Raw genomic sequence first — 131967 nt, forward strand, 5'->3', positions numbered from 1 at the left:
GTTCCAATGTCAAATAGCTCGTTAAATTTAATATAATTTTAAAGATAATTTCCGAAAGTTTCGTGATCTGTTTTTCAAAATGGCATTTTACATGTGAGTAAAACAACCAGAAGCATCACATGCAAGATAACTCAGAACTTCTCTATTCCACCACCCCTAAAATTCAGATAAAGACATCTCCAAGAAAACAGACAATAGGTTAATGACCCTTTATTGTATTGATAGTTCTGCTTTCTCATTTGCTGAACTGGCAATTTTATGCTAGGAGCAAGATCGGTTGTGCGTGTTACATTGGTCACAAAAAAACATACTCCACCCAAATAAATGATAAGAAAAATCCTATGTAGTTTAACTTTATTCTCTTCTTTGAGTTTCTTAGCATTAAGAAAATGTGGTTGGACGCTACCCAAAATGTGTTTAACACGCAACATTTATTGTGACCAACGTAACTCCATAATGTGCAGCTTAGATAGGACAAATGTGTTGTCATGTACATCACTTGAACCTCTTTTTAGGATTGTAATAATAATAACAATAATAATAATAATAATAATATTTTTTTATTTATACCCCGTCCTTCCCGGTTCAAAAACCAGGCTCAGGGAGGCTAACAACAAATTTAAAACACTTAATTGTAAAAGCAACATAAAATACAGTATAAAAACATGAATAATAAGCAGAGGATGGGTGGCCATGTGTCATGGATGCTTTAACTGAGATGCCTTCGTTGCCGGGGGTTGGACTAGATGACTCTCGGGGTCTCTTCCAACTCTACAATTCTGATTCTTCCTGAGAGTTTCATAATTATTACGCCTATTATACCATCAATGTAGGGGATATTAGAAAGTTTCACAAAAGAGACGGGTCCCTGCTCCCCAGAAGTTCACAATCTGAAAGGCAAGTCAGACTAAGCTATTTGCTATTGCTTTTAACAGAAACATAATATAATATACAGTATATCTTAATATATTTGGCAGGTACCTTCCTTCGGCTAATTATCAGTAGACTTCTACTTTGGTATGCTTTAGAAAAGTGTAGAATTTGTATTTCTCCACTAGGCCCAGAGCCGGATTTAGGTTTGATGAGGCCCTAAGCTACTGAAGGTAATGGGGCCCTTTATATGTCCAGCTGTCCTCTGTCAACAACAAATTGTCACTGTTTTTTGTGTTGAATACATACTATATGGTAATTTATGGACCTAATAGGTATCTGAAGCCATTTGCACATGCAGAATGTAGGCACCCTATATATAAAGGTAAAGGGACCCCGACCCCTGAAACTGTTCTTAACCTGAAGCACCACTTTAGCTAATGGGGCCTCCCGCTGATGCCGCACGATTTCTGTTCTCATACTGAAGCAAAGTTCTTAACCCGAGGTACTATTTCTGGGTTAGCGGAGTCTGTAACCTGAAGTGTATGTAACCTGAAGCGTATGTAACCCGAGGTACCACTGTATTTGTTTTTTATATTATATTTTGGTAATGTACATCCAGTGTTTTTTTTCCTTTTAATTTGTTGGGGGCCCCCAAGAGAGTGGGGCCCTAAGCTACAGCTTATACATAAATTTGGCACTGACTAGGCCCCACTTTTTCTTGAAGCATGAGCAGTAGAAACTCCTTCCAGCGTCCTCTCAGATGCGTAAGAAACATGCCCATCCAGGCTGCCTCTCCTTAGCTAGCCTGACTAGGTGGGTTTACATAGAACAGGCAAGAGGAAGCTTTCTGACTCTTAAGGACCACTTCCTGATCAGGATCTCCATCACAGACCAAATGTGACAGGTGGCCAACATCCCTTTCGCTCTCATCGGAGGGAAATCAGGCTTGTAAAGGAAGAGGGGGAGAAGGCTCCCCATCCCTTTTAAAGCCAGTCCTGCTGTAATTCTAAAGTGGGGTTGGGGAGAGACTCCCAAAGACTTTGGTGAGCATTTGGAAGTCTTTTTTTTAAGTGATAGATATATCTTTATTGTTTTAAAATAGATACATTTATGCCAGGAAAGCAAACAAACCAATAAACAGACATACAATCAAATAAACTATAAATTGACAAACAGACAATAGCAATATATGAAACAACACAATTCTTATAACTAACATCATTTGTACTCCCAATGATGTGAACAATTGTAAAACTTATAAAACAAGAAATTAAAATGACTTCCAATTAGTCTCGCTGTACTTCATCTGTTGATTATCTTATACCGCACAGTTACATATTTTTATATAGTTTCTGTTAACTTCCCTACAAACTTTGTTGTTGTTTAGTCGTTTAGTCGTGTCCGACTCTTCGTGACCCCATGGACTAGAGCACTCCAGGCACTCCTGTCTTCCACTGTCTCCCACAGTTTGGTCAGACTCATGTTTGTAGCTTTGAGAACACTGTCCAACCATCTCGTCCTCTGTCGTCCCCTTCTTCTTGTTCCCTACAAACTCATATTTATACAATGCAAGGTTCAGTCTAATTCTCCCAAGAAGTTTCCTTTTATACCGTAATTTTTCAAGTATTCTTTAAAAATTCTCCAATCCTTATAGACTATTTATTTTGTTTGGCCTCTTATCCTTCCTGTCGTCTTTGCTGGCTGCAGCTATTGTACCATTAGGATTTGCCAATCCACCGTGTTAGGTATTGCTGTATTTTTCCAATTTCTTGCTACTAAGATTCTGGCCGCTGTTATCCCATACATGAACAATGTTCTTATCGATTTCCCTATTTCTTTTGGCAATATACTTAATAGAAATATTTATATTTATTTACATTTTTTAAATTTAAATTTGAATATTTTTTTAAGTTCTTCATATATATTATTCCAAAATATGCATTTGGAAGTCTTTAAAGACCACAGTAAGACTGGATTTAAGATCCCCACCTGCCCCGTTATGCTGTATCTTGCTGCAATCTTAAAGCAGGGAAACTCACCACAGCCTTGAGGAGTCTCCATCTCTAAGACTGCGGCAAGCCGGGGCTTAAAAGGGAAGGAGATAGACTTCGCTGCTTCCTTTTTAGTGCTGAGTTTGGGTGCACCCCCAGAGCTCCCGAAAGCGTTCCCTCTCCCTTCATATGTGAAGGGGGAATGATTCTGCTTAGCACTGGTTCCTGCAGCGCCTTGAAGGTTCCTGGCAAACCAGCTGTCTGTCGGGGGGCTTTGCAGACTGTTTCTATTGTAGTATTTCATGTTGCTTTATTGATTTGTGAAGCGCCTTGGGCGTTATTTGGAACGGAAGGCGGCATACAGTTGGTTTTAAATAGTGCAAAATAAAACCAGCCGCCTGTCAGCATGGTCATGAGTGACAGGCGTTGGAGTCCAGCAATAGAAGATCGCTGGGTCTCCTCTATTTTATAGGGAGGAAACAGAAAGCTGGTTTCCTGGTTTTTCTTAGATGCGTCGTGCTTTGGCTTGTAACTTGAACCCTCAAAGACTAAATCATAGAATCATGGAGATGGAAGGTACCAGCCCAACCCGCTGCAAAGCTGGAATCTCAACTAAAGCATCACAACTAAAATAAAATAAAAAACGAAGACAAATTTTATGTATGGTAAAGCCGAAACCCCTTATTCAGAGTAAACCCCATGCGCCTTACATCTGCATAGGAGTGTGCTTTCCGTCTAATAAAGTGACTATCAACTCGCTCGCAAAGACTGCGGCATCATAGAATCGTAGAAGGGGTCCCGCGGGTCATCTAGTCCAACCCGCTGCAATCCAGGAATCTTTTGCCCAACAGGGGTTGCATGATGCCTCCTGTTCATTGAGCCTCCCATGTGGAAAGGAAAAAAATTGCGAGCCCGTTATACACCTGTCACCATCTAGTGGCGATTTTTCTCAGTGCAGTTTTATATCACCGGCTGCGCTCTCTCTCTGCCGCCACCAGGCAACCTCCGGCTCCTCCTCTTCTGGCTCCGCCTGCAAGTTCCGCTGGCGCCGCTCCGGGTCAGGCGCGCGATTTCTTGCTTTGCAAAGGGCGCCGCGTTTTGCGCCGCTTCTTCCTCCTCCTCCACGGATGGCTCCGCTCAGGCTGCTCGGGCCAGCCCTGGGCTGGAGGCTCGCTGCTGCAGCAAGGCCCGTTTATCTCAGCAGGTAAGCGGGATCTACACCCCGCGGAGGAAACTGACAGTGCCCTATGGCTCCGGCCGCCTCCCTCGCCGTCGAGGATTCCCGTGACTTGGGTTTCGTTGCCAGGCAGAAATCCAACTGGTCAAGCCTACCCCTTCACAGCATCTTCGGGCGCGGGGCGGGGAGGAACTAACGCTGCTGAATTTCCGCCTGGCGTGAAGCTTTTCTGCCAGTAAGAAAAAACGGAGCAAGGAAGCAAGCCCTGCTTCTTAGTGTTTTATGTTAGTGACTGAGCCTTGAAGCGGGGTGTCTAACTTTTTTCCCCTCCAGGTGGCATTGGGACACAGCCGTCACCATCTCTGACCATTGACAGTGCAGGCTGGGCTGATGGGACTTGGAGTCGCCACTTGCCCGTCCTGCACGATGTCAGCTTACACCACCCTGGTGCCTTCCAGATATTTTAATTTTTTAATATATTTTAAACTAATTATAATAAATAAAAGTGTGCACCCCACCCCCCACACCACTCCATCCAACCTCCCCAAATTTCAACACCTCTTGTGATGGTTTGACCCCTTTCCTTTTTAACAGTACAAATACAGTGGTACCTCAGGTTAAGTACTTAATTCGTTCCAGAGGTCCGTTTTTAACCTGAAACTGTTCTTAACCTGAAGCACCACTTTAGCTAATGGGGCCTCCTGCAGCTGCCGCGCCGCCGGAGCACAATTTCTGTTCTCATCCTGAAGCAAAGTTCTTAACCTGAAGCACTCTTTCTGGGTTAGCGGAGTCTGTAACCTGAAGCGTATGTAACCTGAGGTACCACTGTACTATAAATACCTTCCATATCTCCTCAAAATAATTCCTCCTCTCTATTCCCCATCTTATCTTGATAGCACACATTGATTTATCATTAATAGCTATATTCCACAACGCTTTGAACCATTCTTCCATTTTATATTCATCCTGGCCCTTCCAGATGTTTTGGACTACAACTCCCATCAGCCCCCGCCAGCACAGCAGATGGGCAGTGCTGTAGAGTGCTGGAAATTTGGAAGGCACCAGGTTGCCTGAGCTTGCTTTAGGTTATGTTTAACAACAACAACAACAATAATAATGAAGAATTACTCTTAAGTACATGCAGAGTATATTTTTATTCTGCACAATTAATTTCTGAAACCACTGAGTTGCTGCGGCCAGTTCAAGCATACCCATGATGTCCAGAGTGCTATGCTTGGAAGCCAAGAGCAAGAATAGGAATATTTCTGCAAAGCAGCTGCTTTTAACCAAACTTTTGATATGGGATGACTTCTGTATTGCTATGATCTTATGTTTTGTAAGCCTTCCCTTGGTGAAAAAAGGAGGGGTATATGCTTTTCAAGTAAATAAAAAAGCGAAGAGGGACTCAAAACATTTAGCAGCTGACTTTACTATTAGAAGGAGTGATTTGAGTTGTTATTATTATTATTATTAATAATAATAATTTATTTGTACCCCACCTATCTGATTGGTTAGCCCCAGCCTCTCTGGGTGGCTTCCAATATACAGTGGTACCTCGGGTTACATACGCTTCAGGTTACAGACGCTTCAGGTTACAGACTCCGCTAACCCAGAAATAGTATCTCAGGTTAAGAACTTTGCTTCAGGATGAGAACAGAAATCGTGCTCCGGCGGCGTGGCAGCAGCAGGAGGCCCCATTAGCTAAAGTGGTGCTTCAGGTTAAGAACAGTTTTGGGTTAAGAACGGACCTCCGGAACGAATTAAGTACTTAACCCGAGGTACCACTGTATATAAAAACATAATAAAACGTCAAACATTTAAATCTTCCTGATACAGGGCTGCCTTCAGGTGTCTTCTAAAAGTTGTATCGTTCATCATCTCCTTGACATCTGATGGGAGGGCGTTCCACAGGGCGGGCGCCTCTACTGTGAAGGCCCTCTGCCTGGTTCCCTGTAACTTCACTTCTCGCAGTGAGGGAACTGCTAGGAGACCCTCGGACCTGGACCTCAGTGTCCAGGTTAAATGATAGAGGTGGAGATGCACTTAAACAGGGCTGAGGCCGTTTAAGGCTTTAAAAGTCAACGCCAACACTTTGAATTGTGCTCGGAAACATATAATTTTATTGAAACCTTCCAGCATGTTATGAAAGCCAAACTAATCTAAATAAAAATAAAGAGGAAAAGAAGAAACAAAAAGGAAAGAAAACGAGAAAGTGGGATATGAGAGAGAGAGAGAGAGAGAGAGAGAGAGAGAGAGAGAGAGAGAGAGCGCGCGAGCGCTCTATCAGGGGTAGACTTTAACCCTTATATCACACAGAAGGAGGTTGACCCTCTGAGCTCTCGCCTCCCAGTAGTGATCCTGAGCACACTGTGATTTAGATACAGTCTCAAGTGTCTTCTTCTCCATACCTCCACCACCAGGCCACCCCAGCGAGACCATCGCCTGACACCTTCAGATGACGAACTCTACCAGAAGACCACAATTCAGCACCTGGAGAAGGAATCCCAAGACATCATGTACATAGAAGGCTACAGTGAACGAGGCTTCAGCATCAGCGGGAACAAGGTGGTGGGGCCTTGCGCAGTCTTGCCACGAGCCATCCTGCAGTGGAACGTGAGTTTGGGGCAGGGTGTGGCCTTTCGACTCCTCAACATCCACCCCGATGCTTGGAAATGCAGACCGTGGTGCTAGGAAGGAGATTCCCTTATCTGCAGACAGGACTGTCAACCCTGGAAGACATCTTGCCAGAGAGCCAGTGTGGTGTAGAGGTTAAGAGCGGTGGACTCGTAATCTGGGGAACCGGGTTCGCGTCTCCGCTCCTCCACATGCAGCTGCTGGGTGACCTTGGGCTAGTCACACTTCTCTGAAGTCTCTCAGCCTCACTCACCTCACAGAGTGTTTGTTGTGGGGGAGGAAGGGAAAGGAGATGGTTAGCCGCTTTGAGACTCCTTCGGGTAGTGATAAAGCGGGATATCAAATCAAAACTCCTCCTCTTCTTCTTCCAAGTCCTGAGATCCTTTGTTAGATCATTGATCTCACAACCATATCCCGAGCTGTGTAGCGTATTTCTTCTCTTATAAAGTAATTACAAGACTACCTTTTTCTCCTGTCCTTTCCAGGTCGGCACACATAAGGACATCACTGCTGAGAGCCTTGTCCTGTTCCGCCTGCTGGAGCCTCGAATAGGTACAAGTGCTCTAATTTCCCTTACACCTGGCATGGGGAACCTCTGGCCTGCCAGATGTTGTTGGATTTTATCATCCCTGACTTTTAGCTATGCTGGCTGGAGCTGGTGGGGAGTTCTTCTGGTCCATCAATATCTAGACGGTTGCAGGTCAGCCAACCCACACTTGCTGTGCTCTTGTAGGGACGGGAAGGAAGCAAAAAGCTGGGAAGGCGGTTTGTGAGCAACCTGGTTGTAATCATCCAGTTTTACACCTGGATATTGCCCCAAAACATGCTTCAAGCTTGCCACCTGCTCTTCCTCTGAAGAGCAGCTTGTCTTGGGTTCCCAGGCGATGTACACAGTCCACCTGACTTGCCTTGAGCAGTAGACCCCCTGGGAAGCCCCAGGGGAGATGGTGGAACTCCTGCAGGGAGAGGAAGATCCATTGTGCAGGAAAATGAAGTTTCATTGCACTAATGGGACTTCTTTTTTAAATTTCATTTATACTTTTCACATACATTTCACTGATTTTACATTCATTTTGACATTTTAAAACTTGACTTCCATCCCCCTCTTTCTGCGGTTCCTTGAATTTATTTTTATTACCTTCTGCATATCCAAATTAACTTAACTTGTTCATTTATTTATCTCACACACACATACACACATATATATATACACATACACACATACACACTCACACTTATATAGCTGCAGATTAGAACAATAATCCTGTCAGTGTTTTTATCTGTTTACAGTTTATCTGTAAATATTCAACAAACCATTTCCATTCTTTTATAAAAAGAAGTTCGTTATCTTGATTTCTTATTCTTCCAGTAAGTTTCGCCATTTCTGCATATTCCGTAAGTTTTTGTATCCATTCTTCCTTTGCTGCGATAATGGGACAGCTTCACGGGCGGGGGGGGGGGAACCCCATTGTGTTTTTATTAAATGATGAAATTAAACTGAAGAGTGGCAAATTGAATTTCCCATCCCTCTCTAAGAAACTGAGAGCATCTTGCTGCTTTGACTTGTATAATTATTTATTTATTAAGTGTTTTTGTGTTGGCTTTTATTACTAGGGGGAAAAACACTGCATTAAATTATTTCAGGGAAATGTTTTTTTAAAAAAGGGGAAATGGAATAGAGGCTGCAAATAGGATTCCTAGCAGCTGACCGGAGCCAAATGAAGCGGCTGGCATGCCAGTCACAAACTGATCATCTTTGCCTCTCGCAGCCCATACCATTGAAGAATGCTCAGGAGGAAGGTTGAACTGGTGTCCGTTCTAATCGCTTTCTGTGGTTTCATCTGTTGGCTGTCCTAGAAATCCTGGTCCTGGGGACGGGAAGCAAGGTGGAGCGGCTGGATCCTGCTGTCCTGAAGTTAATGCGTCAGTGTGGGATTGCTGTGGAGGTACAAGATACGGTAAGAGGCCCAAAATGGGGACGAGAAGCAAAGGAGACAATCTTCTCCCTCAGTTCTAGTGCTTCATCTTTCACTTCTATATTTGAAGCCTCTGCATTTTGAATCTGGAGCTGGACGGAACATGCTAGCAGCATGGTGTTGTAGGCTTAGGAATCAAATTTGGGCCTAATGCTCCCAGTCCTGCTGGCAAAGAAATGTTGGCAATATCTGCCAACAACTTAAGGAGGAAGAAGAGTTTGGATTTGATATCCCGCTTTATCACTACCCTAAGGAGTCTCAAAGCGGCTAACAATCTCCTTTCCCTTCCTCCCCCACAACAAACACTCTGGGAGGTGAGTGGGGCTGAGAGACTTCAGAGAAGTGTGACTGGCCCAAGGTCACCCAGCAGCTGCATGTGGAGGAGCGGAGATGTAAACCCGGTTCCCCAGATTACGAGTCCACCGCTCTTAACCACTACACCACACTGAAATTGTATGGAGATGTACTTTGGGGGGGCAAATCTTATCTCCAGAGCTCCTTGGCTATTTGTTCTTTCCAACACCAGGTTTCTGGCTGCGAGGCCTTTGGTATATTGGTGTATTTTTTACCCCTTAAGAGTAGGAACTTCTAGGTATTGATCACTACACTGGTAACATGAGGCGTTTGCTGCAGTGAGATACACTCTCTGTTCATACTGTCTGTTTTTGCTGAGATGCACTTTTATCGTTAGATTTGCACTCTGCCTTGATCCATGCCTTCCCCAACCCAAACTTCTTCTAGCTCAGTTGGTAGAGCATGAGACTCTTAATTGCAGGGTTGTGGGTTGGAGTCCCACACTGGACAGAAGATTCCTGCATTGCAGCAGATTGGATGACCCCCACGGTCCCCTTTCCAGCTCTGCAATTCTAATTTATTTTTTCGTCTCATTGCTTTCGCAGCCCAATGCCTGTGCAACGTTCAACTTCTTGACAAGTGAGCGGCGTATGACTGCTGCCGGCCTTATCCCACCTCCCGGTGTAACACGTGACTGAATCTCTGAGGGTAAGACCCAGGGGAAGGAAGAGTCTTTGGCAGGGCGAATAAAGAGACGCTGTTGTCACGCCTGCCATGTTCTTCGTTGCTGCGTTTGAGAGACCCTCCTGTTTGAAAGCAACACAAGCCTTTATGCCTGAAGGCGTATCTGTCAACCTGTATGAATGAGTGACAAGTATTTTTTTAAAAATGCAAGAACCCCAGCATGGCTAATTCTAGAGACAGATTACTTAACACCCACTTTTGGGATGAGGCCCTGGGGTCTAGAAATGTAAAAAAGAAAGAACCGCCTTCAGTTTGATCCACATGCTAAATTAATTAACTTCATGCGGCAACCTGGATTTGAGGATAGAGAGGCAGTCTTTCTTGTGGAAAAAAATCTAGCACTGTGGAGTTTGCACATTAGATCAGCTGATCAATGGAGATTGTTCGTTTCCCATATTGCGGTCTAGATACTATACTACCAATGAGTTCTGGATATAGCAATATTTTCAGTTATAGCACTCCTCAGTGTCTGTTTATGGTCTGCCTGCTTTGAGGGCTGCAGACTCCCCCCAAATAGTTGGAAGGAATAATTGGATATTCACAAAAAAACCAAAACCTGTAATTATTGAAAAGTTCAGGAACTTAGGAAATAATGGAAACAGGGAGTTAGAATATATTGTACAACCTAAGCAATAGAAAATATATTGGAATATATACAGAATACTTACTTAGATTTGAGACTGATTCAGCAAAAATTGGCGTTTTGGATATACTGGCCTCCACAATTACTCTACAAGAAGGTGCTGTCAAACTCGGATGGACGTTTGAAGTGTAATGCTGGAAATATCTGCTTAAGGCATATGATGTGGAATTGTCCAATGCAACTGGACTTTCTGAAGTTGTTGTATGTAACAACTTTACATTGACAAAATCCTTGATATTCATGGATGTTCGTGTACTTTTAAATTATGTTCGTTGTATGGGATTGATGGCAGGACAACAAAAATTGATTTTGCAAGCCTTTAGAGAGTCACCGAGTGATTTATACTTCAAGCCTGGAAGGGTAAATATTCACCACCTATTACAGAGTTGTCTAAAGACCTTAAATCCCTTGCTGCATCTGAACGTACTTTCTAGAAACATCAATTTCATTTGATATATGCTACCCAGCTGTCCAAGTGGATATCCAATCTCTCTATATAAATCACAGCAGATGTAATTGATGCAAACTGACAGGTGTTCCTCCTCCTTTTTGTCTCTCCCCCCCCCCAATAATCTTGCAATAAAAATCAATTAAGGACAAGCCAATGACAGAACTTTGGCGATCTGGATGGCATCCTTGAGCGAAGTGTGTAATCTTAGCATTTGAGTGTGGACTAGCCCAGAGTGGCGAAGATCCAGAATATACTTGAAACAGAATAATGTGGAACCACATGTGTGTGTTTTCCCAGTCTGTATAAAGGGATTAAGGACCCACCTGTTACGTGGCTCTTTTAAGAAGCTGCTTCTACTGTCTTTTATGGGTTCGAAATTTCTGCGCAAAGGGAAGAAGAAGTGGGGCTCTTCAAGCCCTGGTGTGTAGGCTCTGAGCCAGCCATCCAGCCTCTGCTCACATTGTGTGCTTTAAGAAGCATTTTGTGTGGAACCAGCAGCGAATTGCATTTCTGTAGCCCACCTTCCAAGATGCCACAGAACTGGCAGGCGTGCTTTTAAAAAACTATTCTCACAACAACCTTATGAGGTGGGGCAGATAGATTATTTGAACCTGGGTTTTCTCCAATAACCCCCCCCCGCCCCTGAACATGTCAATTTTGTGTGTGTGTGTGTGTGTGTGTGTGTGTGTGTGTGTGTGTGAGAGAGAGAGAGAGAGAGAGAGAGAGAGAGAGAGAGAGAGAAATGAGTGTGGAAGCCAGGGGAAGGGAGGGAAATGGTGTGATCATTAGACTCAAAGGAGATATTGGGGCCGTTTCAGGCACACACACACCCTCGAAGTTAAAATATGTCACAAAGGGGAAAGGAAACACTTGTGTGAGTTGTTCTCTGCAGGGCTGGCGCTCTTGATTTGTCATGTCTTAGTCCCAGCAGCTCCCTTGCATGTTGCAATTCTCTCCCCCAGATGAAACATGCGAACCCACTTGGCTTGCTGCAGTAGCAGCAGGCAAGAGGAGCAGAAATTCCTTCTCCCAATAATGCATTCTCTGAATATGAGGGCCCTTTGCTTGTTTTGGTTTATTCACCAGAAACTGCAGATCCTCTCTACTAAGTATTATGAACAGAGTGGAAAGAGGTTTAACCACCTTGAACTACATATTTGCTTCTCTGGAAGGGACCTTCCCGGAAAGATTAGAGTGCCTGTGCTTCCTTAAAAGGCTTGACATCTAAGCATCATTGCCTCTGAACAGGTGGCCCCTTTTAACAAGCCGCAGATCTTTCCACAAGTTCTGGCAAGAGCAGGCCCGTTCTCCTAAAAGGTCAGACTGCATGCTCTTGGCAAAGGCTTGGCAAAAGCACACAAGTCCAACTTTACTTGCCCCCTTTACAGTTGGGGTGGTCATTCAGCAGTAAGGTAAAGGGACCCCTGACATTAGGTCCAGTCGCGGACAACTCTGGGGTTGCAGCACTCATCTCACTTTACTGGCCTAGGGAGACAGTGTACAGCTTCCAGATCATGTGGCCAGCATGACTAAGCCGCTTCTGGCAAACCAGAACAGCGCACGGAAACACTGTTTACCTTCCCACCGAAGCGGTACCTATTTATCTACTTGCACTTGACATGCTTTTGAATTGCTAGGTTGGTAGGAGAAGGGCCGAACGACGGGAGCTCACCCCGTTGCAGGGATTCGAACCGCCGACCTTCTGACCGGCAAGCCCCAGGCTCTGTGGTTTAGACCACAGCGCCACCCGCGTCCATTCAGCAGTTATTGAACTACAACTCCCATCATCTCTGATTATTGCCCTGCTGGGCAGGAGTACAAGAACAGTTGGAGGATGGGCAAAGGTTAGCCACACCTGTTTTAAATACTAGCTACGTTTGGGGCAGGAATGGAGGCCCTCAAGCCATAATTCTGAAACTATAGTTTGAGGAATGTATTAAAGGCATTGTCTTCTGACCTGTTCATCTGGATAGAAGAAGCAAGTGGACTTTAGCAGAGAAATAATGTGTGGCACAGCACAGGCTGGGGTGGGCTTCTAAAAATAAAAAGTTATGTCTGGATGCACCTATGTAGAGGCCCAGCAGCACACAGTTGGAAGGCTCTATACTCTAATCCACGACTGACAAAAGAAAAGACACTGAACCCTGCCAAATAGCTGTAATTGCACAAGGAAGAAGTTGGAAGAGGCCTTCTTGCCTCTTTGTTTTATTGTAAAAAAAGAAATACAGAGACAGAGACACAGGACCCCTCTCCAGAGCCTCGTTCAGCTGACACTTCTGGAATAGGCTGATGCGTTTTACCTTCAGCCCCTTGGTCAAAGCGGCTGATAATGCGAAGGGGGAGCAGCAGGCAGCTCCACCCCTCCGGCAAAATGGCACTTCTGTGAAGGGAGCAGTTCATGATCATGGCAGCAAAGGTCAGGCACCACAGGGCAAAAATGAGGCTCAGGGAAAGCGCAAGGGACTTTCATCAGAAAAGGCGTTTTTCATACCTAGGCAAGAGAAGGAAAAGGAAGCTGAAGTTGCGCGCTGTTCACCGGAAGTAGCAAATTATTGCTCTCTTTTACCAAATGGAATTAGATAGGGGCTCTCCTGCTTAATTCCACTCCCCTGCTCACAACCTCAGGAGCCGTTTTAAAGTAAAGGAAGAAGTGGACGGCAGTCTTGGCCCTTGTCCTCGACTCTCCATTCACAATGTCAGCTCGAACCCAATGATTTTAAAATTTATTTTCTGCTCGGAACTAATTCCTGCCATGGGCTCCAATCCAGAGCAGAAGCATGCTCCGGATTTAGACCCTGCTGCAAAAGAAAGAACCCTACTCTTTTTACTACCATACATTTGCATGGTTGCAGCATAACCGTAGGCTTGCTTCAGTGCAATGAACCTTGACTGTATCTTCACACGGTCTCCACCTCCAATTACGTACTAGTATTGGGTGTAAGAAGAACACCCTCAAGACCTGTAAACCACTTACAGTGGTACTTGGTTTGCAACCGTTTTGGATTACAACCACATCAAACCCAGAAGTGCGTGTCCCTTTTTTTGGACTACACCCTTTATTTTTTAAATTTTTTATTACAACCCCCCCTCCCCCCTTTTGGAGGCCCCATTGGCGAAAGCGCGCCTTGGGTTACAACCTGTTTTGGTTTACAACCGGACCTCCGAAATGGATTATGGTTGTAAACCAAGGTACCACTGTATAGTGCCATTAAGAAGTACAGCAGTACCTTGGTTCTCAAACTTAATCCATTCTGGGAGTCTCTTCCAACTCCCAAAACCGTTCGAAAACCAAGGCACAGCTTCTGATTGGCTGCAGGAGCTTCCTGCGCTCAAGCGAAAGCCACGTCAGGCGTTCAGCTTCTAAAAAGCGCTTGCGAACCAGAACACACACTTCCGGGTTTGCAGTGTCCAGGAGCCGATTTGTTCGACAACTAAGCCATTCGAGAACCAAGGTACCGCTACACTCCACAATTCTAAAATAATCCAAACATAACAAGGGCCTAGCCTCAACAGGACAGAGACTATCTGGCCCTCTCTGATCAGTTCAGGGTGTTTTCTAACAAACGCAGCCCCTTTCTGCTTTGATATTTGTCCATAGGTGCAAACACGGCCTTGTGCTAGTTCTGCTTCAGAAGGTATTAAGAAACATCAGAATTGAAAGTAATTGCTGGGTTAGTTCCTTCTTGGAAGTGTCTAAAGCACCTCAGACACTTCCCTGCACTCAGGATCCTTTGGGATCCTAATTGGTTCTGGCCACAGGCTGCTTTCAGCCTGGCAGCCAGGAGACACACTTTTCTTTTCTAATTTCCCTGTTTGCTAAGTGCTCTGCTTACTCAAGATGGATCAGTTGCACAGAAAAACTTACGAATGGAGGCCATGAATCCCTCCTTCTACTTGGGCAGATGCTGTCCTCTTTTCAAATTTCAGCTCTCCAGAATACATCATGGCCCTGGCAATAAAAAGTCAAGAGAAGGGTGACAGAGTGTTCCCTACTAAGAGCCGCATTCTTGCAACAAGACAGGATGGGAACCATGGTGTGGGCTGGCCAACCCACGTGGGCCAATCATGGAAGTGAGGGGCAGGCATGATCTGCCTGACAGATTGTATGTGGCTTGCTCACATGCCTTCAGCATACATTATCCCAAAGTATACAAGATTTGCTGGGGTGGTGGCGGCGCAGAAAGCTCTCACCTCACTTGCGTTAGACTCTTGGCTCCGATATCCTGGCAGGAGTGCTGGATGCCAGCAATCAGGTACGGCATGAACTTGTGAATGGAGCCCTTGTCTTGCACAGCGCCAGAGACCCCCTGTGCCACTTTAATTTTATCTGTCTCGCTGAGAATCACAAAGAACAAGAAAAGGCTTGTGAGAAACTGGGCTTGCAAGCTTTTCCCAAAAGATGGCAAGAAACAAATGTTTATGGTGAAAACAAGGAAGGGTGCACTGCAAGTCTTCCGCCTAAGTTGCCAGATGCCCGCCCCAGATAGAAAAATCTGGGCTTGCTTCTGAAACGCCATCGAAGCAAGAGTCTGAAAAGCCTCCAGTGGGGAAAAAATCCATGGAGGTGAAGCGGCAGCGGCGAATGTCAGTTTTATTATCTTCCGCAATCTGCATGCATTATTTTTGTTTATGCAGCCCAGCTTGGTACCATTCAAGCAGTCCCTCTGTTAAGGATACACATCTCTTACCTGAAGTATCTATTCTGGCTGCCCAGGTTCTTGTCCATGGCATCAAGTGACCCCATGCCCCGGTACTTCTTCAGCCTGATCCCATCAGAAAAGAAATACTCCCCAGGGGCTTCGGTTGTGGCGGCCAGGAGCGAGCCCATCATCACTAAAGCCAACGAAGAGAGCAAGAGCAAGTGGTGTGACGTTCTAGGGAAAGCAAAGCAATGGGGAGCTGGGCTTGCACTTCCAGTCTGCTCTAGAGGGGTTGGGGTGTAAACTTTGATGCTGGCTAGGTAAAACATTCATGTGATCTAGCCCCTTGGTGTGGGTGTGGGTGGGTGTGGTTTTGGGCAGAGCTGGGATCCAACAGAACAACCTCCACTTCCTTTATGTACTTAAGGAGATGCTGCATTCACCACAAGCCAACCTGGCCCCGATCCAGCCTCCCACTAGCTCCCAAGGGTTTGTGTGCCACCAGTCTGGAATGGGGCTTCCTTCACCGAGGAAAGCCCACTCTGAGCAATGTTGAAACACTGCTGCTGCCTAGGACACACCTGCATGGCAGCTACCTGTGCTATTTAGAGTATTACAGCTCTAAACTGAAACTGCTTGTGTGCCTGCCGACGCCTGCTCTATTGCAATTTTTGAAACCTTTCTACAGCTTTATCAGGCAGGGCTGGGAACCTGTGGCCCTCCAGATATTTCTGGCAGCCTAATCCCAGCCCATCCGGCTTGGCCAACGGTCAGGGATGACAGCAGCTGTAATCCTGCAGCATCTGGAGGGCAACACATTCCTTAAGGCAGCCTTTCTCAACCTTGGGTTTCCAGATGTTGTTGAACTACAACTCCCATCACCCCTAGCTAGCAAGGCCAGAGCTCAGGGATGATGGGACTTGTAGTCCAACAACATCTGGGGACCCAAGGTTGAGAAACACTGCCGTAAGGCATTACAATCACTGGAGGAAACTTTTAAGTGTCGCAGTGGAAATGTTTTTTTTAAATTTCATTTATCACCTGCCCTTCGCTCTATCATCCCGGGCGGATCTTATACGGGCATTCACACACCTCCAAGCACCAGGAAATCTTGCCCAATCTGGTTTCCCAGAGGTACACACAGGTTTAACACCAGTATTCCCCACAGCAGTGCATTAATGCAACACAACTTATAGCTGTTTCACCTGCTCTACCTAGTAACCACTTGCCCCATGCAGGACAGATGTGTCTGGTACAGCACATCTGGAGGCAGTGGCAGAGTTCCCTGGTGCACAACCAAGCGTTGCAAGCTCTCAGTGAAATCCAAGTCGACCGCCATTGCCATCTCACCTGTGGAAGCGCCAAGCGCCAGAGCCTTGGCGATGTGCCCAACAGTCTGGATGCCGCCATCCGCAATCACCGGCACGCCAAACCTCCTGGCGTACTCAGACACTTTGTAGACTGCTGTGGCCTGAGGCCTTCCACATGCCAGGACTAGATCCAGAGAGACAGAAAAAGAAGCAGCAGAAGAACAATCAGAGTCTGGTCTGAGGCAGGCCCTTTAACGGAATCCCCGTCTTCAGCACGCAAAGTCTTAGAAAGGCACATGGCTTCTTTCAGCTACTGCCTTTACGTATTAGACAGAGTAAAGCAAGTCAGCCTGCAGGGGAAGCACCCTCCAGATCTTCATCCCAGAATGCAACTAAAATTGAGGTGTGAAGGCATAGAGTGGGGGGGAACCCTGATGTAACTAACATATGGAGCACGTGTGTGCTGCTCCAATGGCCAGGGAAGGCTTCTGAAACAGCCCATAGAGCAGATAAAAATCCATGCAGTCTCGAGTCCCACTGACCTTGCTTGCATGTGGCATCCAACCGGAATACAAGAAACATTCGGAATATAACAAAAGCCCTGTTTATGCTTGGTGGAGGGGACATGAGGGCTCACATGGGAGTTATTACCAAGCCAGCTATCTCCTGGCACACAGGGCGGCTGTGTATAGGCCCCACTGTTTCCATCTAAAGCACAAGATGGCACAGGAAGTGAACATTCCTCAAATGAAGGATTCCTGCAGAACACACCCCATGGGTCAATAGGAGCTCTTCTGTGCTCAATTTCATCAATTTGTCCCGGATTTGCTCGCTCTTTCCACCCACGTGCCACTTGCGATGTGCATTCTGGAAGCGATGCATACCGCACAGCCAAGGACATGCAAAAACTCTTGCCAGAAGTGTACCACCCTTTCTCCCAAAGAGGGCTTTCTTTCCCCCACACTGGGAGGCTTTTCTCTGCCACGATTAGAATAGTGTACCAGATGAGATTGTGACCATGCAAGATTAGTCAAAGAGTGCAAACTTCCCGTTGAATGCAGGGTTTCAGGGTTGCTATCTGCACCGCCAGAGCTAACTCAGCGCTTCACCAAGAAACCGAGCCAGACACAAGCCACTTTTTGCACCAGCTCATCTGTCGTTTCACCCATTCCCCTTCACTTTCTAGGGCTCAGTACAGGCAGCCCGGAAAGGGAATCTCGTCCATTCTAGGAAATGCGAGTTTCAAATTCACTGAAATCAACTGCATTGAACTGGAACTCAAATCAATCATGAAATGGACTGCCAAAAAGATGAAACAGTGTTAGTGCTAAAGAGGTGGTCTCGCTTTTGCTGAGGCTGCCTAATGTTGAGAGCAGCGTTTCCGACAAGCCAATGAAGCAGTTTGTTCCATACGTACATAAACACCCACCCTATACTCTGGTCGTAGGAACCAGGTCATGTGCGTAACCGACCTTTGCAACAATGGTGTACAGAACTGTACACTGAGACCAGCCCTTTATGAATTAACATGTTGGCACCAGGGAGCAAGACACAGTCCTACAACCTATTGCCTTACACAGGTGTTGACTTCCAAAGCAGGGTTTGAAATTTGCCGTAATAATTTGGTACGGTAACGTCGCTGCCATTCGGAGTTCCACAGAATAAGAGATAAATCAAAAGACGGGCAAGCCTGGTCTTTTATTAGACAAACTCATCATTGTCGTAAAGCAGGGGTGGGCAACGTTTTTGAAGTTGAGGACCATAATCCCTGGGATGAGGAGTTCCAGGACCACATACTGGTTGCAATGAGGCCTAAAGCAGATGCAAACACCCCTTTTCTCGCTCTCCCTTTGAAGCCTGCCACCTTGCTTAAGAGAGTTGCCTGGGAATATATGCTCACAAACTCTTACTGCATTTAAGAGCCATAACAGATTAAAATGAGATTGTTGGGTTCTTGGGTCATCACAAACCAGCTGGTAACCCTGTTAGATAGCTGGTTATATTATCTTAAGGCTGCACCTTTCCTAGCCCGTTGGTTGTCTATTATTATTAGAATTTATATACTGTCCTATGCCCAGAGGTCTCACTGATCTACACTGACTGGTAGCAGTTTTCCAGAGTCTCAGGAAAAGGTTCTTCCCAGCTCAGCTTCTCAAGATCCTTTAATACAGAGATATAAAGATTGCAACTGGAACCTACAATATGAAGGTTCTGCTACTGCAACTAGCAACTTCATTGTATAGCTTTTGCTCCGTATCCTGAACTTTGACAGTTATAATAATGCAAAAGCAATTGCGGATTTGAGGAATGCTCTCCCGGGGTGGGGTGGGGGTTGGTTGTCTGGAGCCTTCAATACATCTTGGGCACCAGGTGAAAATGTTTCTCTTCAACCAGGCCATTGGCCGATTAACATTCTATGACCTTGTAAATGTGTTTGTGGGAGGGTGTGTGTGTGTGTGTGTGTGTGTGTGTGTGTGTGTGTGTGTTATTGGTCTGTTTCTGTTTCATTATGTACTTTGTGGATTTACGGGACTACAAGTCTCTCTGCCGCCTTCACATTTGTCAAAGTATCCAACTTGGAGGCAGGTTAATATTACACCATGCATGTATCAGACATTTGTTGTCATATTGACCTTAAAAAGATAAGAGGTCCAGAGTGGGCGATGCTGAATTTTTACTGGACTAACCTGCCCAGAGCCCTGATTGCAACTGTGTCAAAAACCTCAAAGAGACATGTCAGGGATATAAAGTCCATAACTGTGTTGACTACCACAGCTGGGATCCAAAAAAAGTACACATGCACATGGAAAAGAAACCTGAAAATGCACATGGGAAGCTGTGCTTGCTGTCTGTCAGGTGAGCAGAGATGATAGTTCTTGGGCTGTTACAGAAATCTGGCACCGAATGCTTTTTCCCCAAATCAGGCCAATACCTGCAATGACTGTTTTTACTTTTAAAAACAGCAACTTTGACTTCATAACAGATATAGCTCTCTAAAAGAGAATGAGCTAGTTCTGTATGTGACAAGAGAATGACCTAAGTCCTCTCATGGCAACCAATTACAAGGAAAAATGAGCATATCTTCCCTATGGAACGCCTAGCAAATGGCTACTGGTATTCCCTGTGGCAAGCAAACAGGAGAGCAACCGGCTATTCCCACTTCCCACGGAGAATCTCCATGCCCAAAAAGGAAGCTCTCATTCATCTGTGTAGAACGGTAGCTAAAGCCCTTTTCCACGTGGCTACTTTGGGGGCACTTTAAAGCTGCGTAGACAAGCCCGTAGGTAGGTAAAAACAACTACCATGGACTAAGGATGGGGAACATACAGGACAGGGACTGTGGTTTTCAAATACTTAAGAATCTGCCTAGAAATGATCACCTAATTTACTCACAATAAAGGCTTAGAATTACCTAAAGTAGGCTGAAATTGAGCATCGTTAAAAAGGTTTCCTATCCATTATCAATGCTGCAATATGGATATGGTCATCAGTGCAAGACAAAATCCTTCCATCATTATAAAGGAAAATACTCAGGCAAGCTAAGGCTACCCTGCATGAAACTGGGATCTTCCTAGTAAATGTAAACAATCCCCGCCAACCGTACTGGTAACAGCAGTCAATCTAATTAACCCCCTGAAAATTACAATTTACCTATTTTGTATATGTGGTTGGAATTTAGTTAATTTAACTTGTAGAATCACAGCTGCTGCTGCCGCACGTGCCGTTAATTATGGCACCTTTGCCCACCAAGAGAAAGGAAGCAGTCAAGGTAATTTTTTTAAAAAATCCATACAGTCCTGGATTTAAGAAGAGAGAAAGAACTCCAGCTAGTACCATTAAGGGCAACTTTGAAACCCTGCTTTAGGAAAGGCTCAGAATCAAGAGAGTGTCTCAGCTTTAACAACCAGTATCCAAAGCCACAAAACCCCAAGTGCGTCTACAACTAGATTATTCTCAAAACAAGCAGGGGGGGCGGGGCAATGGGCAGCCAATCAAAGCCTTGCTCCAAGGCACAAAATTAAGGGGTGAGGGGAAGGGGGCAATGACTTACTATAGGTGCCAGTGACTGTGGAAGGGCATTTGGGGCTGTGGGACTTTAGGTCTGGAGGGATCTTTGGAGCAGCTGAACAAGACAAAAACACATACAGTTTAGAGGTAAGAGGAAAACAGCTCAGGAACCAGGAGGATGCCCTGAAGAGCTGACACAACGCCAGCATGCTGGCACTGTGCAGTCGGGCTGTGCTCCATTAGTAGAGAATTGGCCCTGGCCAGGCAGCCCAGCACATCTCTCCTCTCTGTTCCATTGCTGACTTTATACACAATTAATCTGCTGCATGCTCAGAGTCACAACTCCTCTGTCCTGGTTGCGCACAGGGACAGCCTCTGTACTGCTGGCATGGCAAAAGGGCAGAAGCCCACCTCAGTATCGGAAGGACTCAATGGACCAGATACAATTCCCCTCCTTTCCAGGCACTGGGCTAGTGCTTCTGGAGGGCTACGATTAGGTTCTTTAAACAAGGCACTAGGGAAGAGAATGTGTTAATGATCTGCAGCGGGATTTGAATACCTTCTTGCGTGATGCAGATGGAACCGCTGCCCATGCCGACCCTCAGGGCATCGGCCCCGGCGTCAATCAAGTTCTTCGCCTGAGCCGCCGTCACCACTAGGAAAAGGAGGAAAATATTACGAAATGGGGGAAGGGAGGGGGAAGAGATAGAAAACCGGTCTCCGTCACCCTGCGCTTGCGACAGCGACGTTTTCCCTTCCAAAGAGATAGGACTGGCTTTGCACAGAGGAAGCCACTGCAATCTCAGCTGAAAAGGGCAGGCTCGGATTCCAGTTCTTGCTGGCTGGCCGGCCTTCGGCCATCTCATCAACGTGATGGTGTTAACAAGAGAAGGGAACAACCTGTACAACCAAAGTGCCTTCTTTTGTTAATTCAGAGAAGGAGGTTAGGGAATGCCAGATGTTTGACCTCTGGTTACACCAGAGGTTTTGTCTGGTGTGAAAAGTGTGTCTTGCTAAATCCCATGTTTTTATTTGTGGCATTCCAGCAAGCTTAGGATTTGGAAGTGCCGATGGTGGCACTCATGACTTTAAAAAAAGGGCTTGGAGCCTATTCTTTTGTCGAGGGCTGCATTTCCTCAGGGGCTGCATGGCAGCAGAGAGTCGCCCCAGAGCCAAAAGTGAATGGGGAATCCCCTTTTTTCTGTCTCTCTATCACTGCCAGCCCATGGGCTGTTGGAGAAAGCCCTTCATCTCTCCTCTGCCAGCCTCCAGCCAGCTAGTGGGGTTTTTTTGGGGGGGAGGGGAGCCAAAAAGCTAGAAACTTCTGTAGATTTATTTACAAGTCCGTTTTACAACCCAAAGAACACGACCACATTTTAAAGTTTATATTAGCAAACATCTTGTTACCGTTGCCTCCAATGACCTGCAGCTCAGGGTATTTCTCCTTGATGTATTTGATCATGTTGATTTGGAAGATGGAATTCCCCTGAGAAGAATCCTGGGATTAAAAAGAGGAATGAGGTCTAGAAGCTTGCTTTTCATCAGAATAAAATGTAAAGGTACCCCTGCCCGTACGGGCCAGTCGTGTCCGACTCTAGGGTTGTGCGCCCATCTCACTCAAGAGGCCGGGAGCCAGCGCTGTCCGGAGACACTTCCAGGTCACGTGGCCAGCGTGACGAAGCTGGCAAGCCAGCACCAGCGCAGCACACAGAAACGCCGTTTACCTTCCCGCTAGAAAGCGGTACCTATTTATCTACTTGCACTTAGGGGTGCTTTCGAACTGCTAGGTGGGCAGGAGCTCCAGACAAGACCCCCTCTGTACACAATCAACGAAATCAGCTCCACATAGAAAAGTCCAGATTGCACTAAAAAAGGCATCACCCCTACTGCATACTACTAAAACTCGCTTACCACCCCTAGGACTCACCAGAACAACAACGTCCACACCAGCTTGCACTAGTAAGTCAAGACGGTATTTGTCATCTTCATGGGTCCCAATGGCAGCCCCACAGAGCAGCTGCTTCTTGGCATCTTTTGACGCAAGCGGGTAGTCCCGGTTCTTCTTCAGGTCTGTGCGTGCTATTATGGCCACCAACTCCCCCTTCTCGTTAACGATGGGCAGTTTTCCTGGAATGCCAAAAGTTATCTCTGAGTTGCAATTTTAACTCTTCCCGAAGGTTTTTCATCTGCTTTTGTTTTTCATTCTCTTTGATTTTTCAGCGGCAAAAATAACGATCAAAGTAAACTGGAGCAATAGATAAATACAAAACCTGAAGTCCACAAGCCCATTAATCAGTCTGCGTTGTCAGGCACCTATTCAAAAAATATTCAAATTGACCAAAATGCAGAGAAAGAAAAGGGAAGATGCTGCCCCTTATTGAGAATCCAAGCTGGAAGAGGTCATGACTTAAACGAGGCACTTGAACAAGTCCACTGTGGAATAAGGGTTTAAGCCTGGAAGCTGCAGCTCTGTACAACTAACTACACTGATGTTTTGATTTCCCCCCACAAGAGGCATGACAATTCTTTGAACCTTTGATCTTCTCCACTCAAAGCAAACTGGGCTTAGCTCAAGGTACTTGGAGACACCTCTGGGTCACATTATAAGCCTTTGCTCAAGACGCTGGTAAAAGTCATGCCCTAGGAGTGGAAAGTAATTGTCCCATTACCATTGGCACATCAAATTATGAGGTTAAAACATGGGATGAGCCACATGTTCACTGATTTAGCATAGTATGCGCGGAATACCACACATCTATTCCCACTGACCTTTTTTACTCCTCTGCAAGATTTCATTAGCTTCTTTTAACGTAACTCCTGCAGGTGCTACAACGAGGTCTTCCCGGTTGGTCATGATCTAGGGAAAACCAAAGAGCAAAATAAAGACGCTGTCCTCTGCGCCTGGGCCAACCTGAGCCGTTCTCAGTAGCAGAAGAACAAATGTTCAGATGGGGTCTCAAGGAACAAAGAGAGCTGCAGGAGAGTCTCAAACAGCAGCAGAATTTTTATTTTGTTCCCAGTTAAAGGAGGGTTGACAGCATTTTGATCACACTAGGCAAAAATTGCTAGAGGGAGAAGGTCAGAAATATTATTTATTATTGTTTAAATCATTTGTATGCCATGCAGTAACAGTGTTCTCTGGGCAGCTCACAACAAGAAAGCATTTAAATACGGTAACAACCAAGCACCTAAAAGCAACGTAATGTCAGTGGCAGCAAATAAAAATGTGTTGTTGTTTTTTTACCAACCAGTTTTACTGCTATGTTATTAAAGCTTGCCCTGGTATTATAGTGGCAGTGTGTTTTTATGCTGTGCCCTGCCTTGTTGTATTTTCCACGAAAGTGTGGTTTATAAATATTTAAATAAAGGAAATCACACAATCCTCCAACTGCAGTCTGAAAACAACCCACAAACATTTGCAACCTCAGTGGCTCATGTACCCTACACGTTTAAAGTATGAGCGGTTGAGCTATCTGCCATTAAGACTCAACAATTATTTTCTAGGCTTAATTGTATTCGTGATCCCAAGTCCAGTCCAGTCCTCAAACTACTTCCTATCAACTTCCACACATGACTCTTCCAGAGTAAGAAATCTGAGAAGAGTGGCCTTAAAGTGTCTCACCCAGACAGGAGCAACAGAAAACAAAAGCTTCCAGCCTTGCTCAGCGTCTCTCCCCCTCCCTGAAGTTCACATCTCTCCAGAGCTCTTTTCAAAGCATGTCACTCGCACCTCCCACTGGAGGGTAATCAGAGATGATTTAAGGCCGCTCTTGGGCAGCGTGCATCCTGCTGGTTGTGTCAGCACAGCCTAAAGATAGCGCAGAAGAGCAGAACGGGCTCCAAGGCACTGCGGAACGTTGCACTGCTGAAATCCGATGCCCAGCTATACAGCGGTTACACTAATGCTAGCTCCAGAAGGCTTTCATTATGCAATGCGAGGGGAAATGAGCCAGGCGAACAGATAAAGTTGCAAAAAAACCCAACCTGTGCTATGCTCTAGTGCTCCAAGACATTAAACATAATTCCTTTGGCCAATGCAAATACAATAATGCTAGAGGTCCACACAATGCCCCAGCACATGTTCTAGCCCTGCTTACTGATCCCAGAAGAAATAACCCCACTGACCTCGCTGAGAGGCAGGTCATGCTCTTCCTCCTTCAAAAAGTCGATGTCTCGGGATGAAATAATCCCCACAAGTCGGCTGCCCATCTTCCCATTATCTGTTATAGGGATGCCGCAGAACCCATGCCGGGCTTTCGCTTCGAAAACATCTCGCACGCGATCTTTGGGGCTCAGCACCACTGGGTCCGTGATAAATCCTTGTTCGTATTTCTGGAGCAACACACGAATTCAGAAGGAGAATTTTGAGCCGCATACAAAATAGTTACATAAAGATATGAAGTGGGGGAAGCAGATGTCTGTGGAGCCAGACAGGACTCTCCTGGGGAATGGCCATCAGTAACTGCAGCATTGTAGTGCGTGGCTTTCAAACAAGATTAGGGACTCATCCAGACAGCTGCAAGTACAGAAATAAAGAATAAGACAGGTAGCCTGCTATGCCCAGTTCATCCGAATTACAGGGATCCAGGAGACCAAAGCATCTTGCCTGAATGTACCGTATATTTCGCCCTATAGGACGCACCGGCCCATAGGACGCACCTAGGTTTTTTTTTGGGGGGGGGGGGAGGAATAAAGGAAAAAAAAATATTCCCCCAGCCGCGGCTTCAGCGCACCCCGCGCTCCAGGCAGCAGGCTGCGGGTGTCTGCCCGAAGCACGGGGCACTCTGTTGCAGCGCACCCCGCGCTCCAGGCAGCAGGCTGCTATCTGCAGCCTAGGGAGCCCTGCGGGAACTCCCGCAGGCTCTCCAGGCTTGCAGATAGCTTCCTGAAGCCTGGAGAGCGAGAGGGGTCAGTGCGCACCAACCCCTCTCGCTCTCCAAGCTTCAGCGAAAGCCTGCATTCGCCCCATAGGACGCACACAGATTTCCCCTTCATTTTTGGAGGGGAAAAATGCGTCCTAAAGGGTGAAAAATACGGTACTGAGGGCGTCAACAGCTACTATGGGTTGATGCCAAAACACCAGTCAGAACTTTCTGTATACCTCAAATGCAACAAGACCATCTTTTAAGAGTCCAGCAGCCAAGATTCTTAGTGAACAAACAGCACACATTTCAAAGCATGGCTACAAAGTGAACTCTGTTCCACATCAATCACCATGAACGTTGGCGCAAATGCAGCTATTAACTTAATTAGAACCAAGGGAGGTGACAGGGACTTGTACACAAGAGGGGAGAGGGCACGTAATCATACAGCCATACTTTTGTGGTAAAGGCACAGGTGAGTAAACTATGTCTACAGCAGAATACCACCTCACAAAGCAGTGCTGGGCAATATCCAAACCTGTTATCAAACCCCTCTCCCCAGGGACATTTGTATACACAGAAGATGGTTTTACCTTAACTTTCCGTACTTCGTTGGCCTGGAATTCTGGGGTACAATTATGATGAATGAATCCAATTCCACCTGTGAGCTGAGAAGATATAGAAAGAAGTTTAAGTTGGAACAGAAATAATACAGCGGTTCCTTGTTAGTTCCTTCTTAGTTTACGAACAACTTGGATTAAGAATGCTGCAAACCCGGAAGTAGGTGTTTTGGTTTGTGAACTTCAAAACCCCCAGCTAAGAACTGATATACTAAGAATTTTAAATACTGTAGGGAAAAAGCATAAAAGCAGAATTGGAAGGGACTACTACTTTTCTGGCTAATATTGAAAAAATGATTACAGACACGGCCATATGTTTTTAACAGTACAATGAACGGCCATATGTTTTTGACAGTACAATGCCATGCATGTTTAATAAGAATTAAGCCTTACTGTGTTGAAGAGGCCTCACTCCTAAAAATGTGTGTTTAGGACTGCAGACAAAATGATCTGAGGAAAAATGTTCTTGATATCCCATAGGGATTTACCAAGATACCAAGAACTTTTCACACACACACACACACACACACACACACACACACACACGCCGCACTCTAAACTAAGGTAAGCTCTCTCTCCCTTCTGCCCTGGTTTCTTACCGCCATTGCAATGGCCATGCAGGCCTCTGTTACAGTGTCCATAGGGGAGGATACCAAGGGAGTCTTCAAGGTTATCTTCTTGGTCAGAGCAGAAGTCAGGTCCTTAAAATAAAGAGAGTTTGGCTGAAACAGCAGGCGGCTTTATTTGCGATCTTTTCAAGCACCATTGTCATCGCACCTTCACACACTTAGTGACCCATCAGAACTAACACTGCAGATTCCAAAATGCTCAGTTAGCACTATAAAAAGAGACAAACAGAAAGGAATCTCCTACAGCGCAGAAAGCACTTGCTTCATGACACTGATTTTATATATTATACCAACTTTAGTCTCATACTCACCACTTGGTCTGCAGTAAAGTCTATGTAGCCTGGGAGTATAAGGAAATCGCTGAATAACAAAGGAAAGAAGAAAAAATGTTATTTTTGGAAGCCTAATACAGAACTTTTAACGAGTAAAAGGCTTTATAATGTAATTTGTGGTTCGCCACAGCATGTTGCTGAGATAATGACCGTACCTGTGTGTGGGGTTTTCAACTAAGTTCTATTCAGAGCAAACCCACTGAAATTAATGGAACTAACTTAGTCATGATCATTAGTTTCAGTGGGTCTACTATTGAGAAAAGTTCAGTTGAATACCACCTGGGGAACCTCCTGAAGTTCTGTGATTGGAACCCCCAACAAAATTTCCTTCTTTAAGAAACAGTGCCTACAAGGGGAAGATTTGGATCAGGAACATGGCTCAGGTAAGAGAAAGGGTTTAAAAAGTGTAGGAAACATTTGGGCCTCCCAATGTTGATGAACTACATCTCCCATCACCCAAGAACATTGACAATGCTTGTCAGGGCTGATGGGAGTTGTAGTTCAGCAACTGATCTGGAGAGCCAAAGGTCCTTTACCCCCAAGGCAATTCCTCAAATCTCTCCCAAGCTACTTTTAAATTTGTAGGAGAAAATATACAGTCACAATTGTAGTGTTCATATGGTTTCCCTTCCACATCTAACAGCACTCTTGGGAGGTTAAGGGATTTGAATCAGGGCTTTGGTGCAGAGGGGAAACATCAGACTGCCCTTGCTCCTGTACCCCAACCTCACTGGCTTCATTTTTCAGAGGGAATTCAAGTAGAAAGTTCTAGTCATACAACTTCACATAATACACACCTCTGGGATGGCTATGAGTGGGCAGAGGTAAAGTGGTTTGATTGCACCAATTGCCTTCTGCTTACTGCTTCTCCCAACCAAGCCTATAACCTCGTTATTTACTGTTTGAGAGGGGGTCTTGTAGCTCAGCAAAATGTTTCTGATTCACTGCCAGGAACAGAATATTGGGTTGCCGTGATGGGCAAAATGTCTTGCTAGAGACCCTGGAAGAGCTACTACCACAGAGAGTAAATAAAACTGAACCAGACAGACCAGAGGTCTGACAATGCAAGATATGCAATGCAAAGATTCCCAAATCAAAACAGGAATCTTCCACGAAAATTTGAATCTTTGGCATCTCCTGAGTTTTAGAAGTTAGAACAACCCCCAGCTGTATTTAGCCCCCCACCCCCCGAAAGTCTCCAAGAAAACAAAGTTGTGAAACTCCCGAGCAAAATGTTCTACAGGAAAAAGTTAGCTGATGTTTAACAGATGCCATGTCCCCAACTTGGAAACCTTCCAGGAGACCTGTGAAGACCTTCCTATTGCATTTCCTACCTCTCCACCAGCAGCTATTAAGTCATGGAAATCTAAAGGGAATTTCCACATACCAGGGGCATCATACGGGAGTGCTGCTGGCACCACTTGCCAGAAGCAACTGAAAGAGACAATGCTGTTGCTCTCATGCCTTGTTTGTAAGCCCCCCAAAAGCTTACTGCTGTTGGAAACGGAATGCTGGATGAGATGAGACTCTTGGTCTGATCCTGAAACATGATTCTTATGTCCCGATGTTGGTGGACCCGAGACACAGTTTAAAGGCATTGGTATATGTGTGCATTAGGTAAAGGGACCCCTGACCATTAGGTCCGGTCATGACCGACTCTGGGGTTGCGGCACTCATCTCACTTTATTGGCCGAGGGAGCCGGTGTACAGCTTCCGGGTCATGTGGCCAGCATGACTAAGCCGCTTCTGGCGAACCAGAGCAGTGCACGGAAACGCCATTTACCTTCCTGCCAGAGCGGTACCTATTTATCTACTTGCACGTTGACGTGCTTTCGAACTGCTAGGTTGGCATGAGCAGGGACCGAGCAACGGGAGCTCACCCCGTCGCGGGGATTCGAACCACCGACCTTCTGATCAGCAAGTCCTAGGCTCTGTGGTTTAACCCACAGCGCCACCCGCGTCCTATGTGTGTGCATTAGCTTGTACTATTTTTCCAGGAAGCAACTGACTTTCAGGAAATGGGAAGAGCCATAAGCTCAGTAGCAGAGCATCTGATTTGCACGCAGGAGGACTCTGGTTCAATCCCCAGCAAGGGCTGGGAGAGAGACCCTAGTCTGAAATGCTGGAGAACTGCTGCCAGTCAGTGTATACTGAGCTAGAAGGACCAGTGGTCTGATTTGGTATAAGGCAGCTTCCTTATGATCCCTAGCTTTGGTGAAGGGCTGTAGGCTCAGTGGTAGAGCGTCCGCCTTGCATGCCAAATGTCCCAGATTCAAACCCTAGCATCTCCCAAATTAGGGAAAGACTCCTAACTGAAACCAGGGAGAGCCACTGATAGTGTTGGCAATGCTGGCCTAGATAGTACAAGGCAGAACCACCCACTCGCAGCACCTCCGTCTTGCCAAAATTCAGAATGAGTTTGTTTATCCTCGTCCTTTATGGCATACTTCACTGGGTAGAAGGTGACTGCTCATGTTCTTCCTTTTTTAAAAAAAAGCTGCTTCTCCAACTGCTAAGTTTGTTTCCAAACAGAAATAATTTATTTATAGATTGCTGTTCTCTAAAACGGGAGGGGTGAGGGGTTGTGGCTGCTAAAAAGAGGGTCAGCTTTCTCGTGCAGGAATTATTTCCAAGTAAGTTTCTCAGATGGTTCATATTGCACGTCTAGTTAGGGAGGAACTCGCAGAGCCTGTGTGCAACCACAGATCATCTGGCATCACGTGAGTCTCCACATGGATAGGAAGAGACTAAGCGGTGGAAGAGACAGAAAAATGGAAATAAAAACCTCCTCTCGCCAAAAACTCACAGTATACAACTCTAACAAGATAGCAACTTTATACTGCCGATTCATGTTCTTAAGAGGTTGGATCAGGGGTACATTCTATGCTGCTCACGGCTTTCTTCTTATAGAAGGATTATGACTAAACGCGCTCAGACTTGTCATATGGACCAGCAGGTGGTTTAGGAACATACACCCATACACAAGTGTAATCAGAGAAACTGTTACATGATATTCTGGCTCCATGGTCTCTCGCAAGGGCTGGGATCATCTGCGCAGTTACTAGATAAAAAACACAAAAGGTCTTGCTGGGTGCGGGATTCAACAGACCCTGAGGAGGACTGACTATTCTGCGGAATTATGTCAAAGGTGAAGTGTAAAAAAAAAAAAAAAGGAAGGGCCAAGGAGGGGAGGGAGAGGAGAGATCCGCTAAGCAGAAAGGATTCCTCAAACATGAGCTTTCAGGGAACATCTCACACAGGAAGAGGGATACTTGGCAACAGTTCTACTTATACAGTACTAGCCAGCAGACACATTCCACTCACCCAATGAAGAACTGAGAAAGGTGATCTCATATAGAATCAAAGAACTGTGGAGTCGGAAGGGACCGTGAGGATCATCTAGCCCAACCCCCTGCGATGCAGGAATCCTTCATCCAACATGGGGCTTGAACCCACAACCCTGGGATTGAGAATCTCATGGTCTACCGACTGTGCTATCTGCACTACCACGCAAAAAGGAATCTACTCCACGAGATCTTTCTGGAAGTTCTAGAGCGGGGGAGAAACAAGGTCTGCATGTTCAGACCGAAGGTTCTGCCTTTCACGACACACTCTCTCTCTCTCTGAAGTTGCAGGCCCAGAGTCTCTGCTTCTCCATAGGGAGCAATGGGCAGAAGGACATTTGCTCCTACTAATGGAACTAGCACCACCCTCGGCTTCAAAATAGACAAAAGTGTGGGGGTAGGGAGAGAGAGGAAGGGGGGAATCTCCTAGCGGCTCGGGTAAATCCTTTTTCAAAGACTTAGAGGAATCCCCTGGGGTGAAAGGTTAATTCGAGCATTTAGGGAAGCTTTTAATGTTTGATGTATTACAGTATTTACTATTTTTCTGGAAGGCGCCCAGAGTGGCTGGGGAAGCCCAGCCAGATGAGCGGGGTATAAATAAATTTATTATTATTATTATTATTATTATTATTATTATTATTATTATTATTATTATTATATTATTAGAGCACCCCAGCACCCCTTTCCTTCACCCCGTGCCAAAGCCAACATTATAACCTTCACTTTCCTCGGGTTACGATAGCATGCCGCGCGTGCAATACACACACACACACACACACCAAATTCCGCGTGCGGGGTCCAAAGGGGCATCAAATGCCCCCCAGCATTAAAAGAAAAAAGAAGAACCTGTGGCAATTCCTCGAGGCGGGTGGAGACGTAGCGCCGACCCCCCCCCCGCCCCATTACCACCCCCGCCCCACGGCCTTCCCAGGCGCCTCCTCACTTGTAGGTGAGCCCATCTCCGCAGTTGAGCATCTGCTGCGCCGTGAGCCCGTCGTCGGGCACGTAGCCGGTGCCGCCGCTGATCAGGTAATCGGCCATGGGTGGATAGGCGTGCGCGCGCGGGCCGCGTGTGCTTCTTCCCTCGCGGCCTCAGAAGCAGAAAGCGCGCGCGAGGCTCTGCCTCTTCTGCCACGCGCTCTCGCCGACAAGAGAGCCAAGCGTCGGCGCCGCCGGGTACAAGAGCACGGAGCTCGAGGAGGAAACCCCGCCCCCAGACGACGACGCGTCCTTGCGTCACGCCGCTCCGTCCGCGAGGCGCCACCGCATGTTTCTCTTCTTCCCCGCCCCCCACTCTGCCTTGTGGGTGGGGCGGGGAGGTGGAAAGCGGGCTACGGCGGCCGCGCGGGCTCATGCGCGGCAGGCTGGGCGGGCTTCTCCTCCCTCCTTCCTCTTACCCCTCCCCCTCCCCTCGCTTCTTGTCCCGAAGAGTTAAGAGCGGGAAAACGGAAGACGTTCCTTTTCCCACTCATTTTCTATGAGGTCATTTGGGCAGAACAACAGTTTTATTTAGTAGTCCCTTTTGTCTTTTTTTTTAAAGAGCCACTCTTTTTAGCTGCGCTGTGTGCAGAGAAGTGGGCCGGGGACCCCAACACGGTGTGGATATGGCAGTGCCAGATTTACTTATAAGCGAAACAAGCTATAGCTTAGGGCCCCCCAAAAAATTAAAGGGAAAAAATCTGGATGTACATTTCCAAAATATAATAAAATAAAATAAAACCTACATACAGCAACAGTGTTTTGTGTTGTGTAGGCGCCTATGATGCTAGCCGGCTCCCTAAAATATCACTAGTTAGATACCTATTAGGTCCATAAATTACCATATAACATATATTCAACACAGAAAAACAGCGACAATTTGTTGTGACAAAGGACAGCTGGACATATAAAGGGCCCTATTACCTTCAGTAGCTTAGGGCCTCATGAAAACTAAATCCAGCCCCGGTGTGCGTTTGGTGGTGGGGCACTGGCTTCTGAGGAATGAAGGTTAAATTCCTTATTTAAAAAAAACAAACCCAAGGCGCGAGATTCTCCAAAAAAACTGCCATGGGGTGCCAACTCGTCAAGCAAGCTGTGCCAACCTGCCTTGGCAGCAGAGCGCAGGCGCCAGTACTCAGCCACTTGCTGCCTCCTTCCCTTCAAACTGGGGAGGAGGAGGGTATCCACTTCGCTTCGCCACTACCCCACCCCGACTTTGGTCCAGAGGCAACCTCGATAAGTCTTGCAGTCATCCAATACTGTGAACAGCTTTGACGGGCTGTTTTGATGGATGACCAGGGTTGGGGGAGAGAGATTTAGTGGCAAACCTATTTGCAGCCGTTTATCGAGGTACTCCACACTTTCTTTAAACAACATCGACTGTCTCCCCCCCCCCCGCAAAAAAGGCTGCTGGCAGGGAGAGGAAAGGAACCACCACGAGTGTTTTGTTGCTGTTGCTTGAGTGCAATAGCCCCCTTTCCACATAGCTCTCTTCCCATTTTGCCCTTGCATTTGTCCTTAAAGTAGGCTAGGCTAAGAGTGAGTGGTGCAAGGTCACCCAGGGAGCTGGGTGATGTGAAAACCCCGGTCTCACAGTTCTTCCTGGAACAGGCAAACCACTCCTCCAGCCTGTCTCACAGTTCTGGTACTGAAATCCAAATTCGTGGCCTGAGATGTGCTCAGAATTAAGGAACAAAGCATGTCCAAAGTTACATAATTATTTTGGCTCACCTTAGCATTCTTGAAAAAGCAAGCAGCTCACAAAAGCTTATACCCTTGTAAATTTGTTATGTCATTTAAAATGCCACAACTCACTCATTCCCCCCCCCAAAAAAACACACACACATCTAGTCCAGAAAAGAACCTCAGCATCAAAACTTACCATATTGAAGCTGTAAGGAATTTTATTTTTCTCATGCGCTCACATTTCCTTTCATCATTAACCACTTGGAGGTGAGCTGAAAGATCATGGGCTTCATAGCTTCCCCCCACTCCAACCCAGCTAGATACACCTGTGTAAGTATGAAACAGGTCTTCAGAGTTCTCAGATCTAGATATCTGTGCTGCATTAAAATCTCCCCCAACTGCCTTCATTTGCTTGCATTTACATAATGTACTATATAGCCCAATTGAATTGTGGAATTTGTTTATATCCAAGCTTGCCTACGTAAATTACGTTGCTCAAAAGTTCAGGGAATGAAATTAGGCAGCACTTAGAAATTACTTACCCGTTTTCTAAATTCAGGGGCTAGAGGTGCTGTGGAAATAGCATGCATGACAAAAAGTGTGTAGTTTGAAAACACATCAGTGTAAGTAAATAGGTATTGCTGCGACGGGAAGGTAAATGGCGTTTCCGTGCGCTCTGGCACTCATCATGGTGTCCCATTATGCCTGAGGTGGTTTAGTCATGCTGGCCACATGACCCAGAAAGCTGTCTGCAGACAAACGTCAGCTCCCTTGGCCTGAAAAGCAAGAGGAGCACTGCAGCCCATAAGCACCTTTAAATGGACTTAACCGTCCACGGGTCCTTTACCTTTTATTTCATACATATGCATGAGGATGCTAGACATCTGTTTTGATCAAAGACAACCCCCTGAGAATTACATTGACCCAGGAAAACACATCTGAGGGTCAGATGTGTTTGACAGCTGAGAGAGAAAAACCCTTTTCTGGGATTTGGGCTCTTGACCCTCCATGCAGGGCTATCTGTTATTCTTCGGGCTTCATGTACTGGCTATTTTTTCCAGGTCTAAAAAGTCCCGCCCCCCCATTCCAAATTCTGCATTAAAGGAAGGAGGGGCCAAGAAAACCTTTAACAGACAGTAAAGCTGCCCTCTGCTGCAATCTACCTGCAACTGCAGCCTTTAATTTACACACTGTTCAGAAAATGTGGGGATTATAGTAGAGGATTAGAGACTTCAACTCGGGGGTGGGAAACCTCTGGCCCTCCTGAAATTGTTAGACAGTCCAGCCAGCATGGGCAATGGTCAGGGATAATAGCTGTAGTTTAACAGCAGTGGACCTAAATTTCCCCAGACCTGCCTTAACCCCAAGCCCAATCTTTATATTACACTTTGCCACCTTCTCTGCCAAGGTTTAACACCAATTTGGATAAACGAGATCTGAGTTGTGCCCAATGATATTTATCCTATGTGCCAAGCTTTATCCCCAGCACAAAATTTGATTTTGGTAGTTAATACAGGAATCTGTGGTTATCTGAAAAATACATAGGAGCTACTGAAAGTGAACCCACATACAAACATAAAATAGAACTAGGCAGTGGGTCACAGGATTGCGTGCTCCCAGCTTTCCAAGTTCAGCATTACATGCAACGGTTGTCAAGGAAGACAACAAAGTGGAGCTCCTAAATGCAATTAATCCAACCCTGGATTAAATTATTTGCAATGGTTATACATAACGCCAAATTCAGACAGAAAGGGGTGCAATGGGAATGGGCCATAGAAGCATTTTAGCAAAATAGCAAAAGCAATTCAATGCAAACAAAGCGCGATGTAATGCACACCAGGTGTGTGTGTGTGTGTGTGTGTGTTTTAATTTCACATACACTCATGGGTCTGAACAATTTAATAATTTTTAAAAAATGAATGAAGATGTTGACTCATTATGCTGCAGCGGTTGAAAAGGCTGGATTCCATACCAGTTATCATTTGGAAATTAAACGGAAAATAAAACTGCTTGTATCATGACATTATACAAATCTGTGGTGAAACTGCTTGGAATACTGTGTACAGGTCACCTTACATCAGAAAGTATACCATAGAGCTGGAAAAGTTTAAGAAAGGGGTAATCAAAATGCTTCAGGGGCTATGGCAATTCCCCTATGAGGAAAGATCACATTTTAGTTTAGAGAAAATTGAGGAGGAGACGTAATAGAAGCATGTAACATTATGCATGGTGTAGAGAAAGTGGATAGAAAGGAGTATTTCTACCTCTCTCATGATACTAGAAGTTGGGGATATCCAATGAAGCTGAACGCTGGAAGACTCAGGAAAGAATGTCACACATCACAGAGTTCAACTATGGACATCACTCCCACAAAATGTAGTGTGGCCACCAACCTGGATGGCTTTAAAAGAGGTTTAGAGAAATTCATGGAGGGTCAGGCTATCAACAGCTACTCGTCATGATCGCTGTGTACTACCTCCTGTCTCAGGGGCAGCAAATCTTTGAACACCAACTGCTAGGGCAACATGAGTGGGGAAAGTACTTATGTTCAGCGGCAGACTTCCAGAAGGCATCTGTTTGGCCACTGTGGGAGCAGGATGCTGGGTGATGCTGGGCCTTCACTCTGATCCAGCAGGACTCTTCAGGTTACAAACACTTCGAGTTACTAAATCCTGTAGTAGTACCTCAGGTTGAGAACTTTGCCCCAGGGCAAGAACGGAAATCCCGCGCCAGTGGTGCGGCAGCAGCAGAAGGCACCATTAGCGAAAGCATGCCTCAGGTTAAGAACGGTTTCGGGTTGAGAACGGACCTCCGGAATGAATTAAGTTCATAACCCGAGGTACCACTGTACTAATGTTCTGTGGACACCTTTACATTTGTTCCCCCCAAATAAACACACATTGTTCAATGGCATGTTGAAAAGACGTGCTCGTCATTCTTAATAAACAACTAGCATAAGAATACATTAAGAGAAACAGGGTGGTATCTTTATATGATACACAAGTGTATGTTACAAGAATTCCATCAGGCACAGGAGCCTCAAGGTTTTAAGGCCTCAACATCAGGCCAAGAAAGAAAGAAAGAAAGAAAAAGAAAGAGAGAGAGAGATTGAGAGAGAGAGAGAGAAGTGTGGTAGTTTGTACTTAACATCTAAAAATGTCACTTTTAAGTTCTTAATAGAAATTGTTTTTCTTTTTCCTTATAAATCATAATTGCAGGTCACTCTCCTCTCCCCTCCAGAACATGTCAGTTTCTGAGCACAAGGAAACTGCAAACTGCCTCTCTTGGCCGATATCCACCATTTCCCGCTCTTTCCAAGTGCATGAGCTCCAAAGCAATGGCCCAGCTAGGCCAAGTCCCTCAATTAGATTTGTTTCATTTTCTTCACATCATAAAAAATCCCAAAGTCAATCTACGGCACCTCACAGCTCCCAGAGAAAGAACGCAGCCCCCAATGCGTCCAGAAGGCTGATGCAGTTGGGTCAGATACACAATGGGGGGGGGTCTCCTTTAAACAGAAGAAGCCTAAAAGGGCTTCATAACTACACCAATTAAAAAAAAACCGGAAAAAAAACCTTAGGCATCTCCTTTAGTGTAAAAGGCTGTACAATTGATCCTGGCCTTATGGCCTGGCCTTCCCTCCCACCCTGTCCTACCCTCACCCTTTTTCTGAGTTGGGAGGGATGCCTTAGTGCATGGTGCTGGCATTCGCCACAGCAATAGCTGCCTGAATCTCTCGTATCACCAGAATCCGGGTGAGCATCTGCTCCATCTGCTCTCGACTGATTGGCTGGATGGAATACCAGATAGGGCTGTTGGGAGCCACCACTGGTTCAGGAGTCAAATAGAATGTATCGTTTCGGCCTTTCACGCTCTGGGGGCTGAGAAGACAGAGAATATCGTTAAGCAATTACTTTGACAGCATACACTTGAAACAGCTATGAACACTATCTTACAAACATCTACGTTTTTTCTGAACCGCCAAAGGTTCCACATGTAACACAATACAAAAAGTGACGTCCTGATCATTTCAACCTCCATTTTACAACAGTTTAAGCTGGCTGTGGCATTGAAGACTAAAACTGGAGAATTAGGACAGGCCTTCCCATGAGGTTTTCTGCTCTAGCACCTGTCTCCCCTCTTATGTCTGCCCCCCCCCCCGCACTACATCTGCAACCCTAGCCTTTGGTAATACATTTCAAGGTATTCGAAAAAGGGTGAATTGTGAGTGCACAGGAATTCAGGTTGTATCTGAAATGCCCAATTTGTACAGTGCATTCTTTACATTCTACACCACAGACTTCTCACACTAACTTGGGGATTTCACTGGGCTTTGGAAATGAAGAGCAAGTCCAAAAATGTTTTTAAAGACTAGAAACTGCCAGTCACTAATCAACATGTTGGGTACCTTTTTCCACAGTGCCACACCAATATACCTCCATCTATTTTATAGACCTCTGCCAGGGAGATCAAGTTCCAGTTTACTCAATACAAAGTGTTTGCCCACTTCAAACACACTATGTTATATACCCAAACTCTTTCCAGTAAAACACAGTGTCAAGAGTTATGCAATGCCCAGCATTTAAAATAAAATAAAATAAAATAAGCTACACTACAAGCCTCTCAATATGCATGCCATTAAGTTTGCATTTTTGACAATTCAAGTAGGAAGCATAAGGTAGTCTTCTTTATACAAGGTCATCACTCCAATAAATTAATAGGTAAGTTTGATTAAAACAGTAGAAAGTACACACAAACCCTGAACATCCAGATAGCTATCCTTCTGTGGCTCTGGATGTCAGGAACACTTACCATTTGAAGAGGTAGAAGTCATAGAGCTTTATAGGACACCTCAAGGGATTCTCTGGGTTCTCTGTCTGCTCTGCATACATGTCATCAGTAACTGCAAGTCAATCCCAACAATACAGAACATCAGAAACCTTGAAGTTGATGTGAGTAAAACCTAAGTAATCCCACAATTTGAAAAGATGGGACACAGCAACACAATGGCTTTCTTGCTGCAGATGGACAACTATTATGTTACCATTAAACAAAGAACACATCCACTGCTACCTGTGCTTTTTTGTAGTTCTGTTTACATACAAACATAAATATCTCAGTGCGTTGTCTAGTTTTTAGCAAGGAGGTAGGAGTCCTACTTATCAAAAAGCATTCCAGGAACAGTTTGGTGGTCAAAGTTTCATCTTCTTTGCAGTAGGATCCATGGCAGTATCATTCATGTAAAGGTTTTCCAGCTAGACTAAAAGGTCCCAGTCTTCAGTTTAAACCTATCTTTAGCTGTTTTATGTACTGTTTTAAAACTATTTATAGCTGTTTTATGGTATGTTTCTAAACTGCCTTGAGACAAGTGTAAAAGGTAATAAATAAATAAGACGGAAAAGCAACTGGGGCTTCATAGAGAATCTCTGAATAGATATAAATGCACAGTAACAGAACTGTGCCCCCAAGAGCAGTCCAACATAAGCTCAGGGGCATATAAAGCAAGGAAGCAAGTACCACTACAGTGTCATCTCAGAAGTTTGGCATACCTAAAGCTTTTAGATGCTGTTTTGATACATTTGGGACGCGGGTGGCACTTTGGTCTAAACCACTGAGCCTCTTGGGCTTGCCAATCGGAAGGTCGGCGGTTCAAATCCCCGTGACAGGGTGAGCTCCCGTTGCTCGGTCCCAGCTCCTGCCAACCTAGCAGTTCGAAAGCACGTCAAAGTGCAAGTAGATAAATAGGTACCGCTCTGGCAGAAAGGTAAACGGCGTTTCCGTATGCTGTTCTAGTTCGCCAGAAGCGGCGTAGTCATGCTGGCCACATGACCCAGAAAAACTGTCTGCAGACAAATGTCGGCTGCCTCAGCCAGTAAAGCGAGATGAGCACCGCAACCCCAGAATCGTTCGCGACTGGACTTAACTGTTGGGGTCCTTTACCTTTTTTTTTTTTGATACATTTAATTAATATTCCATTTTCCAACCACAAACAACTAGCTTTGATATAACCCAATTAATAACAGTAAGCTACACACATGCACTCATTTCAGTAAATGCCAGGGTAAGGCAGCAAAGGACCTTCAATAAAATGTATGAATGCAAAGAAATATTTTTGTTTGCAGAAAGTAAGAGAAAGGCATCATTACCAAAAGAAAAAAATCCCCACTGTGTGCTACAGTTGATCTTCAGGGATGATGGCATCTGCAACAGGACTTGCATCTGCAGATCAAATACCTGTGATATCTCATATAAAGTTCCATGATATAGTAAGTCCCAGTCCCAGAAGGTGGCTTTGTAATCAATCACCATCAGCACCAGAAATTGTCTAGCCATACTCACCACCCAGGCTTACCGGGCTGCAAATTTAATTATGAATCCAATTTTTTTGTCTTCCTTTAATCCTGTGGTTCTCTCTCCCTCTCTCTCTCTCTCGAGAGAACTGCAAAACAAATATGATCAGCTACTTAAAGCACAGCTTTTTTCCCCCCATGTTAAGTTCTACCTTTCTGGCCTGCCTGGTGTATGCCAAGTGCCTTCAGGTACCGGATGCTCGTACTCTTATCCTTGGGATTGGAAGGGTTCTTCTTGGTCTGCCTCAAAACCTTTGAAAAGGCCAACTTCATATGCTGGTCTACTGTTTTCAACAGGAAGTATCTGAACATCAAGTGGAAAAGGTGGAGAGCACAGATCAGTTAAAGATGCACAATAAATCTTTACCTTTCCAACACTGGCAGAAAAACCTTTTTTCCTATCAGGAACAAAACAAGGCTCTTAATAGCCAACATTTGATGATGGCGTGTAAGGTTTTTAAAACATGCATTTATTTCAACAGACATATACAGTTCAATAGACAGCTCATATGGCATGTTTTATAAGCAATAGTTAGCTTCATATGAGTGAGGTGAACTGAGAAGGTGGTCATACAAATCCATGAAGGATACAGCTAACAATGGCTATTAGTCTCAATAGCTAAATAGGATCTCTGTATTTTGGGACAATATAACCCAAATAACAGGAAGCGGCCGCAGGACAGAGCACCAACATCATACTTCTGTGAACTCCCAGAAACACTGGGCTGGTCACTCTAGAAACAGAATGTTAGACTGATTGCTGTCATGCATTCAAAGATTGATTAGACTTACACACATACCCACATGTACGTGTGTGCGTGTGCGAGAGAGTGATAGAGAAACTTAGAACAACCATGTAAAGAAGTCAGAACTATGACCATATTGCACACTGGGGAAGACTGAATTTTCCGATGGCCGCCTAGTAAGTTCACTGAAGAAGGAAGACTGGAGACCTGCTGGTTCACTGGTTCATCTAGTAGTTAACTATGCCAAACTAGCTCTGATAGCTCATACCAAAATGCGTCTAAGTAATTCTTCATTGGTAGTTTGTGCTCAAATGTGCACATTAATTCACAGTTCACTAAAGAATAGGCTTCCACGAAGAAGGCATCTTTATTAGTACTTACTTTGTGTTAAAAAACATGAGCGTCGTCAGCAAGGTGGCAGGAGAGTGTGCTCCAAGCTGCTTACACTCCCACAGCATCTCTTCTGTCACATGGTTAGGAAGAACATAGCCTGTGAAGATCAGAAGATAATTTCAACAGATGTATGGAAACCAAGGAGCATCTCCAATCAATTACCCCAAAGTTCCTATTAAGAGAGAAAACTAATTTACAAAGGTTTGACTAGCGACAGCAGCTCCTACATATAGCATACATTTCAGTTTACAATGACATCAAGTCTAACTAGCTGGTTTGAGATTTCTAACAAATAGTTTGTAAGTACAGCTTATTTGGATACAACTCAGAATAGTCCCAATGACACTGATGGATCTAAGTTAACCATGTTAATTACTTTTAGTGTGTCCGAATAGAATGTTTGACCTTATGGAGCTCTGTATTGTTATACACTAAAAAATACTTCATGCTATCTTGTTGCAACTACTATGCAAGCATACCATTCCACAAAGAAAAAGGCAGAGACATTGGCTTGCCTAACTTATGATGCCCTAAACATTCTAGAACCAGTTCTCACAGGGAATGCCATCTCCTCAAAAAATCAACAACTTCAAATTCCATCTCACCAGAACAGGCTTTACGAGCAGAAGACCTTTCTCAATTAGCACCCCAAAGCTTTGGGACACTTCCAAGGGTTATTCATTTGTGCTCCTGCTCTCTCGTGACATTCTGGAAACAGATGAGGACTATTCTGTTCTGCTTCTGAATGTTAGCCTTACCATACATTTTCATTGTTATAAAATTCCAACATATGGCACCAGATCAGTAGAGAGTTTGGGCAGATGTAAGAAGAGAACCAGATAGCTGGGATGAGCCCGGCAAAAACTACAGCGAAGGCTGCACCATGTGTGCCCAGATGTGGTTCCATCCATATTGAATAATGCAAGCTTGCCTTTTGTACTATAGACAATATATTGGAAAGTGACAATATGGGTCCAGCTATACAGCGATACCCGTACTTCTCTGCAGAAAAGCAAGGATGATTTGGGGCCTAGAAGTCTAGTACAAAAAGCAATTATTTGAATTTATTGCCGATTCTTCCTAGGTCAATTAAGGAAGCATTCCTCTTCAAATGTTCTCTGAGGACCGTTGCGTCTAGACAGTGGTTACCAAGCCTATCTGTGGACTAAAGAGTCTCTTACCAAGAGGAGTGACCCGAGGCTGCACCTCCTTGAGCACTTCATGTAACCACTCAGTGAACCGTATGTAATATAGATCAGAAAAAATGTCATCGACTCGCCCGTTTTCAAATAGATACTGCAAGAAACAGTTACACAGAGGTCAGGCAAACCTGCTCCTCATAGAATTTTTTTTAATAAAAAAACAATCAGTTAGTTAGACTGTGTGTTTGAAGTGCACATGTGAAACATGAGGATTAGAAATCCTTCACCCCCCTGCTGACAATAGAGATTAGGAATCACCTAACAAACTCAACATTAACTCTCTAGCTACAGTTTTACTTATCATGCCTTCCTCTGTAAATCCCATAGTGCACAACACATTTATTCAAAGAGCCTGAAAGGCTAGGCCATGAAGCACCTGAAACTCAGATTAATGGGATTACTATTTGCAAAGCACTAAAGTGATACTGGGCTAATTTCCAGAATTTGCAGCTATTAATAGTTTGTTTCTATGCATAATGATTATTAGAGTATGTTTAGTAATGTGCCACTCTGAATATCAGAACAGCATCCAGTCAAGCTTTCTCAAGTGAAAGAGAAAACCAAGGATCTCAGGAGTGGAAGCCAGTGTCTGCCTCTCTCACTCTAGTCTTGCACAAGAATCCTCCTAGTGACAACATATGCCCAGCATACCACTTTTAACATTGTTTGCAGCAAGGGCTTCCAAAATACCATACCTTTTGAATACACAGGAAGATATAGTACAGAACCTCTGGATCATAGGGTTCACCTTCACTGTTGCGAGCTTCACGAGTCATTAAGCACAGCCCATAATTCAACTCCGCTACAGCAGAGGATATGAGATCTTCCTGGAATCTCAACAGCTGGCGTCCTGCAAACAATGGCACAGAAGGTTACTAATTGGCATTTCTCAACAGAGATGTCTTTTTGTAGACTCAGTCATGCTTTCCCGCTGCAACCTTCCCAATAAACCTATACTGTCACTTGCAAATATTTCTCCTTGTCCCCAGCATATACAAATGTACCCCAAAATTTGCTTGAAATGGAAACTGAATGGATTTCAAACACACGACTTGCCACTCAGAGAGTAAATTGACAATTCACAAATGGTTGAATATTCCTCAATAACAATGGGAAGGAGTCTGAGGTCAGAATACCAAGAGACAATTCAAAGCATGACTGACATTAGTATCCTTTTAAATCCATATTGCTGTGTCAATGAAAAAATCCTGGGTGCCACAAACATTGCATATAAGCTTAACTGTTTTTAAAGTTAACAAGGCTTTTGTATTTTTATTTTAAACTTAAAACCTAACATACATAATGAAAGTTTGCCTTGCTTTCTAAACACACCAAAACAGATTCAAGAATGCAGCTAAGAATGAAATCAGCAAGAAGAGCAGAGACTCCATCACTTAGCAGAAAAGTTATTAGAGAATGAGCTGAGCTGCCTGAAAGGAAAAGTTAAGCCCTCATCATTAGCAAGAACTCTAGAAACTGTTGATTATAGTGGCCTATACACACTCACTGTATATGATAACCCACCCAAAGCCCTTGTAATTCAGCAGCCTATAACACTCTAACTAATCTTTACAAAGCAAAAGATTCCTATTGTTTGAAAGATGGAGCAGTACTTCCCTGCTCACAACACTTACTGCCAATAGGTGCAAGCCTGTTCTGAGCCTCCTTCTCCAGCTCTGCATTTTTAGTCTGTGCCCAGCTCTTCCACACTTCTAGTCCCTCTTCTGGCTTGAGAGAGTGTGGAAGGAGAAGTTCAGGTGAAGGCTGAGGCTGTGGTTGCTGCTCAACTTCAGCAACCTGAACAGTTTGAGCCTGTGGAAAAAAGTCAATTCTGATCACATAGGTATGAAAAGCTTTTGCTTACCAGTACTGTAGCATCTTCCTCCAGCCTGCAGAGCTACTCACCTGACTTCAGTTCATTAGAAGAACTGTACTATATTTGATTTACACCCTGGCAGTTTTAATTGAACGGTCCTCCAGGCGGCTTATAAAATATTTCAATAAAGAGAAGTAAAGATAATAAAAATGGTAATCTTCATAGGAGGTGGGTTCAGGCTGTTTGCTCTTCATTTAATTCTAATGCTCAGAAACCCCTGATATTTCACTACAAATACTGATCACTCTCAATTCCATGTATTTAGTTTGCTACCTCATGACCACTGTGAACACGTCTTACAAAGTCAAAATGCAGAATCAAAACCCTGTGTAACATAGTGGCTACTGCCTTTTTAGTTTGTTGCAACTACAGAGGTCTAGTTCAGAGAAGATAATCTGCACGCCCGCCCCCCAAAAGACCATGGTTTGTTGTCAAGTTCAAGCATTCCTTCCTCTTCTAATGAGGCCAGTTGCAAAGCAGACTGCTAATTTGTTAAAACCAGTTTTCCATAAAGTTACTTCAATTCTGGTTTGTGGGTTGCTATCAAACCACTTTCCTAGTTCAGACATTACTGTAAACTGATTTACGAAACCGTCTTTGCAGCTGGGTACAAGGAGAAGATGTCAACAAACGTTGAATAATTAAGAGATAAAACAGAGTGAACAGATTGCCCTCTGCTGGGGGAAAGCTGAATGCTAATCATTTTAGAAAATACATCTGCTAGCAAACACAGAATCTGAAGGTCACAGCATCATCAGTTTGCCCACAGTTCTAAGTGCAATATTTCCATTAGAATAGATTTTTGTACAAGGCGGCCCTGTGCCTAAGAGTAGCATACTATAAAGGTGCCCTGCCAAACTGAGATTTTGTATCTTAGTGCTGGCCAGGCAATTATTCAAGTTTTCAGTTACAATCCTTTTGACAAAACAAGACAATAGTAATAAAACAAAAGATAAGGCTACCTACCTACCTGGATGTAGACTACGATCAGAACAAAACAATATGATAGCAAAACATGAGAATGCTTCGATCCTTGATTATACACACTTACCTAAAGCCTTACCTAACCAAAACAACAGCGAATAAGGCTAATAGCTTACATTTGTAAGTTTTAATACAGGGGTCAGCAAACTTTTTCATCAGGGGTCCAGTCCACTGTCCCTCAGACCTTGTGGGGCGCCAGACTATATATTTTTTTGGGGGGGGGGATGATGCAAGAATACCATGAGCCCCAGTGGCTGCTTACCTGTGTCTTGCGAGTGGGAGGGGCTGGTGGCGGCAGTGGAGGGACGATGAGCGGTGCGTGAAAGGGCTCCGGAGAGGGGCTGCTTAAAATGGCAGCCGCTTGAGCGCTGCTGATGCTGGCACCAACAAAGCCCAGCCCCCTTTCTCCTCTAGGCAGGGCGGAGAAGCCAGGAGGAGGGAGGGAGGGAGGGAGGGAAGAGGCACCGCCACTTCTGTCTGAGGGAGAGGGAAAGAGTGCAAGCACTGGCGATCCATACGGCAATTCCTGGACCGTCCGCAGGCCGGATCCAGAAGGCAACTGGGCCTGATCCAGCGCGCGGACTTTAGTTTGCTGACCCATGTTTTAATACTTGACCCCCTTCCATATTTGACATGCCTAACAGTGAGAGGGTGAGAAAGCATAAACATTTAGAAGTTTGAATAGCTTAACTGAAACCTATACAAGACTGATAGTAGTGCCCTGCTCCCAATTTCCTATCATCCTTCTCTTCTACTTTTTCCTTCCCCTCTTTTCATATCCCACATTTAACATACAATTCATTCATTTTGAATGGTGCATTTTCAGTTCAAGAGGAATTGAGCTAGTATTCTGACATCATGATAAAAGCCTCTAAAGCAGGTGTGGCTAACCAGTGGCCCACCAGGTATTATTGAGAATACTTCCATCATTCCTGACCATCAGTCACAATGGCTGGGGGCAGCGAGAATTGTTATCTGAGCTGGGACACAGGTTAGCTCTAAATTGTGATCAATATATGAGATCTTATAGTAAGAATACCCCAGCAGATTAAAAAAACAAAATAAGAAGCCCATTCCACATTGAGCCTCTGGATCAGCAAATTCTGCCTACAAGAAGAATGCTGAGTCACAATAGCTCCACAGCCAATCTCTGGGCTTAATTTGAGCAGGCTGAAGTATTGGCAATTTTGAAAAAAGGACTGGCTATCAATAGAAGATAAGGGCAGTAGCTGCCACATGATTACGTCAAACTCTGCCTCGATTTTGTGCCTTCCTCTACCCTAACAGTCATTTTGTGACTGATGATTCTCAGTAATTTTCTGCCCTCTCAAGTAAGCACTGAGGGTAGTAAGTTTGAGAACTCCTCCTCTATTTTAAACTACTCAGGTTAAAAGCAACAGCAGCCAAGGAATCTCCTGAGTTTTTATTATCTCAAAGACCCAACTCTAAAAGTTGTGATCAGAATAATTTCCCTAGAAAGATACACTTGCACCTCTAAACAATAATAGCTTTTAATTTCTATTGCCTTTCTTCACCATGCCTCATTATTCTTCCTGGCTTTTTTCTTCTTGCTTATCCTTTTGTTAGTCTCAAGAGCCATTCTGTTTTAGCTCCCCATTTACTGAATACAGTGGTACCTCGGGCTAAGTACTTAATTCGTTCCGGAGGTCCATTCTTAACCTGAAACTGTTCTTAAGCCGAAGCACCACTTTAGCACATGGGGCCTCCTGCTGCCACCATGCCGCCAGAGCACAATTTCTGTTCTCATCCTGAAGCAAAGTTCTTAACCCAAGGTACTATTTCTGGGTTAGCGGAGTCTGTAACCTGAAGGCTATGTAACCTGAAGCGTATGTAACCCGAGGTACCACTGTATATAGCTGGTACTTTACCAAGCGATGTTGAGGCTTAATAAAAGTTACTGTTGTGTAAGATCAATTCTCTAATGTGAAAATTGTTCCAGTAGGGTAGATGGCACACAGAAAGTAGTCTTATTGAAGACTAAAGAAATGCAAGAAACTACATGGGAGTTGAGAAAATTTGGCGATGCTACTGGACCCAACAAGGATTGGCCTCAGTAAGTCTAGAACAAAAAACTTGCAATCTTCTACATGCTCTAAGACAACATCAAAACCTTCCTAAAATCCCATGGGCTAATATCAGAGTAGCTGTGGGAATCCAACACTCGCACGTCAGGCTGCAAGGTATGTTAGAGAACCACAAACATGTTACATTTTGCTTCCTAGCAAAATTTTGGCACAATAAACAGAGAACAGAGAAATCCAGTTAAGTTTATATTTCACTGGAAGTACTCAAGAGCTTAGGACAAAAAAATTCTACATGTAATTTCTTAACTGCATTTGAAAATTTTGAACCAGGGGTAATCACTCCTAACATTAACTCATAGTGGAATATTTCTGTCAAAGTGTATTCCGTTATAATGGCAACTGTAGCCACACCCTTTTTTTTAACCACACCACATATTGCTGTATGGACAACTGAATTATGAAGCGAGTTTAGAATGAGTACAGCATGCTCTGTCATATGCCATTCCATATATGGGGTGAGGCGTATTTTCAAAGGCCACATCACCATGTATTTACTAAAGAACCTGTTCTTACTTCAACCAAAACACCACAACCCTGCAAATTCACATATATGAACCTCACTAACACATACAAAGGAGGGATTGCAGTTCCAACAGGGATATGCTTTGTATATAGTCCCAGGTACAATCCATGATGCGGGATGCGGGTGGCGCTGTGGGTTAAACCACAGAGCCTAGGGCTTGCCTATCAGAAGGTCGGCGGTTCGAATCACTGGGACGGGGTGAGCTCCCGTTGCTTGGTCCCTGCTCCTGCCAACCTAGCAGTTCGAAAGCACGTCAAAGTGCAAGTAGATAAATAGGTACCGCTCCGGCGGGAAGGTAAACGCCGTTTCCGTGCGCTGCTCTGGTTCGTCAGAAGCAGCTTAGTCATGCTGACCACATGACCCAGAAGCTGTACATCGGCTCCCTCAGCAGTAAAGCAAGATGAGCGCCGCAACCCCAGAGTTGTCCACGACTGGACCTAATAGTCAGGGGCCCCTTTACATTTACAATCCATGACAGATTTCAGACAAGAAGGACTCTCTCAGTAACGGCACCCGACTCTAGAGTTAGTGTTTTGCAAATCACTAATGTGATTTAGTCTCAACACAACCCATTATAATGGCAGCTAATAAAGCTTAATGATTAGCCCAACAGAAGATTTAGCATAAATATTAAGAGATTGGAAAGGCGAGAATGCTTGCCTTATGTACACCATTAGAATTATGAAATACTTAAATGCAGGGGAGGAAGGAGTACAACACTGTCCTCCTGCATCCTAGTGTAATATTAACCCCTACCCCATTCTGCCATTCCCAGAATAAGAACAAAAAATGTTTCATTCACCCTGAACAGTAATAGATGTCCAGTCCCAGTCCAGAGTTTCAAATCTGGGAATCAGTGAAATTTATACTAATTCAGCATTTCTGATAGTTAGCACCCTGAGGAAGGACCATTTACCTTTTGCAATTTACAGAGTTTGGTCCAGCAGTCTTGAATGCTTTTTAAAAAAACACCCTCGGGTTGTTGTTTTTGCAGAAAACCATTTGCAGAAACACAAGTATATTACATAGTCCTCAAAAGGGGGAAGAGGAGCATATAGACATTACATTTCAAAACGTGCAGATACGTTTCTGCACAGTTCTTTACAGCAGGAAAGAGCAGAATATCTGTGCTACCTGAACCCCTAATGCTGAAAATCCTCATCGTATGGGCACCTCTCAATACAAAATTCTGGAAGAACATCCAGCTGCATGCAAGCTGAGTAACTTTACATAAAAACAAGGTACATATTACTCTGAGTAAAGTTTTGCTGTCTTTGCACACTGCTGACAGTTCTGCCCTTGGGCTAAGCCACTGCTCTCTACATTTGGAACACTCCACAGTGCAGACAGGTTGTTCATTAAAGTAGTTTACTTACAGAGCAAGTAACTTGCAGCTGCTGGTGTTGCTGCTGCTGCTGCCCCTGCTCTTGCGGTGTGGACTGCTGCTGCTGTGGGTCCCATATATGGACCGTCTGGGCTGTATTCTGATATGTCCCTGCCACTGCTTGCACTGCCACTGGAATGTGGATATTGCCATTCATAAACTGTGCTGGGAAAAGGGAGTTGGCAAGGGTTTGCACCACTTCCTCATGAGAGTTTTTCACTACTGATGCACCTCCCACCATCTTATCCTTGTCATCTTCCAGCTTCACAGTGGCTAGGGCCGTCGGGGAGCCACTGACATGGACGGCATTGTAGGCCTCCTGGGGGATGGCAATGTGGGTTATGTTTTGCTGCTGTAGGTCGCCACGTGGTTGTGCAGAGTAAACAGGGATGGTCCAAGTCTCTCCAGTAGGGCTGGTTATGGTCCCAGTGGCACTGTACAGGTGGGCACTATCCACCGTTAACAAGTCCGGCCTTAACGATACATAACTCTGCTGCTGGCCTTGGGGGATGGCCAGGACTGTGGCAACCGGCTGCCCTGAAATAGCATATGACACAGTAATAGGCATATCCACTTTGCGCTTCTTTACTGGCTGGAGGACACTGGCGGTGCTGATCCTTCGCTCGCCTTCGCGTGGTGAGCCCTGTTGAGATGGAGGAGGGGAAAGCGCCCCAACTGTCTGGATCTGGATCTGCTGGCCCCCAGCAATAGCCTGTCCTGCCACAAGCTGTGCCTGGATTTGCTGGTGCTGCATATGTTCCTCCTGTATTTCGGCACCCTGGATTTGCTGAGCAGTCTGCACATGCTGCACCTGGATCTGAGCTGCCTGCAACTGCGAAGGGCTAGGACTCTGAAGCGCTTGACCCTGTATCGTCTGAGGTGCCGGCTGTTGCGCCTGACCTTGGATCTGCACTTGGACCTGTATGGGCTGATCTGAGGCTTGATGAACAGTGAGCTGGGGAGAAAGCTGCTGAGTGGAGACTTGCTGAGGGGATTGCTGAACCTGAACTTGCACCTGTAAAACAAGGATTCAAAAGTTAGCATTCATTAACTCCAAAACCTCTGATCTATTGACTTTTGTGATTAGGCCAAGGAGAAAGTATAATATAAATGAACTGTCAGTTGGGTATCAGAATGCGGCCATACATAAAAAGTAGTCATTTCTGTACACTTGGGGACCACCCAATATTTCAAATTAATTTGTAAATTAAGGCAAGAGAGAAAAACTGACAATATCCCAGTGAAGAATGAGCACTCTTAGCGGCCTTCAACAGCCACAGAATGTTGAAGGCAGCTGTACATCAGTTTTTGACTATGAAAGAATTTAGTGTACTCAAGCTTGTAAACAGCTCACATGCAGCTGGAAAAGGGCTGGTGGCAGCAGAAATTGGGATCAGAGAATGTGCGTCTGAGGCTAAATAACTCATCTTCCCTGCACTATATGTGGAGGTTTGGGAAGAGAAGTTGGGAGAGAATAGGCACTTTTTCATTTTCCCACTCTCCAGAAAAAGCACTCTGGTTTGAAGCAGGCAGTAAATTTCTAGTGATGTACAGAAGAGCAAGGGATGTTTACAGAATGATGATAAAAGGAGATTTTTCTCCAACCTCTCCAACCAGCCACCATCCCAGGAGTCCTGAAAAGCACTATGAATCTTCTATTCTAGGCTGGCTTGAGAGCTGAATAGCACCTTCCCAGGATACCATAAACTTATTATTCAGACAATGTTTTCTTATAAGTGTGTGTATGTAGTTAGAACTTCTCAAAAAGGCGTAAGCTTAATAGTGCAACTATAAGAAAATGGAAGGAATGGATTTCCTACAGAGGCATCTTGCTATACTGGAAGAAAGTGTTTTTGAATGAGTATAATGCAACAAAATTGTAGCAAGAGGTGATAGCTGAAGCACTCAACAAAACTTAAGAAATTCTTACTTTTTTTAGTAATAGTATCACATATAATACTTAAAAGCCTGCAACAGAGGCAGTAATACTTTCCAAACTTCACATTATTGTCCTCTTGTTAACACCAAAATAGGGGCAAATTCTTACATGTGTTTCTGGCACTGCATACTCCTATGGGAAATGTAATGGTACACTTTTGTCTGAAGTCACAAATCTAACATGGTAACTTTATGTGGAAAGCCTGTGAACAAATTGCTCCCCAAATTAAACAGAGGTGTTTCTTAGAAGTTTTTAACATTTACAGGTCTTTAATTTACAAACTACTAATTTTTCTGCAAATGTGTTGAGTCCCAAAATATTCTGCAGATACCACCCACAAAAATAACTACGGGTGGAAATACTAGATATAAAAAATTAATATAGTAATGAGAACATGCTATCTATCACTCAAAACTCTTATGCTAATCTTGAAATGCAGAAAAGAGAAACAGTTAAAAGCAGAAAACGGAAAGGATAGCTGATTATCCAAAGACCAGCTAAGTTAATGTAGAAATAAGTCAAAGCAAAACCACATTTCTAGATATGATAAAAATGTTCCAAGTCAGTTATGAAACTGACGAGAAGCAGCAACAAATTCTGACTTAATCACAGCAGTTTCCAAATTCCGTAATAAGACACAAGTGTTGAACTACATTCTATATGCTCAGTTAACTGAACATGCTTAAAATCTAGGGTTTATCCCAAATTAGGATTTTGGGATTAAAGCTGCAGAATTCAAGAGCTCCTTTTTATAAGCAGTAAGCTCTCTCAGTGCCACATGTATCAAACAGTTTACCTTTTTCTGTCCAGCATGTGTTGTCTAATTTAAACTTCACTGACCATTTTAAAAGAAGCTACCAAGCACATACTTACATTCCTATCACACACAAGATTTGTGAAGTTCCCCTCACTCACAAAAAGGCTCCAAATAGTTTTCTATGAAGATTAAAGCAATCTGTATGTAGAATATGAACTAATCCCACCTAAACTCTACACAGGCAGTAGAAAGGAATGTGTCTGTAATAATCCTGCTGGTCAAACCAAAGCATAATCAGACAGACTTCTCTCATGTCCACTGATATAATCAATACAGAAGCATTTGCTGTTAGTTTCCAGCTATACATGGAACATAGAACCAAAGTGGTGGGGGTGAAGGAACATGACAAAAAAGGTCTCCTATTGTTTCAAAGATACTCTCAAAGTGTAAGGCAAAGGGGCTGGAGTGACAGAAGAACAATCTAAGAATAGTTCACAAATGCATGCTTATCACTCATGGCTGCAGCATCAAATATCAAACAGATTGACTTTTGTGCTAACTCAAACAATGTTTTTAGTAAATAATAGTTCAGCTGAAAACCAACGAATTTGAGTAATTAAGCAATGAGAAACCAAGCTACGTATATGCATGTATGAAGCAGGAATACTGTGTAGTCAAACTGTTTGGGGGAGCCTATCAAAGCAAACAAGTTAAAACTTCCTGAGCTTTATTTTCATAGGTGCTAACTGCTTATCTTGTTCTTAAAATTAGACAGCTTCCTGTTAGTTTAATAAATATTTAACGAGGCACCTTCTTACTCCTCAAGACAAAGCTTTGTATTGTTTAAGCTCCTTGGTGCTTGGGCATAGGCTTCCTTGCTGGCAGCTCCTTATTATCTTACATATAAGTGTATCTCAGGAAGGTAGTGAAACTGGTTTCTTCTGAAGCTTAGAAAGGACTACCAGCAAATATCACACTGCAGGCTTGTTTTTAATGCTGTGCTTCAGGGCAGACTGTGGGAAGGGAAACACCTTGACTGCATATACCTTGGATCCTGAACGCCACAAACCCAGAAGTGAGTGTTCTGGTTTGCAAAGGTTCTTTGGAACCCGAACGTCCAATGGGGCTTCCACAGCTTCTGATTGGCTGCAGGAGCTTCCTGCAGCCAATCAGAAGCCGTGCTTTGGTTTCCAAACTTTTTGGAAGTCGAATGGACTTCCGGAACTGATTCCATTCAACTTCCAAGGTACGACCATATAGATGTCATTCAGCAGCTTTAGTGCTCATCTGTGAAAACTTTCTTTCAGGTACCAGACTAGGAATGCCTTACATGCACATGGAGAACAAGTATAGAATCATATGAACTAAAAAGGAAGACTAGTTTGCTTTAATCCTCTATATGATACACAATTCGTACTTTTGATAAAATTTGGTATCAACTTATAAAATCATTTCGCACTAGTATTCCTCAATTCTATTATGCCTTACTGCTAATATGCAAGTGCCCCCCCCCAAAATCTTCAGCAGCCCACAGGTGCTTTTATGAGTTGCAACAGTTTTCATATTTGAAAAATAAAATGTATTTTATCCAGAGACAAGTTTAAGTGCCAAACCATATATGCAGTTGGACACTCACAGAGCATTTTCTTAGTCACATTTAGCTTGGCCCAGAAGGTATAATGGCAAAAATGGTACACATCACAAATTCAGAGCTATTTATCTTTCAAAAAGCAGTCCCATTTTTTTAGTCATGCAAAGGCAACCCAACTCTGAACAAAACAGCTCTGACAATCTTTTTGTGTCTGGAATTGGGTGGGTGTGCTAATTTCCCCAAATGCACATTCCTATATCATCCTCTCACATCATGGTGATGGTACTATCTGTCCATAGAACCCCCTTGCCACAGAATTGAATCAATTTTTATTTCATATTTGAGGGCAGAGTAAGAACATTGTAGTTCAATACTTAAATTAAGTTCAATACTTAAAGTGACTATAGTTTTATATTTTGTGTTTACAAAGAAATGTAATATGCAACAAGCTAATGCAAAATAGCTATGTAGAGTAGTCAATACATTGCTTATGCATTGCTCACAATGAATGAAATCCCCAGTGCTTTCTATTTTGTATTGCATTATACTTCAGTGCTGCTGTTTTTTAACTAGATTGTATTCTTTTGTTAAAATTTATTTTTAATGGTCTGAAGAGGTTTAGAGCAGCAATATTTGGGATACCTTCAAGCTATACAAGGTCCGATGGAAAAGGTTCGAATAATTAGAGTGTTGTTCAACACCCTCATTATTTCATCTATTAGATATTTCTATATTCTGTGCATCAAGAGGGTTTGTTTTTTTTTAAAAAAAAGACTGGCCTAATCCTAAATTTAAGCATTCAGTATACCACAACTGATTCTTACACTGATTCTATCTATATATCAGTGCCAGGACTATCATATGCTAAGTTCACTATTATACATAGATGGTTGAAAGTGCAAATAGCATCCAGGCAAGGCAACATAGTTAGAACTCAAATTTCCAATGGAGACCTACAGCTGAGTGCCTTGCCTAGGTATTGTTGCATTTAATTAAATGTCAGGGGCACCTAGGTTTGCTGAACAAGTCCTGTTTTTCTAATGTAAATAAAACTCTTTGAAGAAATCCAAATGAAAGCACTAGCCTGTAACTGTTTACACAGTAGCAAAGAGCCATGTACTTTTGATTCACATTAGGTTTCATAATACAGAGAAATATAGGATTAGTCTACTAAGCTCCGAAGCATGACTACATTTTCTGCTAGTTTGTTATTGTCTGTACTTCAAGTTAAACACAATATGGCCACAAAACATGTGTTTGCTTCAAGTAGTATAATAAAGTAAGGTCTAAATTCCTCCATGGGGAACATTAATAATTCCTAAATCAAGGGTGAACTAAACTGCTCACTGTGTTTCCAATTACTGGGGACCGGCAGAATCAAATATTAGGAGTCAGTATTACAAATCTAAGGTTAATCGTCCCTGTTACTCACGATTCATGTACGTATGCAATTATGATTCCATATCTAAGGTTAATCGTCCCTGTTACTCGGATTCATGTATGTATGCAATTATAATTCCATATACAGTAGGAACTGGCAACCATAAGGCCACAAGTAGAATTTGGCCTTGGGTGACAGCCAATTGATCCCAGGAGTCCTACTGCCAGTGCTGATGCAGAGCCTTGAAAGAATCTCTCCACAGTCACTATTCAAAATGTAAAGCTCAATGATGGCAGACTCAGAACTTTTGTGATCAGGTTTATGTTGACTAAATTCAGTTAAGGGTTGAAAGGGAAAGGAAGACAGAGAAGTTATGGACCTGACTGCTAGACAAGCCCTAAATGGCTTGGATCCAGGCTATCAGAAGGGCTGTACCTCCTTATATGAGCTTGCCTGGGCTTTGTTATCTTCAGGGGAGGCACTGCTCTTGGTTCCACCATCACAGGTAAATTTAGTGAAGGCACAAGAGAGGGCCTTCTGAGTGGCTGCTCCCAGATTGTAAACTCTCTTCCATGGGAGACAAGGTTGGCCCCCTCTCTGCTTTCCTTTCACCAGCAGGCAAATGCAAAGTTCCTAAGGAACGCATGACTCAGTTATTAACACTGAATCATATAAGTTACAGTAAGCCATTTGTTTTCCATTAGGTATTCACCAGAATGATGGGTATTATTGGTTTAAAGGAAACACTAGACGCAGTCAGGAAGTTTTGTGCAAATGTGCTTTAAAAGTCACTTCTGCAGAAGAATCTGTCTGAAAATTCAAGATACACCAGGCCTCTAGAAATATGGATACACTGTTTGAAAGAGTGGCATTTGGGAAGTAAAGTTAAAATTGATTTGCCTTATTCCTGTGCTCTTTGGACTATACAGTACTCTTAATAATTTATCTTATGGTCATGTTTGCTTTTAAAGAACATTCACAGATATCCAACACTGAGAGGACTTTCCCCTTCGTCTCCTCTGCAGCCCCACGCATGCCCAACATTTGGACAGCTGAATATCACCCAAGTACTTAACACAGGTACTTTGTGTACTATGAAAAGAAAAAGCAAAATTAGCAGGGTGGAGAAATTTAAATTAAGTTTCTGATTTGAATTAGATTGGTCCATGTAACAGATATATAGAAAACTAAATAAAATCTTTAACCTATCTGAGCGACGAGCAAAAACTTTTGTACCTAACAACTACATTCTTTTTCAATTAATTTGTTTTGGAGGAGAGAAATGTATGTCTCTACAGTTGTCTATGAAAGCTGCCCAGAGCACAAATTCCTGCATGCTTTTATGTATGAAAGCAGCAAAGAGTAAGACGTGCATCCTTTTAAGATTACCTGAACTTGCTGGGGTTGCTGCACTTGTATTTGCTGCTCTTGCTGTGTTTGCTGCTGGACGCTTGTTGTAACTGGGCAAGCAAGTTCAAGCAAAGATCCAGCCACTTCTGTGCTATCTGTGTAGATGCAGTTGCCACCTTGCTGGTATACCATGGTGGTGGTAGCAGCCGTCTGCTGAAACTCCTGTAAGGCTTCAGGACCCTTGGAGGCAAGGGAGTCCAGGAATTCCTTCATCCTATGCTGTGGGATCGTTCGTGCTTTGACACGGATGTATTCTTCAAAGGAAATGGTGTTATCCAAAGAATTATTCATATTGCAAGGTACTCAGGATTCCTTAAAAGAAACAAAGCAAGCCATTACAATTACACTCTAAGCCACTCTCTCTACATTTCTGATGTCTTTATCAATAAGGTAGAAATATTATTCAGGTCATTCTGACTACTCACCACAGGTTAATTTATTGAAAAGTCATGCATAACAGACACATGCAGCTTTCTATTAAGATCCACTAATCTACAAACCCATTGTCTTTCAATGAGAACCTCAACTCAAGGCAGAGTCAAGCCCAATCCAAATCAGAGGATTAAAGTCTCCACTGATATATGGTACCCTCTGTAAAAACTGGGGAGTTCCCACTAGGCATGGAATAAAAGTTGTTGTTTTTAAAAAAGGTTCCACAACTCCAACAGGCTACTGATTCCCCTGAAATGTTTGTCTCCCTGTGCATGCAAAAAAGGTAACCATTCCTAGCAACGTAGCATAACATTGCTCAGCACCCAAAACCAAGTCACAATGGTGCAAGGACAGGAAAATCTAAAAGGAAGTGGGGTGGGGGGAGAGGGAAGATGAGGGAATCCCTCCAGAAGGTTCCCAATTTCCAAAAGGGAAACATTCAGGCTCTGCACAGGTAATTCTGATTCAGAGAATAAGTGGATCATTGCTCCAAGTAAAGAGACCTTCCTTTTTGTGGATGCTCTAACACATTGTTTCATGGCTTCAGTATCAACCACACACTAAGTAGAAATGATTCATCAGGGCCTGGAAATTTTGCACAAGTGTACAATTTAATGCCTAAATGATCTCAGCTTCCATTAAACATGCACACCAAGTTTCTATTTAAAGTGTGGAAGGGTCAGCACCCAGCGAAATTTCAGGAACTGGGAGGGACTAGTAGGACCTTATTGTTTAGCCTAGTATGTATCCTAATGACTAAAATAATTATGCAAAGCAAGGTAAATCAATCTGCATAGCTCATACAGGCTAGAGTATTTTTTTTACTGTATACCCACTGAGTCTTTGCATAAGGTTCACTAAATCTGCAGGCTGCAAGGCCTCCTTCAATTGGTGGGCAGGCCACAGTGATAAGTTTTCATTAAGCAAAATTAATTGTTTTGGCAAAGGCTTTGCCAAATCTATTGACTTACAGTTGAACAACATAGGCCATTCAAAAAGTCCAAAGATTTTGGAAAATAAATTCAAAGTAAATATATATATACATTAGGTTGCCTAATATTTTTCATATTACAGTCGTACCTTTAAAGTCGAATGCCTTGAGAGTCAAACATTTTGGCTCCCAAACGATTCAAATTTGGAATTGAGTGTTCCAGTTTGTGAACGTTCTTTGGAACCCAAACGTCCAACACAGGTTCTGCGGCTTCCGACTGGCTGCAGGAGTTTCCTGCAGCCAACTGGAAGCTGCATGTTGGTTTCCAAACGTTTTGGAAGTCAAACGGACTTTCGGAATGGATTCCATTCGACTTCCAAGGTAAGACGGTGTAAGTATGGAATTTGTGTTTCCTTATGAAAAATATGAAATGGGGTGAAAAATGTATACAGAACACACACATCCCTGGTCAATACGCATAAACCCTGAGAAGCAGGATTTGTTTTTTAAGCAACATAAGCGTTGCTAATAATTCTGAATGCTTAACAGTACTGAGTGACAAGGCGTAGCAACATACAAACCAGTTTCTCACTCATAAAGCATTATACTGTAGTTTCCACTACCAAAGAAATTCTTCAATTAAAGAGAAATGAAAGCTCAAGAGAGACACAGCCACAGTTACTACACAGTGAGAAAGCCTGAGGTGAGAGAAAAGTCATCACTTCAATAATCACTGAAGTGAAGCCACCCAGCATCTAGGCATTTATTTGTTCACATTAATACATTTATGGTACAAAGGTAGCCCTGCATGCAGTCGTATCACCTCTAGAGCTGCTCACAAGACATATATTAACAATAATCACCTACAGTGGACTACTGTAGGACTCAAACACATGTCTCAGATTTCAGCTACCATTGAGACCAGAAGATGATGTCTGGGCCCTCTATCGAATTTCTTGTTTTTGAAAAGTCAAGCAGACGTCTCTGGCCCTGGCTACGTATTATTTGGAGCACCATGAATGCTGCTGCCCCATGGTGGCTCCCTGCACTACTCTTGGTATCATCTGCAACTTCCATCTACATCATTAGGATGGAACATGCCATGCCAGCAATGAATAACCAAATTGGGTCAAATTGGCATCATGGTATAACTACATGATTCACTCTGTGAGGATGGAAATTGCAGTTATTAGCAATCGTCATGTGGCAGCAACCATCAGGAAGGCAGCAAATGCAGTACTCCATGTATAAATGAGGCCCCAACAATTATGTAGATTTTCAGATGGGATCCTATGCAAATTACGAGAGTGATCTAATTTATATATTTTATTATATATAAAATAATACTCATTTTACCTATATTTAGAAAGCAAGGCTAAAAACTTTGAAACTGCCACACTTGCACAATATTGTATCTGTAATTGGCACCCATTCATTGTTGCTACTGAATTTATGGAAAATTTTCTGCAGAAAAGTAAAGCACTAGAAACTTTCCCACAGATCATGGGCATCAATATCACACCAAGCAAACCTAAAGGAATCAATTACATTTAATGTACATGAGGCCCAATTGCTACAAGAATAGTTGCAAACTTGCCATGCCAGATACATCATCAGATGCAGATGGATCCAAAAAGTAAGAGACCCAAGCCAAAAATGTAATTAGGTTTTTAAAATAAGACACATAAATTGACTGCCACTGTCACAGAATGTTTTTCAAATCAGGCCTATTTAATAGTTAAAGTTTAGAGGGGCAGAATATACACATTGCCTACAGAAGTCTTTATATTTAACTAGTAAATCTGATCTACTTTTTCTAGAAAGTTGTAAGTTAAACATATTGCTCCCATATTTTAGCCACTTAAGTATTCAAATTAAGATGCTTAATAAAAAAGATCCCCACTTTTCCAATCAAGGTTCCAGGTGGCAAAAATGTTCTGGCTGTGCAAGGCAGAACTAATGATGCTATTCCCTTTGCTGCTGACCCAGTAAACACAATTCCTCAACAGCAAAGGAGATTAAATCTAACATTTTGACACACCGCTTTTTCCAGCAGAAAAGCATTTGGTGCCATTGGCTAGAATCAGCTGATTCTAGCCAAAGAAGTAGCCTTTTCAAATGCATTGCTGTCACAGAATGGGGTAATAATTATCAGGTTTAATACTGAACCTCACACTGGAATAAAATTATACTCCAATTCCAAACATACTGCTAAGCCCCATTTACTCAAGGGAATTTACATTTAATCAAGCTGCTAAGGATAGTCAGATTCTGGAAAAGTTACAAGAACAGTCTGTGTGTCTCCCCTGCCCACTGTCTTAATTTTGCAATTTTTGCAAATTTTAGGAGTAGCTAACAATGGAGACATATGGCTGGATTTGAGGAATTAACCATTCCTTCTTCCTATAAGTCCTAGGTGAAAACTGAAACCTGTATAATATCTAAGAGAGGTTCATTTAAATGTCTACTACCTCCCACATTCCATTTAGGACTCTGACCAGATGCAGACAAAGTAGCTTCCCCGGTCAAATAGCCTGATAAACGCTATTTTGTGGGCACTTGGGTTGGCCCAATGGAAGGCAATATGGATTCTGGAACATTATGGCTATCAAGACACTGAAGGAGTCATTGTTTTCAAATCAGTGGATTTTGAAATGCCGACCCTTTTAGTTTGCCTCAATCTTATGTAAACGGATAAGATTCTGAGTTACTTAATAAAGTATTCTTACTTAATAAAGTATTATTATAACATTGGGAAATATTCATGGGCCCCATTTTCTAAGGCTAATATGATTTCCACAAATATACTAGCTAGAGAATGTCATACAATATTCAAGAGCCTGCCTTTCAAAGTACAGTGGTACCTCAGTTTAAGAACAGTCCGGTTTAATAACAATTTGGTTTACAAACTCCGCAAAACCAGAAATAGTGTCTTGGTTTGGTTTGAGAACTTTACCTCGGTCTAAGAATGGAATCCAAACGGTGGAAGGGCACCAGCAGTGGGGAGGCCTCATTAGGGAAAGCGTGCCTCGGTTTAAGAACGGTTTTGGTTTAAGAACGGACTTCCAGAATGGATTAAGTTAGTAAACCGAGGTACCACTGTACCTTTAAATATGATTAGGACCTAAGATCTTAATTTCTATTTCTATGAAGTTATTAAAGGGTGGATCACACATCTCATACTTTTGAGAACCAATGATTGAAATCAAGATAAAAATCTGGCCTAACATTATAACTGTTGCCTTTTTCTGCCACCGCTTCAAAAAGAAGCAACAGCAAGTCTAAATTGTTTGACAGAAGTTACCCAGAAATATATTTTTCCTTTCCTGTAAATCTTGACACATCTAGACACATTATACAGTAAGGGTTGATAACTCTCTACCTCAGAAGATTTGACCAACTCATGAAATACTTTACCACTGCTTCTAAGATCCTTTTCCCAATTAAATACTAGCGAACAGTTGAAATTCACAGTTACAGTATTTTCCTACCTTGTCCACACCTTCGTAACCTAATGTAATTTACTGGTAGGAAACAACTTTTCTTTTCACAGGTGCTACTGTCACTACCACTGTTTCATAAAACTGAGGCAGATTAGTAGTTAAATATTTGAACCTTTCATTTACCAAATATTTTAGAAGCAGCAAGATAAATTCTGGGGGAAGCGTAGAGTGGTATAGGACAAAAGTTGACAACAATTCTACAATGGAAATTTGCTCACCCCAAGTTGAACCATCACAAGCTATTTTACCTCCTTGGAATCTTCCAGTCTTGAAGCAATCACCTTCTGTTATATAAGTTACAAGCACCAGTGAATTGCAGGAGATATTCTTCAGCCTAGTGTCACTGTGCCAAGATACCATCCAGAAAAAAGTAATGCACATCAAGTGCGTTAATGCTTTAGCCAACATCCATAAATATAGAAATGCATTTATGCTAATGATACCATTGCTGCAGAAATCATATATGAATCAAAGATCAGTTGTTTGTTTACTGAGCTTTCATCCTTACATGACCTTGGTATAATGTGCATTCCATCAACTTTCAGGAAAAACTGAAATAAATGATATGTAAAACAACAACTTCTGCCTAATGAAACAAGTATTCCTTTATCTGCATTTTCATGTAAATATTAAAACTGGAAAGTCAGGCCAAGCCAACTGATTAGCAAGCAGTTAGTTCTCAGAACTTAAACATTATTGAAAGCACACACATTTGTAGTATGCAGACAATCTAAACTCACCAGGCACCATGCTGTATGTATTTCTGATATTCGTGTCCTGAACTCTTTTAGACTCGTGACATTCTGGAGAAGACAGAACAAAGAAACCCTTTCCATCCCCACTTTAATTGTATTTATTTAAGAAATATAAAGGGAGAAGACAATGTTATATGACAAAGTTGGCAGAGATGTGAAGGCCCCCCCCCAAAGTCCAATCCCCCACCTTTCCCCATTTTTTCCACATTTCTAGCTACTTCATTGTTTTTAAAAGGCAATTCTAGAGCTTTTCTAATTCCAGTGCCTTTTAAGAAAATAAAACTAAAACGCAAACTTTCTGAAACAAGAACTACTCAGTATTCAATGCTGAATTATGTGATGTGTGCGTGACATGCTCCCTTTACTTCTATGAGCTGCCTTGAGTTCTGTGATGGAGGAATAGCATAATATAAACTAACTCGGTAAAAATATGTTAGCATCAAAGCTTGAAGATGGATAAGGTTTCAGAAACCTTGAATGAGGTAGCAACTGAAAGAACACAGGCATGGCTGCAGGAAGCATTGAACATCTGTATCGTCTACATCAGGTGTGGGAAACTTCTGGCCCTGCAGATACTGATGAAATTTCCATCATCCCCAAGCAACACAGCCAATGGTTTGGGATGAAGCAAGTTGTAGTCAAGCAACATCTGCAGGACCGCAGTGTTTCAGAATAATGTAACTTCCAGCCCTATCTGGAGATTGTGGGGGCTAAACCTGCAACCTCTTGTATATGTGCACCCACCCACTACAGTTGTTTATTACTAGTGCTACTATTCAAGTAAGCAGCAAAAGTCTCAGTTCCATCTGGGCAAATCTTTTGCCCACCCTACTGATCAAGACATGTTTGTAACATTAGGCACATGCTAGCATAAAAGTCGATTAGTACATTTCCATAGTAATGGTAGCATATTGTGCTTTACATTTACAAATGCTCCAGCCAAGGGTCTGAAAGCCTAGAAGAGCCCTAAGAAAACGCACAGGAACAAAAGGTGGTCCTATCCACAAAAACCTAGGTTTTAAAGTACTACAAAACTCTCTGTGGAATGCTAAAGGAATAGTTCACATAACAGACCCACAGGAACTGAAAGCCAGGAAAGGGCCCACAGTAGATTCCTCCACCCATCTCTTTATCATTAGTAATAATAGGGCAAATAATCCCCCAGTCACTGGTTGCAGTGAAATAGCAGTGCTAAAAGGTATCTATCGGTTTTAAAGAAAACGAAATCCAGAGACAGATACAGCTGCAATCAGCTGAATAGGGAAAGTTACTCAGCTTGGGTATGGGGTGGGGGAAGAGAGAGAGAGAATCACTCAAGTAAGCCTAACTGTCCTGTCAGAGGTATTGTACAAGGCTACACTAAACGGTCCACTGTAATGCACAGCACGAAGCGCTTTTAGGTACAGTATTTGTAAATATTGCAGGCTCCTAGACAAGGCCCGCACACCGAAAAGGCCCCGCCTTGATCCGCCTCGCCTCCATTTATTATAGCCTTCTGGCCAAGGGTGGGGATGAGCATCCTTGGTCGCACGAAACTGGCGCGCGAATGGCTAGGTGAAGAGGAGGAGGAGGAGGAGAAGCAACGGCGGCGGCCGAAGGGGTTTGGGAAGAGTCAGGAAAATTGGCCACAGCCGTGGCAGCTCACCCCGCCTCCCCAGGGTCTCTGCAGCACTAGGGCCCGCCGGCCTCATCCTGGAACTTCGCCTGCGGCTGCTGCTGCTGCTGCACCCGAGTCGGCGCCTTTGAAGGAGAAGCGGCGCGAGCGCGCCCGCAGCAGCAGCAAACCCAAGGCGCGCGCCCGGCCCCACAGGGCCCTGGTGGTGGACTTCCCAGCGCGCGAAACGCCGGGAACGCGCGCGCCTACTGCCGCCTCTGGAACCGGGGAGGGGGAGCTGGGGGCTGGTGAGGGGAAGAGTCGGGAGCGCAAGGCGGGGCCGCGGGCACCGTGGAACGAACGACGCAAGGCCTCGAAGTCTGCGCGCCGCGGCCCGATCCCGCCCTACGAGTCTCCAATTCCAACACGCACACGCACGCAAATAGGTCCTCTCTCTTTCCCCCCCCGCCCCCCACCACCGCGGAACGCGCGCGCACGCGCTCCCCAGCGCCACACACACAACAGCCGGGCTCGCGGGAGCGCGCTTCGGCCCCGCTACCCCTCCCCCCCGCCGCCGCTATTCTTTTTCTTCTCCTCCTCCTCCTCCACCCCGCCCGGTCTGAGGCAGCTCCTCTTCTTCACCAACCCCCGCCCCACTCCAGCCCTCCCGTCCGCCCCACGTCCGCCGCTCGCCTGTCAGCGTCCCCGCCCAGCGCCGCCTCACCCCGGCCCCTCTGCCGCCTCGCGCCGTCGCCACCTCAGGCCCCGCGTCTTTTTTCCCCTCACAGGTCCCTGGGCGCCATCTTACATTCAACCCGCCGCAACCAATCGGCGCCCGGGCTCGAGCTCGCGACAGCTCCGCCTCCAAGCCGCGCGAGAGCTGCGCGCCGAGTAGACGCCCCTCGCCTTAAAGCGGACGACGGAGGGGACGGGAGGGGTAGGAGGCGGGGGAGGGACCAGAAAGGGGGAAAGAGCGATGAGGGTGCAGGGGGCCTCAGTGCCGGATTTAAGCATAAAATAAACAGGCTATAGCTTAGGGCCCCACTCTCTTGGAGGCCCCCCAAAATATACTTCTTCTTAATTGTATTTCACTATTAATATACTTCTTCATTGTATTTCAGTTCAACAATTACTTTGATAAAATACATATTTTGTCATGTGCAAATAGCTTTAGATACCTATTCGGTCCATAAATTGCCATATAGCATATATTCAACACTAAAAACAGTGACAATTTGTTGTTGACAAAGGACAGCTGGACATATAAAGGGCCCCATTACCATCAGTAGCTTAGGGCTGAGGGGCAGGTTGTCCTGCTCGCCTGCTCTTGCCCAGCTCTAGTTCAAGGCCCCACTCCAATCCTACAGCTCTTCCCCCCCAACCTGGGACCCTCCAGAGGTTGTTAGATGCCAGTTCCCATCAGTTGCAGCCAGCAGGGCTAGTGGTTAGGGATAGGTCTTGGAGTCCAGCATCATTTGGGGAGCCATGGGTTCCCCTTCCTTGGCATACTGTGCCCCCTCCCCCAAAAGAAGGTTAAACTCTGCTTCACCCCTACACACGGCATCCCTTTCTGATCCTTTGTGCCGGCTCAGAAAAGCTTGCGGCACCAAGGAATTTAAGGACAAACCCCCCAGCGTTAATCTGGACACTTACTCCTAGGGCAGATGTGGCTGGGTCAACCTCCCAACAGCCAGGGAGTTGGTGTCCCACAACAAATGAGGAATAATGCACAACCTTACAAACTAATAAGATTTTTCTCTAGTAGATGTTCTAGCAAGAATAAGCAGTCCCTTCTACAACTGCATAAGCCATTACAGAACTATGAAATCACCTTTTTTGTTAGACAGCACTCTCCCCGCACACCCCTCCGTTGTAACCTGACATATTTCCGCAGTATATTTTTGTAAGCAGGCCATAGTTTCCAGTGCAAGTCCCTTGCTTCTGTGCAAGCCTCACAGAGTGTCTAGGAAGCTTTGAAAGTATTACAGGAATCATTCCTAAAAGAAAGAAACACTACCTAGGCCAGGAAGAGTTGTTTCATAAAATATACAATGTTTTTATTCGAGAAGAAAGGCGCAAACAAACCTTGTGGGAAATTCCCAATCTCAATCCCTCATCTTTATGTATTGTATTATAAAATAACCTTATATAAAAGACCTAGATTTCCATAACACGCTGGTTCAGAGAAAATCCCAAACTGTCGCACACTGTTTTCATGAGTAGCAGACAATATGCACTTTGAGATTTGAAATGCTGTTCTGTAGAGCAGATTGGTATTCTTTTTCAGTTGAAATGGACTCTAGTTTGGAGTGAAGGAAAAGCCAAGCAGCTATAGGCCTCTGTCTGCAGCTTAGGTAAAATGCTGTAATATCCAATCAGCAGCTTGCATAGAGTTGCACCCCTTTTGAAACTTTATAGCTACTGGCAAAGGCTTGTGGCAGCAATGAAAAGATTTTTTTTACTCACAGGAGTTCAGTTCAAAGAGGGAAAATCCTGCTATCACAAATTTAAAGCTGCATAGCCACAGTTTGAAAACTCACAGTTTGAAGCTACGGAAACATGCCTTTAAGGAAGAAAAAGTCCCTAATTTTCAGCTAATACAAAGTTATAGATAAATCTTAGAAGAGTTCTCATGATGGAGCAGCTGAAGAGCTCTCTAGGGTACGATTCAGTAGAAGAGCTTTCAGAATGGCACAAATCTTTTACAACTATTGAGAGATCAGATCATATAATAAAGGAGGTTAACACCTGCTCTGTGCAGCAGTGCTGAACAAAGGAAACACTTTTGCAGACACAGAATCTGTTCCAGGAATAAAGAATTCAGAGAATGATCAACACAGTGTTCCGCATCTCCCCAGCAAGTTCACAGTTATGAAACATGGAGCTGCATCTCAAGCAATCCTCACCATCCAAAACCTTTCCCTAGGCTTCAGCAAAGTTTCTCTTAAGAAATTCAGAGAAATAATCCCAGCTTGGTTCACACAGAACTCCGCCCTTCCCCATGCATGTTAGCAATAGAAATAGTTTACAAGGAATCTTAATAGCAGTAATGCAGCTTGCTCATTCAAGATTTGTGCAAATATGTGAAATTCAGATGCAAAAACATAATTTGTATCAAATAATGTAAAATCTGTTCCGAATTCTCATTGAATTCAGTGGGACAGATAAGTGGATACAGGATTGCAACATTAATTTTATTTCCATTTGTACCCAATAGCCTTATTCAAGTGAAAAGGGATTCAGCAGTGGGGAGACCGGCAAGCTAATAAATAAGAATTGATTTCCAACAAAATCCCACAGCACAAAATGGAAAGTAGAAAAGCACATTCTTTTATCACAAGCACATTTCCTCTCCTTTCTTGCAGAGTAGTTCCCCTAGAAAACAAAGGTAACTCACCTAGCAATATCACTCAGATGGGCTAATTGACTGTTTAAGCAGTTCCTGCTGTTAAATTATGCTGCTCTTTGCTGCCAGTGGCTACTAAAACTGTCTCTATTATCTGAAGTGACAACAGAAGCAGCTGTGGGCTCAGCAGACCAATCTGAGTCCACCTGAACTTGAAGCCAGTTCAACCAAAGGCTGAATATTTTAGTTTCACCGATACTATGCAGAAACATCACACCAGTTATGGCTGGAGAGAGGACTCTAGCAGTCAATCACATGAAAGCAACCATTCTCTCCCAAACCTACAGTAAAGCTATTCTCTCTTGAAGAGTATCACATTATTGACAAACCAAAACTAGCCAGCTCACATGCCACACAGAGACCAGAAGTCAGTACAGAGAAATTAATAAACATGTCCAAGTTTGGTTTTTTGCTTAAATGGAAAATGATTCAGCATCTGGATGAAATAACACTACACTGCTTGGTTGGCACCATTAACTACTTTCCCCCAGCTTGCTGAAGCAGAGCATTCAAGGCATCTAAGCCATATTTGTGGAACTAGTTGGTGCCTCCTTCCTGGTACTTTTAAAAAAATTACATGAAAGTTAGCTTCCTCCCCTTTGTCACAGGCTGCATTCACACCTTACATCTGAAGCACATGGCATCCCCCAGTGAATGCTGGGAAGTGTAGTTTACCCCTCATAAAGGTACAATTCTCAGCACTCTTTTAAAAACTACCATTCCCAGGATCCTTTGGGGGAGTTCATGGGCTTTAAATGTAAGGTATGTGCATAGTTTGCTAGAAAAGTATCAAATATACCTTCTCTCCAATATGGAGGAAAACCTGTATGGTCCATGTATGGGGACATATTTATACTACTACTGGCATAATATCACTCCGTTTCTCCTCTCTTCTACAATGGGAATAACCATAGCCTACCTCCTAAGATTGTTGTGAGATCACATTAAGTGTGTGCAGCTGGGTACTGCTGCTGCAAGGCTGAAAACAAGAAACCAGCTCCCTAAAATACAAGCTTGCAATAGCCCATTATGTGGGTCAGAGGTGGCTCTGGTGCAAGTTTAGCTTTCCTGCGGAGCTCAGAGAGGCTTTTGCCATCCTAACCCACCACGCTCCGTTGGCCCCGGTGTCTGTTGCGTGTGCCCGAGGGGACGATTGCCACGAGGCTTCCGGCAGGTGCTACACCCAGGAGGGAGAGGGCCCAGCCTGCCTCCATCTCTTACGGCCCCGCACCCCAGGGACCAGGCCGGGCTGTGCCAAGCCTGCAAAGGAAAAGCACAGGCTGCTTTAATATCCCCATGTGCTTGCTGACAACCTCCCACTCCACAGCACCAACAACCGGCCCTTAAGGTGGCACGGGCCAGCAGCAGCAGCAGCAGCAGCAGCAGGTGACACAACTTCGGCTGCCGTCCCTCCAGCAGAGCGAGACGCCGCCGCCGCTGCTCGCCTTCCTCCGGCCAAGCTTCCCCTGGCGCGCGGGTTTTGCATTTCGTACTCTCTTTTGCAGCAGCGATCTTGCTCATCAAGCACCCGTCGCGCGTGGGTTGCTTGGTTGGGGGGCGCGCACAGAGCGACCCGCGCGGCTTTCCGAGCCAACCCTCCTCCAGCCCACCTTAACAAGGGCCTAGGCTTGCTAACTTTGCGGCTAGACCTCGGTGTTTGTACACACTGCAGAAAATGTGCAGGACTTTAAAGGTGCAGCGACCCTCCCGCATCCAGCCTTTCTTTCTGGGAGGAGAGGAGGAGGCGGCGGGCGAGTCACCCGGGGAAGAGGGAGCGAGCGATGGCCCGGGATCAGGCCTCTCCGATCAGGGCCAAAGGTGAACCGAGGGAGGGAGAGAGAGAAGGATCCCTAGCTTCGTGCGCAACGGCGGCTCTTACGCGCGCGGACCCCGCGATGGCGCAGCCGGTGTCGTGTGCTTTGCTCCGTTCCAAGCGGGCAAGGCGAGGGCGGAGAGCCGGGAAGCGATCCGCATTTCCCAGAAGCAAGCGCCGCAATGGGTACTGCGAGCCAGACAGGCCTTGACAGCGGAGGGCGGGCTCGATTTGGGGCTTGGCGAGGAGGAGAGGGAGAAAGCCGGAATGGTGCAGCCGAAAGGGCACCGCGCAGCTGGGCTGGGTCGCAAATCAAGCGCTTGAAACGGTTGCCTTTTGCAGAGCCGGAAGGAGCGTTCCTGCCTTTGTCATTGATAAAAGGGCTTGCGGGGGAAGGGGGGGCGGCCCTTACGGACACCAGGAATTGCTGGCATCCGTTGATCTAAAGAGACAATGGCGTGCACCTCCCGGGCTGAAGCCAAAGCGCTGCGCTAGCAGCACCAAAGTGACCTCTGCAAGGGTGCAAGTCTGGGTGGGCGGTGTGTATGGAGGTCCTGGGCTGCCCAGGCGACAAGACTCGCCGATGCGGTCCAAAGGAAAGCAGAGCAGAGCACCAGCTTGGCTGCAGGAATCGCCAACCCGTTTAGGGATTTATGTAGGGTTTATTCCATAGGGTCCCCCCCCTCCAGAAGATGTCCCGCAAGGCAGAGGAGGTTTAGGATCAGAGTCTGCCTTCTCCTAGATGGGCTATCTTCCCAGGTTGACAGGCCCCATCTGCCCCTCACTTCCCACCTGGTTTAGCCAGCAAAGCCGTTTGCTGGCTGTGTCACAGGCTGACAGCTTTTAGGAGTCACAGGTGAGAGCTGAGTGCAAGGTAGGGACCCACTTCCTCCCCTCTGTCCCCCAAGATTGTTTCTGCTAACCCCCCATACTCTAGATCGCTGAAATTTCTGTTCAGCTGCTCACTGCTATGGTTTACTTTTGTTGCCATCGGTAGTAAATTCAAATAACTGGCAAATCAAGTCCATCTCCCAACACAGTTGGTATTCTGCTATCTTCCTTCTCTTCTATCAGTTCAGTTAATTTATCTATTTCTGCCCATTTTGAATATTTTAATAGCCACTCTCAGTCCGTGGGGATTTGTTGACATTTCCGTTTTCTAAGCCGCATCATTTTTATGAAGAATTTCGGGTATCTAGATCTGAATCATGGAGGACAAGGCTGCACCTCCACAGCTGGAGGAGGTATGCCCTTGAATGCCAGCTACTGGGACTCATAAGTGGGTAGAATTCTGTTGCGTTCAGGTCCTGCTTTCAAGCTGCTCAAAGGCCTCTGCTTGGCCACTGTGATAACAGGATGGTGACTAGGTGGGACCCTGGATGGATGGAGCAGGCTTGTCTTACATCCTCAGTGTTGATTTTGTTTAATTTAACAAAATCAACACTGGGCCAAAACTCAAGGTTCTAAAGATAAAATGGGGAGTTGCAGGGGGAATAATCTGTGCCACCTGGCACTCCTTTATAGGGTTGCCATATTTTGAAGAGCAAAGAAAGAGGACACGTTTGCCGACTTCTGCTTTTAATTATGGATTGCTGCGACACAACTCTCATTTTACATATCCATGAAAAAAGAGGATGTGTCCTGGAAAAAGAGGACATATGGCCAACAAATGTCCTCCCTTGTAAAAGCAGAGCTACGAGGTCAGACCTTGGCTGCCTTCTTTTACAAACACTATTGAATCATAGAATCATAGAGTTGGAAGAGACCACAAGGGCCATCGAGTCCAACCCCCTGCCAAGCAGGAAACACCATCAGAGCACTCCTGACATATGGTTGTCAAGCCTCTGCTTAAAGACCTCCAAAGAAGGAGACTCCACCACACTCCTTGGCAGCAAATTCCACTGTCGAACAGCTCTTACTGTCAGGAAGTTCTTCCTAATGTTTAGGTGGAATCTTCTTTCTTGTAGTTTGGATCCATTGCTCCGTGTCCACTTCTCTGGAGCAGCAGAAAACAACCTTACTCCCTCCTCTATGTGACATCCTTTTATATATTTGAACATGGCTATCATATCACCCCTTAACCTCCTCTTCTCCAGGCTAAACATGCCCAGCTCCCTTAGCCATTCCTCATAAGGCATCGTTTCCAGGCCTTTGACCATTTTGGTTGCCCTCCTCTGGACACGTTCCAGTTTGTCAGTGTCCTTCTTGAACTGTGGTGCCCAGAACTGGACACGGTACTCCAGGTGAGGTCTGACCAGAGCAGAATACAGTGGCACTATTACTTCCCTTGATCTAGATGCTATACTCCTATTGATGCAGCCCAGAATTGCATTGGCTTTTTTAGCTGCCGCGTCACACTGTTGGCTCATGTCTAGTTTGTGGTCAACCAAGACTCCTAGATCCTTTTCACATGTAGTGCTCTCAAGCCAGGTGTCACCCATCTTGTATTTGTGCCTCTCATTTTTTTGCCCAAGTGCAATACTTTACATTTCTCCCTGTTAAAATTCATCTTGTTTGTTTTGGCCCAGTTCTCTAATCTGTCAAGGTCGTTTTGAAGTGTGATCCTGTCCTCTGGGGTGTTAGCCACCCCTCCCAGTTTGGTGTCATCTGCAAATTTGATCAGGATGCCCTTGAGTCCATCATCCAAGTCGTTGATAAAGATGTTGAATAAGACCGGGCCCAAGACAGAACCCTGTGGCACCCCACTAGTCACTCTTCTCCAGGATGAAGAGGAACCATTGATGAGCACCCTTTGGGTTCGGTCAGTCAGCCAGTTACAAATCCACTGAGTGGTAGCATAGTCAAGACCGCATTTTACCAGCTTCTTCACAAGAATATCATGGGGCACCTTGTCAAATGCCTTGCTGAAATCAAGGTAGGCTACATCCACTGCGTTCCCTTCATCTACCAGGCTTGTAATTCTGTCAAAAAACGAGATCAGGTTAGTCTGACATGACTTATTTTTCAGAAATCCATGCTGACTATTGGTGATCACAGCATTCCTTTCTAGGTGCTCACAGACTGTTTGCTTAATGATCTGCTCCAGAATCTTCCCTGGTATTGATGTCAGACTGACTGGGCGGTAATTATTTGGGTCCTCTCTTTCCCCCTTTTTGAAAATAGGGACAACATTTGCCCTCCTCCAGTCTGCCGGGACTTCGCCTGTTCTCCAGGAATTCTCAAAGATGACTGCCAGTGGTTCTGAAATCACACCTGCCAGTTCTCTTAATACTCTTGGATCCAGTTCATCTGGCCCTGGAGACTTGAATACATCTAGACTAGCCAAGTATTCTTGTACTATCTCCTTAGTTATTCTGGGCTGAGTTTCCTCTGCTGAATCCTTTGCTCCAAATTCTTCAGGTCGGGCATTGTTTTCTTTATCGGAGAAGACTGAGGCAAAGAAGGCATTGAGGAGTTCAGCCCTTTCTGTGTCCCCTGTTTGCATTTCACCATCTTCTCCTCTGAGTGACCCCACTGTTTCTTTGTTTTTCCTTTTGCTACGAACATACCAATAAAAGCCTTTTTTGTTGCTTTTAACCTCTCTAGCAAGCCTGAGTTCATTCTGTGCTTTAGCTTTTCTGACTTTGTGTCTACATGTGCTGGCTATTTGTTTGAATTCCTCTTTGGTGGTTTCCCCCCTTTTCCATTTTTTGTACACATCCTTTTTTAATCTTAACTCAGTTAAAAGTTATTTAGATAGCCACCCTGGCTTCTTTAGGCACCTTCCATGTTTCCGTCTCATTGGTATTGCCTGAAGTTGTGCTTTTACTATCTCCCTCTTAACAAACTCCCAGCCATCATGAACTCCCTTTCCTTTTAGTATTACTGTCCATGGGATCTCACCCAGCACTTCCCTAAGTTTTATGAAGTCGGCTTTCTTAAAGTCGAGAAATTGAGTCCTAGTATGCTTGGCTGCTCCTTTCCGCTATATAGTAAACTTCAGAAGAGCATGATCACTCGCGCCTAATGATCCTTCCACTTCTACCCCACTAACCAGGTCATCAACATTGGTTAGGACCAGATCTAAAATGGCTGTTCCTCTTGTTGCTTCTCCCACTTTCTGGACAATGAAGTTGTCTGCAAGGCCAGTGAGGAATCTGTTTGACCTTATGCTCTTGGCTGAGTTTGACATCCAACAAATATCCGGGTAATTGAAGTCCCCCATTACTACTATCTCCCTTCCTTTTGCATGCTTGGCCATCTGTTCCAGGAAGGCATCATCTATGTCCTCCGTTTGGCTTGGGGATCTATAGTAAACTCCCACAATGAGGTCACTGTTATTCTTCTCTCCCTTAATTTTGACCCAAATGCTCTCACTTTGGCTTTGAGGTTCTAAATCTTGGATCTCTTCACAGGTATACACATCCCTGACATATAACATATCCCTGACATATCCCTGACATTGAAAGCAACATTGGTTGAAAGAGTGGTCTGATTTAAAATACCGATGAGAAAGGCTCTCTCCCCCATTTCCCATTTCTGATCCATTGTTATTGAAGTGCAAGGCAACTCTCAGATGGAGATAAAATGTGGAAATAATAATAATAATAATTTATTATTTATACCCCACCCATGTGGCTGGGCTTCCCCAGCCACTCTGGGCGGCTTCCAACAAAATATTAAAATACAGTAATGTCTCAAACATTAAAAGCTTCCCTAAACAGGGCTGCCTTCAGATGTCTTCTAAAAGTCTGGTAGTTGTTGTTCTCTTTGACATCTGATGGGAGGGTGTTCCACAGGGCGGGTGCCACTACCGAGAAGGCCCTCTGCCTGGCTCCCTGTAACTTGGCTTCTTGCAGTGAGGGAACCGCCAGAAGGAAAGACTGCCAGGAGGGATGGGAGCTGGAAATAATCTCTGAAGGAGATGAGGACAACTCTTAAAAAATCATTCATACCTTTAGCCCCATCTAAGTGTGGGTGGTAGCCTCATCCTTAGTCCTAAACATACAACCCAGCTAGAAGCTTACTTCTGTGGGAAACTGTGGCTTGAGGAGGTGTGGAGAGGCCCAGAATCGGATGTGGCTTATCTGGCCATCAGGACTCTCTCCACGACATGCCCCCCTCTCCAAACACACCCGTCAGGTGCGTGGCGAGCACCAAGAAATTGAAGGGGAGGAATCATAATTCTAGTTTGCAGCCCCAGTTCAGAAAGGCAATAAATATTCTTTGAACCTGCAGATTCAAATCAGTGTACACAAACACACACGCGCACACACACACACCCTTGCATGCAATAGCCAATAACACGAGAAAACATAAAGAGGCTCCCTTTTATTGATGTGATGAATCTGAAACCAGGATGCATGTTAAGGCAACTGTGCTGGTGCTGCATGCAACCATCACCCCCTGCCATGCAGGGGAAGAAAGTGACTCCTGAGCAACTTGGGGCAAGGTGAGAAACCGCCTGCAGAAGCATCATCACACTTTCCCAGGATCCTCCTTCAGAGTCACCGTCCGGTTGAACACAAGCTGCGGGGGGAAAGCAAGCGACATTAGCAAGAGTCCTTTGCCAGCCAAGTTCTTCCTCCCCATCACCTCCCATTTTAGAGAGCGGCTTTTCTCTCTAGGACCCTCGTACCTACGGGACCACCTCTCCTGGTATGTCCCACAGAGGAACTTACGGTCTTCAAACAAAAACATCTTGAAGGTCCCAGGCCACAGAGAGGTTAGGCTGGCCTCAACCAGAGCCAGGGCTTTTTCGGCTGTGGCCCCGATCTGGTGGAACGCTCTGTCACAAGAGACTAGGGCCCTGCAGGACTTGACATCTTTCCGCAGGGCCTGCAAGACAGAGCTGTTCCACCAGGCCTTTGGCCAGGGCACAGCCTGACTCCCTTCTTTGGCAATCCTCACATAACTCTGAGACTGGCTTCGGCTGGGGACGGCGGGATATACCGTAAATATATTATTATTATTATTATTATTATTATTAATCTGACCTTTAGGCCTTTACAGGAACCGTTAAGAGATAGAAGGAAGCTCAAAGGCAGGTTCAGGGGAACATTTGGCCCTCCGGACATTGCTGAACGACTCCCATCAGCTGCAGCAAGAGTGGCAACACGGCCGGCGGCAATGGGAGTTGTAGTTCAGCAACACCTGGAAAGTCAAAGGTTCCCTGTCAACACAGGGTCTCTACTGGTATATCATCTCTGGCAGGAGGCCCCATCCGACCTCTGGCTGAAAACCTCTATCAAAGGAGAGAGTCTGACATCTTCCAAAGCAGTCTGTTTGTTTCACCGCCCAACTGCTCGTCCTGTCAAGAAGTTATCCCTCACGTGCAGCTGAATTTTCCTTTCCTTGCCATTTGAAGGGGGAGGGGGGGAAAACCCCTTCCATGTTTTTGCACCTTTTGGGAACTGACCTTTGCACCCGTGCTGTCAGGATCGACTGAGAAATAGCCAAGCCGTTCAAACTGGAATTTGGTAAAAGGCTTGGCCCCACACACAGACCTGTCCACCAGAGCCTCCTCAATCACAGAGAGTGAGTTCTGGAATGGGAGAGAGAACAGAGAGAGAAAGATGGGAAGGAGCGGGCAGCAAAGACTAAAACAAGGCAACAGAACTTCTCACAGATGGGCGGGCCAAAGAGTCTTTAGACCCGCTGATTAAAATAAGCAACAGTACTTTTCTCTACTCACCAGAGACACCCCACCCAGAAGGCAAAGTGAGGTGATCACCTCAGGAAACGGGATCCACAGACGGCAGATCCGGCCTCCAAGGAACGCGCTACCTGCTGCTACCTACCTGGTGGCAGTGACGGCGTGCTCCTTTAGAGACTGGATCTGCTGCCTCCTTGGAAGCCTCCCACTATGCTGCCTCTACAGCAGCCTCTTCCTCCTGCCCTTGTTCCTGATGTAGATCTTCACTCATCCCTTCTTCCCTAGCCCAGAATGGGGCGGGCACCATTTTGCAGTTTGCCTCAGGTGCTGAAGTGTATTGGGCTGGCCCTGCTACTCACAGGTGCAGCGCATGAGCTCTTGTGGTTACCCGCCTTCACCAATTTTTGCATGGCTTGCTTGGGAGGAGATGCCCAGGTTGGCAGGCGCACCCTCATCTGCACGCTCCAATTCACTTATATAGGTAAAGGTAAAGGGACCCCTGACCATTAGGTCCAGTCATGACCGACTCTGGGGTTGCGGCGCTCATCTCGCTTTATTGGCCGAGGGAGCCGGCGTATAGCTTCCAGGTCATGTGGCCAGCATGACTATGCCGCTTCTAGCAAACCAGAGCAGCGCACGGAAACACCGTTTACCTTCCCACTGGAGCAGTACCTATTTATCTACTTGCACTTTGACGTGCTTTTGAACTGCTAGGTTGGCAGGAGCAGGGACCGAGCAACAGGAGCTCACCCCGTCGCGGGGATTCGAACCACCGACCTTCTGATCGGCAAGTCCTAGGCTCTGTGGTTTAACCCACAGCGCCACCCGCGTCCCTTAATTCACTTATACCTCCTACCAAATTGCACGCCCACACACAGAAGGTGTTGGCCTAGCAGGAACCACCTTACAAAACTCCTTAGCAAGGTGTACATTGTTAGTACAATGAGATGCTTCCCTGGCAGTTTCTTTGTGTATTGTTAACCTCACCTTTTAATAATAAAAATGTCAATTTCTAATATTTTATTCCCTCTCATTCCTCTCCTTTAATCTTGTCATATTATATAATGGAATGTGATGCCTTCTTGTTCTTGCAATTTTCTACTTTTCCATTTAAAATAAAAATAAAAATTGAGTACCCCCTGCTTCTCAAGCCACACCATTTCTTTCTCCCAACATAGCTTGGCAGGGGGTTGGACTCGATGGCCCTTGTGGTCTCTTCCAACTCTATGATTCTATAGCTCCACCTCTTCCTCCTCCCTCCTTCTGTTTTCCCTAGTCCAAGGCATTAATAATAATAAAACACTCTTCTGGGCTCAGCACTCACAGGATTGACATCACTCAGGAAACCCTGTGGCACCTCTGCGGGGTCTTCGGGGTTCTTGTGCAGGAACCTGCAAGCCAAAAAATGGTTTATAGTCACATTGAGGATGAGATTCGGCTGCCGGAACAGAAGACAAGAGGCTTCTGCTGCACAGGCCGGCCAATGGCACTCTCGTATCCTCAGCATGGCTCTTCCAGATGCTCTCTGTAGGCCCTGGGGAACGAGCCAAGTCCTTCTTGGGCTCGATGTTACTTCTGCCCATGGTGCCAAGTCTACTCACTGAATGGAGAAAGCTGGGCAATGCAGACGGCCAGCCTCACAGAAGGTCCAGCCCATGTTCAATGACCTCATCTCAACCCTGACTTGGCAGGAAGCAACAGCAAAACTGTTATCTCGGGGAGAAACTCCTCTTTTGTAATGGGGCAGCTGACAAACTTGATGTAAACTCCCCCATTAGCTACTAAGCCGATGGAGCAGAGACACTTTGCTGTAGGTCGGGAGGCAATTAGCCTTGCCGGTTTGGGTTTTCTCTGCCAAGATTAGTGCCGGAAGTCTTATTTTGCCAATCTTTGAAGATCTGCACTGGTTTCCAGTTCATTTTCAGGTGCCTGTTTTAACTTTTAAAGCCCTACATATCTTTGGGCCCAGCGGCCTCCAAGACTGCCCTACTTCCCTATGAATCTGTCTGAACATCAAGGATGAAACATGACGATCACCTTCAGAGGGTGTGTGTGTGTGTGTGTGTGTGTGTGTGTGTGTGTGTGTGTTTTCCAGTATTAGGCTTCTTTCAGCTGTAGCATCTGGAACACCTCCCCCCTCCTTCCCCTGGAGACTTCTGAGGCACTGAGCTGAAGTCTTTCTGGTGCCAGATGGCTTTCTTTTTGCCTAGATTATCCAGAATTCCACAGGAATTCTGCACGGTTTAAACCTGACTTTTACTATGGCCGAGTACAGATTAGTGAATCTTGGTTTAATAAGGCTACGTCTGCGTAGTTGCTTTGCTGCTCCCGTCATGCAACTGAGCAAACAACCAGGAATCCATAGTTAACTGTAGTCAGAACTGGGAAATTGTAGCTAATGTTTTCCAAGCAATCTGGAATCTGAAGCCATGGTTTAAAATCGGCCTGTGGTTCCTGGCTTGTTCAGAACCATGGTTTCCCAGTTTGAAAGTAACAGGAAACTATGGTTAGCTATGGCTTCTTGGCTTATTTTGCTACCCCTGCAAATGGAGAAGCAAACCAGCCATGTACAGGTTCCTGAAGCTCCAAACATGGCTGGCAGCTCTGTTGTCTCTGTTTTTATGAGTTTTAGAACTATTTTAGTTATTTGAGCTGCTTCGAAAGAATAGTCCTAAGAGCAGCATACAAATTCCCTAAGGAAACAAGTAAATAAATTGGAACGGTATAATCAATTTCCCCAGAACCCCCCCCCCCTTTTTGGATATAGTTATAAGTTTGATTAAAACAGATGGTGTTTCAAGATAAACTCAAAAAGTGTTGGTACCTAGCTCTGTCAACCTGCCTTTGAATACATAACACCACTATGCAATGCTTGAATATATAGCATCTGTGAGCTAAACCCAGGGGAGGAGAGAGACAAGATAAGGAAGTGGCTTTGACCCCTGTTGCCTATACTTCTTCCCAGGAATAATAAGATCCAAGGTCAAGAGGCACGTGGGGAGCCTTCTCAAACAACAGTTTTGCAAAGAGGGAGCGATCCTAATACTCACAGTCGCTCATACTGTCGAACCTCACACACGAGAGGATTTGACACCCAGTGGATAAAGGCTTTGGGCTTCTCTGCTGCCTCCGACTTTGTACAGGTCACCTCTAGCTCTTTCACACGTCCGTTGGTGTCCTAGGCAAGGAGATGAAGGTCAGTTCCATGCGGCCACCCAGCCACTTTGCCATCATGCTTCGGGTATCTAGCTCCTCTCCAAAAACAGTCCCTTGCAATGTGGAGCAGATTGCCTTCCTCATCTCTTCTGCTCAGAGCAGAAGAAGGGAATGAATTTGTGACGACCAGCTCACTTGCTCTCGCATGAGCCCAGACCCCAAATCCATGTCTGTATCTCCCTAAAAGTTCGTTGCAGTTCCATTTAACTGACTGGCGCTAGCTTATCTGGCCAGTTGCAGAGAAGTCAACAAATTATTTTCCACACTCTGCCACATAATCAAGAGACGTTTTGGTTGTTTCTTCATATCAGAGAGAAAGAAAAAGGATTCTATGGCTGCTCAACAACTGCAGGATGACACCCCCCACCCCAAAAAAAGTTGATTCAGAGCTGATCTGCCACACATATAAGCTATTTCAACAGGACACAGAAGAAACTAGGAACTTACAAATATGAAATGCTTCAAGACACTATTCATCAAAATCACAGTCCAACAGGAACCAAAAGCAAAATTATCAGGCCACAAAAATATATCAAACACCAGAAAATGTTTGGACATACAATGCTTTCTTTTAAAAACATTGGGTGAGGGCGGGGGGGGGACTCCAATAAACAGACTTGGACTCGGCAGAATTTCATTTAGAAAAATGTATAGGGTCACCACAGAGAAGGCCCTGCTGTGCTCTTGCAGATAACTCCTCATAGTAATAGTACTGGTTTATGCAACTGCATAAAGGTAAAAGGTAAAGGTACCCCTGCCCGTATGGGCCAGTCGTGTCCGACTCTAGGGTTGTGCGGCCATCTCACTTAAGAGGCCGGGGGCCAGCGCTGTCCGGAGACACTTCCGGGTCATGTGGCCAGCGTGACGAAGCTGCTCTGGCGAGCCAGCACCAGCGCAGCACACGGAAACGCCGTTTACCTTCCCGCTATAAAGCGGTACCTATTTATCTACTTGCACTTAGGAGTGCTTTCGAACTGCTAGGTGGGCAGGAGCTGGGACCAAACGACGGGAGCTCACCCCGCCATGGGGATTCGAACCGCCGACCATGCGATCGGCAAGCCCTAGGCGCTGAGGTTTTACCCACAGCGCCACCCGCGTCCCATGCAACTGCATAGGCAGCAGCAAAATGGATTTCCCCCTCTTTTACTCCAATCTCGGGGGCGAAATATTCAAATGGAGAATGCAACCTAGGAACAGGATGTTGGGGCAGATGGGCTTAATCACATAGTGCCTGCAGCAACTTTGGGTAGTACTAGCCTTAGCGAGAGAGATACAACTTAAGCTTCAGAAATCACCGGAGGAGAGCCAAGGAACTGGTGTATGTGTGTGTGTGTTATTTTGTTTTCTTCTACTGCAAGCAACCTCAAGGCTTATTTGATCAAAAGGCAGGTGTGAGATCTGTTCTTTAAAAAAAGAACTAGATTTCACCGCTTGCTTGTGCAGAAAGACAAAAACCACTAAGCAGGTAGCGAATTGGGAGAAAGACCTAGCAGAGCCACAGCTGGAGTCTTAAAGAGCTGTAAGCATAGCTGCTGGAACGGTCCATGAGGCTGATCTAAGCTGAGTGCCACAGCTGATGTTTTCTTTTATAGGAAGCTCTTAGGCCCTGATCTACAGGGATAGCTGCAGAGCTGCGGTAAGAGGGCTGTAAGGAGATGCCACGGCAGACTCACCTTAATTATGCTCTGGACAGCAATGACGTAGCCCGTGTGCCTCAAACCCACTGGCTGGCCGGGTGCCAGGCGCTTGTATCCTTTCTCTGGCACCTGCCAGGGAAGAGATGCCAACGTCAGTGGAGACCAAACAAGGGGAAGCAAATCACTTCAATCTGCTGGCACATGGATGTAAAAACGTTCTGTACTAAATTGCCAGTTCTTATGGGGCCAGGCACCTCCCTCATAGCAAGGATCTGCAACGTAGCTCCCTGTAGTTATTCTCAGAGATCCCCATAATAACAATAATAATAATTTATTATTTATACCCCGCCCACCTGGCTGGGTTTCCCCAGCCACTCTGGGCAGCTCCCAACATCATCATCATCATCATAAATTTTATTTATATCCCGCCCTCCCCAGGCTCAGGGCGGCTAACACCAGGTATAAAAACAATTGATTAAAATACAACTTAAAAACAAGGTTAAAATACAACATTAAAATGCAGCCTCATTTCAGTAGAAACTCAAGTCAAAAACTTTTTGGGGATGAAAACGTCAAATCTTCACCAAGGCCAGCTATGCAGACTGGTCCCACGTGGGCCAGAAAAAAGCCAGGGAAGTCCCCAAATAGGAGTTCCATCACAGAAAGAGAAAGGAAAGAGGGGAAGGGGGTCAAGTTGATTCCAAGCCAAAGGCCAGGTGGAACAACTCAGTCTTACAAGCCCTGCGGAAAGAATATTAAAAACACGACAGAACATCAAACATTAAAAACTGTCCTAAGCAGGGCTGCCTTCAGATGTCTTCTAAAAGCCAAATACTTGTTTATTTCCTTGACATCTGACGGGAGGGCGTTTCACAGGGCAGGAGCCACTACCAAGAAGGCCCTCTGCCTGGTTCCCTGTAACCTCACTTGCAGGGAGGGAACTGCCAGAAGGCCTCAGAGCTGGACCTCAGTGCCCGGGCTGAATGATGGTGGTGGAGATGCTTCTTCAGAAGCATCACTCCACAGGGCATGGCGGCCTCAGCCAGAACAGCACAGCTAGCAATCAGCTGGGCATCTGAACTCTTTGCCCACAGCTCCCATGCTCTGTATGGGCAGATCCTGTCATAGCTCAGGAGTCACCAATCACAGGAAGGGGGCAGAGTTAGGGCTCCTGGTGAAATTTGGCCCAGGTGATGACCTGGTTAACGTGCCTGCAGAATGTAGCCTGGTGTGGGCGGTCAGACAACAGCCCTTAGTACAAGTGGGCATGGATATTCCAGATGAAAAAGGCAAACAATTTGCTTCCAGTTTAAGAGACTGTCAAATGAAGCTCAGACAGAAAACAAGAGGAGAGGGAAAGGTGTGCCCTTAGAAGACTGGGAGGTGGGTGAAAATAAGCCTCATTATAATGTGTTTGCATGACAAAACATACTTTTTAATAATATAACCGTGTGTGTATACAAACACTCAGGAACATATAAATGTATAACATTTATATTGGGCAGTGAAGTGATTTTTTATATTTTTTATCTCACATGTAGTATTGTTGGATGAACATCTTCCCAAGTAAGATAGGTGCCGATTGCAAGCTGCCAATCTGTCCAAGCACAGAGCAAAGGGCATGGATCTGGGGTTCAGCTTATCTCCCACCAGGCGTAGTTTTGGCAGGAAAGCCAACCTACATGAACAGGGCCCCTTTGGGTACCACGAGACGTGTTCTTGTGTGCATGGTTCTAATTTTTAAAATCTGTATTTTTAAAAGATGCAGAGATGGTCCAGGCCAGTAGAAGTGGCCACAAGGTGGACTTCTAATACAAACAGCCAATGACAGATTCAAAAGACACTCTCCGAGTCAGAGGAGCCGGCGCTACCAAGAGCAGTGAATTAATCTGCAGTGCAGCCATGGCGGCCATCCAGAGAATGCAAAAGCCACACAAAATTGCTGGAAAAAAGAAAAGGTGGAACCGCAAATGACAGTGGTGACTGCCAAGACCACCAGGAACTATGGGCAACTTGTAAATACATACCTTAAAACACCCTCCCATACAGGAGGGATCAGTGGAGACAGCAAAGTCCCTTTAAAATAAGAGCCTTTGTGCTGGTGCATTTTCCAAACCCCGCTTTCTAGCAAGGAAGAGATGATGCCTCATCTGCTCCAGAGTCCTACAGCAGAATGAAGCACGCCCAGCTGGCATCCGGTTGAGGCGGCCACAATTTTTGCAGCACCCCATTCTGTGCCCCCAGCGCCACAAATATCAGCTTTCTTCTCTTCCTTAATGCATTGCCTCTCCCTCCCATCCACAGGCTCACCTCCCGGAAGTCACTCTGCTCAATATAGACGGTTGGCTGGAAGGGGACTTTGTGGAAACCTTTGGTCTCATCAGCGGGGAAATTGGGTACGTCGATTTCTAAGGTCTGTAAGGAAGAAAGGAAGGATTGATGCACACTTGACAGGGGTGCTAAGAGAGGCCTAGATTTTACAGGGAGGTGGGCAAGGTAGCAAGCCACCCAGCCCCCACACTGCAAAGGCCGCAGGCTTACTTTGTGCAGTGCGGGAAAATTGACGATGGTCACGCACAGTGGTTCCAGCACGGCCATGACCCGGGGCGCCTGTTCGTTCAGCACCTCCCGCACACAGGCTTCCAGCATATGAGGCTCCATTGTGCACTGGGCGACTGTCACGCCCACCTGTCAAGAAGAGGTTGGAGTGAGCCAAGCAACAGGGAAAGGCCAACCTACCAGCTCCAAGCAAGAGGTGGGGAACATGTTCTCTCCTCAAGGCAGCCTTTCTCAACCTGTGGGTCCCCAGATGTTGCTGAACTACAACTCCCATCACCCCTAGCTAGCAAGGCCAGAGCTCAGGGATGATGGGAGTTGTAGTCCAACAACTTCTGGGAACCCACAGGTTGAGAACCACTGCTCCAAGGGCTGAACTCCCTTTGGGGAAAGTGGTCCCCAGGGGAATTGGGGGGGCCTACACACTTGTGGTGGGAGGTGCCAAAAGACGCACACCCCATTCGCTCACAAACTTTCCTCTGCTCGGCTTCCACACAGAGACAGGAAACTGAAAAGAAAGGGATCTGAGGACATGGGAATAAACCTCTTCTTGAATGATCAGCTCACTGAGCAGAGGAACGGCAGGGGGAAGGAGGCACGGCTTGGAGGGGGTGCGGGGCAGTCTCGATTAATAAGACTGACAAGATGGATTAGGCCCATGGAGCAGGGGTTCTTCATCCCGGCTCTAAGGGGAAGATGGCCGCCCTGTAGCTCAGTGGCAGAGCATCTGCTATGCATTCAGAAGGCCCAGGCTTCAATCCCTGGCAGTGTTGGGTAAGACTCACTGCCTGAAACCCTGGAGAGACACCACCAATCAGGGCAGACAATACTGAGCTAGACGGACCAATGGCCTGACTCAGTTTAAGGGAGGCTCCTATGCCAACACCTAGGCCGTTTTCAGGGGCCACAATCCCTATCTCTCCAATGCCCATATGGCTCCAGGGAGATGACACTTTTCCCTGCTGCCTCTGGAGGCATGGAGACAGAGGGTGTACCCTGTGGCTGCTTAACAGGAATCCAAAAGGTTCCTTAGTCAGGTCCACATTGAAGCCATGTAACTGAGGAGCACCTCCCCAACAAAGTTGCTGGGGGTGCACCCTGCTGCTCACGCCATGCTCCAAAGGAAAAAGTGGTGCGTAAGCTCCATGATATGCAAGCAAAACCCGGAACAGGGCCTGAACTCTGTACCCAGCACCCCATGGCATTTAGGCACCCACGCTTTCCCCTTGGCCGAGCTGCACCGAACCCCAAAGGACATGTCTTTACCCTGGCACAGAAGTTGTTGATTGCCTCTGCTGGGAAGCCTCGGCGCCGCAGAGCTGTCAGCGTAAAGAGTCGTGGGTCATCCCAGTCCCTGGAATGGCAATGGCAGCAGTGAGTGGCAAGAGGCAGAAAGAGGCCTTGCTCCAAAACATACCTGCCTAGTTCCTTCCCAGCATGCCATGCACGCATCCCCTCGCCCCCCCCCCACCTGGGACTACAGCACTGAAGTGAAATAGTGCCTTGTTCACCAACCAAGGGACTAAGGGCCGCTTGGATGGGTGGGTTTGAAGTATGCATGTGCTCGATTCTCCTATAAGCCACTTTGAGGATCATTACATCAAAAGGTGGGATTATTGATCTTCTAAAATGTCTGAGACCGCCAGAGGGAGAGGACGCAGCAGCAAAGGACCCCTCCATCCAGCTGAATTACTGCCTTCTTAGGCACATGTGAAGGGCTTTGGTGTTCAGAAAGCCCTCTAGGTGTTCTTGGACTGTTATTCCCACCAGCCTCAGCCAACACGGCTAAATGGCAAGGGATTATGGGAGTTGTAGTCCAAAGATGTCTGCAGGCACCTGGTTCCGCACCATACCAGGAAGGGTATTACAAAAGCCCTTTCCGCTGTTCTAACAAAACTTCACAGACTGAGGCACTGGGCCATTCAAGGAGGGACATGAATCCAGGGCTGCGGGGAGGGGCAGCATTAAGGGCTGGGAACAACTTGGGGGATGGATCACAGATTTTGCCCAGAGATGGGTAAAAAGAAGCTCATTCAGGGTATATTGCAAGTGGACTGTCCCATAAAATTACTTGGGAGCCTCATGTTCCTGTTAGGGATCTGAAGCCGATTATATTTCGTGAACTACCTTGGCAGTGGTGTTTTGCCCTGAAACGTGGCATACAAGTAGTAGTAGTAGTAGTAGTAATAATAATAATAATAATAATTATTATTATTATTATTATTATTATTATTATTTTAAAAAACAAACTCTGTTCCTCACCTGACAGCCCCTGAATCTACCAGGCGAATGATCTTGCGTTTGGAGACCACTGTGTAGAGGAGATTGAGGCGCCCGTACTCCCACTGCACGGGGCAGTAGACATCCAGGGCGTTGCACAGCCAGAAATAGGAGGAGCGTCTGCCAAGAGAGAGAAGAGCAGCAGCTGTCAGAGCAGCATTGGGGAACTTTCTCCAGTCCGGGGGCCACATTCCGTGCTGGGCAACCTTCCGAGGGCCGTGTGGCGGACGATGCCGACGGCAAAACCCGTCACAGGAACACGCAAAGCATTTTCCTTCAGTCTGCTTTCTACACTGGCACACAGCTTTCCCTCTCCTCCTTACATGCAGCCAAGAGGTTTTATTGGAGTTCAACAAGGGGGGGGAAGAGTCAAGGAAATTACAAAGCTTGGATAGTGAGGGGTGTGGCCAGAGGTGAGTCCTGAGGGCTGGACAAAAAAAAGTTTTGAGGCGGTCACATTGGTTCCTGGGCCTAAGACTCCACACCCCTGTGACAGGTCATTTATAACAGGAAAAAGCAGATCGATTCCTGTCAAGAGGCTGACGTCAGCTACCTGCTTGTGACTATCTGGCTTCGCAGAATTTGTTTGGCTTTCAGGACTCCTGTTTTTGAGCAAAAATAATTATGCGCAGTCAGGATGAGAGCAGGACAGAGACCCAGTCACAGGGGACCTACTAAAATCCTGCTGCATGATCAAGGCAGAAAATCCAGAGGCAGAGCGCCCCTGACAGACAGCCGACTATCTGACCTCTGTTCAAAGGCCTCCACTGAAGGAGTGGTCATTAGTTCCACCGCTGAACTCATCCTCAAGAAGTTTCCCCTAGCATCCAATTCAAATCTTCCCTTCTCTAACTTAAGCCCATTAGATCTAGTTTTCACCTTTGCCATGAGGGCCAGAAGCTTGCGTTCCACTAGAGGTAAAACCAGAATCCTCAGGATAGGATACCCAAGTGGCAGATTCTGCCCCTGTACAGATGAGGAGTCTACATCCATAGAAACCCAAGCCTCCTAAATCTGGGGTTCTATTTCTCCTCATAGGATAAGGGATTCCGCTACAGGCCTGTGGTTGCTCCCCACAACAGGAGAGCGTCTCAGCCACTTCCCAGTCAAGCAAGGAACTCTGTGCCTCTTACCTGGCCTGGAACTCTTTGGTACAGAGCGAGTGAGTGATGTTCTCTATGGAGTCGCAGAGGCAGTGTGTGTAGTCGTAGGTGGGATAGATGCACCTGGAACCCAGGGTACAGCTGTAAGGTCAAGAGCTCCAGAACCAGCCCACCTCTATGCAGCTCAACTCTTTTTCCACCCACAGCCTACCCAGCCATCAACCCCATCCCTCAAAATGCTCTTGCAGATCCACCGCACTACCATAGCGTGTGCCCTTGCTTTTAAGTCTGGTTGTGGGAGAGGCCAGCCTTCCAACCTGAGGAAAGCAAGGGTCGACAGTAACCAATTCAGAAGCACTCCCCCTTCCCCCCATTCCAAAATCCGAGAGCGCCAGCCACAGTTGTCAAAAATGTTTACTGGATTTGTGAGCCGCCATTTTGCCAAGGCCCCTGAGGTGGTTTGTAAGCTTTAAACAGCAAAACAGACACGTGATATGAAATGTAAAGAGACAAGAGTCCCATGGGGGCCAACTGGGAGCGGATGGTATGGGGGCCTCCTCAGCCAGGTCTCCCTCGCTTCCACCTTCCCTCAGAGCACGCAGGTCTTTAGGGGAAGGCGGGGGAAGGTTCTCGCCGCAATGGTTCTCCTCAGGCCATGGATGGTTCTGTCAGGGCCTGGTGGTCCGTGTGCTCCCCGGCCTAGTCTCCCTCAGTTCCATTTCCCTTCAGGGCACGCAGGGCTTTCTTAAGCAGTCCCAGGGACGGGAGGGAGGGGCTGCTGCACACACATGAAGCCCTATGGCACAGTCATCCGTCCCAACAGAAAATGTGGGCCAGAAACACCTAACCCATCTCTGAACCAGCAACCCCACAGGGTTCCCACCCAACCCTCCAATACCCACACCAGACACACACAACCATCTTGCATACCACTTGTCCCCAGTGCGGTGATGTGGTGTGTATTTGATGCGGTAGGCGACGGGGTCCATCTTCCCGTCTTCCATCACCAGCTTCATGCGCAGGGTGGCCTCGCCCTCTGCAAACTTCCCCTTGCGCATGTCCTGCAGAGGAGGAACCCAAGCTGGAGCTTTGAGCCAGCCAGACATGAAAACTCACCACGAGGTTAAAAAACGGCAGCTTCTGCCACCTCAGTTTTTGCCCTGTCAGGAGCAGCCTTCCGGTTGCTCTGCTCTACAGGCAGACACATGTATATACTGTACAACAAAGGCTGCTCCTCAAAATGCCAAATTCATGCCAATGAAGCCCAAGGAATGCAATCAGAGAGACGTATTTTTTTAAACTTATTTTGTAAAATTAACCCTGCTTCCAAGATTTGGTTATTTCAATGAGTTTTTGACCAGTAATGAAAGGAAATAAATTGAGCGGAAGGGCCCAGATAGAGGTAGTCAACATGCGATCCTCCAGATATCTGTTGGACTACAACTCCCATCATGCCTGACCATGGGCCACGCTGGCTAAAGCTGATGGGAGTTGTAGCACCATGTTGGCTACCCCCAGATTAGGACAAAGGACAATAGCCATCTAAGGAGGGCAGGGAGAGAGGTGTACAAAATAAGGACTCTGATTGCTGGAATCACACCTGTATAATTTTCTGAGCCATCATCGATTACTACAGGCATAACCATGAGGGCTAGAAACTTGTGGTGGTTGTTCTAAAAAAACACACACCAAAAAGGCAAGGCTGAGAATGCTGAACTCTGTAGCAGGGGAAGCCACCTTAGATTGCCCACATGAAATGGGAGTACCTCAAAAAGCAGGAGCGATTCCTCAACCGGCCGGTCTCGCCACGGAGAAGAAGGTGGATTATGTCCCTTGATTTCTTCCACCTTCTGGTGGCAAATGTAAGCATGGCCCCTGAGGGAGGGAAAGGACACAACCAGTCACAAGAGAAGGAAGAATGCACCTGTGGCGGAAGTCAGGTGTTAACCCTTTCCCCCTTTTCAGCATCCACCCTCCTCACCTCCGGATGAGATCCACCGCCCAGGTGTACAGCTGGTCAAAGTAATCGGAGGCGTGCGTCACCGCATAGGGAGTGTATCCTGGGGGAAACAAGGCCAGGCCATAAGAAAGTGTGCCCCCTTCATGCCATACTTGGCCCAGTCCTCACTGCTCCCCTCAAGCCCACGTCTTAGGGCAACAACTCCCCGAAACCCCCCCTCAGACATCAGGTCGGTCACTGTGAGAACAGGATGCTGGACTAGATGGGGCCATTGACTGCCTGATCCGGCAGGCTCCTCTCGTGTAAACAAGCTGTTGCTACTCTTAAAAGCTTCATGTAAACAAGCCATCTGTAAGGGCCTCATTGTTGTACTTGAGCTACACACCATGGTGCAAATTGGGCTAACCGGTGGTGGTTTTTTCTGCGGGTACCAACGCTGTTTTTTCGATGATGATAATGATGATAATAATAATAATAATAATAATAATAATAATAATAATAATAATTTATTATTTATACCCCACCCATCTGGCTGGGTTTCCCGAGCCACTCTGGGCGGCTTCCAACAAAAGAGGAGAGAAGCCACTGGTTAAAAGTGTGACACTTATTGTAACAACTTCATGGTGAGTACTGGCACCTGTTTTTCTAGAAGGAAAGCACTGATGTTAACCTAGCATGGGGTCCACAAAGCCAACAGCCTTCCACCCCACCCCCCACCCCGGTCCACCCAGAGACACAGCTCTCTTTCGCCCAGGCAACATTTCCACATTTTGTAGCACAAGGTGCACATACCTAACCATTCCACTATGTCCCTGATGGCTGTGAAGTACTTTTCTTCCTCTTTTTCAGGATTTGTGTCATCATACCGCAAAAAGCAAATCCCGCCATTTGCCTGGTTGTGGAGAGAGAAATTAAGCAGTACAATTAAGCCACCCAGGAGTTCAGCAAGACGTCAGCTTGGTGCCTAAAAGTACCGTATTTTTCGCTCTATAACACGCACCTGACCATAACACGCACATCGTTTTTAGAGGAGGAAAACAAGGGAAAAAACATTCTGAATGAAACAGTGGATGTATCATTTTTGTGCTTCATGCTGTGGCCACAGACATGTGATCTGATGGTGAATTTGGGATGACCCAATGCAAAAATCCTGAGAATTCCTGTGGATCCATGCTTTGTAACCACGTTTTTGCACCATTGCAGCCCCAGGCAACAGTGGGTGCGTGATTTTTTTGGTGCAGGCTGTAGCCATGGACATGCTATGTGATCTGATGGTGAATTTGGGGTGACCCAATGCAAAGATCCTGAGAATCCCTGTGGATCCATGCTTTGTAACCACATTTTTGCACCATTGCAGCCCCAGGCAACAGTGGGTGCGTGATTTTTTTTGGTGCAGGCTGTAGCCATGGACATGCTATGTGATCTGATGGTGAATTTGGAGTGACCCAATGCAAAGATCCTGAGGATCCATGTGGATCCATGCTTTTTAACCATGTTTTTGCACCATTGCAGCCCCAGGCAACAGTGGGTGCGTGATTTTGGGGGGGCAGGCTGTAGCCATGGACATGCTATGTGATCTGATGGTGAATTTGGGGTGACCCAATGCAAAGATCCTGAGGATCCATGTGGATCTATGCTTTGTAACCACATTTTAAATGGGGAGCGAAGGAAAAACAAAGAAGGGACATGAGGTGGTGTGCAGAGAAGCAGCTGGCTAAGAATGCAGGAGAGGGATTTAACGGGAGGGAGAAAAGAAAGGCAAAAGTTTCCCCCCACCCCAGCCATTTCTCTCTCTCTCTCTCTCTCTCTCTCTCTCTCTCTCTCTCTCTCCCTCCCTCCTGCATGTTTTCAGCAGCACCGAGCACAGAGACGACACTCTGCTTTCCTCTCTGCTTGCCTGGAGGGGAGGGGCTTTCCCTGCTCTTTGTTCCGTTTCAGCAAACACAGCAAGGAAACAGAGGAGGGTGGGCAGTAAGACCCTGAGGCAGAATGCAGGAAAGCAGCCACTTCCTCTTTTCAGGTTTCCCTTCTCCGTGAAGCGCGATTTGATTTTTGCCTGATTTTTCGGCTCCAGGGACCACACATTCGCTCAATAACACGCACAGACATTTCCCCTTCCTTTTTAGGAGAAAAAATCTGCGTGTTATAGAGGGAAAAATACGGTAATTCCATTTTGTCATTCCCCTCCCTCCCCTCTTCCTACAAATCCCTTTAAGTTCTAATCATTACTGAAACAAAATACCTTTTCCTTATGGCTGCCAATTTAAGCAATGCACGTCGCTATACATAATTTCATATCTGCAATAATGCTGATATATATACACTTTGACACAACTTGGTCAATACATTCGGAAATGTTTATCTGAGTGTTCACTGTTGTTTAATTTTTAGTTTTAATTTCATGTAATAGTTGCACGTCATATGCTTTAAGGTGAACAAAGATATAGCTCAGCGCAAGTGTGTTAAGACAGTTTAAAGATGAAAATGGAGAAAAAGGAAGTTACCTCAAAAAATAAATAAATAGAATTGACATGTTCCAATTTGAAACTTCAAATTAACATGTAGGGAGTACGGTGCACACTAACGATGTATAAAATACTAATAAATGCCTGCTTTCAAACAAGGTACATATAATCCTACTGTTATGTCTTCTGGCCTATTCATCTATCATATGTTCTTATATGCTATGAGCCACTTTAGGGCCTATCTTTTTTTGCGGGGGGGGGGGGGGAATGATGCACACATCGCAAGATGAATACGAGGCTGTCCCTCCCCACTCACTATTGCCTTCCACCCCAACCCCAGTTCAGCAAAAAGCTGAGTTCGCAGCAGGGCAGAGTGTGGAAAAGTGACCGGTCTCTCACCTTGGCAAAGCCGAAGTTAAAATTGATAGCCTTGGCGTGGCCAATGTGCAGGATGCCATTGGGCTCAGGAGGGAACCGAGTGCGCACCTGTGGCAGAAGACATTTTCAACGCAGTTAACCGAGATCTCCTTGGATGCAGTCGCCCCCTCAAATCTCAAAGACACACCACACCCAGCCCCTCCCAAAGGCCAGGGCGGGGCCTCCCCCCGGATCATAAGCTATGACAAAAATGTAGGTAAAAAGGTAAAGGTAAAGGACCCCTGGATGGTTATGTCCGGTCAAAGGCAACTATGGGGTTGCGGCGCTCATCTCGCTTTCGGGCCGAGGGAGCTGGTGTTTGTCCACAGACAGCTTTCCGGGTCATGTGGCCAGCAGGACTAAACAGCTTCTGGTGCACGGAGAACCGTGACGAGTGCCAGAGTGTACGGAAATGCTGTTTACCTTCCCACCGCAGCAGTACCTATTTATCTACTTGCACTGGCGTGCTTTCAAACTGCTAAGTTGGCATGAGCTAGGAACAAGCAACGGGAGCTCACCCCGTCGTGGGGATTTGAACTGCTGACCTTACGATCAACAAGCCTGGTGGTTTGGACCACAGCGGACCCTGCAGGAGTCTGCAGCAACATCCAGCTCACTAAGCAACCATGGCTGTGTCCTCTTTTCTTACAACTTGACATCGCATACACGCTAAAGGCGGGGGGGGGGGGGGAGAATTTGGCTGTCTACAAGGCCTCAATTGCAGGGCTTCTGGTCCCTCCCATTAAGCACAGTACATCCTTAGGGATTTAGGACATGGAAAACAGCAGCTTCACGGCCGAGGAAGTGAGGACTAGGGAAAACAGAGGTCTCTGCTGTTTCTCAAAAACCTCTGCAAAGGCGAACCCTTGTTCACCTGCACATGATTGGCATCAGATTTCTTCTTCCAGTGGAAACTGTTGCTGGGCAGGAGAGAGTAAATCTGGCACCTGGAAAATGCCAGGTTTTTGCTCCCATGCACAGACACCCTTGTCCTATGCCTGCTAGAGCTATGCATCTGTGGCATCTCACTGCTTCCCCAAATCTGGGTTTTGCCATAACAGCAGCTCGAGGGGCACAAGGTTTCACAGGGACTGAGAGATGCAAGTTATGGGGGTCAACTGCTCCATGAACCCAGCCTCCCATAGGAAGAAGGACGGAATATCTCCACCCCCCCAAGAGCACCTGTCCGCCTGTGATCTCCAGATGCTGCTTCAGTAAGTTCATGGTGTTGGGTGTGACAACGTAGCCTTCCGTTTTGTAGTTCTCACCTGGAAAGGTACAAGGGACATGATCAGCACACGGTATGCAAATCAGCGAACTGCAGGCAGTGGCAGCTGAATAGTCTTCTGCATTAAAATCAAATCTCTGTGCCCAGAAGGAACAAAACACACCAGTCGCAGAACCGTGATAATTTTGCATTAAAGTTTCTTCACTGTCGTTCTTTAGTTGATCATTTGCCCAGGTTTGCGGAGCTTAGTAATGTGGGGTTGTGGCTTCATAAGCGATCTTCCCTACCTACCACCCCCAAACGCACTCGTTTTTTGGCAGAGTCAGGTGCTGTTGGGTGCTGCCTGGTGGCAAGTGAAGCAAACTCCATTTATAAGAGATAAGCCACCGAAAGCCTAAATATAAGCAGCGTCACCATCAGAGCAGGGCTTGGAAGCAGGGGTCCAGGTCCACACTCAAAAGCACAAGCAAGGCCACAGCAATTTTGCCCAAAAGCCGATTGTGCTATGATGCTGTTTTGCTACTGTTTTGTTTTAAATACTGCGGCGATTTAGCTTCTATATATGCATATCCGTGCACCTGTAGGCATGTACAGTGGTACCTCAGGTTAAGTACTTAATTCGTTCTGGAGGTCCATTCTTAACCTGAAACTGTTCCTAACCTGAAGCACCACTTTAGCTAATGTGGCCTCCTGCTGCTGCTGCGCTGCCGAAGCACTATTTCTGTTCTTATCCTGAAGCAAAGTACTTAACCCGAGGTAATATTTCTGGGTTAGCGGAGTCTGTAACCTGAAGCGTATGTAACCTGAGGTACCACTGTATTACAGTTTTTATTGGGGGGGGTGTTTCCATTACATCAAAGAAAATAGAATGAAAGGCACTCTATACCATATGTCATGGACATGTCCAGAGATTAAATTTTTTTGGGATATGATCCATGAAGAGATTAAAAAATTGATAAAAGTATCGTATACCAAAAGGGCAGAAGTATATCTATTAGGAATTTTGAATAAGGACATTCCCATTGACAAAATTAACATATTTCTGTATGCAACAACGGCAGCGAGAATGTTGGTAGCCAGTCACTGGAAAGGAAATTATATCCCAACAAAGGGGGAATGGATGTGAGTACCTGGAGTTAGCAAAATTGACATATTTAATAAGGCATAAATCAAAAATTATAATTCAGAAACAATGGAAATGTTTAAATGATTATTTTATACAAGCAGGGCTCAAATACGAAAGTTTGGTTGTGACTAGACTAACCTTGTGAAGAATACAGAGAACATAAAGATTTGATTGATTGTGAAAGAATTCAAGGAAGGGAAATGACTGAAGAACAGATGTAAACGTGAGCAAGATAACTAAGAGACGTGCGGTGAACGCGGTGGAAGTCTTTTAAAATATTTTAACTAAGATTATAAACTGTAGTGTTTGAAGCAAGAATTTGGTAATATTTTCTTTTCTCTTTTCCTTTGGTCTGTTTTCTTATAACTTTTCTTCTTTCTTTCTTATTAGTTTTCATTTTGGAAAATCTGTATATAAGGATGTTTACGATGCTATGTATCTTTTTTTGTTCTTTTTAGTGGAAAAAATCAATAAAAATTATTTAAAAAGAAAAAACTGCAACCCGATACTGACCAAGCTGTACGGTTTTGTTTTCATCTGTCTTTATAGGCCCACCACAGCCTACAATGATAACATTCAAGGATTTGTACGGTAAGCTGCCTTGAGTTCTGCCTTGTCATGGAAATGCAGGGTGCAAATATATCCCAATATATAAATAAAATGTCTCCTAAACCCACAGGCAGGCTCCTGGTGCGCCATTTCCCACAACCATATGCATGAGCACAGTACAACTGGATACTGGCCCTCCTGACCCCAATCATTCCTTTCTTTGACATCAGGCAATATCTGCGGTTTCCACAGGCCCTGGAATATCAGGGAGCTCATTGGTGAAGGTGAGAAACTGGCTGTAGAGAGATACGACCTCCAGGGCAGCTTACCTGGCTTATGGAATTTAAGAGCCTCGCCCCTCAGCTGCTCCATAAGGGATTTCGTCTCTTGGCATGCATCACCTGGAGGGAAAGCAGCGGAGGTCAGGATTCTACCACTGCAGAAGCCAGAGACTCAAGAAACAGACCCCCTTTTGCAGCAGCAACTGGAATAACTTCCTTCCCTTGCAATCTTTTAGCATCTCCACATACGACTAGCAATCTCCTGCCTGAAATTCTGAGAGCTGCTGCCAGTCCGTGTAGGCAATGCTGAGATGGACCAATGGTCTGGTTCGGTATAAGGCAGCTTCCTATGTCTTTCCTCTCCTCCTGTTGGAAACTCCTCCAGCCAGGGCTTCTCTCTTGTCGCTCGTCACTCGGCCACGTACCTTAACTAACACTAATACTGTAGAACAGAGAGCCAGCATGCATAGTTGGGGGAGAGACAGCCAGAAGTAAAAGGAAAGCATTTGTCAGGAGTCTCATAGCCCTTACATGCTACAGCCTGAAGGACTCACAGCCCTGGCTATGGTCAGAGGTCACGTGGTGCAGCAACCCCCCTAATGCAGGTCTGGGTCTGCTTCATGCCTACATCGATCTCCCTACACAGGAATGGAGGAAGCTGCCTTGGACAAAAGCCATTGGTCCATCTAGTTCAGGACTGACTATACTGGCTGGCAGAGCATCTCCCTTCCCAAGCTCTACTGAACTTGGAACCTTCTGCATGCATAGCATATGCTCTACCGCTGAGTTATTGCCCTTCCTTGGGAAACCTATACGTACGATCTTCAGCTTCTCACAACAGGAGTAAGGCAGAGGAGAAGAAGAACCAAGTTTTGTCACCCACAGATACGGAAAGCCTTTGTAAGGCTGTTGTCACGATGAATTACTTCTCGAGAACACTAGAGGGCGCACTACATCTCTGCCAAAGCTCATCACATGAAGGTTTCAGCAGGTGAGTGGAATTTTCCACAGCAGCAAGTTATTATTAAGAACTTAAGAACCACCTGCTGGATCAGCTCAGCATCTAGTTCTCACCAGATGCCTGTGGGGAAACCAGCGACCAGAGCAGGAGCAACAAGGGCACGCTGCCCGATTTCCTGGGGGAGCGGGTTCCCTAGTGCGCTGCGTGATTATTGTTTTAAAAGCGACACAGCAAACACAATGGGAAGATACTGCTGACAGCATTGCACCCTCCCAGTCCTCTGTGTGCCCTTTCCTGAGAGAGAGAAGGGCGCTTGGGTCCGGCAGAGCTGTGTGCTTGCCAGGAACAGGCAAACATCAAGAGCAGCTATGAGGCCTCCAGAACAAACACAAGGGAGAGCAGGTTCAGCCAAGGACTTACCGTTCTCCACCACTGCTGCCTTTCCCTTCTTGTCTGGCTCGGTGGCACGGGCCTTCGGGGCCTGACAAAGCAACAAGGAAGAATTTAACTGGACCTGGCCTTGAGGGCCTCCGTGGTGAAGAGGAGCCAAGGTTTTAAAGGCAGCCCCGCACACGGAAATCTAGCAGGCAAAACTCTTCCTGGTGCAGAGACAAGCCATGGAAGAAGCTTTACCTGCTGCTCTTATCTTCTTTTTTTAAGGACATGGAAAGGTTGGGGAGAAATGGCAGCGAAAGGAAGAGTGGGGAATTAAAGACGAGGAGGCCAATGTTTTCCTAAAAAGAACTTTGCCCTAGACTCTCAACCTTTGCCCTAAAAAACCAAATCCCTATGTCAAGCGACAATTCTTTGCTCTCCCCGGCTTACTGCATACAATGGAAATCACAAGTTTGCAACACTGCCTTGTTCCCAGATTCAGAGACACGCAGGCCAAAATAAATGGGAAGAATCCATAAAGCATGCTTTAAAAGACTGGGGGGTGGGACGGGACGGATGTTTCATTGGCCCCTCAGACACCACTTCCTGTCCTGTGCACGGGTGCCACTACCTACACACCCCGAGGTAGCGGAGGTTTCAAAGAAAGGCTCACACATCCCCACCATTAATGGCTTCTGCCTGTATTAGACAAGGATGGAGAGAACCTGTGGGCCCTCCAGATGTTGCTGAGCTCCAGCTCCCATCAGCCTCAGGCAGCATGGCCAAGAGTAAAGGATGATGGGAGTTGCAGTCAGCATCTGGGAGGGTTGCGGGATTGGGGGTTTTAGATGAATCCTCTGCACTCTATTGCACACCTGAAGTGGAAACCACTAACACACCACAAGAAGGAAGGAAGGAAGGAAGGAAGGAAGGAAGGAAGGGAGGGAGGGAGGGAGGGAGGGAAAGGAAGATAAACACTTACCTTTGATTTCTTTTCCAGATCAGCTTCTGTCTTTGGGCCCAGCAAGTGGAGCACCTGCAGGAGAGGAAAAGCACAGAAGGAAGGAATTGATTGGTTGCCTTGGGTTTGACCTGGCCCTCTAAGTTCCTTCTCTCGACCTCCCTTCCCCAGGGCAGAACTCTTCTTATGTCACAGATGGGGAACCAGATACTGCTGGCCACCAGGTCCCCTCAGCCTGGCCAATGGAGTTCAGCGACAGCTGGCCCAACACTGCCTTACAAAAAACACACCAGGCCAAAGCAAGAAAGCAAAACCCAAAACTGAGTTAAGATTAAAAAAGGATGTGTACAAAAAATGGAAAAGGGGGGAAACCACCAAAGAGGAATTCAAACAAATAGCCAACACGTGTAGACACAAAGTCAGAAAAGCTAAAGCACAGAATGAACTCAGGCTTGCTAGAGAGGTTAAAAGCAACAAAAAAGGCTTTTATGGGTATGTTCGTAGCAAAAGGAAGAACAAAGAAACAGTGGGGTCACTCAGAGGAGAAGATGGTGAAATGCAAACAGGGGACACAGAAAGGGCTGAACTCCTCAATGCCTTCTTTGCCTCAGTCTTCTCCGATAAAGAAAACAATGCCCGACCTGAAGAATTTGGAGCAAATGATTCAGCAGAGGAAACACAGCCCAGAATAACTAAGGAGATAGTACAAGAATACTTGGCTAGTCTAGATGTATTCAAGTCTCCAGGGCCAGATGAACTGCATCCAAGAGTATTAAAAGAACTGGCAGATGTGATTTCAGAACCACTGGCAGTCATCTTTGAGAATTCCTGGAGAACAGGCGAAGTCCCGGCAGACTGGAGGAGGGCAAATGTTGTCCCTATTTTCAAAAAGGGGAAAAGAGAGGACCCAAATAATTACCGCCCAGTCAGTCTGACATCAATACCAGGGAAGATTCTGGAGCAGATCATTAAGCAAACAGTCTGTGAGCACCTAGAAAGGAATGCTGTGATCACCAATAGTCAGCATGGATTTCTGAAAAATAAGTCATGTCAGACTAACCTGATCTCGTTTTTTGACAGAATTACAAGCCTGGTAGATGAAGGGAACGCAGTGGATGTAGCCTACCTTGATTTCAGCAAGGCATTTGACAAGGTGCCCCATGATATTCTTGTAAAGAAGCTGGTAAAATGCGGTCTTGACTATGCTACCACTCAGTGGATTTGTAACTGGCTGACTGACCGAACCCAAAGGGTGCTCATCAATGGTTCCTCTTCATCCTGGAGAAGAGTGACTAGTGGGGTGCCACAGGGTTCTGTCTTGGGCCCGGTCTTATTCAACATCTTTATCAACGACTTGGATGATGGACTCAAGGGCATCCTGATCAAATTTGCAGATGACACCAAACTGGGAGGGGTGGCTAACACCCCAGAGGACAGGATCACACTTCAAAACGACCTTGACAGATTAGAGAACTGGGCCAAAACAAACAAAATGAATTTTAACAGGGAGAAATGTAAAGTATTGCACTTGGGCAAAAAAAATGAGAGGCACAAATACAAGATGGGTGACACCTGGCTTGAGAGCACTACATGTGAAAAGGATCTAGGAGTCTTGGTTGACCACAAACTTGACATGAGCCAACAGTGTGACGCGGCAGCTAAAAAAGCCAATGCAATTCTGGGCTGCATCAATAGGAGTATAGCATCTAGATCAAGGGAAGTAATAGTGCCACTGTATTCTGCTCTGGTCAGACCTCACCTGGATTACTGTGTCCAGTTCTGGGCACCACAGTTCAAGAAGGACATTGACAAACTGGAACGTGTCCAGAGGAGGGCAACCAAAATGGTCAAAGGCCTGGAAACGATGCCTTATGAGGAACGGCTAAGGGAGCTGGGCATGTTTAGCCTGGAGAAGAGGAGGTTAAGGGGTGATATGATAGCCATGTTCAAATATATAAAAGGATGTCACATAGAGGAGGGAGAAAGGTTGTTTTCTGCTGCTCCAGAGAAGCGGACACGGAGCAATGGATCCAAACTACAAGAAAGAAGATTCCACCTAAACATTAGGAAGAACTTCCTGACAGTAAGAGCTGTTCGACAGTGGAATTTGCTGCCAAGGAGTGTGGTGGAGTCTCCTTCTTTGGAGGTCTTTAAGCAGAGGCTTGACAACCATATGTCCGGAGTGCTCTGATGGTGTTTCCTGCTTGGCAGAGGGTTGGACTCGATGGCCCTTGTGGTCTCTTCCAACTCTATGATTCTATGATTCTATGATCTGGCGTAAATGTCAGCATGCCTCTGTAGGAGCACAAAATTTAGTCTGATGCTACAGCCTCCTTTCGCGATTCGAGCCCGCATAGGAGGATGCAGTTGTGGTTCCACTGTGAATGCAGTGTTTCTACTGGGTAAGGAAGCATTCGGTAGAAAAAAACAACATCCTGAGAATGCCAGGATTTTTATTTTTTGTTCTAAGTTTCCAGTTACAAAAATAGACCTGAAGGGATGTGGGTGATGCTGATGAAGATCTCAGAAACCTAAGGCAGTTGTCTTAGCACAGTGATGGCCAAAGTTGGCCCTCCAGCTGTTTTGGGACTACATTTCCCATCATCCCTGACCACTGGTCCTGGTAGCTAGGGATGATGGGAGTTGTAGTCCCAAAACAGCTGGAGGGCCAAGTTTGGCCATCACTGTAGACTTAGCAGGAGTCCCAGTGTGCAAACGGCAGACCTTTAGCACCTTGGCCCCTCCCAAAAATCTGAGAAACGGATATGCATGCAAATGTAGTTACATAATATATAGAGGTCACAGGGCAGCACTGCAGGAGAAATTTGCAGCGCCGAGTCTTGGTTATGGAACCTATTTGTTGTTTAAAACACGTTTTTAACCCTACCCTTCTTCCAGGGAGCTTAGTGGCGCACAAGGCTCTCTCCACACCTCATATTACCTGCACAACCATCCTGCGATGTAGGTTAGGCTAAGAGAGATCAACTGGCCCATTGGGCTTCACAGCCAATGGGGGATTTGAACCTAGGTCTCCCCAGGGCTGATCCTTGGCAGCCTCTGCATCACCCTGGTTCTTTAATAATAATAATAATAATAATAATAATAATAATAATAATAATAATAATAAATTTTATTTATATCCCGCCCTCCCCAGCCGAAGCCGGGCTCAGGGCGGCTAACAACAATAAAACAGTACAAAAGTACAACACAAACAACACTCTAAAATCATTCATTATAATGAATTTAAGGGGGAGGACCTGCTGATTCTCTTGCAACGACCCTGCCAATCCCCACCTGCCTTCTCCAAAATCCCTTGTCTAGATCTGCAGGCCCCCCCTTGACGTACCTGAAGGTCCACCTCGTTCTTAATGATTTTCCCATCAGCCCACTTCAACTTGCTCCGCGCCTCCCCTGCAAAAGAGAAAGGAAATCAGAGCAGTCGTTGACAATCCGCTGAACAGGACTCGGAAGCACAAGTCCAGGGCCCAATGGAGCCACACACCTCCCCAGGCCCTGCTTGCAGGCTCCCCAGAGATGCCTGGCTGGCCATTGTGAGAGCAGGACGCTGGAAGGATGCCCTAATCTGCTGGGAAACATGGGTGGAAGATGGCTGCTGCCCTCATGCCTTGCTTGTGGGGTTCCAAGAGGCATCTAGCTGGCCACTGCAGGACCAGGATGCCCAACTAGAGGGGCCTTTGGTCTGGCCCAGCAGGGCTCTTCGTACATTAGGAACACAGGAAGCTGTCTTAATCAGACCATTGGTCCATCATGGTCTAGAGCAGGGTTTCCCAAACTGGGGTCTCCAGCTGTTTTTGGACTACAGTTCCCATCATCCCTGACCACTGCTCCTGCTAGCTAGGGATGATGGGAGTTGTAGTCCAAAAAAAGCTGGAGATCCCAGTTTGGGAAACCCTGGTCTGGACTGATTGGCAGCGGCTCTCCAGGATTTCAAAGCAGGGAAGCATCCTCAGCCCTACCTGTGGTGGATTTAACTAGAGACCTTCTGCGTGAAAGGGGGATTTTCTACTACTGAGCTATGGCACCTTCTGATATGTTCCTGTGTTCACGGTTAGTCCTATTGTGAAGTGTGCTGGCTGAGTTTGCAAGGAGTGGGCGTGTTTAAGAAGAAATGAGCAGAGTCTGGAAAAGCGCACAAGGCCAGGTTGCAGAATGAGCAGTGACGCGACAGCAGTAAGCGGGTGTCTCACAATGGGAACGTACTTGCAGACTCCCCTGCCCGGCCTGTCACTCACCCATCAAAAGCCCCATGTTAAAGCGGTAACGCTCCGAAAGGAGCTGGGCTCTGTGTTTGCTGATGGAAGCTTCCACCTAGGAAGGAAAAGAGAAAATCTGATTATAAAATGAGAGAGAGAGAGAGAGAGAGAGAGAGAGAGACAGTTCAAGTGGCTTCCAGACGAGGCTAAATACAAAGCAATAAGGTGCGGTGGGGAAGGTCTAAGTGTTGGTGCTGACCTTTAAAGCCCTAAACGGCCTCGGTCCAGTATACCTGAAGGAGCGTCTCCACCCCCATTGTCCTACCCGGACACTGAGGTCCAGCACCGTGGGCCTTCTGGAGACTCCCTCACTGCGAGAAGCCAAGTTACAGGGAACCATGCTGAGGGCCTTCTCGGTAGTGGCACCCGCCCTGTGGAACGCTCTCCCACCAGATGTCAAAGAGAACAACAACTACCAGACTTTTAGAAGACATCTGAAGGCAGCCCTGCTTAGGGAAGCTTTTAATGTTTGATGCATTACGGTATTTTAATATTTTGTTGGAAGCTGCCCAGAGTGGCTGGGGAAGCCAAGCCAGATGGGGAGGGTATAAATAATAAATTATTATTAATTATTATTATTATTATTATCACACTTTTCTTCCTTTTTTGCCGACCAATAGAGCCTCTTCCCTGCCAGATAGAGCTCCCCAAACCCTCCCGGACACTGGAGGGAAGTTACTGAGCCATTAGGACAACTTCCCACCTTCGGGCAAAGGTGCTCCCTGGATATCTGAGTCTTCCTAAAAGCCCTGATCCTCTTTTGGCCAGGCAACTACCCAAGTGGATGGGCTTGGCAGGATTCTCTGTGATTCAGGCTTAAGCAACAACACAGACCTTGCCTTGCACACATCTCTCTTGGCAAAAAAACAAAGACACACAGAGGCCTGGGTAGACACCCTTTGCCCAGCTCCAAGCGTGGAAGACGGGCCCGTGATGGGGCATGGCACCACTTGCTGCTCCTACCAAGGGCTGACACTCACCGCCTCTTCGATCTGCTCTGGCGTCACGATCACGCCAACGCCACATTCTCTGGCAAAGTCTGCTGCGTCAATGGGCTCCACTGGGTGGCTTTTGACGTACTCCAGAGCCGCTGCAAGCACAAAGAACGCAGGTGTATTACGAGAAGGAACGCCTGTGTGTTAAGAGTGGATAAAGTGGACTGGAGAGAGACCGGGGTTCAAATCCCCACTTAGCTATAAAGTGTTGGGATGCTGCCAGGGAGACGGGGGCATTTGGCAGGCCCCCAGCTGGCTCTAGCCACTGGGCGACACTCCGGTTCCCGGTACAGCATCAATCAGTGACACGAGGCTCAGATACGTTCAGAAGCTGTGCACGCTCTTATCAGCAGAGTGAATAAATCCTCACAACAGAAGTGGCGGACAGAGACATGTGTAAGCATTATTTACAGCATTTAATCAGCATAGTTCGGGAACAAAGGAAAAAACATGTCTGCTTCCCTTCATCTCCAGCAAAACAGCAAGATAGCAAAAGCAACATAGAAACGGAAGTTCCCAGCAGACTGCGCTGAAAGTAAAGAGGCATGTGACACACAACAGTCATGCCTGTTCCCTTTTAAGGTGGAACGGAACTACCGTATTTTTTGCTCTATAAGACTCACTTTTTCCCTCCTAAAAAGTAAGGGGAAATGTGTGTGCGTCTTATGGAGCGAATGCAGGCTGCACAGCTATCCCAGAAGCCAGAACAGCAAGAGGGATTGCTGCTTTCACTGCGCAGCGATCCCTCTTGCTCTTCTGGCTTCTGAGATTCAGAATATTTTTTTTTCTTGTTTTCCTCCTCCAAAAACTAGGTGCGTCTTGTGGTCTGGTGCGTCTTATAGAGCGAAAAATACAGAATATCCTAACATAAAGCTCATCTGGTGTTCTCTGCCAGTTAAGCGTCTCTCAGCCTAACCAACCTCACAAGGTTGTTATGAAGGTAACATCGGGGTGGGGAGAGAGGAATCGCCAATCTTCATCACCCCCGACTCCTTGGAGGGCGAGACTACAATTAAACCATAGGATTGTAGAAGAGTTGGAAGGGACCACGAGGGTCACCTGGAAACAGAGGAATATTTTGCCCAATGTGGGGCTCGTACCAGCGTCCCTATGATTAAGAGTCTCATGCTCTACCCACTGAGCTACCCCCAGTAAATCAACACATTAACAAATCAGAGGAAAGAAAAGTCCTTGGGAGGAACAAGCAGCCCTGGCCCTGCAAGACAAGCCTTATCAAGGCAAGGCTGGCGGCGGCATTTTGCATTATGCTCATGATTCAGTTCCTTGTTAAAAAAGTTTTTTATTTATACTTTTCAAATTTATTCATTTCATTAGTTTTAAGACCAATTTAACATTTCAAAATTTGACTTCCTCCCCCCTTTTTCTGTGGTTGCATAAATTTATTTTTTAATATCTTCTGCATATCCAAATGCATTTAACCTGCTCACTTAATTATCTACTGTAAATATATGCTCTTATAAAACTGCAGGTTGTTACAATAATCCTGCTAACGTTTTCATCTGTTTACAATTTATCTGCAAATATTCAACAAACCGTTTCCATTCTTTTATAAAAAGTTGGTTATCTTGATTTCTTATTCTTCCAGTAAGTTTCGCAGCTTGGGCTCAAGGAAGGACTAAGGGCTCAAGACTAGCCAGCAGCCTTGGCAGGTTCTTGTGCCAGGTTTCCCTGTGACAGTCTGTGTGAGCCACCTGGACTGTTTTACTAAGCCACTTTCAGAGGCCTCCAGCATGGGAGAACCAGGCCAAACACTGCCTTCTGCATGGAACACCCTAGGTTCAGGAGGCTGCTAGGATAGCCAATGTGCTGGCCTCCAGATATTTGGGCGACCCGTCCCATCATCCCTGATAATTGGCCCCATTGAGTGGGGCCGATAACAACTGTAGTCTGAAGCATCCAGAGGGCACCATTTTGACTACCCTGGGATTAAGCTGCAGGAGAAGAAAAGTACTGATGGACTGTGAATTACATTGCTGGAGAACTTTGTTGTTCCAGAAACGCAAGATATATACGGACAGCCAACCAGGTGCCTTCCCAATGTTTCGGACTACAACTCCCATTCAGCATTGCCAATGATCAGGAATGATGGGAGTTGTAGTCCACAACACATGGAAGGCACCACATCGGCGACCTTTGCCCTAACGCCTGGTTGCGTATTCAGTGCGAGGCTTGGTGACTTAAGGCAGAGCTGTGCAATTAAAAGGGTGAAATTCGTGAAGGGAGCATCTTTGCCGCAGCCGGCATAAACCCTAAATGTGTACCGTTGAGCTGCAGGTCTGTAACGATCTTCTTGGTTGCAATATACTCCACAAGGAAGCCAAGGTGCTTTGGGTCCTTAAGCCTGGAGGCCAGATTGTATAACAGGGTGCCAACTGTCTTGTCAGCAGCTGACCCAAGGATTTCTTGAGCCTAAAAGGGAGAGAGGGGTCAACAGGAGAGTTAAAAGCTGGTTTGGTGTACAGTCATACCTCGGGTTGAATGCGCTTCGGGGTGAGCGCGTTTGAGTTGCGCTCCGCAGCAACCCGGAAGTAACGGAGCGTGTTACTTCCAGGTTTCGCGCATGCGCATGCGCTCAAAATGACGTCACACGCATGCGCAGAAGCGGCAAAAAGCGACACATGCGTGTGCAGACGTGCCGTCACTTGTTACGTTTGCTTCTAGATGTGAATGAGGCTCCAGAACGGATCCCGTTCGCATCTAGAGGTACCACTGTAATGGCTGGTGTCCGTCTAAAGATGTTAAGGTGACAGGAGAGGTTTCTGCAGAATGAGACAGAGAAGCTCATAGGAAGCTGCCATATACTGAGTCAGACCACTGAGGTCTATCTAGCTCAGTATTGTCTACACTGACTGGCAGCAGCTCTCCATGGTTTCAGGCAGAAAACGTTCCCCACCCTACCTTCAAGGGATTGATTTTGGGTAGATGCTCTACCACTAAGCTATGATCCTTCTCTTCCCAGTTAACTTCTTGTGCAACAGCAGGACACCATCTCTCCCCTGCCCCTTCCCAACTTAAGAGCCAGCATTACAGAACTGCCCTGGTTGCAGAGGGGAAAGTCCCAGCAACCAGCAGAGGGATTTTTATGTAACGCCCATGTCGTTTCGTTGGGTTGCTGCACCGTTGTGTTTGGGTGCCTATGCACAAGGGATAACTATGCAACAAGCAATTCCCAGCATGCTGTTGCATTACGACAGCCCCAAACGGATATGGCTGTGGTTCATTAAACTCTGTGAAGAAACTCTTGCATCTCTCTGCAGCAATGTAGGTGAATCACCTGCATTTTGGGAACTATAATTTGAACAGTCTACTCTCCAATGACAGAATGAATGGGTACACCCTGCTTTGTAAGTAGACACCGGCCAATCCCACCCCACCCCAATGATTTCATCCTGGTCAAGAAAAACAGGAAACAAGCGCAAAAATCAGCTGACTTCTTGCTCTCTTGGTTATTCTCAAGGAGCTCCTCTCAGCACCAGCAGGACTTTCACTTTCAGATTCTAGGAAAAATTCCACTGCAGAACAGGGATGATGTTGTCTGAAAAGTCACTGCTTGCAACGTGGTAAGCTAGAATATGTCAGAAACATTTCCACCAACCTTATTTTTATCAGATAAACACAGAAGCATACGCTGACCTTAACAGTAAATCAGAATGCACACCTGCTTTTTAGTCCTCATCCTGAAACTGAATTAAGCCCAAATAAACATAGCTCCCTTTCTCTCTCCTTCCCATGTCACCACAAAATGCAAGCCATGCTACAAGCAAATGAAATGTATCCTTCATGTAGGTAAAGGTAAAGGGACCCCTGACCATTAGGTCCAGTCGTGACCGACTCTGGGGTTGCAGCGCTCATCTCGCTTTATTGGCCGAGGGAGCCAGCGTACAGCTTCTGGGTCATGTGGCCAGCATGACTAAGCCGCTTCTGGCGAACCAGAGCAGCGCACGGAAATGCCGTTTACCTTCCCGCCGGAGCGGTACCTATTTATCTACTTGCACTTTGATGTGCTTTCAAACTGCTAGGTTGGCAGGAGCAGGGACTGAGCAACAGGAGCTCACCCCGTCACGGGGATTCGAACTGCCGACCTTCTGATCGGCAAGCCCTAGGCTCTGTGGTTTAACCCACAGCACCACCCGCGGCCCTATCCTTCATGTAGCAGCAGGAAAAAACTCATAGTAACTTGATAAACTGAAACAACAACTGAAATTTGTTTATTTGAAACATTTCTACCTCTTTCCTCATCCAAAAAAAGTCCCAAAGTGGATTATGTAAGGCCAATAAAAACAAGACAGTTCATGAAATGGGACAGAACCACAGCTAGAACTTGAGTCCAGCCTACAACAGTAAACAAGTCAGAGGACTTACAAAAGGCTCCTGAGAAGTTATCTGTGCTTTGAATCACCTCCATTGGGGAATCACAGGAGTATTACCCAACAGATAATACTTATTAAACATTTGATATTATTATTCTGTTTTCCCTTTTCATTCTTGGGAGTTTGAAATTGCAGAGGTATAGTTGACCACCAATTTTCAAACTGAGCATCAATCTGAGTCTCAGATGAAAACAGGCAGTTAAAACATATACCAACAAGTGGCAGGGAACAGATTCCAGAGTGACCCCATACAGAATCCAGTCTTACAGCATATCCTAAGCATGCTTATTTAGAAATGGGTCTTACTGTATTCAACTGGCCTCACTCACAGATAGGTCTCCCCAAACCACAGTCTAACCCCACTGACCTGGAAGCCCCACTGAATTCAACAGTAGTCACATCTTGAGTAGGACAGGACTACATGCTGGCTTATTCCGAAGTCACTGCCATTTAGCTCAAGAGGTCCAACTGCCCAGGAAGTGTGCTTAAGTTTGCATTGCTAAAATAGCTAGGGACAGCTTCTGAGGCATGATGGTGCAGCAAGTTCAGATTTGAAATAAACCTTTAAAATCAAAAATATCTTCTCGCCCTTTGCAGGAGATCACAGGACAGAACACTGAACTCAAAACCATCCTTTCTTACAGTCACACCCAGTCTATCTATCCTCTGCCCTCTCTTTGACAAAGACTTGCAGATCTCCTAATTTTAGAGGGTTCGCCAAACTGCGTTATCTCTGTGAAGACTCACTGAAGCACGATAAAAATGAGAGATCATTCAGAACTGTGTCATATACAGTCATACCTCGGGTTGAAGTAGCTTCAAGTTAAGTATTTTCGGGTTGCGCTCCGCGGCGACATGGAAGTAACGGAGCGCGTCACTTCTGGGTTTCGCCGCTCACACACGCACAGACGCTCAAAATGACATCACGCACATGCACGGAAGCGGCGAAACATGACCCGCGCAGTCGCTTCTTACATTTACTTCAGGATGCAAACGGGGCTCCGGAACAGATCCCATTTGTATCCAGAGGTACCACTTGTATACAGTGGTACCTCGGGTTAAGTACTTAATTCGTTCCGGAGGTCCGTTCTTAACCTGAAACTGTTCTTAACCTGAAGCACCACTTTAGCTAATGGGGCCTCCTGCTGCTGCCGCCGCGCTGCCACTGCACAATTTCTGTTCTCATCCTGAAGCAAAGTTCTTAACCTAAAGCACTATTTCTGGGTTAAAGGAGTCTGTAACCTGAAGCGGATGTAACCTGAAGCGGATGTAACCCGAGGTACCACTGTAGAGGAATGGAGGAGAGTGAAGGGTTTTTTAGTTTTGGGTTTTTTTAGGGGTTGGGTTCCCCCACTCCTTCTTCGAGAATCTATATGACCAGCAGAACTTCAGCCCCTCTGTAGCATTTTCTGGACTGGAAATGCAGTGGTGGGGGTGAGCTACACCTGTTGGATTTCAGCCTGTTAGGTTGCTCTCAAAGATACAGGAGCACTCCTGGTAAAGGGGAGAGAGACTAGAGAGGGAGAGTTGGCAGCCTGGGAACTGAAACCAACGGAGTCCCTTAGGGGCAAAGCGATGATACCTGCACGACGGCCTCGCGGAGCAGCGCGCTGAGCGCCTGGTTCCGAAGGGTCTCGCGAGCCTTGCTTTCGCTCAGACCGATGCTAACGAAAAGCTCCAGCGCGCCCGGCTCCTCGGCCGCCATGCTGCTCCTCGCAGCCGCCTCTACTTCCGCCCGACGTAGGGCGCGCCGGCTTCCTAGCCCAACCACCCATGCGCAAAGTAGGTAGGGAGGCGGGGCAAGGAGCGGGGGAAAGCCAACCCGAGGCTGCCCTCGGTCTTTGCGACCAATGGGAAGCGCCGCCAGGAACGCCCGCCTCCCCATGGGCCCGCGACAAATCCGAGAGAGGCGAATGTGGCGCTGGGCGGGGCGGCGGGTTGCATCATCACTCGAAGGTGACGTTTTTTTGAAGAGCGAGGGATCAGGTGGCCATAGAGATAGAAAGAGTGTAGAGAGAACTTTGTGCGCAGATTTTTACATTAAAAGTCACTTGTAATAAGTTGAAGGAGGTTTTAAAATTGGATTGCTTATAAGGCTTTATGGATGTGCATAAACAAGTATATTATAATGGAACCAAGACGGAGAGTGGAGGGAAGTCGACCCAAATTTATGGTTTAATTTGGTTATGATTTTTTTCCTGGGTTTTTTTTGTATTGTTATTTCTGGAAAATTAATAAATTGCTATCAAAAAAGAAAGAAAGAGAGTAGAGAGAAAAGCAGCAGAAGGTCCTGAGTTTAATCCCTGACCTCTCCAGGTAAAGGTAAAGGGACCCCTGACCATTAGGTCCAGTCGTGGCCGACTCGGGGGTTGCGGTACTCATCTCGCTTTACTGGCCAAGGGAGCCGGCGTACAGCTTCCAGGTCATGTGGCCAGCATGACTAAGCCGCTTCTGGCGAACCAGAGCAGCGCATGGAAACGCCATTTACCTTCCCGCCGGAGCGGTACCTATTTATCTACTTGCACTTTGATGTGCTTTCAAACTGCTAGGTTGGCAGGAGCAACGGGAGCTCACCCCGTTGCGGGGATTCAAACCGCCGACCTTCTGATCGGCAAGCCCTAGGCTCAGAGGTTTAACCCACAGCGCCACCCATGTCCCAGGTGACCTCTCCAGGTAGGTTTGCCCAAAATTCCGGAGGACTGCTGCCTGTCAGTGTAGGCAATACTGGGCTAAATGGGCCAATGTTTTGACTCGTGTAATCATAGGATTGTAGAGTTGGAAGGGACCCTGAGGACTAGGCAACTGTTCTATACAGGGATTGAACCTGCAACCTTGACGTTGCACTACATTGTCACTTTAAAACCTTTTATGATAAATATGTTTATTATGGGAAGTCTTGAGTGTTGTGCAAGTAAATGGGGCATGGGCACAGCTACCTGCTTTTTGAGAGCTGGCATTGGGTTTTAGCAGCAACCGGAGGAATCCTTTGCAGCAGTGTTTTCGGACATTAGTGAAGCCAGCGGTTTAAACTCTGATAACATCCCTAATTTTCTGTCTCAATAAGGATGTTTTTTTGTAGTATTACAGTAGGGAATAATAATTCTGGACTACATAGCATCATCTCTCTCTTATCACGAATCCTCTCTCCACGTCTGGAAATACAAATAATTCTGGACTACCCACAATACAGATAACTGCACTACCCGCAATATAGAGATAATACTGTTGAACCTTTCCCACACTATATTCAATAAGAATGATTTTAATTGACCACTCAGTCAGGAAGCAGGGCTTAAAAAATATTCATTTATAGCGTTTTCATCCTGCTCTTCTGTTATGTACTGAGTTGAATAGGATCCAAAATGCAGCAGTCTGATTGGTTCTAGAACAATAGGATTCAGAATGCGGCAATCTGATTGGTCCTAGAACAATAGGGTCCAGAATTCAGTCTGATTGGTCCTAGAACAATGCAGCAGTATGAGTGGTCCGCAGGAGCCACCCAATCCAGCTCCAGGTGGAAGTGAATCCGCAACCTGATTTGCCTACAGGAGAATCCCAGAATTAGCCAATCACGTGCGGCCCATTGTGTAAATAATGTATATAAAGCAGATATTTTGGGGGAACTTTCATTCCTCACTACCATGAGCTGAATAAAGAGCATGAAATCCACACTCGACTCCGAGTATATTTCATCTTCAGTCAGAAAAGGCTTCCAGGACAGCTTATAAATATCAGCGATAAAACAGCCCCTACCCTGAGGTTTAGAATCTAAAAGACATGACACAAAAGGAAAAGTGATTGAGAGGGCAGAGGGGGAAAAGGAAGCTTGGCAACTTGTTCTTGTAATGACCAGTTGGAATAGAACCATTTGGAGAAAAGGAGCCAAAAGTTGTTGATCTCTCATCAGAGCTGACAGAGATGCCCTGCAGTCTCATCTCTCCCTTTTCTAGAAGCTGATGGAAGACTGTGGAAATGTTTTACAAACCAACAGAAATGGCTTTCTCACAACACAATAAGACCATGTGCTGTTGCAAAATCATAGGTATCAAGAGCCCTGGGAGCAAGCTGTCAGTTGCAACCTTCAAAGGAGAAGAGAAATGGTGTCAAAAGTCATCAGGAAGTCCCATCTCCAGACAGAAGGATTGTCAGTCTAGGACTTGTTTATGTCTGGGAGAGAGGGAGAGAGTGCCTGTGCTAAGATGTGAAGCAATTTTTGCCTACTAGGAGAGTAACACACAGTAAAAGGCTAAACTAAGCACCTTCACTCCTTGTTTGATGAAAGATCTGACCCTGATTGCTGCTCACCAGAAAAAATCCAAGGCTTAACTCACTATTTGACTTTGGGGCAAGCAGCTCTGGAGGGGGAAACAAAAAATGGAAGGAAATTTAATTTATAGTCCATTTTAACAGTATAACATTTCTGTATCTCACAACAGAATAGCAGACCTAAAGCAGACTGCTGCTACAGAAATTCAGGGTCTATTTGATTTAGGACTGAACTTATTTATTTACTTTGATTCCTTGCCCTCCCTTCACCACAAGGTCCCAGGGCAGGTTAGAAGATAAAGATCAACACCACGTGAAAGAAAATAAGGCATCTGGTGAAACCACTTTTGATTGTTGTCTGGCTAGGACAGATTCCTTTTAAAAGCACCAAGGCTTCTGTTTTCTTCCAGTTCTGTTGCCCTGGTTTAGTTATTGTCCTTGCTGTGTCATACATACACTTAAGTGGGAATGCAGGTGGCGCTGTGGTCTAAACCACTGAGCCTCTTGGGCTTGCTGATCAGAAGGTTGGCGGTTCGAATCCAGCAATGGGGTGAGCTCCAATTGCTCTGTCCCAGCTCCTGCCAACCTAGCAGTTTGAAAGCACGCCAGTGCAAGTGGATAAATAGGTACTGTGACGGGAAGGTAAACGGCGTTTCTGTGCACTCTGGCTTCCGTTATGGTGTCCCGTTGCACCAGAAGCAGTTTAGTCCTGCTGGCCAGATGACCCAGAAAGCTGACTGTGGACAAACGCCGGCTCCCTCAGCCTGAAAGCGAAATGAGTGACACAACCCCATAGTCGCCTTTGACTGCACTTAACCGTCCAGGCGTCCTTTACCTTTACCTTTAAAAGGTAAAGGGACCCCTGACCATTAGGTCCAGTCATGGCCGACTCTGGGGTTGTGACGCTCATCTTGCTTTATTGGCCAAGGGTGCCAGAGTACAGCTTCCGGGTCATGTGGCCAGCATGACTAAGCCGCTTCTGGCGAACCAGAGCAGCGCACGGAAACGCCGTTTACCTTCCCGCTGGAGCGGTACCTATTTATCTACTTGCACTTTGAGGTGCTTTCGAACTGCTAGGTTGGTAGGAGCTGGGACCAAGCAGTGGGAGCTCACCCCGTCGTGGGGATTCGAACCACCGACCTTCTGATCGGCAAATCCTAGGCTCTGTGGTTTAACCCACAGCGCCACCCGCGTCCCCACCTCTACCTTTACATACACTTAAATTTTTGTTGATCATAAACCACTTTGAAAGAACTTTGAACTGACGGGAGGGTTTTGAAATAACAGCACCAGCCTGTTTTAATAATCACACAAATTATTATGCTTGAAATAGTTTGTTGAGGCACCATGCAGATCATAGGATAAGTCAGGCTCAGCCCCAAAAGTACAAAATGGCTGAAAAATAGAAAAGGAGACGTTGCCATGAGCTCTCTGTTCCATCAGGATCTGGCATGGTTTGATGGCTGCAAGAGGAAGAGGAGGAAGGGGAAGAAGCAGGGTGGGGCAGCTTGAAGGTCCTTCTCTGGGTATAGAGGTCCTCCCTTTGTGACTCCAAATCTTGGAAAAAGGGGAGCAGATCCACCAGCACTCTCCATTGCCCCTCCTGAGAGCACAGAGCCTCCTTTGGGATGGGAGAGAACTTAGACCAGTCAATGGGAGGAGGCCAAGCAGGAGGCAGGTGCGGAGCTGGAGACAAGAGGGGCAGAGGCACAGTCTTGTCACACGGAACCATGTGCCTCCTCCATAGGTGCAATTAGAGTGTAAGGAGAGCCCTGCCGGATCAGGCCCATCTAGTCCAGCATCCTGTTCTCACAGCGGCCAGCCAGGTGCCTCTAGGAAGCCCACAAGCAGGAGCCAAGAAGAAGAGTTTGGATTTGATATCCCGCTTTATCACTACCCTAAGGAGTCTCCAAGCGGCTAACATTCTCCTTTCCCTTCATCCCCCACAACAAACACTCTGGGAGGTGAGTGGGGCTGAGAGACTTCAAAGAAGTGTGACTGGCCCAAGGTCACCCAGTAGCTGCATGTGGAGGAACGGGGGCACGAACCCGGTTCACCAGATTACGAGTCCACCTCTCTTAACCACTACACCACACTGGCTCCAAATGTTGGATACCCCCAACTGTGATATCCGGCAACTGGCAGCCCTGTATCGGGAAGTTTTTAATGTTTGACTTTTTGCTATGTTTTCATATATGCTGTAAACTGCACAGAGTGGCTGGGGAAACGCAGCCAGATGGACTGGGGATAAACAATCAAATTATTGTGATTATTATTATTACTATAGAGCAGTGCTTTTTTTCTGGGGGGATGCAGGGGTACGCATTCCCCTAAACAGTTTGTGAATCTTTGTACTTTTGTCCCTTTACTGTATTTATTTTTCCCGATTTGAACTATAAAAATTGTGATTTTCTTGAGTCAAAATGAGAGTACCCCTAAACATTTTTTTAGCGGGGGGAAGCACTGCTATAGAGGCATACTGCTGCCAACATTAGAGGTACGTAGATCATAGCCATCGTGGCTAGAAGCCTTATACTCCACGAATGGGTCCAGCCCTCTTCTAAATCCATCTGCGTTGGTGGCTCTAATGGTTATGGGGTTGCTCGTGCGTAAGTTGCCGCCACTCCTGGGTAGGTGGCCTGGTTAAACCTTTCCTGGCTGGACAGCCCCTCACTTCGTGGCTGCTCAGTCGCTGGCAGAATCCGACAGTGGGCGTTTCTTCAACCTTTTCCAACATAAAAGTTGTTTGACGCCCAGTCTACTCCTAGCCTCCCTGCGCGGAAGCCTTCTGCGCAGGGTGGGCGTGGGTAGCGGAGGACCTGTGCTCTCTCTGCTGGTGTCCAGTGAAGAGTCTCTGAGCCTGCTCTCCGCTTCCCCCATTGGCCCCCCTCCATCCCTGGTGTTGCGCTGAATTTCTTCCCCAACAGGAGACCTGCCTCTCTCCCTACTTGGCCCCTCTCCAGCATCGTCGTGGAGCCTCTCCTCCTCCTCTCGTTCCGATGGCAGTTCCCTGACAGTGGCCGCCATCACATTACACGGGAGCAACTTAGTTTAACTGTGTGGTGTTTGAAGACCTCATTTTGTCAGCCATTCAGATTCATTAGGACTAGGACAAATTCATGGAGGATCTGCTTGACCAGCACTGCCAGAGCATGATGCCTCTGCGTACCTGGGAATCCCAGGTGGGGAGAGTGGCGGTGGCACTCAGGTCTTGCTTGTAGGCTCACCGCACACATCCGGTCAGCCACAGTGCAAACAGGATGCTGGTTTAGAAGGGCCACTTGCCTGACCCACCAGGCTCCTGTTCTTGTGACGTTAGCATTATAAGAGAGTAGGAGAAAAGGGGAAAAAACCCTCTCCCAAGCCACTTTCTCTACACAATTTTATTTTATTTTTTTAAATAAATGTTTATTGAGGTTTTAGAAATCAAAAATTTCATCATTTCAGATAGAACATTACCATGAATAAAGCTCACATAAAGAACAGAAACACCAGAGAAACAAAGATATATAGCAAAAAAAGAAAAACAGAAAAAAAGAAAAAAGAAAAATCCACTTTCTTACATTTACAAAATTCCATACCCCTCTGTCTTGACCTCCTCACATCCCCCTTTTTTGTGTTCCTCTTTATTCCAATCAAATTCAGCAAATTCAAACCCTTATTTAAACCATGCTTAAATTTATATTCTTCTAATTATTATGTCCCAATTTTTCATTGTTTTAGCCCAATCCTCATCTTATATACTGTGACATAATATTATTCTGTTCATAACCCCTTCTCCTTTTTAACACTCTTCTTTTCATTCACATTTAACCAGATCCCACAAACCCTGTTACCTTCACTTCCCACATCATATTAACACTCAAACATTTTGCAGTGTTTTTGTAAATAGTCCGTAAACTTTTTCCAGTCCTGTTCCATCAGTTCTTCTCCCTGGTCACGGATTCTGCCAGTCATTTCAGCCATCTCCATGTAGTCAATCACTTGCATCTGCCATTCCTCCACGGTGGGTAGATCTTGTGTCTTTCTCTACACAATTTTAAACCCCTCTATACGTCTTGGCTTACGCACGGCATCGGTAATATAATAATAATAATTTTTTTTTATTTATACCCCACCCTCCCCGGCCAGAGTAAGGCTCAGGGCGGCTAATACCAGTAAAATTACAATAAAAACATAATAGGGGGGAAAAACAATTTAAAATACAGGTTAAAAATACAATTTAAAATGCAGCCTCATTTTAATCATAGCCCATAGATCAAAACCATAAGAGGAAGGAAACATAAGGGTCAGACTGAGTCCAAACCAAAGGCCAGACGGAACAGCAGGCCCTGCGGAAAGATGTCAAGTCCCGCAGGGCCTTAGTCTCTTGTGACAGAGCGTTCCACCAAGTCAGGGCCAGTACTGAAAAGGCCATGGCCCTAGTGGACACCAAACTAACCACCTTGTGACTTGGGACCTTCAAAATGTTGTCATTTGTGGACCTTAAGGTCCTCTGCGGGGCATACCAGGAGAGGCGGTCCCTTAGGTACGTGGGTCCTAGGCCACATAAGCTCAAAACCAGCACCTTAAACCTGACCCTGTACTCCACCGGGAGCCAGTGCAGTTGGTAAAGCACTGGATGAATGTGATCCTGCAGCAAGGACCCTGTAAGGAGCCTCGCCGCAGCATTCTGCACCCGCTGGAGTTTCTGGGTCAGCTTTAAGGACAATGTCTACCCCTGAGCAGTAGCAGCTCTCTGGAGTCTACAGCAGAGTTATTTTCCAGCACTTTGGTCTTGAGGCTCCAGAAACTGAGCTTGGAACCTTTCCCTTTCAAGACCTGGGAGAACTAAGGCAGCTTTTCCGTCACATTCAAAAATGAACAATGCCGATTCTCGTTCTCACACATCTTATACGGACACGACAACCATTGACTAATGGGTAGGGGGCAACGGGGATATCCTAGAGGGGACACTCCTCATATTATTGTACATGAGGCCTTCCAGAGTAATATCAGGAGGTGGACTCTTTCCTTTGCATGTGCAAATCCAGTCCTTTCACCGAATTTGATTCAGCAGTCCCTGCAAGAGAGGGATTGGGCTCCCATGGCTGTAAATTTTTTTTTTTTATTTGGGCCAAATGTCTGTGTCTTTTCCACAGAGTCATGAATGTCATGCCTTGCTGAGACCAAAGGGCTGTTTCATTTCATCAGGCAGGATTCTCCCCTCTCCTTGCAGAACATTTAACTAGGCCAAAGGTTACGACATGGCCAGGTCTCTGCCAGATCAATGATTGACAGCACTGAATCACCAAGTAGTGGTGACCTGACCCTTCTGAAGAGCAGAAAGGGGCCAACTTTCAGTTCCAGCGGCAACATCAAGAGACCCCATTAACTGCCTCCCTCCCCCATCGAAAGCTCAATAGGTGGAGCAAGGCCCACAGAGGGAGTTGGGCTCAAGTGCAGAGTTGCTCTCCTTAACACCTGAATGAACAGCAGAGACCTTTCCCCCTCTCTGGCAACTCTTATGTGTTATTCTGCCGTGCACCTGAAACTCACATGATGCAATCGCATGACAACCCCAGAGGGGTCATAGTTGAATACTAGCATGGTGCAAGCTAAGGGTCAACAGCGTGAGCAAGAAGAAACAGTGGGGACATTCAGGAGCCAGAGCAGTGAAATGACTTGTATTTTCTCGACACTGTTCTTGACAATGTCCTGAAGATGATCTGTAGAGCTGGAAGGAACCCCAAGGCTCAACTAGTCTTGATTCCCAGCATTGCAGGAGTCACAGGTAAAAGGATCCCTGACAGATGGCCACCTAGCCTCTGTTGATAAACCTTCAATGAAGGAGACTCCACCACCTTCCAAGGTAGTCTGTCCATGGCCACACAGCCTGTGGTGTAGCGTGGGCAAGGCTGGGAGAGCCATCACCCAGGGCACAGTCTGAGGATGTCACATTCTTCACAATGCCCTGACGCGTCACGAGCTGTTGCGTCCTTCTCACGTTGCCCTCCGGCTGGAGGGCACCATGAAGAAGAGGAGTTTGGATTTGATATCCCGCTTTATCACTACCCTAAGGAGTCTCAAAGCGGCTAACATTCTCCTTTCCCTTCCTCCCCCACAACAAACACACTGTGAGGGCTGAGAGACTTCAGAGAAGTGTGACTAGCCCAAGGTCACCCAGCAGCTGCATGTGGAGGAGCGGGGAAGCGAACCCGGTTCACCAGATTACGAGTCCACCGCTCTTAACCACTACACCACACTGGCAGCATCAGAAGGACACAACAGCTCACAGTGCCCTATGAGCCCTGCACAATTTTGGCAAGTCTCGCAAAGCAGCGCTGGGCTCTCAGGACCCCACAAGGATGTCCCTCGAAGCAGGGCCATGTCAGCTGGCTGGACTCCCCACTGGGCAGGTGACACAACATGGCCCTGTTTAGGTCCAGTGGGCGAGCATCGCTCTGGCAGTGCCCCCTGCCTCCACGGTGCACACGTCCACCCCAGGCACCAGTGGGGAACGCTCTGCCGCTGCACACAGCTCTTACTGTTAGAAAGTTAAGGGTTGATTTAGCTTTCCCATTTGTAGTCTCTCTCTTTCTCAACTGGCATTTAATCCCAGGCGGGACCCCTCCATGGTGAGAACTATCCATTTAATCCTACTGCGGTTTCCTGTTCTTGGATCAAGGTACACTCATGATTCATGGTGCATCTTAAGGTCCTCTGTGCAATCCCGTGGGCTGGAAACTCTTTCTGACAAACTCAACAAACGGGGACGCTTCTCGTTTTAGCAATCCTTCTCAGAAACCCCATACAATATCCTGTTCGTTTCCCAATTCTTGTGCCAGCCGCCCAATTACTTAAGCCTATGTGGGATCAGAATTTTGAGTCATCTGCCTTTTGTTCCGTTTGACGTTTGCACAACCAGGTGAGTGCAAAATTGGGGTGATAATTAGCACAGTGGGGAGAGCAGGAAGCTCAGCGCGGAGAGATGGGTGCAAGTGAGCACTTTTATATTGCCAGGAACAAAGAATGCTATGCTCTCCAATATTCCTGAGATGAAAATAGGGGCATTTCTCACTAACCTCCCCCCCCAAAAAAGGATGAGTGCCACCACCACATGGAACACAGCACACTTTCCACTGTCCTGAGAAAAACCCTTAATCCCCATTTAATTTTATTGTTTTGTAGTTTTACAAAAAGAAAAAACACACACATGCCAATAAATAAATTTTAGAAAGGGTCAAGATTAGATGCGGATGCACGAAGCACTTTTATTTTATTTTAAATCAAGACTCCTTGTGCTCCTCTCCTCCTTTCTTCCTGGAAAGCAGACGGCAGAGAAAAATCTCAGTTCTTTTTGACCAGGGGGGGGCGAACCTGTTGTCTTCCAGATACAGCTCCCATCAGCCCCAGACCAGCATAACCAATGGCCTGGGATGATGGGAGTTGTAGTCCAACACCGTTGGGTGGGCCAGAAGTTGCTCAATCCTGTTTCAGACCCGTTGCTACCCAGCGTGACAGTGAAGTTGTCTCTCCCAAGCAGATGCATGGTCAAAGGAAGACAGTCAGGACATTAAAAAGCAAACAAACCAGAGAATCCTAGAATTGACAGGTGACCATGAAGAGTCTTCTGTAACCTGTGCTCACTTGCTCGAACCATTAGGATTTGGTTTTATTGCTTTCATTGCTGATGTGGTGCACCTTAAATGCTCATGCTCTTCACCTCTGGTGCAACCAGACATCCTGGATTATGTACAGTGGTACCTTGGTTCTCAAATGCCTTGGTCCTCAAACAACTTGGAACTCAAACACTGCAAACCCAGAAGTAAGTGTTCCAGCTTGCGAACTTTTTCCAGAAGCCAAACGTGCTCCGTTTTTAGTGTTACGCTTACAATTTGAATGCCACGCTTCCGTTTTGAGTGTTACGATGAGGTCTCTTTGTTTTTGCTATTTATTTTGCATTTTTGTTTTGCAGCTCTTTTTTGTTTTGTTCTTGTGACCGTGTGGAACCCAGTTCAGCTACTGATCGATTGATTGTATGACTGCAGTACATTGTTTATTGCTTTCATTTTATGGATCAACGGTCTCGTCAGATAGTAAAATTCATGTTAAGTTGGTGTTTTAGGGGTTGTTTTTCAAAGTCTGGAACGGATTAATCCATTTTGCATTACTTTCTATGGGAAGGCGCACCTTGGTTTTGGAAGGCCTTGGTTTTGGAATGGACCTCCGGAACGGATGAAGTTTGAGAACCAAGGTACCACAGTAGTCCATTTCTTTGGGTAGGTAAAGTCATTGGAAATTGCTTTATCCTGAGTCATCACTCCATCTAGCCCAGTATTACCCCTACAATCACTGGCAATAGCCCTCCAGAGCTTCAGCCGAAATCCTTGCCCAGCCCTGTTGTCTGGCAATGCCAGGAATTGAACCTGGGACCATCTGCATCCAAAGCACGGGCTCTGTCTCCTGAGCTATGGTCCTTTTTCTTGGTCCTGCCACCTTTGACCTAGATAGCCTTGCTGCTATTCTACTGCTGCTATTCTAGGACTGGTACTGGAAAGCCCAGGATTAAAGAGACGCCTCAACTAATCTTCCTCCAAGATGGACCATTCCCTGACCATCTCCTGCCAGATAAGCATAAATATACTGGGAGATGTTTGTGGAGAGGCAGTTCAGTAGACTCATTCTTGGCTTTGTTATTGTCTGCTGGAAGATCCTTGAGAAAAGACTTGAGTCGTTATTCGTTTATTCGTTTATTTACATTTTGTTAGTCAACCTCATGTGTTTTTCAACGTGGAAGTTGCCCTCTGAACTACCACAGTAGCTTACTCCCATGCAATGCTATCTCCAACCCTTCTCTAAACCAACCCTACAAACCTAGAAACCATCACCGTGCCCAACGATAACAGCCTAGCAGAGACGCAGAACCTGTGGCCACCCAGACATTGCAGGTCTACAACTCCCATCATCCCCTGACCGCTGGTTATGCCAGCTGAGGAGGATGAAGGTTGGGAGTCTAGCCACACCTGGAGGCCACAGGTCCCACACCCTTGAAATAAGACTTTCCCCTTCACCCACAGAGTATGATATGGGAGTGGCCACCCCACTGAGGTCCTCGGACAACACCAAAAAAGCTCATTCAGGCAGGGGTTTAGGATCTCTCCCCAGACGTTCCTGGTTCAGGCTAAGCCTGGGAATTCTCCCTTGTTTCCACATGAGAAGGTTTGGTGAAGGCAGCTCCCTGCGCTGCTGAGGTAGGCTTCATGGTGTACCTGGTGCTGATGGTGCGGCCAGACACACACCGGTACTCCGCATGCTCTTTCCTTTCCTTCCCATTCTGGCAGATGGTCAGCTCCACCGGCACCGAGGTGGTGGTCTCCTTCTTGACCACGTGGATCGTGAGCTGGGTGCAAGGAGGGATCTTGGCAGGCAGCATAACCTCCACCTTCTCGCTGGTGGTGGTCGACTCGTGCTTCCCTTTCTCCACCGCCAAGACGTTGGCACCTCCCACGGTGACCTGGAAGGAGAAGCCAAGCTTGAGGGACGTGGTGTTGCTGAAGTGGAAGCTCTGGATGACGGTGGCGTTGTACTCCCGGCAAGTGTTGGCGGTGAACGCTTGCTCGTACTCGGTGCAATTGGTTCCCACGATCTCGTCGATCAGAATGTCCTTCTCGTCCTCCACTTTCTTCTGGTCCCACAGGAGTTTGGCGGTGACGATGGGCCTGCCGGCCTGCAGGGGGCGCAAGTGGGACAAGCTGTCGTCGAAATCGAGCTCTGTTTTGTAGTCGTGGACACGCTCCCCGGGCCAGGCGATGTGGTACCACCCGCCACGGTTCGGGTGCTTATACAGGAGCCAGGCGCCGCTCTGCACCACGTGGGAAGAGACCCGGTCATTGAAGTAGCCGTAGGTGAGGTTGGTTTCTTCCTTCACCACTTTCTTCTGTCCCTCATAGTTGGGGAGTTCGTAGAGGGTGATCTGGGGGTTGGAGAGATCGTAGTGGACCAGCCGGAGGGAGGAGATTTTGTTGCTCCTGTCGATCTCTTCATAATCCCCTTCCTCAAAAGCAAAGCCATCGCCCTCAAACTTGGAGGCTTTGTAGGCGACCCAAGGCTGTCCAATCACCTTCAGGGAGGAGATGCAATCGCCAAAATCCAGGTCGTGAAGGTCAGGGATGTCGCAGGTGAACTCTTTGCTGAGCCCCTGAAAATTGGCCTTGTCGTACACAATTATCTTGTTCACGCTGGGCTGTCTGGCAGACATCGCAACCTCTGCAGCAGCGTCTCCCATGGCAAATGGGAGTCAGAAATGGTGTTGCCCAAGTCTCCACTGCTAGAAGGGAAAGTGGAAAGATTTACTTTCTTGGTTTGATTGTACCAATTGCACATGGAAACAAAGACCTCTGCATGCATCTGCATGGGGCAACTTTTCTCCCTCTTCCTCCAAATCCTTTTAAAAATAATAATCTATGTTTTTGGTGAAAATAGAGCCACATTCACGCCATACATTGAAAGCATTATGATGCTACTTTAAACACTGGTTTCTTCCCCCAAAGAATTATGGGAGCTGTGGTTTGTTAAAGTTGTTAGGAGATCCCTATTCCCCTCACAATTCCCAGAGTTCCTTGTGAAAAGAAGAGGACTGCTAAACTACTCTGTGAGGGGAATAGGGATCTCCTAACAACTCTCAGTACCTTTAACAAACTACAGCTCCCAGAATGCTTTGGGGGAAGTCACGAGTGTTTAAAGTAGTATCATAATGCTTTCAATGTATGGTGTGAATGTGGCCTTAGACCTCACCCCTAACTGAAATACAGTGGTACCTCGGGTTAAGTACTTAATTCATTCTGGAGGTCCGTTCTTAACCTGAAATTGTTCTTAACCTGAAGCACCACTTTAGCTAATGGGGCCTCCTGCTGCCACCGCGCCACCAGAGCATGATTTCTGTTCTCATCCTGAAGCAAAGTTCTGAACCTGAGGTACGATTTCTGGGTTAGTGGGTTAGTGTATGTAACCTGAAGCGTATGTATCCCGAGGTACCACTGTACACCCATTTGTAACTGAAATGTACAAAAGTGCAAAAGCCCACATCTGTTGTTACCTTTGCCACCATTCCCACCCAACTGTTGTTGTCTTTTTCCGTTGTCAGTAGACAGACAGGATTAAGATATTTTACGGTGCAGCAGCATCTAGGCTCATTGTACCATAAACTGAGATTACATTTCAAGCTATCCTCTCCATTCAGTACATGCATCAAACTTTCTTCTGTCAACATACCAGATCCAAACAGTTTCCATGGACTTAAAAAAAGAGATCAACCAGCCAAGATGACATACAAATTAACATATCATTGAAGTGAGGCCAATAGTATTGATGGGAGAGAAATTTGATTAACTTCTAATACAAAGGCAAATCTACCTAATACACAAATCAAAACACACACATCCTCTGAAAATTCACGCTTCTCTGAATTTTGCAACACAGCTCTCGGCTGAGGAACGTGTGCAAGTATGTGAATGCTAAAGTGTGCATTGAAATGCATATATTAGTGAAATAACAGGCAAAAATGCATTGTGTTAGGGAACATTTTGGAGGTCCCAGGTCACAAGGTGGTTAGATTGGTCTCAACTAGGTACAGGGCCTTTTCAGTACTGGCCCCGACTTGGTGGAACGCTCTGTCACAAGAGACTAGGGCCCTGCGGGATTTGACATCTTTCCGCAGGGCCTGCAAGACGGAGCTGTTCCGCCTGGCCTTTGGTTTGGACTCGGTCTGACCCTTATGTTTCCCTCCCCTTATGGTTTTGATCTATCAGCTACTTTTAAAATGAGGCTGCATTTCAAATTGCATTTTAACCTGTATTTTAAATTGGGGTTTTTTTCCTATTATGTTTTTACTGTAATTTTAATGGTGTTAGCCATCCTGAGCCCGGCTCTGGCTGGGGAGGGCGGGGTATAAATAAAATGTCTTGTTGTTGTTGTTAACATTGCAAAAATATGTATATTAGGAGAAAATTATACTAATATGCTGGCAAGTGTCCATGTCGGCTTAAAAACAAATAAATAAACCACAAACTCAAGGAAACAGGAAAGTGAGAGAAACTGCAATGGTCAGTTTCACCCATTCCTAGCCCACAAATACAGATCGGATGGCTCAGCGCACAGAAATAATTGGTAAGCGTTTTTTAAAATCTGGATGCTAAAGAAATGCTGGTTTCACAGCTAAGAGCAGTGGGGCCTTCCCTTTAGCTGGCGAGGATGGGCCCTGCGTCCAATTATTGGGACCAAATCAAGGTGTGTGTAGAAAGTGGAGAGACATACGTTTTCTCCCCTGCTTTCCTAATGCTAGAACTCTGTGCTATCTAACGAAGCTTTGTGTTATCTAACAAAACATTGGAAGTTTCAGGACAGACCTCTGTACTCACTCCCGCAATGGCTCTGTCCTCCGTTCACATTTGGAGGCAATGCACCTTTGAAAACCAGCAATCTTGTCTGCAGGAATAGTGCTGTCGCACTCAGGACCTGCTTACAGGCTTCCTGTGAACAAGGGTGAGAACAGGAAGCTGGGCTTGACAGGCCAGTGGTACCTCGGGTTACGTACTTAATTCATTCCGGAGGTCTGTTCTTAACCTGAAGCACCACTTTAGCTAATGGGGCCTCCTGCTGCTGCCGCGCCGCTGGAGCACGATTCCTGTTCTCATCCTGAAGCAAAGTTCTTAACCTGAGGTACTATTTCTGGGTTAGCGGAGTCTGTAAACTGAAGCGGATGTAACCTGAAGCGTATGTAACCCGAGGTACCACTGTATTATGTTCTTATGCTATGCTGCTTTTTTAAAAATCTGAATTTCTGAGCTGCCAAGGAAGCAGCAGCTTGTGGCGCAGGCAGGGAGGTGAGGAGAGACTTTTGTAGTACAGTGGTACCTCGGGTTACATACGCTTCAGGTTACATACGCTTCAGGTTACAGACTCCGCTAACCAAGAAATATTACCTCAGGTTAAGAACTTTGCTTCAGGATGAGAACAGAAATCATGTTCTGGCAGCGCGGCAGCAGCGGGAGGCCCCATTAGCTAAAGTGGTGCTTCAGGTTAAGAACAGTTTCAGGTTAAGAACGGACCTCTGGAACAAATTAAGTACTTAACCTGAGGTACCACTGTATATTTAATTATCAGGTAGGGTTGCTCTTTTTCAAAAAGTAAAGACCAGAACACCCTGAAAGTTGTTGTTTCCCCCCCTAAAAGAAACCACAAAAATTGTTGAGCAAAAAAAAAAAAAGGAAATTTTTTGATTGACTTGCCTAAGATGCGGACGTCAATCCCGCCTTTGAAATCCCAGTAATGTCTGGCAGCCCTATGATTAAGACTACTGAGCATGGGAGGGGAAGATTAGTCAAGTAATGACTAGCAAATCGTTCAAAATGGCCTCTTGAGGGGACTGCACAGGAATCAGGAAGGCTTACTAGCTGTTGCAAACGGCTCACTATCACCTTCTTGAGAGTTTCCTGGAACATCTGCTTGGCCATTTTGTGGAGACCAAAAGGCTGCGCTTGGTACACACTCTTGGCTGTTCTTCCCATTTTCTAAAAGGATTCTGTCCGCGATAACCCTGTAGCAATGATGCAGCCGAATACATTTCACCAGAGAGGAAGGTGATCTGAGCCTTGTGACAGATGTGAACCCGTTCCCCCTGTATTGCAATGCTTGGATTGAAACAGTCTGGATATCTTCTGCGTTGCCACTTCGGCTACAGACACAGCACACTTCTGAAGCACCTTTAAATCTCTCCCCTCCCAGAAAGGAATAATGGGAACTGTAGCTTACTCTTGGTGCAGAACTACAGTTCCCAGCACCCTTAAAGGTAAAGGGACCCCTGACCATTAGGTCCAGTCGTGGCTGACTCTGGGGTTGCAGCACTCATCTCGCTTTATTGGCCGAGGGAGCGGGCGTACAGCTTCCGGGTCATGTGGCCAGCATGACTAAGCTGCTTCTGGCGAACCAGAGCAGCGCACGGAAACGCCATTTACCTTCCCGCCAGAGTGGTACCTATTTATCTACTTGCACTTTGACGTGGTTTCAAACTGCTAGGTGGGCAGGAGCAGGGACCGAGCAACGGGAGCTCACCCTGTCTCGGGGATTTGAACCGCTGACCTTCTGATCGGCAAGTCCTAGGCTCTGTGGTTTAACCCACAGCGCCACCTGCGTCCCTTAGCAAACTATAATTCCCATGATTCTTTGGGGCCGGCGCTGCTTTAAATGTATGTTGTTTGCAAAGCCATGTAGATTTACAACCCAATGAGCTTAGGGCTCCAAGGAAAAAACCAACCTACTCCTTCACAGATGTTGAAGGCTCAACGCATCAGAGCCAATTTCACCTATTACATTACCCATGTTGGCTGCGCAGCACCCTGAACTCAGGACTCTAGTTAATTTCTAGGTGGAAAGAAGTGAGGCTGAATGCCACTCTCCATCCCTTGCTTCTGCAAACGCAGAACCCAATTTATTGCACCCCTTCTAAGTTTTGGAAAATGTAAGCGCCTGGTGTGGGAGAACATGGGCATGTCACAAGAAGCAGAAACTGGTATATGATCACGGTAGTGAAGCATTCAGACAACCATGTCTCCCTTGATTCAGAGGACTGTAATAGAACTACAGTTGTACCTTGGTTTTCAAACAGCTTAGTTCTCGAACGTTTTGGCTCCCAAAAGCCACAAACCCGGAAGTGACTGTTCCGGTTTGCAAACTATTTTTGGAAGCCGAACGTCCGACGGGGCTTCCGCAGCTTCTGATTGGCTGCAGGAGCTTCCTGCAGCCAATCAGAAGCCGTGCTTTGGTTTCCAAACATTTTGGAAGTGGAACGGACTTCCGGAACAGATTCCGTTTGACTTCCAAGGTACGACTATACTCCCCCCCCCAAGCCACTACACACCAAAAAATGTATCATATTTATCCATAGCCTTTTAACAAATTTGTTGTGGCATTTTTTTGTGTGTGGAACCGTGGTACTTCGGGTTACATACGCTTCAGGTTACAGACTCCGCTAACCCAGAAATAGCGCTTCAGGTTAAGAACTTTGCTTCAGGATAAGAACAGAAATCGGGCTCCGGTCGTGCGGCAGCAGCAGGAGGCCCCATTAGCTAAAGTGGTGCTTCAGGTTAAGAACAGTTTCAGGTAAAGAACGGACCTTTGGAACGAATTAAGTACTTAATCTGAGGTACCACTGTAAACAATATAAGTGATGTAAAATATTCCTAGGACTCATTCACACAACCACAGAAAATGCAGGTTACGTGGCTGCACAGGTAAACCCAACTCAACCTCATGCTGAGCACATGCCCCAAAACAATATTTACTGCACCGATGCTCTTGGCTGCTTTCCACTGACTCGGGAAATGTGTGTTAGGTTTCGAGCCGGATAAGTTCATGAGCAATGACCTGACTCCTTCCCGGGATGAGCAGCAGATTCCTCACCCTGCTTGAGTTTCCAACATGCCAATTTGGGAGTGTGAGTAAACCAAGCCATCTTCTTGGCACTACCCACCTTGGCTGGTTCTCACCCGAGGGCGCCAAGAAAGCCTGGTGAGGCAACTTATGGTAGTTTCAAACAGGTCATCAAGTAATAAACCTAATGACTGCAGGATTAGCATGTCCCAAACTCCCACTTGGTTCCCGGCCCCAGAGGCTCAGATTCAAGCATGAGGCAGGCAATGGGTTTGTGAAACAGCAGAAAGGAAGACCAAACTGAAGTTACTAAGTGCTCCCACCACTAGGCATCTACCGTATTTTTCGCTCTATAACACGCACCCAACCATAACACGCACGTAGTTTTTAGAGGAGGAAAATCCGTAGGCATGCCACCCGTAGGCATTCCCTCCATAACACGCACAGACATTTCCCCTTAGTTTCTAGGAGGAAAAAAGTGAGTGTTATGGTGCAAAAAATACGGTAATTCTTCCTCTCCCATCAGGGATCGAACGCTCTATCGTTGTGTTTTAATTGTTGTAATTACAACACTGGTTCTCTCGGTTTTTCATTTTTCCAATATCAAATTCAGTTTTCCACATTCCAGCAGCAAGTTTGCAATTAAGAAAAAGAACCCTCTTGAAAATCCATCAGTGTTTTAGATCGAATTTATCCCAGTACACACATTTAGGGGTAACTTTGACTAACATAACACATTCCGGCAAGCAATTTTCATGAGCATATTCATTTTCATGCAGGACTTCCCCTAATATTTTTTTTTTGGGGGGGGGAGGTAAACATTGGTTGGATGAGTGCATTGCAAAATTCAGATACATGCAAATTTCAAAAGGATGGTTAAGTTTCAGTTCAAACCTCAAATGCAGATTTGATAGATTCACCTTTGAATGCGAACTGAGTTGAGTTTCTCCTCCATCCCTACTTCCAATATACTATTTGAAATTATAGTTGTGGGGGGGGGGTGTGGACCAAATCTTTCCCCACTCTCTCCCTCTTCCTTTGACTTTCAAGTACCTATAGAACATTGCAGAGAGCTTCTCAATGACGTGGCAGTGAAATATAGCTGGTTCGGTTAATTTCTCTGCAGGACCGGGCAAAAGGCAAAGAGCAATATTTTTTTTATTTAAATAAAGTTTTTAAGAATATTTCCTGCATTTAACAAAGGCTCAAGATACTGGTTTCCTCAGCTTCTTTCGCTAAAATGATACACAAACATAATCACTCCCTCTATTACCAAACTCAGGGTGGGTGCCGACAAAACTGTAACTAAAATAGCACCACCGAGAAGCAGAAGGGTGCTATAAGCATGCTCAGAGGAACACGAAGTTTGCATGATTATTATTTTAAATTGGGATGGGTGAGGACCAAGCTTGCTCAGGAGTCATGGTTAAAGTAAAATGTCTGTTTGCACACTGTACAAAAGTGTAAACAATGCTGAAAACCCTAATAAGCTATAGATAACAAAAACAGAAAATGGGGGTGGGTGGGGTGAAACATTCCACCCTAGAGAACGGCATAGCTGGCTGGCGGAACCCCAAACAGAGCATTCCTGTTAGGTGAGGCTACCCTGCAACATTTTGTTGCAGATCCCACTCGTATGTCCTGTTTTTAGGACTTATATCCCTGTGCTATTCTCCCTTTCTTCTGCGGTACACATTGCCCGCATCTTGAGAAGTAGAGAAGTAGAGACGTCACCTTGCCAACAAAGGTCCTTATAGTTAAAGCCATGGTTTTCCCAGTAGTGATGTATGGAAGTGAGAGCTGGACCATAAAGAAGGCTGACCGCCAAAGAATTGATGCTTTTGAATTATGGTGCTGGAGAAGACTCTTGAGAGTCCCATGGACTGCAAGAAGATCAAACGCATCCATTCTTAATGAAATCAGCCCTGAGTGCTCACTGGAAGGACAGATCGTGAAGCTGAGGCTCCAGTACTTTGGCCACCTCATGAGAAGAGAAGACTCCCTGGAGAAGACACTGATGCTGGGAAAGATGGAGGGCACAAGGAGAAGGGGGCGACAGAGGACGAGATGGTTGGATAGTGTTTTCGAGCTTACCAGCGTGAGTTTGACCAAATTGCGGGAGGTAGTGGAGGACAGAGGTGCCTGGCGTGCTCTGGTCCATGGGGTCACGAAGAGTCGGACACGACTAAACGACTAAACAACAACAACAACAACACACATTGCCCAAGTGTTCCGAATGCTGTGAAAGCTGAAAACCAGAACGATCTACATCAAGGAGAACATTTCCGCGCATGTTAAAAGTGTGCAGGTTGACACAGAACAGCAATTCAGCCCATCACCTATGAACTAGAAGCCGCTGGTCCAAATCTCAGCAGCGATCTTAATGTGGGAGGGGGCATGCAGAACTTGGCATCTCAGCTTTTCACCCTGTGCTCAAAGCATAGCTGTCAACCTTCTCTTTTTTTGCAGGAAATTCCCTTATTCCAGCGCCGTTTCCCGCTGCTATCCCGGATTGTTAGATATCCCATAATCTATCCCCGGGACAGGTGAGGCTGCTGACCCCTTATTTTCAAATCTGAAAGTTGACACCTATGGCTCAAAGACTGAATCAAGATTACTCTAATATTGTACTCCATGAATCTGAGAAAAAAATAACAAAATGCAAATGGCTGAGTACATTTGGATGGACTCTTCGGTTCCTTTGCTGCGCGGTAAGCGACCCTGCTCAAAAATCACCAGGCTGAATTAGCCACTGTTAGCAACCCACCACAAAGTTCACAGGACACCCTCTCCCCACCCCTAAACCCCATTTCAGGTAGGTGGCATGGCTTACCCGAGACGACTGGCATCGACAGCTTTGTGTCTTAAAAAATGACCGTCCCAGCACAAGAAGTGTTTATATCCCCGTGTTACAAACACACCCCTTTTAAATGGGGCGTTGAAGGCTGGGCTTTGATCTTGTCAGGACCTGAAGAGCAAAACTACAGGTTTTATTGGCCTCACGCCAACAGCAGACACATCCCACACATCTCAGGGAGCCAGATTCTCCCTCGCCCTGGGCGTGCAACAATCATGTCACACAAACTCTTGGCCACTTCCTTAGCAGGGCGACTACCACAGATTGCAGTAGGCTTGGCTTGTGACCTCGTCCCAACTTTTCCTCCCACCGGACGCTACCCCAGCGAAGGCTCTAGGGACAACTCCCTCCTCTTCATCAACCTGTGTGCAACCACAGATGATTAAGAACAGGTTGAATCAGTCTCAAAAGCTTGTGCAACTCCAAGTCAATCGCTGCAGCTGTTTCCAGGTGTTGTTGCAACACCGCCAGTTAATTCCCTTCACACCCTTGGGAAAGTTTACCACTGCAACTTTGAAGGAAGCAGGAAAGGCTTCCAGGATGCAAGAGACCAAACTTGCTAGCCCAGAGTTTGGTCAGAGCAGATCAAGCTTTCCCGTGCTATGAATTACAGCATGACATGGTGCTTAGTGTGTCAGGCAAGGGACTGGGAGACCTGGGTTCAAATCCTCACTCAGGCACAAAGTTCACCAGGTGACCTTGAGCCAACCACCACGACTCAACCCAACCTCCATTTCTTGGTCTCATTCGAACTCAATGCAAGGGTGCCCCTCAGCTGCAAAGCAACCCTTAAACTCATACACCCACAGCCTTGATATGGTGGCGGTAGGTACACATGCAGCACCAGAAAATTCAGTGCTGGATTTACGTATAAGTTAAACAAGCTATAGCTTAGGGCCCCACTATCTTAAGGGCCCCCCAAAAAAAATTAAAGGGAAAAAAAGCTGGATGTACATTTCCAAAATATAACAAACAAATAAAATGAAACCTACACACAGCAACAGTGTTTTGTGTTGTGTAGGCTCCTATAATGTAAGTAATGGGCCCCGCCTGCTAGCCTGCTCCCTAAAATATCACTGGTTTGCTCATTTCTATATATAGGGTGCCTACATTCTGCATGTGCAAATGGCTTTAGATATCTATTAGGTCCATAAATTACCATATAGCATATATTCAACACAAAAAAGTGACAATTTGTTGTTGACAAAGGACAGCTGGACATATAAAGGGCCCCATTAATACCTTCAGTAGCTTAGGGGCTCATCTAACCTAAATCCGGCCCTGCCAGAAATGCAGAGTGCCACGATTGATCAACTGCATTTAAGAACGAAAGACAAGATTTGCTTCTTTTTTCTTATAAAAAGTTTATTTAATCCCGGAAAGGGGCTTGGTAGATGATGGAGCCCACGATGGGCGAGGCACTGTGTTATGTGGTTGCACAAATGTGCACGGGAGGCAGTAACAAAATTCACACACACACACACAAAAATCCACAGATATGGAAATCAAATCCTGAACTGGCATATAAATAATTCTTCAGCAACATTGCCCAGAGGTAGCAGGCTCAGAAAGCGATGCTGGCATTTTCCCAGGCTGGAATCTGACAGCTCCCATCTCCCTTGGCTAGCACTCTGCTTGTGCCTTAAGGGAGGCAGTATTAGAAACCATTGCAAGGCTGGCTCAACTCACCAGGGGTCTCGCACTGGTGTGGCTGCAGAGATCTACACAGGGACCTGCTGGCTCGCCCCTGAGGGATGTATGCTTGAGTATGGCAAGGGAAGCATCGTCCTTAGTGTGTGTGTGTGTGAGGGGGGAATAGTCTCGTTGCCACACTGAGCCCTGGAAACACCTGCAAAAAGTTTCTTCACTGCTTCCCAAAGGTCTTCAGGATAGTGGGTTGAGCTCTCGCTCTCCTTTCCAATGTAAGAACTGGGAAAAGGAAGCTACCCCTGGATCTTGAACACGGCGTGGCATCATGCAAAACCCTTGTCCCTTTCGTACTGCGGAGGGGCAGGTTTGTGACCAGCACGCAGTAGGTTTGCTTCTTAAGGCTGGCCGTGATTTGTGGATACCTGGCTAACGAGGACATAACTGGATGAGCATCCTGGGCCACTTCGCACCGTGTGTTTAAAGCACTATGATACAACCATGGCTTCCCCCTGAAAGAATTATGGGAGCAGCAGTTTAAGGGGTGCCGAGAGTTGTTAAGAAACCACTAGTCCCTTCACAGCGATTAAATCCCTCTTCATAGGAAACTCTGGGAACTGTAGGGGAATGGTCTCCTAACAACTCTCAGGACCCTTAAACTGCAGCTCACAGGATTCTCTGGAAAAAGCCACGAATGTTTAAAAGTATATCACGGTGCTTGAAATGCACAGTGTGAATTTGGCCTAAGTCAATTCGCCACTGTCAGATTTAGTGGCCCCTGGCGCTAATCTTTTCCTCTCCTCGTGTGATTTGGCATAAATAAATTCTACAGTGATCGGAGGAGACTTGGGCTAAGAGAAGGGCGTTGATCCGCCACTCAGGCTTGAATTGCCAGAGGTTGGGCCCAACTAGCTATCCTTAAAAATACATATCCCAGATCCTCTCTGGGGCCAATGCAAGGAGCTGACCAAGACCATGCCAGCACTCTTTCGAAGAACAACCTTCCATTACAAAGACAAGAAGGCATTGGCCTAATTATTTCAGGGGTCTCCAAGGGAAACATACCTCCAAGATTCAGAGTCAATGCTATAGGCTCCTGTTGTTCTCTCAGATTCCAAAGCGCGTACACACACAAACGAAGGTGGGGAGACACTCAACCTGTGGCTGAATGAGGATTTGTTCAGCTTCAGAAAAATATCTGTGGCGCCATTGGGCCTGCTTCTCTGCTAATAAAGACCTCACGTTTACAGGCTACCACTTGGGTGGACTGGGATCAGAGCCACTGGGGGGGCGGGGGGGGGGCGGAGAAAACAACACTCTGCCGCAGCTACAAGCAGAAGACCAAACTTCAAGATCTCCCGGAAGGAGGAGCTGACAGATGGGAACTGGTGAGAAAAGTAGACAGCAGGAATAGCCAACTTGGTACCCACCAGACTAGCAGTTCCCACCGTTATCCCCCGACCATCAGTCATGCAAGTTGGGGCTCATGGGAGCCTTAACAGCAACTTCCAAATCTGGTGGGCACCAAGTTGGCTAACCCCTTGAGCGTCAAGTTGCCGAGACAGAAACAGCAAGTTCTTCAAGCTGTCAGTGGTTGGTTGGCTGGTAGGGCCAAAATACCTAGCGCCAGTGCTTTCCGAAGTTCCAAAATCTTGCCTTTCAATTTCTCATTTGTACGGGACAGTCCTGACACCAGGGGTTTCGATCAACTCCGACAAAGAAACCCAGCAACTCATGGATTTATTTTTTCTCTCGTTTTCACTTATTGATGAGGTTAAGTGGGGCCCGCTTTCCCCCCGCCACCCCTTTAACTTCCCCCAAGTGAAAGGAAGAGGGGGTAAAACACACATACACACACACACACACCCATCAAGTCAAGGCACTGGAGGAAACTGGATTCAGACTTGGAATGGCTGGACAGGAATGGAAGCAGGGGGCTGTTCACAATAACCATGTCACTTCCCAGCTGGGCCAGAGAAAATGTTTCTATGCCCAAAAAACCACAGCAGGTAGATGATGGCTTAGCAAAAAAACAACAGGAGGAGGAGGAGGAGGAGGAAGGACCCGGGGCTCCCCACCAAAGGAACGTCACGCCAAATAAATAAGCATCTGACCACCAGAAGAAACAACCCCCCGTACCCGGCGTGACATC

The 131967-nt window shown here is 46.0% G+C and overlaps 5 protein-coding genes across 11 annotated transcripts; 1 reads left to right on the forward strand and 4 right to left on the reverse strand.

The window, feature by feature from the left end:
- The first annotated feature begins 3889 nt into the window (after positions 1–3889).
- On the forward strand, positions 3890–11116 carry NDUFAF3 (NADH:ubiquinone oxidoreductase complex assembly factor 3). Its single transcript, XM_053378419.1, has 5 exons — positions 3890–4068; positions 6462–6654; positions 7161–7227; positions 8533–8633; positions 9551–11116. Exons 1-5 carry the CDS (start codon positions 3992–3994, stop codon positions 9641–9643), a joined length of 531 nt encoding a protein of 176 aa, XP_053234394.1. The 5' UTR covers positions 3890–3991; the 3' UTR covers positions 9644–11116.
- A 1819-nt stretch (positions 11117–12935) lies between these two features.
- IMPDH2 (inosine monophosphate dehydrogenase 2) lies at positions 12936–31739 on the reverse strand. Of its 4 annotated transcripts, XM_053378426.1 has the most exons (16): positions 31472–31739; positions 30192–30245; positions 27164–27212; positions 26823–26924; positions 26197–26271; positions 24867–25073; positions 23511–23598; positions 22669–22868; positions 22149–22239; positions 21301–21396; positions 20785–20856; positions 16774–16917; positions 15472–15616; positions 14975–15118; positions 14649–14732; positions 12936–13274 (listed from the first exon to the last, which is right to left on the reverse strand). In XM_053378426.1, exons 1-16 carry the CDS (start codon positions 31567–31569, stop codon positions 13253–13255), a joined length of 1671 nt encoding a protein of 556 aa, XP_053234401.1. In that variant the 5' UTR covers positions 31570–31739; the 3' UTR covers positions 12936–13252. The 4 variants fall into 4 exon arrangements, with proteins under 4 accessions (XP_053234401.1, XP_053234402.1, XP_053234403.1 ...); XM_053378427.1 differs by lacking the exon at positions 30192–30245 and having other exon boundaries at positions 31472–31738; XM_053378428.1 differs by lacking the exon at positions 20785–20856 and having other exon boundaries at positions 31472–31737.
- A 4366-nt stretch (positions 31740–36105) lies between these two features.
- QRICH1 (glutamine rich 1) lies at positions 36106–63932 on the reverse strand. 4 transcript variants are annotated; one of them, XM_053378423.1, is made up of 11 exons: positions 63773–63855; positions 61440–61502; positions 55813–56145; positions 48748–49770; positions 43518–43695; positions 42579–42733; positions 41863–41977; positions 40670–40778; positions 39695–39846; positions 38005–38095; positions 36106–37073 (listed from the first exon to the last, which is right to left on the reverse strand). In XM_053378423.1, exons 3-11 carry the CDS (start codon positions 56122–56124, stop codon positions 36881–36883), a joined length of 2328 nt encoding a protein of 775 aa, XP_053234398.1. In that variant the 5' UTR covers positions 56125–56145; positions 61440–61502; positions 63773–63855; the 3' UTR covers positions 36106–36880. The 4 variants fall into 4 exon arrangements, with proteins under 4 accessions (XP_053234398.1, XP_053234399.1, XP_053234396.1 ...); XM_053378424.1 differs by lacking the exons at positions 61440–61502; positions 63773–63855 and adding an exon at positions 63857–63932; XM_053378421.1 differs by lacking the exon at positions 61440–61502 and having other exon boundaries at positions 63773–63895.
- Positions 63933–73523: 9591 nt separating this feature from the next.
- QARS1 (glutaminyl-tRNA synthetase 1) lies at positions 73524–107384 on the reverse strand. Its single transcript, XM_053378420.1, has 24 exons — positions 107220–107384; positions 103529–103676; positions 101232–101341; positions 100231–100306; positions 99324–99388; positions 95999–96052; positions 95062–95122; positions 93729–93800; positions 91679–91764; positions 90479–90565; positions 88407–88506; positions 87636–87714; positions 87421–87529; positions 86585–86715; positions 85685–85777; positions 84534–84671; positions 83538–83625; positions 82257–82403; positions 82026–82130; positions 79752–79844; positions 77913–78040; positions 76187–76253; positions 74626–74751; positions 73524–73736 (listed from the first exon to the last, which is right to left on the reverse strand). Exons 1-24 carry the CDS (start codon positions 107340–107342, stop codon positions 73686–73688), a joined length of 2337 nt encoding a protein of 778 aa, XP_053234395.1. The 5' UTR covers positions 107343–107384; the 3' UTR covers positions 73524–73685.
- A 10446-nt stretch (positions 107385–117830) lies between these two features.
- On the reverse strand, positions 117831–120202 carry LOC128408543 (epidermal differentiation-specific protein-like). Its single transcript, XM_053378430.1, has one exon. It carries the CDS (start codon positions 120168–120170, stop codon positions 119067–119069), a length of 1104 nt encoding a protein of 367 aa, XP_053234405.1. The 5' UTR covers positions 120171–120202; the 3' UTR covers positions 117831–119066.
- Between the last annotated feature and the right edge of the window lie 11765 nt (positions 120203–131967).

The sequence above is a fragment of the Podarcis raffonei genome, chromosome 2, assembly GCF_027172205.1.
Source record: "Podarcis raffonei isolate rPodRaf1 chromosome 2, rPodRaf1.pri, whole genome shotgun sequence".
Classification (NCBI taxonomy): Eukaryota; Metazoa; Chordata; class Lepidosauria; order Squamata; family Lacertidae; genus Podarcis; species Podarcis raffonei.

Excerpts from the sequence above, each read along its gene's own strand:
- NDUFAF3 (XM_053378419.1), top strand. The coding sequence starts at position 3,992 with ATGGCTCCGCTCAGGCTGCTCGGGCCAGCCCTGGGCTGGAGGCTCGCT. Across the intron at positions 4,069-6,461 it reads AGGCCCGTTTATCTCAGCAG|GCCACCCCAGCGAGACCATC; the intron begins GTAAGCGGGATC and ends CTCCACCACCAG. Across the intron at positions 7,228-8,532 it reads CCTGCTGGAGCCTCGAATAG|AAATCCTGGTCCTGGGGACG; the intron begins GTACAAGTGCTC and ends TGGCTGTCCTAG.
- IMPDH2 (XM_053378426.1), bottom strand. The coding sequence starts at position 31,569 with ATGGCCGATTACCTGATCAGCGGCGGCACCGGCTACGTGCCCGACGAC. Across the intron at positions 23,599-24,866 it reads ATGACCTGCCTCTCAGCGAG|ATCATGACCAACCGGGAAGA; the intron begins GTCAGTGGGGTT and ends GGTTTTCCCTAG. Across the intron at positions 14,733-14,974 it reads AAGAGTCTAACGCAAGTGAG|GGCCATGATGTATTCTGGAG; the intron begins GTGAGAGCTTTC and ends TTTTATTGCCAG.
- QRICH1 (XM_053378424.1), bottom strand. The coding sequence starts at position 56,124 with ATGAATAATTCTTTGGATAACACCATTTCCTTTGAAGAATACATCCGT. Across the intron at positions 39,847-40,669 it reads CTCATGTTTTTTAACACAAA|ATACTTCCTGTTGAAAACAG; the intron begins GTAAGTACTAAT and ends CTTGATGTTCAG. Across the intron at positions 37,074-38,004 it reads GACTTCTACCTCTTCAAATG|CCCCCAGAGCGTGAAAGGCC; the intron begins GTAAGTGTTCCT and ends CTGTCTTCTCAG.
- QARS1 (XM_053378420.1), bottom strand. The coding sequence starts at position 107,342 with ATGGCGGCCGAGGAGCCGGGCGCGCTGGAGCTTTTCGTTAGCATCGGT. Across the intron at positions 85,778-86,584 it reads CACCGCACTGGGGACAAGTG|GTGCATCTATCCCACCTACG; the intron begins GTATGCAAGATG and ends CCTGGGTTCCAG. Across the intron at positions 74,752-76,186 it reads TCCTGAGTGATGTCAATCCT|AACTCACTCTCTGTGATTGA; the intron begins GTGAGTGCTGAG and ends CTCCCATTCCAG.
- LOC128408543 (XM_053378430.1), bottom strand. The coding sequence starts at position 120,170 with ATGGGAGACGCTGCTGCAGAGGTTGCGATGTCTGCCAGACAGCCCAGC.